At 36.5% G+C, this 144,179-nt stretch overlaps 1 pseudogene; it reads right to left on the reverse strand.

Annotated features, from left to right (window-relative positions):
* Positions 1 to 45,513: 45,513 nt before the first annotated feature.
* LOC149250386 (putative E3 ubiquitin ligase SUD1) lies at positions 45,514 to 94,160 on the reverse strand (annotated as a pseudogene).
* Between the last annotated feature and the right edge of the window lie 50,019 nt (positions 94,161 to 144,179).

Below are 144,179 nucleotides of genomic sequence, written 5' to 3' on the forward strand. Positions count from 1 at the left end.
CAGAGGTAAGAAGTTTTCTGGGAGTACCCCAATATTGGAGGAAATTCATTGCTAATTTCTCTCTTATAGCAGCTCCTTTGTATGCATTGACCAGCGTGAAAAATATTTTTGAGTGGGGAGGCAAACAACAAAATAACTTCGATGCGTTGAAGGAAAAGATAAGTAGAACTCCCGTACTCGCACTTCCAGACTTGAGATAGTCATTTGAGATTCAAACATATGCCAGTGACTACACTGTGGGTGCAGTCCTCATGTAACATAGTAAGCCTATCTGTTTTCATTCAGAAACTTTAAATGGTGCATAAATTAACCATATGTTGATGGTGCTAGACCCACCAACATGTAAGGGGATCTCTCTGGTAAGAAGTCCCAATTAGACCTCAGACTGTTTGGTGTAGGAGTCCTAGCAGTGGGTCATATGGTAATGCCATGACCGCAATTCCGCATAGAGCCAAGTAAGATGTCTTTGTTGGTAGCAAGGGTGTGACAACTGCAGCAAGCCAAGGAAGGTGCATGAGAGGTTCAAACACACGTAGGTTGAGATGAGTGTGCCCTTTCAAAACCTATGATAACATGGAGTTAAGAAGGGAACACATGAGCAAAGATGCATCACAACATCGAGGGCAAGTTAGCTAGCAATCCAAAGTGATGGTTAAACCAATAACACATTTCAGAAAGATTCATACATACATACACAGATAGTTATATATGCATGTGTAAGTAAACATATACATATATCATTTCGATTAAACCAGATAACATAGAATACAAGATAACATATGCATGAAATGTGCAGGCTCTTGTTATATTAAGAAGTGTAAGTTCCAGTCGTACAATACATGCATGTCCAACCACTAGTTCTGATAGCAGAATGTTATAGCCACAACCACCTGTTCCTCCAAAGAGATGTACTAGCTATGCGTAGTAGAGAAGCCAAAGCTCATTACAATATTGTCGAAGCTCTCTCCAAGACAGTCTTATGGGAAGCTTCGTTGACGAAAATCCTTTACAATGAGTTATGAGGTTCTATTTATAGCAAAGGGTGGGGTGACCCTTGACATTCCCCTTTGTGAAAGTTCATCTACCCTCAGGAATATTCATCTACTCTATGGCTGTTACATCCAAATATTGACGCTTGAACTTCCACTTGACAAGACGTTACATTACAATACGCATGTGCTCATGTGAGATAAAATGTCTTGAGCAAAGCATGCAAGATATCACTGACACTCGGTCCGTTATGGTGAGACCAACTCTTTGACATGCTTGTGATGGCAAAGGTGGTGAGCTAATGCAAATCTTGGTCATCCGTGATGGTTTGCATGCACTCCATGATGAAATCCTGCTAAAGAGAAAAATTGCCTGTGTTGCATCTAGGTGCATTGGTATGACTTCGCCATCCAACTCATCTGCTAGCATGCACATGGCCTTCTTGGGTGTTGAAAAACGGGAAACACAATAATGCATAATGTCTATGTTGATCTTCCAGTGCGTGCTAGTGGTCATGCGCATCAACTCTCAACTACATGTTCAGCTCCAGTTTGACTTGCTTCTTGTATTTACCTCTGCGAGTGTGCCAAATGGGTTATATCGTATGCATGTGCACAATGACATGCATGCTGCTGAATTCCCTTTCATGCAATCAACAACACCACTCACCATGTCTGCTCCGTGCCATCTGTTGGGATGAATCTATAACTTGTACGAGCATAGTTTCATCCTTCTATGCATGTTGCGCCCCCTGCTATACCTATCCTTATTGCAACTCATTCTCTCATTTATGCAACTCCTGTCCTTCCTTAAGTTGCTGCTTCAACACATACAACTCCTTCTCTATTCCATTCTCTCACTTCGCACGATATTCATGTCGTGTCATCACATCATAGCCCCAATCTCCAAAGTTTCTTTCATCACAAGTGAATCTGCTCAAGCTTGAAACTTTGTTTGGCCTCTGTGTTGTCTACAACCTTCCTCTTGTATTCATCGAATGGGGGTGTGCTGCCTACTGCTACTACTGATGGTGCTACTCGCTGTGATTTTGATCATTGTGATGCGACTACCATCTTATCTTGATGTCCTTTGTCTATGAACAACTTGATGTCTTCATAGGCAGGCAAGCTCATAGACACTTTCTTGGCTGCAACCCATGTTGTGCTCTCAATGGTGTCCTTTGACTTTGCTCTCCTGAAGGCCATTGTACTTGTGCTGTTGAGGGGCAGATGAACACCTGTGATACCTGTTGACATGGCAGCACTCATGGGAAGCAATCCATCTATCGAAAACAAAAATGAACCTGAGAACTGACATGGAACATACCTATCTAACTGACCATGAAGGTTGCACAATTTCCACTAGGATGTCAGGAAACTGACTGCCGAATCATGCAAGGAATAGTTTGGGTTGTTAGGAGGCTAACTGACTGCTAGAACTACACAATGTACAGTCCAACCTGGCTGTTGACTGGTATAATTCTGCAATGCACAATCTTGGTTGGGAATGGTTGCGGTCTCAGCAATTGCTTTGCGTAATTTTCAGGGCCAATAGTCACTATCCATCAGAATTGCGCAATGCAAGATTGGAGGATAGTCACTGGGTAGAAATGAAAATTTCCTAAGTGGAAGACAGGGCCTTCCCTCTTAGGATTACACAATGTTTTCTTGGTGAGGCAGAGTTTGGGCCAAGGCTGCCTAGACCTGCTGATGGGCGACTAAAAGCAAATGTTAATGTGAATGCATGGCGATACTAAGTCTAAACATAAGTGAATGATCATGCATGCAAATAATGGATGAACGATTCAGAAAATAGAACAACATGCATGTGGGTGAGGCGAGTCACCTAATCGATGACCATTCGTGAAAATTAGTTTCATGCATGCAAAAGCAATGAGATGTTAACGAAAAATGAAACGATGCTAGTACAAGCTAGTATGTATCAAAACGACAGCAAATGCTCACTGAAATCAAGTAGACAACATTCATATGAAGTGAAACACAAAATGTGCCAAAAATGAAACACAAGACATGAAAAGTGGGATTACCCCAAAACAACTGACCTTAATGTGCCAAGAACTCCTAGATGCAACGTGGGATGTCAAAGCTACAAGGTCAATGTGAGGAATGAGCTCTGCAGCATCCGACTGATGAGTTTTGATAAAATAGAAGATGTGATGCGCATGCCATAAATCTAGGAAGAGCGACACTTGGTGGGAGGTTTCTGACATGATCCTTGCATGCAACCTCCAACTGCAAGAAGTAGATCCCTGAATCAAGGGATGCCTTTGCACGCTGCCTTGGGAGAAGGAGCCCATGCATGAAAATTGGTTTTGATCGGTCTCGGAGGGAACCAGGCAGCTCAACTACACATGCAAGAGGTTGCTCAACTGCTGGGAGAAAATGCGTTGACTGCCCAAGAGATTTATGCAATTTATGGGTAGAGCAACTAATTAATGCCTATGATTTCCCAATTCCTGGGCAGAGCAACCCTACTGGGAAGAATTGTGCAATTTTTTGGATGAAGCCTGACTGGTAGAATTGTGTAATTCTAGAGCCCATTAAGCTGTCAAACTGAATTGCACAATTTCTAGAGGAAAGGTTGGTTTCCTTCTAGAATTGCATAATTTCTTGAAGGAGCTGCTCAACCTGCAGCTGGACCAAGTCAAGAGAAACAACTTGTGAGGGGAATGCATCAAGCTCTGGTAGACAGACTACCTTTCTGCAAGAAAACCATTGAAGCTTGTGTACTTGACGAAGCAAGACATGCTGTTATGAAATGTTGGTAGGGAGGCTCCAAAACGAAGCTAAGGAAAATTTTTGGAGGGTGATTGTAGCCATTACAACACTTGGCGACACACCGGTAGAACTACAGCTCTCTAACTAGACCTTGTTTGTGAAAATCAAGTCTATCACCTCTGGAAGTATTGTTCAGTTCTCAGTTCGTCTTGGTTTCCACACTTTTTTCATTGTAAGATGTAGCATATGCCAAGCTCTTGGTCGATTGACACACATTCCAAGCCAATTCAATACAATTGTTTCGATTGGGGTTGAGGGGTATATTGGTGCACAAGCAATGTAGTCTCCAGAGTCTTAGTTTCATCTCTAGTGTTGCTTCACTGCCAGTAGGCCTCGGCAGTACCTTGACTGAGTCACATAGGAACACAATCATGGCTCCGTTGCTAGCGAGCCTGGTCAGTACCGTGAAGTAGTTACTTGCATCACCTATTTGCACGGGAAGCCTTTCTATTCTTTCATCGCGGAAGAGGGATCCCAAATTATTGAGAGAAGAACAGGTTATTCTTGCAAAGAAGTAGTTTATTATAGCTCTGACATGTCTATTAAGGTTTTCCTCCTCACCTTACTCTACTTGACTGAGACAACAGGGATTAATCCAAAAACAACCGACCAGAGTAGGTGATACTAGTTAGCATGCAAGCGTTGTATTTTCACCAAGGTTCACTTCGAACAATATGTATTTTACGTTGATGTATCATGGAATGAAGACAACAAGTTTTTACATAAGAGAGTGAACAACATATAACCAAATGTTGATATTTGTACAAGTCCTCTTATACTTTACCCAGCCTCTTTCAAGAGTCACTCACTGTCCATGCGAAACTAACCTATGGAAAAAAACAAGTAAATAAACCAAAAAGAAAAGCAAAAAGAAGAAAAAAATGTGGAAGCAAAGAGAGTAAGCAAACAAACAAGCAAGAAAACAAACACACAAAGAAATAAGAAAGCATGCATGCAAGAAAACAACATAAAATCAAACACTACTGCTACTCCTAAGCTAACAGTGCATGGGCATGACCACGTGAAGTGATACTGCCAATGCAACCACCAATGCATTGGTTGACCCATGTTGGTGAAGGCATGGTTCACAAGAAACACGGTTGTGTGGACCAGTAGCTGTGAAAGATACAACAATGAAGGCAAACACACTCTGAACTTACAAGCGTCCACAGAATAAAAATGAGTGAAAGTGCATGACATGTAGTATGTGCGCATACCTTGATGTTGTGTGAAACTATGTGGAGATGTTAAGCATATGCACACTCTTGACTGTGATATGAAAGCATACATGAGGAAGGTAGACCAGCTACGTTGCGCAAGTGTGCTTGCTGAGTAAGATTCCTCCAATGCATGAGCAATGGGATCATGTAGTTCGAGTGGAGGAAGTGAAATCTGAGTGCTAGATTGATCTTCAATGCATACAGATGAGTGATGAGGAGCATTTCATGTTTGAACAATTTCCTGATAAGAAGTGAAACCAACCTCACGACAGCGAGGGCCTAACATAAGCATCAGTGCAGGCTGAAGTGCCTTGACAATCTAGGTGGTTTCGTCTTTGTTGACAAATGGATCATCATAGACCAGTATCTTAGATGGAGGAACAAAGAGTTAATCAACATCATGATTGGATGATGGGGTGAAGAGATCAAGACAACTAATATTAGAAAATGAAGGATGTTGGTCAACATCCTCATGATTTGATGAATCGTACAGAGGGGTAGATGAGAAGCAAGAATGTTCATCCTCTGGGTTTCTGGAAAAGATAGATGAAAAATCAAGTGAATGGTCAAAGAATGATCGGTCCTCTCTATTGTCAGATGATGGACTGACATTTGGTGTGTCTAGCGAATGATCAACAATGAGTGCTTCTGTGGACGGAGATACACATGAAAAATCAGGGATGGCAGGTACACCAAAGAGGTCAGGAAAAAGTGGAGGAGGTACAGACAGACAAGGATGGTCCTCTGCTACCGGTGGATGTTCAAGCTCCTAGTCATGCTCTTCATGAATCTCAGTGCATGTTTGTTGTGCAACACCAACTCCTTCGATAGATCGATCCTTATTCAAAATAGGTGTAGAGTTCAGAATGAAAGAACACAAGACAGTGACATTTGTAGGATTATCCCAGTTCGAAGACGGAGGTTGAGGTACAAAATACATGTGATGAGGTATGGGACTCACAACCAAGTCTACACAAAAAATTGAAGGAGCGATGTTGGGAGGATGTGATGGTTGAAAAAATGTGTGTGCATGCTCTCCCACATCACTCTATGATGGAGGAGTTGTTTGGTGAGGGGATGACATACCATCACTTTTGGCAGCTACCACCTCTGTTTGTGATTGCATAGCTCCAACACGGAAGTATGCTGAGTGGGATTTAATCTTGAACTTCATCTTGGGATTGACAGATTGGACAAGGTACTATTTGAATTTGTCCACGAGATACTGAAATTTCATATAACTTTTCGGGGCTTCAAACATGAATAGATGGAAGCACTCTAAAAACTCCATAGGTGATTCATGCGGGGCCTTCCTTTGTTTTAGCAACTTTTTATCAAACACTTCAAGATCAAAATGGTGGAAAACAGATTCAACTAGATCACTGAACTGCTTGAATGAGTGCATGGAGTTATGAGGTAGTGTACCACACCATTGTGATGGGTGGTTGTGAAGTGTGTGTGCGAGCATAAAATAGACCTATGTTTCATTAAAATTTTCCATGCCTTGCATGAGCGCATGGATGTCATCTAAGTGCTCAGGCTAGGCCACTTCGACTTCACCATCATATGCGACTTGTGAAAAGTAATCCCAAAACTCCCTCTTGACATGAAAGATATGTCCATTGGACAAACATTTTAGAGGGCGAACTATAAAAACTCCATGATAAATGTGTGAAGATTCAAAATAGATGATGAGGGCTCAGCTTGTAATCTAGCCCTCCTTCTAGCACCAAAAATGTTGATGGTGTTGGACCCACCAACATGTAAGGGAATCTCCTCGGTAAGAAGTCCCAATTAGACCTCATACCATTTCGTGTAGGAGTCCCAGCAGTGGGTTGTATGGTAATGCATTGAACGCAATTTTGCATAGAGGCGAGTAAGATGTATCCATTGATAGCAAGGGTGTGACAGCTGCAGCAAGCCAAGGAAGGTGCATGAGAGGTTCAAACACACAGGGGTTGATATGAGTGTGCCCCTTGGAAACCTGTGATAGCAAAGAGTTAAGAAGGGAACACATGAGCAAAGATGCATCACAAAATGGAACGTAAGTTAGCTAGCAATCCAAAGTGATGGTAAACCCAACAACAAATTTCAGAAAGATTCATATATACATACACATATAGCTATAAATGCATGCATAAGTAAACAGATACATATATCAATTAGAGTAAACCAGATAGGATAGAATACAATACAACATATGCATGAAACATGTTGGCTCTTGTTATATTAAGAAGAGTAAGTTCCAGTCATACAATACATCCATGTCCAACCACTGGTTCCGACAGTGGAACGTTACAGCCACAACTACGTACTCCTCCAAAGAGATGTATTAGCTCTGCGCAGTGGAGAAGCCAAGGCTCATTACAACACTGTCCAAGCTCTCTCCAAGATAGTCTTATTAGAAGCTTGGCTGACCAAAAGCCTTTACAAGGAGTTATGAGGTTTTATTTATAGAAAAGGGTGGGGTGACCTTTGACATTCGCCTTTGTGGTATTTCATTTACCCTCATGAATCTTCATCTACTCTATGACTATTACGTCCAACAATTGACACTTGAACTTCCACTTGACAAGACGTTAAATTACAAGGCACATGGGTTCATGTGAGACAAAATGGCTTGAGAAATCCATGGAAGACATCACTCACACTCGATTCGTTGTGGTGGGACCAACACTTTGACACGCTTGTGAATGGTGAAGGTGGTGATTTGATGCTAAGCTTGGTCATCCATGATGGTGTGCATGCACTCCATGGTGACATCTTTCTGAAGAAAACACTTGCCTCCATTGCATCTGGGTGCATTGGTATGACTGCTCCATCCAGCTCGTCTACTACCATGCGCATGGTCTTCTTGGGTACGGACGAACCGAAATCAAACTGATGCATAGTGTCTGTGCTAATCTTCCAATATGTTCTGGTGGTCATGTGCATCAACTATCAACTACATGTTTAGCTCCAGATGGACTTGGTTCTTGTCTTTGCCTTGGCAAGTGTACCAAATGGGTTAGATCTCATACGTGCACATAATGACATCCATGATGCTGAACTCCCTTGCATGCGATCAACAAAACCACTCACCATGTCTGCTCCGTGCCATTTGTTGGGATGAAACTACAACTTGTACAGGCATAGTTTCATGTGTCTATGCATGTTGCACCCCTGCTATACCTATCCCTATTGCAACTCATTCTCTCGTCTATGAAGCTCCTGTCCTTCCTTGAGTTGCTGCTTCAACACTTGCAACTCCTTCTCTATTCCATTATCTGTCTTCGCGTGATATTCATGTCATGCCATCAGCTCATAGTCTCAATCTCCAAAGTTGCTTTCATCACAAGTGAATCTGCTCAATCTAGCAACTTTGTTCCACCTCTGTGTTATCTACAACCTTCCTCTTGTATTCACTGAATGCGGGTGTGCTGCCTATTGCTACTGTTGATGGTGCTGCTCGCTGTGATGCTGATTGTTGTGATGCTACTACAATCTTATCTTGATGTCCTTGTCTATGAATAGCTTGATGTCTTGATAGGTAGGCAAGCTCATAGACACTTGCTTGGCTACAACCCACGTTGTGCTCTCAATGGTGGCCTTTGACTCTGCTCTCTTGAAGGCCATTGTACTTGTGCTTTTGACAAGCAGAAAAACACCTATGATACCTTTGGACATGGTAGCACTCATGGGAAGCAATGAACATATGTGTGTAACTGATCATGAAGGTTGCTCAATTTCCATCGGGAGATCGGGAACTGGCTGCCAAAACCGTGCAAGGTAGAGTTTAGGCTATCAGGAGGCTAACTGACTACTAGAACTACATAATGCACAGTCCAACCTGGTTGTTGACTGTTGGAATTCCGCAGTGCGCAATCTCAGTTGGCAATGGTTGTGGGCTCAATGACTTCTTTGTGTAATTTTCTGGGCTAGCAGTCACTATCCCTCAAAATTGCGCAATGCAAGACTCCAGGACAGTCACTAGGTAGATATGTGAATTTCCTGAGTGGAAGATAGAGCCTTCCCTCTTAGGATTGCACAATGCTCTCTTGGTGAGGCAGAGCTCGGGCCAAGGTTGCCTAGACCCACCGACGGGTGACTGAATGTGAATGTGAATATGAATGCATGGCGATACTGAGTGTAAGGAGAAATGAATGATCATGCATGCAAACTGTGGATGAAAGATTTAGAAAATAGAACAAAATGCATGTGGGTGAGGCGAGTCGCTCAATTGATGACCATTTGTGAAAATCAATTTCATGCATGCAACAGCGGTGAGATGTTAATGAAAACTGAAATGGTGCTAGCACAAGCTAGTATGTATCAAAACAACAACAAGCACTCACTAAAATCAAGCAGACAACATTCATACAAAGAAAAACACAAAACATGCCAAAAATAAAACACAAGACATGAAAAGTGGGATTACTCCAAAACAGTTGAGCTGAATGTGTCGTCAACTCTTACATGCAACGTGGGATGTCAAAGCTGCAAGGTTGATGTGAGGAATGAGCTCTGCAACATTTGAATCATGAGTTTTGATAAAATCAAAGATGTGATGTGCATGCCATAAATATTGGAAGAGCGACACTTGGTGGGAGGTTTTTGACAAGATCCTTGCATGCAACCTCCAACTGCTAGAAGTAGATCCCTGAATCAAGGGATGCCTTGGGATAAGCAGCCCATGCATGCAAATCTATTTTTCTCGGTCTCGGAGGGAACTGGGCAACTTAACTGCACATGCAAGAGGCTGCTCAACTGCTGGGAGAAAATGTGCATTTTTGGATGGGAGCTGGACTTACTTCCTAGGAGATTTATGTAATTTCTAGGCAGAGCAGCTAACTGTTGCCTAAGATTGCGCAATTCTTTGGCTGAGCAACCCTGTTGGGAGGAATTGTGCAATTTTTTGGATGAAGCTTGACTAGCAGAATTGCGCAATTCTAGAGCCCAGCAATATGTCAGACTAAATTGCACAATTTTTGGAGGGAAGGTTGCTTTCCTTCCAGAATTGTGTAATTTCTTGAAGGAGCTACTCAACCTGTAGCTGGACCAAGTCTAGAGAAACAACCTGTAAGAGGAATGGATTAAGATCTGGTAGACAGGCTACCTTTCTGCAAGAAACTCACTGAAGCTTGTGTACTTGATGAAGCAAGATATGCTGCTGTGAAAGGTTGGTAGGGAGGATCCAAAATGAAGCTAACGAAAAAAATTTGAGGGTGGTTGTAGCCGCGACAACACTTGGCGACACATTGGTAGAACTCTAGCTCTCTAAATGGACCGTTTTTGTGAAAAGCAAGTCTAACAACTCCAGAAGTATTATTTAGTTCTCAGTTCATCTTGGTTTCCACACTTTCTTCATTGTAAGATGTAGCACATGCCATGCTCTTGGTCGATTGACACACATTCCAAGCCAATTGAAAATAGTTGTTTTGATTGGGGTTGAGGGGTATATTGGTGCACAAACAATGTAGTTGCCAGAGTCTTAGTTTCATCTCTAGTGGTTCTCTGCTGCCAGCAAGCCTGGACAGTAACTCGATGGAGTCACGTAGGAACACAAGCATGGATCCAATACCAGTGAGCTTGGTTAGTACCCCAAAGGAGTTACTTGCGTCACCTCTCTTCACAGGAAGTCTTTCTCTTCTTTCATCGCGGAAGAGGGATCTCGACTTATGAGAGCAGAAGAGGTTATTCCTATAGAGAAGTAGTTTATTATACCTCTAACATGTCTATGAAGGTTTTCCCCCTCACCTTAGTCTACTTGACTGAGCTGACAAGGATTAACCCAAAAACAACTGACTAGAGTAGGTGATACTAGTTAATGTGGGCTTGTGTTATATGCTTTCCATGACTAACCTACGTAGTGAACCAAGGGGTTAGAGGGGGGTGGGTAGCCCCCCTCTATGGGGTTCGACGCAACGCCCTGTGAAATTTTTTTTTGGACCCTATATTAGGTTGGGTAGACATACCTATGGTTTTTGGTCCATGGTTTTGGACGCGATGGTTTTCAGTCCATGGTTTTGGACGTGATGGTTTTCGGTCCATGGTATTGGATGCTTCGGCATGTATAAATATGTATTGTAACATTGAAAGGGATATAATGAAAAATCAAGCTGGTAGTCTCGGTTTTGGGATCCAAGGGAAAATCTCTATGTATATGTGTTTTATGTGTTATGCTCTCACATTGTTTATTTTCTATGTTTTAGAATTCATATGCAGGTAATTTATGTACGGGGCTAAAACCTACATTTGATATCAGATCTATTGTGGCTTCAAGGGGATGCCTTTGTTGCTGAGGAGTTTCACTTGGGCCTATGGTAGACCTTTTTCAGTGGGAGATCTATGGGATCGATTCTGGTGGTGAAAGAAGATGGCGAGCGGTGGAAAGATAAAGATCGAGAAATTTAATGGTCAGAGTTTTGAGTTGTGGAAACTCAAGATGGAGGATCTGTTGGTGGATAAAGGTCAGTGGATTGTGGTAGATCCAAGTACTAAACCAACGGGAGTGTCCGATGAAGAATGGAAGAAGTTGACTCGGAAGGCTAAGAGCACAATAGGATTGTGTGTCTCAGATTCAGTATTGCTGAATTTATTAGGGGAAGCTATGGCGAAGGCTTTGTGATACAAGTTAGGGACTTTGTACCAATCTAAGTCTCTAGTGAATAAACTTTTCCTACGAAAAAAGTTGTATAACCTGAGGATGAAAGATGGATACTCGGTGATAGAGCATCTGAATGCATTTAATACAGTTGTAAGTCAGTTATTATATGTTGATATTAAAATTTCAGATGAAGATAAGTGCATCAGTTTGTTGTGTTCTCTACCAAATTCATGGGATAGTCTGGTTATTGCAATAGGTAGAAATGCAATTGCCTTGCAGTTTTATGAAATAGTCTCATACTTGCTAACGGAGGAGATGCGACGGAAAAATATGGAGATCCATAATGGTGATGCCTTGTCCCTACGAGGATGGTCCCAGAACATAAACAAAAACAAGTCATCGAGTGGGAGATCTAAATCTAGAGGAAGATCTAAATATCCAGGAAAATCTGTAAAGGTGGTGTGCTGGAAATTTGGAAATGAAGGGCACTACAAAAGGGACTGTAAATCTAAAGCTTCTGATAAGGAAATGGATCTGATGATGCTTCTTCTGTAGAGGCAAAAACCACCTTGGATGAAGGTGGAGATGTGTACTTGGCTTCTTCAAGTACACATGTAGATCATGAGGCATGGTTGATTGACTCAAGTGCATCCTTTCATTTCACTCCCCATAGAGTGTGGTTCTGCAAGTATGATAAATATGATGGTGGTGATGTATTCTTAGGGGATGATAGGAAGGCTAGAATCAATGGTCGCGGAAAAGTAAAGTTGAAGTTGCAAGGTGGAAGGGTTAGAACATTTCCAGGTGTTCTGCATATTCCTGCATTAGCTAGAAAACTGATTTTTGTAAGTAAGTTGGATGATGCAGGTGTAAAAACAGTGTTCGAGAAGGATACCTACAAGATGGTTCAAGGAGAATTGGTATTGATGTGGGGAGTTTGGATTGGAACTCTGTAAAAGCTGCAAGGTAGCACTGTTGTTGATGGGTGCAACAGTTTTGTGGTTCCTGAAAGTGGAGAAGAAAATCTAGTAGTCTCTAGAGAGAAGACCATGTTTTGGCATCAAAGGCTTGGACATATTAGAGAGAAGGGCCTTCGAATACTTCAATGTAAAGGTATGGTAGAAGGTGTGAGTAATATCTCTCTGGATTTTGATTTCTGTGAAAATTTTGTATATGGGAAGCAAATCAGGTGAGTTTCCCCTCTGGCGGTAAGAGGGTGAAAAAGATATTAGAGCTTGTGCACAGTGATGTGTTTGGACCTATGAAGGTTCCATCATTGGGTAAGTCCGTGTACTATGTATCATTTATAGATGACTTCTCAAGGAATACATGGATATATTTCCTTAAGAAGAAATCTGAAGTCTTTGACAAGTTTAAAGAATTTAAGGCTCTGGTGGAAAACCACACAGAGAAGAAGATAAAGGCGTTGAGGACAGATAACGGTGGAGAGTTTTGTAGTAAGGAATTTGAAGAATTCTATAAGAAGTGTGGTATAGCATGGCAGAAGACTACTCCATATACACCTCAGGAAAATGGAGTTGTAGAAAGAATGAACAAGAAGTTGATGGAAAGGGCAAGAAGCATGCTCAGTGGTGCCAGGTTAGGATAAGAATTCTGGGCAGAGGTGGTGGAGATAGCATGTTACCTGGTCAACGGATCACCTTCATTAAAATTGGAGGATAAGACTCCACAAGAGGTATGTACTGCTAAGAAACCCTCTCTTTCACATCTCAGCATATTTAGATGTGATGCATATGTACATGTTCCAAAGGAGAAATGAACCAATTTGGATAGAAAATTTGAAAAGTGCATCTTTATTGGGTATAAGGATGGTTTAAAGGGTTATAAACTATGGAACCCAACAACAAGAATGGTTGTGTATAGCTGAGATGTGGTGTTCAGAGAGGTGAAAGATGTTATTAAACATGAAGTCCAACCAAAGGAACCTGAGAAGATAGAGTTTGAAGTAAAGTAGGAAGAATCATACTCTACAGCAGAGGAGGAATTAGAAGATGAAGAGCCACAAACTCCGGGTGTAAGAAGATCAGTTCAAGAAAGAAGGAAGCCAGAAAGGTATAGTCCATCTGCTTTTTATTCAAATTTTTCTTTATCTATTACTGATGATGATCCTAGAACTATGAAGGAAGCAGTAGATTCAGAGGATGGAAAATTCTGGAACGAGGCAATGGTTGATGAAATCGCATCTTTGCACAAAAATGAGGCTTGGGATGTGGTGGAGTTGTCGGTTGGAAGGAAACCCATTGGCAGCGAATGGGTGTTCAAGAAGAAGGAAAATGCAGAAGGAAAGGTGGAGAAATACAAAGATCGGTAGGTAGAAAAAGGTTATTCCCAGGTGTCGAGAATTGATTTTGGTGATATTTTTTCTCCTGTTTCCAAGGTAACTTCTATTAGATTACTTTTATCTGTTGCTACCGGTTTTGGTTTTGAGGTATAAAAGATGGATGTTAGGAAAAAAATTCTTCATGGGGATCTGGAAGAGGAGATCTACATGAAGCAACCTGAAGTCTTTGTGGTGAAGGGTAAGAAAGAACTAGTATGCAAGTTAAAGAAGTCTCTATATGGGTTAAAACAATCACCAAGGATGTGGTATCAGAAATTTGATACATTTATACAGGGACTTGGCTTCAGCAGAAGTAAAGCAGATCACTATGTGTATTTTAAATTAATTGGTGACTGTGTTACTTATCTGGTCTTGTATGTGGATGATATGTTGCTAGTTGGAAATGAAAAAGAAATTATCCAGGATTTGAAGACCCATTTGTCCTCAAAATTCGACATGAAAGATCTTGATGCTATCAACTATATTTTGGGCATGAAAATTAAAAGAGATCAGACAAAGAGGAAGCTCTGGTTAAACCAGAGGAAGTATGTCGAGACAATACTGTAGAGGTTTAATATGCATGATAGTAAACCGGTGAAGGTTCCTATTCCTGTAGGTGTAAATTTATCTGCTGAACAGTGTCCCAAGACATAAGAAGAGAAAGAGGATGTGTCCCGTGTTCCATATGCAAGTGCAGTTAGTAGCATGATCTATGCAATGGTCTATACTAGACCAGACATTGCACATGCAGTGGCAGTATTGAGCAGGTTTATGTCAAAACCAGGGAAATAGCATTGGACAGCAGTGAAGCGGGTTTTCATGTATTTGCGTGGCACTAGTGATTATTGTTTGTGCTACCAAGGAAGACCAGGATTGGACAGAGTTTTGGATATCCATGGCTTTGTTGATGTAGACTGGGCTGGAGATTTGGATTAGAGAAGATCTAAAAGTGGGTATGTTTAACCTATTTGGAGGTGTAGTCAGTTGGATGAGTAAGAAACAATCTGTAGTGGCACTATCAACTACAGAGGCAGAATACATAGCAGCCACTCATGCAGGGAAGGAAGCAATTTGGTTACAGAGATTGTGTTCAAGTATGGCATTAGTACAGGGAGCTATAAGGATAGTCTGTAACAGCCAAAGTGCAATTTTCTTGGCAAAGAACTCTCCTTATCATTCAAAGACAAAGCACATTGATGTTAAGTATCACTTTGTGAGGGATTTGATAGAATACAAAAAGGTGTTGCTAGTAAAGGTGGACACTTTGAAGAATATTGCAGATGCATTGACAAAATCTGTGAGCTCTAAGAAGGTCTCCTAGTGTAGAGAAACAATGGGCATTTCAGGGCTGGAAAAAATGACTAAGCTCTCTTGTGGCCCCCTGTCGAAAGAAAACAACAAGTGGGAGAATGTTGGGTTGTGTTGTATTCTTTCCAAGACTAACCTACATAGTGTTATATACATATTTGGGCACATCAACCACAAACTTATATGTCGATAAAATAGGGCTCATCAACCCCTAACAGAGTTTTTTCATACCCTAAAAGTATATAGTCATCTGATTACATCATTCCCAAAAAGTTCCATTTGAGAAACCATCTAGAAATTGCCTAAATTAAACCATACTGACTGCTCCACTGGCAAAGTGCGATGCATACTGAGTGGTACACTACCAGGGTGTGATGCATATTGATTAGGCCTTCTATAGGGTGCGATGGGCGAGGATGGATAAATGTCTGAGACAGTTTGCTAGGTGGTTGCTCATGGAATCTTCTAGAAACTTCTCCTATGCCACTTGCCTCTCTGAATTCGCCCAAGGATGAGTAAGAGATCTAAGAAATCTCTGAATGGAACCAATTGTAACAAGTGGAATGACACTAATCAAACCCCATGGATGACTCACACCGTTGCACACATCTATAAATGGATCCCTCGTCTAAGAGATCATCTGGAGGCTGGAATATTGTGAATTGCAAGGAAGTGCTGATAGTTTGTAATTGAGGAAAGAGTGTTGTATTGTTGGTGTGATCTTGTTATTTCAAGAGGTGAAGAGGGATTGAAGCTGGGAGGATGATGCTGGATCAGAGAACTGGGTTGTAATTCTCCCTTCTATTAATAAAGTTCTTCAAGTTTTCTTCCATATGATTGTGCAATTGTGAATGTTATCATTTGTGAATGCTATAATTTGTTCATTATATATCTGATTCTATAATGTTTATGTTGTAATAGATCACGATGCTTTGATGGTTCTTTGTTGCTGTACTTGTGCAAGTACTCTCCAAGCGTGTTAAGTACAGGGAGGAGTTGCAAGCTCTGTCAAAGGGGAGAGCGATCAAGCAAGGTATTAAACGGAAGTTCCTGGTTGTTTCCATTATCTTTAGCTTATCTGTTACACATAGAAGAAATTGTTGAATAGCTTTGAACTGTTGCTTCTAGGGTAGTTGCCAAACCTAGAGGGCTAGTCATTCAACAAGACACTAGTTTTCCTAGAAACAAATTGGCGACTCCGCTGGGGAATGAACAAATGTTTGTTTTTTGTGATTTTTTGTTTTATAAACTATAGGCAGAGCCTGAAGTCAACCAGGTATCCTTCGAACTGCTCTTTCTCTGCAATTGCATAGTAGATGAATGTTGCCTCAGTTAATGTCTGGTTTAGTTTATGAATTAAACATTTGACTTACAATCACATTTATATGCCATTTTTGTAGCTCAGTAACCTCTCAAGACATTCCTTCATACTTTGCTATTTACTATTTATCAAAGCTCAGCTTAACTCATTGAAAACAACTACACATCTGAGCCAAAACCCATTTTAGTTGCGCTCCCTGGACCATCGCACTATCTTCCACTATAACCCAGTATGCATCACACCTCCCAAGTGTAGTAAGTGCGATGCATCTCTATTTCTATGAAGCCCAGGTGCGATTATCGACTGAACTCTTTTTCCATTCTAGAAATTGAGGGTTTTTGACCTTGTTTTCAGTTTTGTTTAGTTGTTTTGCTGCAAATGAACAGTGCCTCTTTATTGAAACTTACTTGCATCACATAGATCAGCCTCCATTAGATTAGGATTAGTGAGTGTTTTTGTGTATTTGTTCATCATTTACAATCTTTTGTCGAAAATTTGTTTAAATCAATTTGTCGCTTTGGTACAAAAAGCGTCGTAATTGTTGTTTTGTGTTGAAAAGAGAAGTGTCATGAATTCTTCCTTCCCTTGATAGTCGATTGAACTTTGCTTCATGTATTTGGTTTGATTTGTTTATATTTGAAGTGTCGAAAGAAATTTTTATTCAAAATTGAAAAGTGTCGTTGAGTCTTCCTTTCTATTTTGAAGAAGAAATCGTTGAAAATGTCGCTTTGAGTGAAATATTTCAGACTTTGCTGCATTTAGTTTTCCTTTTTGGCATTTTTCACATTAATGGGAACAAAAACAAATACTTCAATGTATAGGTAGGGAAATACACTAGTGTGTGCTCTTTGCTCTTTACTCTTTGCACTGTAATTTTCTTTCCCTAGTAGCTAGGATTTTCATTGCTCAAAATAAACAAAGATTGTTTATCATTGTAGATTGCATATTAGGAATTTCATATCATCATCACGCGGTGAACCATTGGAAGGCAAACTCTAAACAAGATCAGCTTTAAAATAAATTTCAAAGAATGTAACAACACTTTGGAACTTAACGCAACATATCTAGAGGTCTAGGCTAGAGACGTGTTCCACCATCATTAAAACTAGTGGCTATCGTTTTCATTGAAGGTTGGGCGATTCCTCCTCCTTGATATGACAAGTGCAAGCACAAACTTGTTCTCCCTATATTGTCGTGTATATATTGGGAGACCACAATATGCTTAAATCCTTTATCCATAGGAAGCCGAGTCTGCCGCCTTATTGATCGCAATGCACTGAACACAACATTCGAGAATATTGACTGTTGTACATAAGTCCTTGGTAATTTCTCTTTAATTTATTACCAAGGTGTATATTGCAGTTTTGTGTTTGGTTTGGTAATCCTTCTGTCTAGATTTTCTAGAGTAGTCACTTTCGTTCCTGTTTTACTCTTTAGAAGAAAAGGTCCATCTGAGCACTTGTCCTTTCAGGCTCATTAAAAATCGAAGGAGACTATAGTCATCTTTAGCTTTTTCTCAACTCTTAAAAATTAAAAAAGCAAAGTTGTGTCCAAGCGTTATTAAAATTAATTGAATTCATAATAAGACCCTTGTTCCTTAGTTGATCTTAGGTTGAGATATATGGAGACAAATCCAGAGTCCACCAATCAAGGAATCCCTTTTGAATGGAATCCTAGTCCTTTTCCTTCTTTTGGAAATATTGGTGCTCCTTATATGGCTACATTATCCCTTCCGGGACTTACCATTGGCCTGCCAGTATGGCTGTTTTCAACTTCTTTTGTTCAAAATGGGAGTACACCTTCAACTGAACAAAATCAACCTCCAGTTCATCCTGAAGTTGACCCTTCGCTTTCTTTCTTGCTAGTTTCTCCCTCCCCTTCTTCCTCTTCGCTTGGTGAAAGTAGTGATACTAGTAACCAGGTGGTTGAGAAGAAGAAGAAAGGGAAGGAGAAGAAGAAGAAGATAATTTAGCAAGGGGACAACCAAGAAACCATTGCTCTGAATGCAACATCTGATGAAAATCCACCCATTAAACTTCCCAAACCCAAATTTCCATGCATAATTTGTGCGGGAGACCATTTTCATCAATATTATCCTTGCTTTCCTCAGATCTTGAAAGAATGGTCTTCCCATTCACACCATAACGTGTCATCAACCTCTAGAGATCATATTGGTAACACACCATCAACTAGTGATAGTAAAGTTCATGGACGAAAGGGAAAGGTCAGGATTCCATGTAGGTTATGTGAAGGTAATACTTCCCTTCACCTTTTTCCTTTTTTGGATGAAGCCAAAAGAGTGTTGGATAACCGTCCTGCTTCACCACAACAACTTCCATCTGGTTATAGGAAACTCTCCCTATGTCCTTCACTAGTTGAAAAACTGGCTGAATTGAATCAACCATCAGTCGAAACCACTTTCTCTGAAAGTGAATATTATGAGTCTATACCTGACCAAAATCAAGAGGTCAAGGTAACAATTGACCCAATTTCACCTTCAGCTAATCATACCTTTCCTGAAGAGAGTGAAAATGATATCATTCAAGTTCTTTTTTTTACTTCCGATTCTAACAAACTTGGGGGAAATCCGCCTGTTCCATCTAGACAGGAGGAAAACCCTCCAGTTCTCGTAACTCAAGGGGTTAATTCTCCCATTTCTTCGGCACCCCCTCCAGGTAGTCTAGTCACTTCCTTTGATTAGAATCGACTAGCAAGATCTTGCCTTCCTTCTTATGTACCTTTCTAGATCATAGTACAAGTTTGTAAAATGATCATGTCTGGCACTATTATAGATGAAGGTGAAATAATGAGTATCCTTTTCTCAACTGCTTGGAAAGTGCTTGGTTCACCACCGCTTATACATGTTACATAGAATCTGTTAGGCTTTAACAAAGGAACTAGTCAACCATTAGGGATCCTTCCTAAGTTACCTATTACCTTTGGAGGAAAAATCATTCATCTGGACATGATGATATTCCCAGGACCGTTAGATTACAATTTACTTCTTGGGCATGACTATGTTTATAACATGGAAGCTATTGTTTCAACACTCTTTTGAGTGATGCATTTCCCGCATGAAGGCAAGATTGTCACCGTTGATCATCTTTCATTTCCTGGTCCAAGCATAGCTCCAAGTCAATCATCATCCCTAAATGGTCCATTTGCATTGATGGTATCACTTGAAACTTCATTCCATCCACTTGATAACCATGAGTAGTCTGGTGAATGTAATGAAGCTTGGGGACATGCACATAGTTGTAAAGATAAGTTTCCTTGCAGGTTATGTCATTGGTCTGACACACCATTCACCTTTGTCTATTCTGGATGAAGCCAAAGAGGTGTTTTGTCTATTCTGGACAAAGCCAAAGAGGTGTTTTGTCTATTCTGGATGAAGCTGTCCTACCTTGCCACAGTGACTTCCATCTGGTTACAAGAGACTCTCTTTTTCATCATGTTGGGGGCATGCAAACAATTTTTCAAGCATAATTTTGTCGTTTTGAGCTTGTGTAAAAATGAAATTGACTCCAAGCATAGTTTTTTCATTTTAAGCTTGTGTAAACATGAAACTGAATCCAAGCATAGTTCCCCATGGTTCAAGCTTGTTTAAAAATGAACCCATTTACAACTAATTAACCTTTGTGATTTCCATGCTATCAACTTTTCAGACCTTGGTTGTGTACATCCCATCACCACCATCCTTTTGGCTGATCATATGCTCTCACTTGGTTGTGATTGCCATTCTATCAGCCTTTCAAACCTTGGTTGTATACATCCCATCACCACCATCCCTTTGGTCGATCATACGCTCTCACTTAGTTGTTTTACCCCTTCTGAGGAACAGTTGCGATGAGTGGTCTTATTATTCAGCCTCTTCAAAGAAATCAACATGTTTTGAGAAGTTCCAAAATCACTAGAACTAGTTGCTACCCTAGACACCACTCATTCCTCAAAATCGAGTCCTCTTTAAACCCTTTCAGACTCATTAAATATGAAAATATTGTCGAGCGCTTGTCTTTTTCAGCTCATTAAAGTGATTGGAAAGGTCATCCCTCCTATATTATTTTATCCTTTTTTGGACCTGAGAGATTATTTTACGAAAAATAACTTATGGAGTTTTCTTTTCGTCCCTTTTCAAACTCTCTAAAAATAAAAAGGACCGACTTATCCTTGTCGTTAAACTCGTTAAAACAATAGTGACAAACTTGTCCATCTAGACGAGACCAAATTTCACTGTCGCTAGACTCGTTAAAACATAGCAATAGGTTTGCCCGCAGGGCAAATTATAGAACAAGCATATGTTATCCTCCTCAAGCTTGACAAAAATAAAGAGGTATTGGTCAGCAATGACTAGGGAAAAGGGAAAAAACTTGTATAATTTATGGTAGCAAGTCGCTCTTAAACATGACACTTTCACTTCATCACCATTATTGAGTTGGGTTGGGTTATTCTGTTCACTGGTCATCTCACCATTGGTCTTTCATACCATCCATATTTTGGGGTTAACACTACCAATTCATCTCAGTGTCACCGACATGTTCAAGAGAAGTCATTCAGTTGAGAAATCACCATCCAGTTAATGTCTCATCCACTACAATACCTCCAATCTTCATTTTCCATGACCGCCATTCCAGATCCTTGTGTCGTCAGTCTGTTTTCACCTCCAAAAATCATTTGCTTCGTTTCGTGTCATAGATGTGGGATACATCAAGGCCCTCCTACGACGAGTTGCTTCTTGTCGACATCAGCTCATTACCCAAAAAGTTGACTTAGAAACAACCCTTTTAGTTCTTTGAAGCTTACATACATTAATGGCAAGTTTCTCACTTCCAGCAACAGGTTGACATCAATGGCCTTTGACCGAAATATTTTTCATGGTGTTCGACATCGGATCATATATTCACACCATGTGAATTGTACTGTAGTACCTTGAGGGTCATTATCATTATCAGTGATTCCTCTAGCATCTATTAATAGCTCACATCATTGGCTAGTAATCAAACGATGTCTTTCCATGTTTGACTTCAGAACATCTCTTCACATGGATTGACTTGTACATCGAGTGAAGATTGAACAAGTTTGAAGACCCCAGATCTAGTTTCATCCATTTGGGCTGTGATATATTCAGGGATATAAAAACATCAAATGTACAAAGGCTCTATAGAGATGGTCATCCTAACCATGGATGATGACTCTATATTTGAAGATTCACCAGTCTGTATCTATAGACGACTATCTGATCTATGTACGTGAAATGAATTTATAAAGCTGAGCATGGGAATGTCTCCCTCAGCTAGATCATGAAAATTATATTATGATGATGTATAGTATTGTAACTTATGCAGGTCACCTTCCAGTTCGAAACTTCGGATCCTCATGATAAAGAATTTCACCCGACATCAATATTTACGACTTCATGCTTTAGGGGACAATTGTTATAGAAATATTTGGGCACATCAACCCCAAAATTATATTTCGATAAACTAGGGCTCATCAACCCCTAAAAGAGTTGTTTCATACCCTAAAAGACCATATTCATCTGATTACATCATTCCCCAAAAGTTCCATCTGCGAAACCATCCAGAAATTGCCTAAATTAAACCATACTGACTACTCCACTGGCAAAGTGCGATGCATACTAAGTGGTACACTGCTAGGGTGCAATGCATACTGATTAGGCCTTCTATAGGGTGCGATGGGCTAGGATGGACAAATGTCTAAGACAGTTTGCTAGGTGGTTGCTCATGGAATCTTCTAGAAACTTCTCCTGTGCCACTTACCTCTCTGAATTCGCCCAAGGATGAGTAAGAGATCTAAGAAATATCCAAATGGAACCAATTGTAACAAGTGGAATGACACTAATAAAACCCCATGAATGACTCATACCCTTGCACATATCTATAAATGGATCCCTCATCTAAGAGATCTGGAGGCTGGAATATTGTGAATTGCAAGGAAGTGCTAATAGTTTGTAATTGAGGAAAGAGCATTGTATTGTTGGTGTGATATTTCTATTTCATGAGGTGAAGAGGGATTGAAGCTAGGAGGATGATGCTGGATCAGAGAACTGGGTTGTAATTCTCCCTTCTATTAATAAAGTTCTTCAAGTTTTCTTCCATATGATTGTGCAATTGTGAATGTTATCATTTGTGAATGCTATCATTTGTTCATTATATATCTGATTATGTAATGTTTATGTTGTAATAGATCACGATGCTTTGACGGTTCTTTGTTGCTGTACTTGTGCAGGTACACTCCAAGCGTGTTAAGTACAGGGAGGAGTTGCAAGCTCTGTCAAAGGGGAGAGAGATCGAGCAAGGGATTAAGTGGAAGTTCCAGGTTGTTTCCATTATCTTTCTCTTATCTGTTACACATAGAAGAAATCATTGAATAACTTTAAACTGTTGTTTCTAGGGTAGCTGCCAAACCAAGAGGGCTAGTCGTTCGACAAGACACTAGTTTTCCCAGAAACATGTAGTGAATCGGGGGGTTAGAGGGGGGCGGGGCCCCCCCTTTGTTGCACAGATTGCACAACAGGGGGGTCACAGGGAGGGTGTGAGGGGGGTAGGTAGCCCCCCTGTACAGGGTTCAGGGAAGCACCCCGGGAAAAAAAAAAAATTGGACCCTATATTAGGTTGGTTGGACATACCTATGGTTTTCGGTCCATGGTAATGGATGCTTCGGCATCTATAAATATGTATTCTAACATTGAAAGGAATATAATGAAAAATCAAGCTGGTAGTCCCGGTTTTGGGATCCAGGGGAAAATTTTTGTGTATATGTGTTTTATGTGTTATGCTCTCACATTTTTTATTTTCTATTTTTTAGAATTCGTATGCAGGTAATTTCTGTATAGGGTTAAAACCTACATTTAGCACGCAAGCATTGTGTTTTCACCAAGGTTCACTTCGAATAGTATGTATTTTCCATTGATGTATCATGGACTGAAGACAACAAGTTCTTACATAAGAGAGCGAACAACATATGACCAAATGTTGATAGCTGTACAAGTCCTCTTGTACTTTACCCAACTTGTTTCAAGAGTCACTCATGGTCCATGCAAAACTAACCTACGAACAAAAACAAGGAAACAAACCAAAAAGAAAAGCAAGAAGCAGAAGCAAAGCGAGTAAGAAAAAAAACAAGAAAGCCAACAAACACACAAAGAAAGAAGCAATGATGCATGCAGACAAACAACTTAAAAGAAAACACTACTCCTACTCCTAAGCTAACAGTGCATGGGTAGGATAATGTGAAGTGATACTTCCAATGTAGCCACCAACACATCGGTTGACCCATGTTGGTGAAGGCATGGTCTGCAAGAAACATGGTTGTGTGGACCAGTAGCTGTGAAAGATACAACAATGAAGACAGGCACACTCCAAGCTTACAAGAATCCACGAAACAAAAACAAGTGAAAGTGCATGACATGCAGCCTATGCACATACCGTGATGTTGTGTGAAACCACGTGGAGATGTTAAGCATATCCACACTCTTGACTGTGATATGCAAGCATAAATGAGGAAAGTAGACCACCTACATTGCACAAGTGTGCCTGCTGAGTAAGATTCCTCCAATGCATGAGCAATGGGATCATGTAGTTCGAGTGGAGGAAGTCAAATATGAGTGTTAGATTGATCTTTAATGCATGCAAATGAGTGATGAGGAGCGTTGCATGTTTGAACAATTTCTTGATCAGAAGTGAAACCATCCTTAACAAAGAGAGGGCCTAACATAACCATAAGCTCAGGCTGAAGTGCCTCGACAATATGGGGGTTTTCATCTTCGTTGACAGATGGATCATCCTAGACTGGTGTCTTAGACAGATTAACAAATTATGAATCAACATCGTGATTGGATGATGGGGTTAAGAGATCATGACAACTAAGATTAGAAAATGAAGGATGTTGTTCAGCTTCCTCACTATTCGATGAATCGCATAGAGGGGTAGATGAGAAGCAAGAATGTTCACCCTCTGTGTTTCTGGAAAAGATAGATGAAAAATCAAGTGAATGGTCAAAGAATGATCGATCCTATCCATTGTCAGATGATGGACTGACATCTGGTGTGTCCAGCGAATGATCAACAATGGGTGCTTCAGTGGACGAAGATACACATGAAAAATCAGGGATGGCAGGATCACCAAGGAGGTCAGGAAAAAATGGAGGAGGTACAGACAAACAGGGATGATCCTTTGCCACCGGTGGATGTTCAAGCTCCCAGTCATTCTCTTCATGAATCTCAATGCATGTTGGTTGTGAAAAACCAACTCCTTTGATAGATTGATCCTTGTTCAAAACAGGTTTAGAGTCCAGAATGGAAGAACACAAGGCAGTGCCATTTGTAGGATTATCACAATTCGAAGACAGAGGTTGAGGTACAAAATACATGTGACGAGGTATGGGACTCACAACCAAGTCTACACAAAAATCAGAAGGAGCGATGTTAGGAGGATGTGATGGTTGAACGGATGTGTGCATGCTCTCCCACATCACTCTATGATGGTGGAGTTGTTTGATGAGGAGACAATGTACCGTCACTTATGATAGTGACCACCTCCGTCTATGATTGCGCAGCTCCAACATGGAAGTATGCTGAGCGGGGTTTAAGATTGAACTTCATCTTGGGATTGACAGATTGGACAAGGAAGTATTTGAATCTGTCCATGAGATACTGAAATTTCATTTGACTTTTCGGGGCTTCAAACATGAATAGATGGAAGCACTCTGAAAACTCCATAGATGATTCGTGCGGGGCCTTCCATTCTTTTAACAACTTTTTATCAAACACTTCAGGATCAAAATGGTGGAAAACAGATTTGATTAGATCATTGAACTGGTTGAATGAGTGCATAGAGTTATGAGGTAGTGTGCCACACCATTGTGATGGGTGGTCGTGAAGTGTGTTTGCGAGTAGCGAATAGACCTCTGCTTCATTAAAATCTTCCATGCCCTGCATGAGCACATGGATGTCATCTAAGTGCTCAGGCCAAGCCACTTCGTCTTCATGTTGTTGGGAAAAGTATCCAATACGGAATGACCCTATCCCACTCTAAGGGTGATAGTACCTCAGCAACAATCGAAGCAAAGCTATCTAAGATTTCTTCCTTATGAAAGTAAAATAAGGGAGAAAGAGATCCACTAACCGATGTCTTTCGCTAATGGTTGATCCAATCTTCTCTCCTTGCTGCTTGCTCCCAGCTCCTTGCTCTTTCACTGGCCCAGCTACACCAAGATCCTGCAAAATGGCAAGAGAGGGAAACTACAAGAAGCATACATTCATAATTGATTCAAGTATTAGAATAAATCAAATACACAAGTATGACAATACATCATTGAGACACATGCATATAGAAGAACCTCAAATGCTTTATTAATGGAAGAAGTAAAGTTCAGGAAGTGATACAACCATAAGAGGCCCAATCTAGCATCACCTTCCCAGCAGAAAGAAATCTCCTCTTCACCTCCTTCAAAGCAAATCACCCAATAGTTCTAAACTCAAACCAACAGCACTTCCTTACATTCACAAGATTCCAGCCTCCCTAGATCTCATGAGAGAGATCTATATATAGGAGTTTTGGAGAAAGGATGAGTCAGCTTGAGAGCTGACTAGTGTCCTCTCTCACTTCAGTTATTCTTCAGTTCTTGAGTCCACTTGGAGGTTCTTGCTTCCACTTGGAGATCTAGACCCTCTTACTCATCACCAGTCGAATTCCCTGATCCAAGTGTCATTTTGGAAGCTTCCTGGGCATTGACACCTTGAGGAATGACTGTGCCACATGTCCAAACTCGCCCAGCGCAGGTAGCCTTCTTTGCAGTTGACATTCAACGAAGGTAGACAGTGGAGCAGTTGACATTCAGCGCAGATGCTCAGTGGAGCAATTGACATGATCCAGAATTGCCTTGTTTTTGAGTGTTTTCAGGTGGAGAACTGTTATTCAGTGCTGTGGTTTGCTGACCTTGTTCCTCTAGGGGTAGGAACAACATGTTTAGGGACTTTGGATCCCTTAGATTATGGACATTTCATGCTTCATGCTGTAAGGCACAAAAATGTCTATAACAGTTGCCCCCTAAAGTATGAGGTCGTTTATCGGGTGAAATGATTTATCAGGAGGATCCGAAGTTCATTCAATCGCTGAGAGGTGACCTGTAATAAAATACAATACAGTACATTATTTTTCATTCTGCTTTCATGATCTAGCTGAGGCGAGCATTCCCATGCTCAGCTTTATAAATTCATTTTGGTACATAGAACAGACGATCGTCTGATGGTAGACTGATAATTTTGGTGAAAATTATCATCCTTTGAGTAGGATGATCATCTGCTGCAATGATGTACATGTCAAATGTCTTTATATTTCCTGAATATATATCGCAGCCCGGATGGATGAAACTAGATCCGGGGTCTTCAAACTCGTTCGATCTTCACTCTAAGTACAAGTCGATCCATGTGAGAATTGCGCTGAAGTCGAACATGGAAGGACATCGCTTGATTACCGGTCAATGATGTAAACCGTTAACAAGCGCGAGAGGAATCACCGATAATGATAATGACCCTCAAGGTACTACAGTACAATTCACATGGTGTGAATAAAGGACTTGGCGTCAAACACCACGCAAAATCTTTCGGTCGAAGGTCATTGATGTATACCTGTCGCCGGAAGTGAGAAACTTGCCATTGAGGCATGCAAGCTTCAAAGTACTGAGGGGGTTGTTCCTAGATCAACTTCTTGGATAATGAGCTGAAGTCGACAAGAAGCGTTCCGTCAAAGGAGGGCCTTAATGAATCCCACATCAGTGACATGGAACGGAGCTAATGATTTTAGTGGAGGTGAAAACAATCTGTGACATATGATTTAGGGTGGCGGTCATGAAAGGATGAAAGATGATGTATGGTAGTGGATGGGACACGGTTGACTCTTTCTGAACGACATCTCTTGAACATATAACGACACTGATGCGATGGATCGGTAGCATTACCCCAAATGTGGATGGTTTGGCGAGACCATGGTGATGAGACCGGTGAATGAAACAACCCAACCCGATGTGGTACGGAGGAAAAGTGTCATGTTCAAGAGCGACTTGCTACCATTAAAGCTTTGAGGTTCTCCCAATTTTTCCCCAGTCATTTCTGACCAGTACCTCTTTATTTTTGTCAAGCTTGAGGAGGATAACATATGCTTGTTCTATAACCTGCCCTTCGGGCAAGCCCATCGCTATGTTTTAACAAGCCTAGCGATAGGGAAACTCGTTCTCGTCTAAAGACAAGTTTGTCGCTATTTAATCATTTTAACGAGTCTAACGACAAGGAAAACTCGGTCCTTTTCATTTTTAGAGAGTCTGAAAAGGTACGGAAAGTTAACTCCAAAATTCCTTTTTCGTCATCTAATCCCTTAAGTCCGAAAAAGTATAAAACAATACAGAAGGGATGAGTTTTCGATAACTTTAACGAGCTGAATAAAACAAGCGCTCGACCTTTTTGTGCAATAATCCCTCAGGTCCAAAAAGATTAAAATCTAGAGGAGGGATAGCTCTTCCGGTCACTTTAACGAGCTGGAAGGCCAAAACTCGGCAAACTTTTCATATTTTACGAGTCAGATGAAAAGAGCTTAAAGAAGACTCGTCTTTTGAGGAACGAGTGATAAACAGGGATAGCAACTGATTATAGGTACAGGTTGGAATTTTCCAATCACGGCAGTGTCACAAGGATGGCTAGGTGAAATCACTCTTCGCAGTTGTTCCTCAAAATGGGTAAACAATCATATGGAGGTGAACGATCAGCCAAATGAAAGTGGAGGTGGCAGGTGCAAACACGACCAAGGCTTTTATGGCTGATAAATTTACGATCACAGTGGTTATTTACCGGGATGGGTTCATTTTTTATTTAAAAATGAGCTTAAACTCTGGAGGAAACATTGCTCACTGCTTATATTTAATTTTTAACGAGCATGAAGACCGCGTTAAAACTGCTCGGATCTTGCGTTTATTTTTTAACGAGCATGAACTTTATGCTAAAACTGCTCGATATACCAGTCATAAGATAAGAAATGTCCCCTGTGAGATCTCTATTTTTTATGGAGCTTCATCTCACTAAGCTTTGCTCCGCTCCTTTCTTTATGCAAGTTTGGAAACGGCTAATCCTACGAGTTTAAAGGGTTAGACCTACAGGTTTAAAGGGAGGACCTAAAAATTTAAAAAATAAATAGTCGCCCCTTGCTTGCACTCCAAAAGGTTGCATGCCCCCAGGTATAAAGCAGAGTTTCAAGGTTACCTCTACTTCTCTTCTGCCGAAACATTTGTTTTAACGAGAGAGGCTTACCTCTTTCAGGTTACCCAAAGATGGTCTTGTTAGTAGTTTAAACAAAACACTTCCTTGGCAATGTCTACCGGAATAGACAAAGGTGGGTGAAAAATAGTTTATTTCACTCACATAACTTTGACAAAAGAATCTTATTCCAGAACAACCCCTCTTCCATCCACGGATGGGGTACGGACTAGTCATATTCTCTCGCAGAAATTCTACCTTATACCCAAGGTTTTCTCTGCCCGAAGCAGACCAGGATGCATGCCCCCTGGGTTCCAGTCCCATCTTTCCGAATCACTCGCACTCATCGGGAAGAAGGACTAGGGGTGGAGACATTTCTTGATTGAATAGACCATTCAGGGTTGGTATGTGACTATTTGCGATGCGTGATCCCGGAAATGAAAGTTGGTCTACGAGCTTGACCATTCTTCCTTCGTGTGGAAAACACATTACTCTAAAGAGTGAGGAGACTATTGCTCCCATGCAATATATATAGTCTCGTCCAAGGAGTAGGTTATAATCCAAGGGTCCTTGAACGACCATCATGTTCATTTGAACGGCCTTCCCTTTCAATGTAATAGGCACATTGGGGAGGATCCCTAATGGTCGACTGGTTCCTTTATTGAAACCCGAGAGATTTCTTATCTCAGGCAAAAGCGTCGGGGAACCCAGTGCTTTCCAAGCAACAGAGGAAAGGATACTCACAGATGCCCCTTCATCAATGATAGTTCCAGCCATTACCATTCTGTATATTTGAACTATAATTCTGAATGGTATACTGGCTGGTAACCGGGGTTTGCCTAGTTGGTTCCAATCAAAGGACACAACTAGGTTGCTTGGTGGTGGGACCGAATACACGGCCGGATATGACCTTGACAATGTTCCTTCCTGCGATAAAGGAATGGGCACATTGCCCTGATGCTCATCAGAGTCTGTGTTGATGAAAAGAATCTGGATGGTGTCATCCTTATTCTCTTCGGTGAGGGTGTCATTTGAAGATGAATCTTCAGTGACGGTGTCATTTGACGATGAAACTTCTGAAGGAAGAACCGGGTCAACTGCCATTTCGACCTTTGGAATTTCGTCCGGTCTGGATTCAGTAGGTTCATTTTCAATGACTGACGCTTCAGCTAACCACTTGAGCGGGCCAGCTGTATTCTCAACCAACGAAGGACTTGGCACGAGTTTTTTGTATCCAGGAGGAAGTCTCAACGGTGAAACCGGACGATCTTCCAAAACTCTCTTCGCTTCGTCTAAGAAGGGACAATGGTGGATGGCGTGATCGCCTTCACACAGTCTGCAGGGGGATCTTGCTCCCCCTCTTTGTCTTGAACCTTCACTTTCGCTGGTTGATGGTAAGCATTCAACATGGCTATCAGAGGTTGATGCTCCCGAATTGTGCAAACGAGGGGACCAGTCCCTTAGTATCCGGGGAATACAGGGACAATCTCTATGGAAGTGGTCTCCTCTACATATGACACAGGGCGATTTAGGCCCGGTCTGTGCTGTGTGTGGATTTTTGTCAGATGTCTTTTGCTTGCCCCCAGTCACCTTAGGCTCCTTCTTCTTCTTCTCTCTCTTCTTCTTCTCCTTCTTCTCCATGGGAGCTTGGATTTTGCCAGCTCTACCTTGCGAAGATGAAGGATTGGAAGAAGAGTTATAGGAAGTAGAAGGCTGGTGGGCAGCTCTAGACTGATCTAACTGTTGACTCGACTCTTCAGGAACCATGTTGTTCTGAACTACATTGGTTGAGAATAGCCAAATTGGCAGGCCAATTGTTAGTCCTGGAAGCGACAATGTGGCCATGTGGGGCGCACCGACTTCTCCCCAAGAGGAGAAAGGACTAGGATTTCCATGATGGGGAATTCCTTGGTTGGGGCGTTCCATGTTCTCAACCTACAGATCAACGCAGGAATAGGAGGTGATTATGTTCCGTTTAAAATAAATTTTATAACGACGCTTTAGACACAACTTGCTTTTTCATTTTTTAAGAGTCGAGAAAAAGCTAAAGATGACTCTAGTCTCCTTCGATGTTTTAACGAGCCCGAAGTGACAAATGCTCGGATGGACTTTTTCAGTTATAGAGTTTTAAAAAGGCCAAAAGAAACTGCTCTCGAGTTCTAGGCAGAGGGTGTGCCAAACCTTTCGCAAAACCACAGAATACGTTTTACGGTACGGGTGGTCGATCTTCGTGAATGCTGTGTTCACTGCATTGCGATCAGTAGGGCGGTCGACACGGCTTCCTATGGATAAAGGCTTTGTTCCTATAGGGGTCTCCCAATATATACGCGACGGTACGTGGGAGCACAAGTCCATATTAGTGCCACCGACTCTCAGGAGGAATCACCCACCTTCTTCGAGATCGACAGTCACTATGTTTAACGACGCCGGAACACGTCTCTACCTTAGACCTCTATGTGTTTGTGTTATGTTTCAATGCGTTGTTATGTAAATTCAATTTATTTTAAGTTGATCTTATTTAGCAGTTTGCCTTTATGGATCACCACGAGATGTATGGTATAACTCCTAAATGCAGTCTAAGATGATAAGCAAGCTTTTCAACCTTTCAACTTTGAAAATCTTAACTACTGAGGGAAAGGAAAGACATCATCTTTTCACACAGATCATAGAGCACACACTAATGCACTTTTCCCTAAATCAACATACAAGATGTCAAAATGCACATGCACAATGCAGGTATTTCTTTTCTCTTTCTTAATGTTGATGTACTACAAAAAGAAAGCTGTTGTATAACTTTGAATTCAATTTCAAGTGAAAGCAAACAAGCTTTTGTCCAAAACGAAAAGACACCTTAAGATTTACTTGTTTCAATACTAGAAATACATAAATTCAAACCATATGACGAAAGTAAAAGCTCAATCAGCTATGAACAGCAAACAAACTAACTCTTAAGATCAATACGACACTTATCACAGGTCTAGATCTAAGAGGCCACAGCAAGACTAGTTCACTTTCGTTATGGGAAACTGCAAATGATGTAAGAAATACACAAAGAAAAAATACAGTTTCTTTATACAACTGAGGCGGAATAGTGGCAAGGAAAGGTGGTTTCAGATAGGTACATTGACTGATAACAGGCTGCAAAAACAAGGATGAAAACAGGGCAATAGAAAGCAGAGAACCCCAGTTGCACAAGGCAAAACTGGTTCAACGCAGGTAGAACACTGTCAGTTTGACATTCAGCACAGGTAGCCCCTTCGGTACCTACGATGAAATGCAGACTGTCTTCACAGTGCCTGCAATGAAGAGAGAAACTCTCGTTTCTCTTGGTTTCCGGGTTACAGATTGCTCAAAAATCAACAGTTTTTGGCCAAATCAAAGCTATCAATCAAGTACACACTAAAGGATGATTAGGAGGATGAAAAGCTATCACTAAGAGCTGTTCAGAGTCCTTGTGGATCAGCTCTTCAAATCATAAACATGCCCAGAAACTGAGCTAGAGTAGCTGCCCTCTACTTTGCATTTGAAAGATCCAAATGCAGTTCTATTCGGTACTCCCTGTGTTTAGGAAATGAATAGCAAAAACACAAACAACCAACAAGATACGATCCCCAGCGGAGTCGCCAATTTGTTGTTGGGAAAAGTATCCAATACGGAATGACCCTATCCCACTCTAAGGGTGATAGTACCTCAACAACAATCGAAGCAAAGCTATCTAAGATTTCTTCCTTATGAAAGTAAAATAGGGGAGAAAGAGATCCACTAACCGATGTCTTTCGCTAATGGTTGATCCAATCTTCTCTCCTTGCTGCTTGCTCCCATCTCCTTGCTCTTTCACTGGCCCAGCTACACCAAGATCCTGCAAAATGGCAAGAGAGGGAAACTACAAGAAGCATACATTCATAATTGATTCAAGGATTAGAATAAATCAAATACACAAGTATGACAATACATCATTGAGACACATGCATATAGAAGAACCTCAAATGCTTTATTAATGGAAGAAGTAAAGTTCAGGAAGTGATACAACCATAAGAGGCCCAATCCAGCATCACCTTCCCAGCAGAAAGAAATCTCCTCTTCACCTCCTTCAAAGCAAATCACCCAATAGTTCTAAACTCAAACCAACAGCACTTCCTTACATTCACAAGATTCCAGCCTCCCTAGACCTCATCAGAGAGATCTATATATAGGAGTTTTGGAGAAAGGATGATTCAGCTTGAGAGCTGACTAGTGTCCTCTCTCACTTCAGTTATTCTTCAGTTCTTGAGTCCACTTGGAGGTTCTTGCTTCCACTTGGAGATCTAGACCCTCTTACTCATCACCAGTCGAATTCCCTGATCCAAGTGTCATTTTGGAAGCTTCCTGGGCATTGACACCTTGAGGAATGACTGTGCCACATGTCCAAACTTGCCCAGCACAGGTAGCCTTCTTTGAAGTTGACATTCAACGTAGGTAGACAGTGGAGCAGTTGACATTCAACGCAAATGCTCAGTGGAGCAGTTGACATGATCCAGAATTGCCTTGTTTTTGAGTGTTTTCAGATGGAGAACTATTATTCAGTGTTGTGGTTTGCTGACCTTGTTCCTCTAGGGGTAGGAACAACATGTTTAGGGACTTTGGATCCCTTAGATTATGGACATTTCATGCTTCATGCTGTAAGGCACAAAAATGTCTATAACACTTCACCATCATACACGACTTGTGAAAAGTCATCCCAAAACAACCTCTTGACGTGAAAGATATGTCCATTGGACAAACATTTCGGATGGCGAACTATAACAAACTCCATGATAGATGTGTGAAGATTCAAAATAGATGATGAGGGATCAGCTTGTCATATGTCCCTCCTTCTAGCACAAAAAATGTTGACGATGCTAGACCCGCCAACATGTAAGGGGATCTCCCTGGTAAGAAGTCCCAATTAGACCTCAAACCATTTCGTGTAGGACTCCCAGTGGTGGGTCGTACGATAATGTGTTGATCTTGATTTCTCACAGAGGCAAGTAAGATGTCTCTATTGGTATCAAGGGTGTGACAACTGCAGTAAGCCAAGGAAGGTGCATGAGAGGTTCAAACACATAGGGGTTGAGATGAGTGCACCCCTTGGAAACCTGTGATAGCACGGAGTTAAGAAGGGAACACATGAGCAAAGATACATCACAAAATGGAAGGCAAGTTAGCTAGCAACCCCAAAGTGATGGTTAACCCAACAACAAATTTCAGAAAGATTCATACACATATAGCTATACATGCATTCATAAGTAAATAGATACATATATCGTTTAGAGTAAACCAGATAGGATAGAATACAATACAACATATGCATGAAATGTGTCTGCTCTTGTTATATTAAGAAGTGTAAGTTCCAGTCATACAATACATCCATGTCCAACCACTAGTTTCGACAGTGGAATGTTGCAGCCACAACTGCCTGCTCCTCCAAAGAGATGTACTAGCTCTGCGCAGTCGAGAAGCCAAGGCTCGTTACAACACTATCCAAGCTCTCTCCAAGATAGTCTTATCGGAATCTTGGCTGACCAAAAGCCTTTACAATGAGTTATGAGCTTCTATTTATAGAAAAGGGTGGGGTGACCCTTGACATTCCCCTTTGTGGCAGTTCATCTACCCCCATGAATCTTCATCTACTCTAGAAATTTTACGTCCAACTATCGACACTTGAACTTCCACTTGATAAGACGTTACATTACAATGCACATGGGTTCATGTGAGACAAAATGGCTTGAGCAAGCCAGGGAGGACATCACTGGCACTCGGTCCATTGTGGTGAGATCAAGATTTTGACATGCTTGTGATGGTGAAAGTGGTGAGTTGATGCCAAGGTTGGTCATCCATGATGGTGTGTATGCACTCCATGGTGACATCTTGCTAAAGCGAACTCTTGCCTCCGTTGCATCCGGGTGCATTGGTATGACTCCTCCATCCAACTCGTCTACTAGCATGCGCATGGTCTTCCTCGGTGTGGATGAACCGGAATTACACTGATGCATAGTGTCTATGCTAATCTTCTAGTGTGTGCTGGTTATCATCTGCATCAACTATCAACTACATGTTCAGCTCCAAAAGGACTTGGTTCTTGTCTTTGCCTTGGTGAGTGTGCAAAATGGGTTAGATCACATGGGTGCACATAATGACATGCATGACACTGAATTCCCTTGCATGCGATCAACAAAACCACTCACCATGTCTGCTTTGTCCTATCTATTGGGATGAATCTATAATTTGTACAGGCATAGTTTCATCTATCTATGCATGTTGCACCCCCTACTATCCCTATCCCTTCTGTAACTCATTATCTCATCTATGCAGCTCCTGTCCTTCCTTGAGTTTCTTCTTCAACACATGCAACTCCTTCTCTATTCCATTCTCTGTCTTTGTGCGATCTTCATGTCGCACCATCACCTCATAGCCTCAATATCTGAAGTTGTTTTCATCACAAGTGAATCTGCTAGATCTTGCAACTTTGTTTTGCGTATGTGTTGTCTGCAACCTTCCTCTTGTATTTGCCACATGCGAGTGTGCTGCCTACTGCTACTGCTAATGGTGCTGCTCGCTATGATGTTGATCTCTCTAATGTTGCTGCCATCTTATCTTGATGTCCTTGTCTATGAACAAATTGATGTCTTCATAAGAACGCAAGCTCATAGACACTTGCTTGGCTGCAGCCAACATTGTGCTCTCAATGGGGTCCTTTGACTCTGCTCTCCTGAAGGGCATTGTACTTCTATTGATGAGAGGCAGACGAAGACCTGAGATACATGTGTACATGGCAACACTCATGGCAAGAAATCTGTCAGTTGCAAACCAAAACGAACTTGAGAACTGACTTGCAATGTACCTACATAACAGATCATGAAGGTTGCACAATTTCTGTAAGGAGGTCAGGACACTGGCTACCAAAATTGCGCAAGGCACAATCTGGGCTATCAGGAGCCTAAATGACTGGTGGAACTTCCCAATGAGCAGTCCAGCCTGGCGGCTAACTGTTGGAATTGCACAATGCGCAATCTTAGCTAGATATGGTTGCAGGCTTAGTGACTGCATTGTGCAATTTTCTGGGCTAGCAGTCACTATCCCTCAGAATTGCACAATGCAATACTGGAGGATAATCACTGAGCAAAAATGGGCATTTCTTGTGAGGAAGACAGAGCCTTCCCTCTCAGGATTGCGCAATGCTGTCTTGGAGAGGCAGAGTTCGGGCCAAAGCTACCTAGACCCGTCGATGGGAGACTGAAAGCGAATGTGAATGTGAATGCATGGCGATACATAGTGTAAACATAAGTGAATGATCATGCATGCAAACAATGGGTGAAAGATTCAGAAAATGGAACAACATGCATGTGGGTGAGGAAAGCCACCGAATCGATGACTGTTCGTGAAAAACAGTTTCATGCATGTGACAACAGTGAGATGTTAATGAAAATTTAAATGGTGCTAGTACAAGCTAGTATGTATCAAAATGATAGCAAGCGCTAACTGAAATCAAGAAGACAACATTCATATGAAGTGAAACACAAAAATCACCAGAAATGCAACACAAGACACGAAAAGAGGGCTTACCCCAAAACAGCTAAGCTGAATGTACTGATGAATCCTAGATGCAATGTGGGATGTCAGAACTGCAAGGTCAATGTGAGGAATGATCTCTGCAGTGTCCAATTCATGAGTTTTGATAAAATAAAAGATGTGATGCACATGCCATAAATCTAGGAAGAGCGACACTTGGTGGAAGGTTTCCAAAATTATCCTTGCATTCAACCTCCAATTGCTAGAAGTAGATCCCTGAATCAAGGGATGCCTCTGCATGTTGCCTTGGGAGAAGAAGCCCATGCATGCAAATCAGTTTTTCTCGGTCCTTGAGGGAACTGGTCAACTCAACTGCCCATGCAAGAGGCTGCTCAAGTGTTAGGAGAAAATGTGCATTTGTGGATGGTATTCGAGTTGACTGCCCAAGAGATTTGCGCAATTTCTAGGTATAGTAGCTGACTACTGCCTAGGATTGTGCAATTGCTAGGATGATCAACCCTTTTTGGAAGAGTTGCATAATTTTTTGGATGAAGCCTGACTGGTAGAATTGTGCAATTCTGGAGCCCAACAAGCTGCCAAACTCAGTTGCTTAATTTCTAGAGGGAAGGTTGGTTGCCTTCTAGAATTGCACAATTTCTTGAAGGAGATTCTTAGCCTACAACTAGACCAAGTCTAGAGAAACAACATGTGAGGGTAATGCATCAAGCTCTAATAGACAAGCTGCCTTTCTGCAAGAAAATCACTGAACCTTCTATACTTGACGAAGCGAGACATGCTGTTGTGAAAGGTTGGGAGGGAGGCTCCAAAACGAAGCTAACGAAAAATTTTGGAGGGTGGTTGTAGCCGCTATGACACTATCCTACATTTGACAAGGAATTGTATGAATTGGTGCAAAGTGTGAAAAAATGGAAACACTACCTTATGGGTAAGGAAATAGTCATTCGCACTGATCATCAACCATTGCAATACTTGCAATCTCAATCATAGTTGTAGCAATCAAGGCACTTCCAATGGATGGGTTTCCTTCAACAATTCCACTTAGTAATTAGATATAAGAAAGGTATCTACAATAAAGTTTCTAATATGATTTCTAGGCTGATTGTTAGTGCGTCTAATTTACTCAAGAATAATTTTATTTTACATGAAAGTTATATTGAGCAATATGCATTAGGTAATGACTTTCAAGATGTTTATGGAACGTTGAGTCAAGGTAACCAAGTAGAGGAATTGGATTATCATTTGCATGACAACTTGTTGTACCACCTTGGCAAGCTTTGTATTCTACAGGGAGAAAGAGTTAACATCATAAGAGAGGTGCATACTTCTCTTATTGCTGGTCATTTTGGTGTAAGTAAGATGGTGGCACATCTATAGAGGTATTTTGATTGGCTTCGTATGCTTGAAAGCGTGTCTCATTTTATTAAAGGATGTTCATTATGTGCAATCAGTAAGCCTAGCAATAGGAAGTTAGGATTGTACACACCACTTTCAGTTCCTTCTCGACCATGGGAGAGTCTTTCTATGGATTTTGTAGGAGGTCTTCCATTGTCAAAAGGAGGTCATGATTATTTTTATGTAGTTGTGGATAGGCTCAAAAAAATGTGTATGTTGATGCCATGTAAAAAGCAAGTTACATTTGAACAAATTGCTCAGTTATTCTTTCAAAATGTTTGGCTACATTTTGGATTTCCCATATCCATTGTTAGTAATTGAGATTCTTGCTTTGTGGAAAATTTTTGGTCAAACTTGTGGGGATTCATGGACACCAAATTGAAAAAGAGTACAACCTTTCATCCATAAATAGATGGTCAAACATAGGTAGTGAATAGAACAATGATGCATTCTGTGTGGGTATTGCACTATATTCAACATGCTTACAACCGAGCTAAGCACTCTTTCACTCAAACTTCACCATTCGAGGCATGCATGGGATACTTGCCTAAATCTCCTTTGGATTTTATTTTTGGAAAATATTTTTCTATTGAAGGCCATAGTGACATAGACAAAGCAAGAAAGTTCATTAAACAAATACAATTAGTACACCAAAAGGTTCAAGAACAGCTTGAGAAAAGCCAAGCAAAGTACAAAGCAAGGCACAACAAGCATCGTCAAGATCACAAGTTCCAAGTTGGTGATGAAGTTTTGATTCACATTAACAAATAGAGGCTCCAAGGAGAAGGTAAAAATCTCAAACAAACTAGATATGGTCCATTTAGAATTTTGGAAAAGATTGGTAACAATGCCTTCAGGTTGGATTTGCCTTCATATATGAAAATTTATGTTGTTGTTAATGTTGCTAATTTAAGGTTTTATGAGACTCCTTTAATTGAAGATCAAGAAGAGAATATTAAAATTCCATCTATTGAAGGCTTTTCTCCAGAATTCCTTGATGTGCTTTAGCAAGACACTATACTTGACAGAAGAACAAGGACATAAAAAAGGGGAAGTATTGATTATCTTTATGTGGGGCTCAAGGGTACAATTCCTTCAAAATCCAAATGGATAGAGGTTGGAAAGGTGAGGGAGATGTACCCTCACCTGTTGAACAATTAAAAGTGATCCTTTTGGGGTCCAAAAGCCTTCCAATGGGGAGGAGTGATCAGGTGCTAAAATTAGGCTAAAAAATTGAAGTGTAATAATTTTGCTAAACATGGATTCAGATAGAAGATCTCATCAATCTAATTCCAACTATGCAAATGACACTCAAATCCGAGCTTGTATCCAGAAGTTAGAGTAAGTCAAAGTTCAAGTTTGACTTGGTCACATGGGAGGATTGGATGATGTGGCAAGTTCCTTCAACGAATGAGGAGGTGCCAAGTGGCAAGCCATCCTTGGCCCCTACATGTCGTAAATTGCAATCAAAGATAAGTCAGCATTAAAAATCGGCCCCCGAGCAAGGAAGGGTGCGATGCGATAAGGCAACCGGGAAGGTTTTCATGAATTAGCTGAAGGCGCGATGGGATGGGTAACAATCGCAGATCGACGAAGGGTCGACATTACAGAATCGGCCCCCAATAGGTACCGGGTTGTGATGTGATCTCGCAATTGCAAATTGCAGCATGTTGTAAAGTCCCGCATATCCAAGACCTAGGTTTTCCGTTGATTGCAATATCCTGAATGCGATAAGGTTATAGGTTGTAGTTAATGTTCCTTCAAGTTTGTCGTATCACAATCGCTCATCACTCGTCACGTTCACAAACCATCAGACCTGCTAGACTTTGCCGATTGTGATTTATGATGGACAGTTCATGCTGATGGCTTGCGGCTCGCCGCACGACAAAATTCTTGCTCGATTAGCAGATTTTTGGAGCGAAATTGTGTGGTCCCTGTCAGATGTGGAGAAATTTGTGGAACGAATAGTGGGAGAACTAGGAGAACTCATAGCTTCTTCAATTTTCAACCAAATTGGATGCAAAAGGAGGCTAGACGGCCATTTTTGAGTATGTTGGACTAATTGGGGCAGGTTTCAGAAGCATTTGAGCATTGTAAAGATAGCTTTTTACACTATTGAGCATAATAGAGAGGACCAAGCCATTGGAAGCTGGACTAAGGAGACGTAGCCCAAGAGGGGTGAACTCCTTTATCATGTTCTTGTTGTAATCTATTTTTGATGATGTTTTGTACATGTTTATGTTGTTGTTAACTTTTCGGTTTATGTTAAATTCTTCATAAAATTAACATAAAAACTCTTCATTTTACTTGCAAAAATTCATGAATCCTTAAGCACAATGAAACAATTTTTTTTTATAATATGAGGAAGATCTTAACACTAAAAATTAATATTCTAAATCAGATCAATAAAATAGGGATTCATCATTAGTTTCCTAAAGGTCGCACAATCACTATTTTTAGACATTATTTTAGGCATGCACGTCATAAAACCTAATCCACCCAAATATATTTAATCGAAGCCTCTAGAGATTATTTGTACATTTTATCTTGGATCTCTAGAATTCCCAAGGAGATCAAGGAGCCTTCGGTGGAATTTATGTCACAATTCTGGGTGAGTTTTTCTTTTCTCATCTTTTGATACTTTTTTGTCACTTTTTTCCCTTTCACTTGTTTGTATTCATTTTGGCTCTAATATTTTTAAATTATATTAGCTTTTAGAAGTGTTTATTTACTTTTTCGTTCGCCTTTCATAAGTGTTGCATCAGGTTCCTTGTTTTTGCACACCGATGATCACCGTTTCGACGACTCTCCTTGTGCATTTGTTTTTCCTTCTATTTTTTTATTTTTTGCACTTGATTCACATTGATCTATCCATAATTAGTCATATCTTCACTTTCAATTGCATTACCACTTAGATATTCTTATTTCCTACACCCTCACCGGCCATATCTGCACTTCACCTGGTCATCCACTGCCTTGCCCAACTAGGCATTAAGCAAGTCCAAGGCTCAAGCTGAGAGCTTGGCCTCTGAGACTGTGCAATGTCCAATATAGGTTGGCCCAATTGTGCATTGTGCAGTCCCAGAGCTTATTCCTTCCACCTTGTCCACTGAGAATTCACATGCACAATCTCTCCCTCTCACTTCCTAGGATGAATTGTGCATTGCGCAATCTCAAGCCTCATACTTCATCACTGGTTGTTCAGACTGCGTAATGCGTAGTTCCCTCATCCAGTCTCCCTCCATTTCTCATGATAATTGTGTAATCTCTATCATCAGTCTGTGTGTTTGCTGCCTGATCTTGCTTTTAAAGTTGATTTGCAAAAGCTAATTTAATCATGCAATGAGTGCCCTTTCCTTCTACAAGTATCACAATTTTTGAGCACTTCTCTATAGTAGTCATTGTTATCATGGCACCCAAGAGAGTTGACTCAAAAGATACCACAAAAAGAAATATTGGGGAAGCAGTGGAGAGCATGCAAGTAAAATTTCTATTATGTTCACACACTCAAATGTTTGTGGAAAAGGAATCAAATCCTACATGGTAGAAAGTGAATGAAGCTTTTCTAGAAAAGAGCTCCAAGAAGATCTAGAGGATTGGCAAGTATACATTAATGTCCAGAAATTAGGTCTACATGGGGTTTCATGCATATATCCAACCTTCCCATGTGAATATGCTATCAGCTAAATTGTTTCACATATGAATGTGAAAAATATGACTTTGAACAATGCCAATGGACAAAATCTTGATACCTTTTTGGTTCCAAATTACCATCCTATGTACCATTTGCCCCAGCCAGAAACACTCATGGATTCATAATTCTATGCCACCGGAAACTATTTGGGCATGAAAGACATTATTGAAGGTTGGGTTAAAGAGCCATGAAATTTTTGACAAACACCCACCAACAAATACAAAACAAAATCTCCCGAGAGGACCTATCAATTGTTTATCATCGTAGCTTATAGAATCCGCGGTCAATGGAGTATGGAGACCTTTCCTGAAGGGTGGGAAATATTATTGAACCAGGTTGTGAACAAGGGGAAGCTATTCAACTGGTCAGACTTATTGTCTCGATAGTTAAGTATTGATGTAGAAAACACCCTAAATCCTCCCAAGGGCGGGAAAGAGATATTTTACATGTTTTCATATTTATTGGATGAAATTTGTGCACATAATGCATTCCATGGCATGAACTGGACTTCGACACCTCGATACCCTGCCATGCACATTCAATTCAAATGACTCTCAGATTGTAGCCACAAAGGAAGTATGTAGAAGCAAACTGACCACTTCCTCATTCCTCTATACAAGAAGATCTTTGAGGAAGAACCACCTTACATGTCACGTGGGGAAATGGAAGGAGTATCAAAGATCACAGATTAGTTTTCCTCACTTGATGGCACATTCCTTAGAGTATTCAACGTTCATAATTTACTACAATTTTGTACAATTTGTCCAAAGGGTCGTCAACAACTTTACACAAGAAGAAGGAAGCACCTTGGCCAACTCTTCCTATGAAAGTTGGATTGCATGAGATCAAGAACTTGAAAGTCACAGATACCAAAGGAAAGGAAATAGAGAAGTTTTCATTCGGCACTCTGGACTTTAATCTGTACGATCCCTGTGGTATTTTCAGAGACCATTGTGTGAGAAGTCACTTCTAGTGGAATAGTAGGACATTTCACAGGCCGAAGGAGGATATATGGAATAATTTTTATAATGCCTCCAATTCCCATGAGGCAGTCATTTTTGCAAGAAATTCACAGGTGACTCTAGAGAAAAAAGCTACTCCAGAAGCAGTGCCAGCAGAAGAGAGAAACGCCCCGTAGGATAAGGGAAAGAGAAAGGTTTCTTATATTTCAGGTGGAGAACGAAGCCAAAAGATGAAAGCAGATCCAACTATTATGAAAGTAACTTTAACAACAGAGGCAAAGAGGAAACATAGGATGCAGATAGAAGAACGAAGGAAGAGGGAAGAACAGAGGAGATTGGAGGAAGAAAAGTAGAAGCAAGAATAAGAAGAAAAGTAGAAGAAGGAAGAATAAGAAAGCTGAGGAGAAATAGTAGAAGAAACAACATAGAAACAAGTTGAAGAGCAAGAACAGAACCAACAAATAGCAAAGGAGGAGAGTGGAATAACGAAAGACATAAAGTTTTCTCAGCAGGTTGAAGAGTGGATAGAGATCATAGACATGGAGGAGGAACCAAAGCCGCATAATCAAGATGTTACCTAATGCTAAGAACACAATAGGTCACTGTTCAATCTCCACCACCACCAACAACATATCAGCTCCAGGCAAGAAAGGGGAAGTTGTTCCTCTTAATGATGATCCAATTATAGACACGTATAATCTGTCGTACTATGAACTCCAAAAGAATATTGTACAAGCGCATAAGAAGAATTTTCTGTCTAACCTCACATCTCCTGCATTCATTAGAGAAAGGGTGATTGTGGCAGACACCGGGAAGAATCCCAATGCCATTTTCGCAACCAATTTGGCCTTCACAAGTGTAGAAACGTTGAACAATAAGTATTTCGTGGGCAAGAACAAGAAATTGGAAAAGAAATTGTAGGGTGCCAGACAAGAGGCTGAACAACTCTGCCCAACAGCTCATAATGAAACTTCCACTGAGGTCCATCTGGAGGAAATGAAGGTAGCGATGCCTTGGTGAAGTATCAACACATGAAGAGACCATGCAAAATCTTTATGAGGAAATTGTTACCGCACATAAGGAAATTTTTCACTTGCATGGCTTGTAGGAACAATGTAAATATTTTGTCAAAAATCTTAGGAATGTGCAAGATACAATCGCTATCATGCATGAATGGTTAATGCGATACAAAAGGGAACCGCTTGACTTGGGAAAGAAAATGAAGCAAGAGGTATAGTTGCAAAAAGAAAGAGTTCAGATGATGATCTAGAAAAATAAACAAGTCACCTCATTCATTGGTAACATTCATTCCTCATATGCACGGTTATAAATCGGTTTGGATTTCTTGGTGAAGTCCCATAGGATCCCATCAATTGGCTTACTCACTGAAGCCAAACCCAGGAATCAGGTCAGGAAGGAGATAGAAGAATACTTGGAGTATCTTAGACAGATCACCACTAAGTAATATTTGGATGTGAATAGACAAAATATCCATAACTACATTAGTGTCCATATCCGAGTGAGAATGATGTTGCTCATGTTCCAGAAGGAAGTTCAAACTGGTTCCAAATCATTGTACCTAGATGCCAAGCTAGACACCATCAGATTGTTTGGGGATGTCATCACATAGTACCAAGCTTGGAACCGATAGTGTCTTTTCTTATTCGGTTATCTAGTTGAATCTACCGAATTTTGTCTTCTATGGGTATGAATGTAAATTGTAATATTCTTTTGTAAATAATTTGTAAGTGGAATTCCAAGTTTCAATATTGGAATGTGAAGAGTCATGATGTAATGTAATGAGTCATTTTGTAAATAACTTGAAGAGTCATGAGGGCAGTGCATTATAAATATAACCTCATAACTCATGTAAAGAGATTTTGGGAGCCAAGATATTGGCTAGGATTAGGCTTAAAATCAAGAGCTTGGGAGTTTGTGAGAGCTTTGGATTATCCGTAGCATAGAGGAAGTATATTTATTTGGAGGAGAAAGTGATGTTGACTTCATGTTCCACTATTGGAGCTAGTGGTATGTCAATGGTATATGTATGATTGGAACTTTCACTTAATAAAAAGCTCAGAGCTGACATGTTTTCATGCATATGTTGTAAATATAGTAGGACTATTCTTCTTATGTTTAAAATGTATGTTATTTAACTAATGCATATGGTTATGTACTATTTCATTTGCATTGGTACAAATCTTGTTGAATGTGTGTCGTAGTTTTAATTCATCACTATTAACTTGTGAATTATTTCTCATGTTATATTTTGACATCATTTACGCTCATGTGTTCCTTTCAAGATGCATACTATTAGATGATTTTAAGATGCTCACTTATTTTTCCTTCTATGTGGTAGAACCTTCATGCATCGCACTTGAATCTGTGTCGGGTTACACACTTGTTCTCACCAAAGTCTTCATACATCACTCTATGCGTTATTCTATCCAAATCACATCATTAAAACCCACTCCATCGACAACCAGGATGTATTTCAAATGGGACTCCTACACCAGATGGTCTGAGGTCTAATTGGGACTTCATATCCGGGAGATCCCCTAAATGTTGGTGGGTCTAGCACTGTCAACACTTGTAAATCAAAATTATTTTAGTAAAACATCACATGAAATTTTTTGAGTCTACGTGTTTAGAACAATCCAATGTGGTTTGTCATCAGGACAAATATGATCAACCACATTGGATGGTTCGAAACATGTAGAATAAAAAAATTTCATGTGATTTTTTACTGAAAGAATTTAAATTTACAAATACATTATTGTCAACAAATAATTCCTACATATTCAGTTTCTTAAAAAAATTAGCTTTAGTTAAGGATGCCCATTGCTGCAAAAGAGGATCCTCATAATATTTTAGACAACAAATAAATGAACTAATTTTTAAAAGGATGTTCAAAGGGAAAAAACCTACTCTTTTGAATCATCTTGTTCATCTCCATCATTCTCTTCAAACGTTGCACCCTCATTTTCATGTACCATCCTCCCAACATTCCTAACAATAGGAAGTCTAATCTATGGTGATTCTATTCTTGGAAACCATGACGATTAACATCTTGTAACCTTACCCATATTATTTATTTACCATTCAAACCATCTTGACCATTCTCTTCCTCGGGGTTTGGCAAGAGGAAGTCAGACAATCCAAGCATCAAACCAATAACAAAAACTAGTGGAAAAGAATAGTCTTGAAAGTTGCTCATGCCCTAAAGTTATCAATGGAAAATGGAATATAGATATGAAAAAAAAATATGTCTATTGGGATATCTGTAAATGGATCTAACATCATATAACAAATTCAAAGTTAACTGGTCAAAGCTATTTGATGAAATAAACTCACATTAACTAGCAACCAATAATACTAACTGACAAAACATATTTTAAATTTACTTATCAACATACGATGTATCCAAATGGTATAGGGAAGGTGAAAACAATATTGCAAGTTTGATTGGTAGGAATATCAACAAGACAATCAAGTTTCCATAAACAACAATAGACAACAAGATCCTTCGTGCATGTTTATGTATTAGATCATTAATGAGATCTTGGAATGGATTATAATTTGGATCAGTAGGATTTATGAGAAAGTATAGGACACTAGGACGAAGTACTTGTTGATTAAGAATTCACACAAGCATGTTATTTGATACTTGAATTATGTAATATAGTATTAATCACAATGCATCAGTCTTTTCGTAGGATGCAAAGGCATCTACATAAAAATTAAAAGTAAATAAATTTAACTTTGTAAAACCTCTCAAAGAAGGTTGACAAAGATGTTTATTTGTAACATATACACAATCCAAACAAGCCAGTGAAGGAATGAACTTGTTAAAGGTGACCCCCAGGAAAAGTCCACCTGATGAGACAATGTTGTTCTAGGCATGCTAATGGTGGACACATCCAACCACCAACCACAAAATAAAGGGAAAAATCCAATCTCCATTAATGAAATAAAAGCAACCTTCACCATGGTGAAAAAGTATTTTCCTCTAGATAACAACAACCTTGCAAGAGGAGGAGTAACCTCTACCACCGAAGCTATACCATAGATCCTACTCACTATCAAAGGCCCGCCTCTATTGTAGCATATCAAAGTTACTAAGCCAAGATAACATAAAACAAAAATCAAAATAACCATGTAACTGATTGAAGGAGTTGGAGATAAGAAACTCATAAAGAAGCAAGAAATACTTTTGTCAATACTTCCATCGATCTCCCAGTTTTAGTAAAATTTGAACCATTTTCAGAGTGAAGCACACCAGTGCTCATATTCCCTTGAAGAAACTCCTTGGTCAGGCACTTGTTGACATATTTTCAACTGAATGGAGACTATTCTTTAAAGTGATGTCGAAGAGATCCAAATATGACCCTGAAGCACTAGACGTTCCTGCTGTAAGTAATGCACTATATGTAGTGATGCCAAGTTGAGATGTAAAGTAAATAACTTTTCATCCTAGTTGAAAAGGTACAAATATTACAACACCAAGAAATATCATGTTACTAGCCAACACTTGCAAGGTAAACATCTCAACAAAATTATTTAACCAAAAATGCTAAGCAAACAAAATTGTCATTTAAAAAAGATCTAAACCATATAGGGGAATTATATGAAATTTAATGGGACATGTAAACTTTCCCAAAAGTATTAAATTTAACAACCTTCTCATAAGGGAAATGGAATCATTGTTATTTAATTTTCAAGCAAATAAAACATGGTACCTTGCATCCCCACAACTTCAACAAATGGCACATCCTCAATACCATATGAATTGTCTCCACCATTAAACATTTTCTCAACATGTTCCTCAAGCCATGCAAATTGCATTTCCACACGAGCCACTACATTTTGTGCATTTATCCTGAACAATTTCCCAACACCAATGTTTTCCTAGCCAGCTCCACCACCCTCACCATTGCCTCCAAGAAGATGAGCTCCATCTGGTACAGGTAGATGCCTTCCTCCTTTTTCCCCATTTTTCTTGTTGATGCCATCATCTTCCTGCTCCAGATTTTTCCTCTAAATTTCATGAAGATTTCTAAAGAAATCACATAGAGAGGTTGCACACGAAAATATAAAAACAATTAAATCTAACATAAGGAATCCATGCAAACAATCTATAAACAAAAGTGCTGGAGAAATATATGTCGTGGAGATACAAGTCAGAAACAGTTTCTGATCCTCCCCAAGGCTCCTCATAAATGAAAATTTCTAGATATAGAAAGTTATGAGTGGTATATAGATGATTAAAATAGAAAGTACAAAGCAAAGCCACAAAATGAAGTGCAAGTCGTGTCATGCTTTTGATTTTGTACCAAGTAAAACCTCTCTTAAAGATAATCTTGTTGGAACATTTTCAACATAAATAGGAGAAAACAAGGAAGGGATGGTTGAAGACCTGCACATAAATATCCAACAAAATAGACTAGAAGAAAATAACACATTAATGATACAAGAATACAACATAAAAGTATTACACCCAACCAAACATTTATGCCAATACCCAACAACAAAAAGTGGTTCAATTCTGCATTAAAATATAGTTGCAATCTTAAAGGAGAATATAAAACCTATTTCACTATTGAACTATATTCCAAAAGGGACTACACAAATAAGACTTTCAACTTTGCTAAAAAATAAAAGAATAAATATGCCAGTTATCAAGGATGAACTCATGATAATGTCAAAAGGTTGGTAACAACACCGTAAGAGAAGCTAGAGACCACTAGTACTCAAACGAATAATTTTCCTCATCAAATGAAAAGAAACTCGACAAACTACTTCAACCTTGACTATAAACTACCCTCGCAAAATATAAAAAATAAAAAATAAATTCTTAGGCCTCAACTTTATTGAGAAAATTCTAATTCATAACTTTGCAGGAATATTGTTCCAAGGTTCAACAGATGTGGTATAATGTTTTTTTTTTTTACTCTCAATATTATCTAATTAAATTACAAATTCCTAGCAAAAGAACATGTTGTGCATCCAACATCAAGATCACTTTGAACACTTTAAAAACTTTTAAAACCTGAATACACTCCAAATTATCTCCTACCATAAGTTTGGTCTCTCAAGGCGAGAGATGATAGAGTTGTTAATTATTAGCCTGTTACTACTAACTCACTGAGCTAATATATTTGTAATGAGCCAAAATTAAAAAATATAGAAACTCGAATTTCCATTTCATATATTTTTTAATTATACCTTGCTTCCCCCCACTCTATCACATGGTCATGGTGTATTTTCTGCACACTTTTTCTGTACATCCTTTTTTTAAAATTTTATGGGGCCTCATCATATTATGTTTCTTGTTTTAAAATAATCATAGACAATTTACAAATATTTATGATTTTTTATATGTACTAGAGCTAAATTTTGTTAAAAAGTAAGATTACGAATTCAACTAAGTACCTACCCAAAGCCAACGAGCTTCTCTACCACTGAGCTACATACCCCTTTCATGAAGGGCACCTTTAATGGTTTGATGTAGATATTTTTGACATGCCACATCAAGCACTCCTCAAGGCATATAGATGAGGCTTCCTAGCCACCTCAATCTAATACTAAGTTAAAAATTGGAAAATAGAGGCATCGGACTCAGAGCTATGCCCTATTAGAGGGTTTCTCCACCACTAAGCTCCATTCCCCTTTCATGTTAAGAACCCTTACTGATTTTATCTATAAGTGCGGTTTTCCAAATCCAACACTACGCCTCAAGAAAAACATCAACCAAGGATCCCTAACCACCAAGCTCCCATGCCATGTTGAAAACTAGGCAAACTAGGATTCAAACTTAAGGTAGTTGCACATTTCCAACTAATGAGATGCTCTACCATTGAGATACAAGTCACCAGCCAGTAGGGTACTCTACCACTAAACTACATGTCCATTTTATAGTGGGCGCAATTAACAATTCATCATCGAAGTGTGAATTTCCATATCCAAAACTCCTCTTAAGCCACTCTATAGCTAATGCTTCTAATCCACTTAGCTCTGATGTGATGCTGAAAACTAGGCCATCTAGGAATCAAACCGTTGACCTACCCCTTACTAGTTGGATTCTCTACCCCTTTCATTGTAGACACACTTAGCATTTCATTATATAAGTGCAAATTGACACATCCTACACTCTCCCCCAACCCACACAATTCCTCTAATACAATGTTGAAAACTAGACAAGTTGGGATTTGAACCAAGGACCTGCCCCTCGACATTAGAATTCTCTACCACTAAGACACACATAGGACTTACCCCCCACTAGAAATTCATTATACCACTAAGAGTCACCCTCAACCCACACTTTGGGTTAGGACTCTCTTAGCCACATATCTTTGATACTTGAAAGGTTGGGGATTGAACCTAGGGCCTACCCCTAGCCGGTATGCTCATCTTCCACTGAGATACACATAACCCCAATGTAGAAAATTATTTTACCACGAAGCCACATACACACTTCATAAAAAGAAATAATTTTTTGTACAAGTGTGGATTGCCACATCCAACACTCCATGTCAAGGTAATACCTCCTAGTCATCTAGCTCTAATACCATATTGAAACTAGAAAGGCTATGAATCAAAATATGGATCTGCCTTAAGCTTACAATATTTTCTACCACTAAGCTACGTATGTCATTCTTCCAGCTAGTGGACAAATCTACAATTGAGGTAAATTCCCATTTCATGATAAATGGCCTTACAACTTCACCACAAAAGTATATATGATCATATTCACTGAAATTTCACAAATATATTAAAGTAGAACATAAACCTTAATTTTATTGTTGTTCTAGTTCATAAGGTAAGCCAACCCTTCTGAGAAACTATCAGATGCAACCGGTAGATTATGTTTTCTCCGAGATATGTTAGAGAAGTACATGCCATCTCCATGTTGGTCTTTAAAGTTCCATAAGTTTTCCTGAACTTCTATGCCATATTCCTTATGATTATTTTCCCTGCAAGTATATTGATACCTTTTTATATTTCAATATTTCTTGGGCATGATCTAGGAGCAACTTAGATCCATCTTATCTCTAGAAATACTAAGCACTCAGAAGGATCAAATCTCTCATGATGCAAACCTCTTTTTGAGTGAAATAATATTTGATCCCTCTCGGTGCTTAGTAGATCTGAATATAAGATGGATCTAGGTTGGTTATTATACCAATAATAATATATAATGAATAAACTAATAAAAAAAACAATAGTATATTAACTAATTTCTTCTAATCAAATTGGTAACTTTTACATTACATAGGATTAAAAATGAACCTATAAAAATGATGAGAAATTATAATGAAAAATGAAATGCTAAAGTACATAATTAATTTTAAATGTAAATTATTTATTTTGTATCAAATGTCACGAAAAAAATGTTAAAGTTGAGAAAAACCTTCACACAATCCATGAAAAATAAATATATAAATAAGAAAACATTGTAATATTACTATAAAAGAAGAAGTGAAAATGTTTTAATATCACTATAATTTTTTATCAAATTTGTATAAATAAATTCCATGGGGTAGAAAATTTCTAAATGCACTAAGTGGTAGCAAATTTAGCATAAAAAACATATTTTACTGTAACTGTCTAGTAGAGTAGTTTAAATACAAAATTTGCAAGGGAGGCATTCCCTTCCAAGTCCTACATTGAGATCCTGGCAACACCATCATATTTTGATCAACCACTGACCCCATTGGGTTATGGGAAACTTGGGGGTGAGAGTCAATACGCACAAAAGTTAAACATCAACGAATATGGTCTACTATCCATAAATATAATATCTTTCGTTGATGTTAGACATACTAATATGATTTAATTGATTCCTACTAAGAGCTACTTTCAGGCCCCTAGTGTGTATTGCTATTGTTGTGCCTAGTAGTTCCATGTTTGGCCTATTCATGGTTACTAATTGGTTTGAAATTCCTAAAAATAATTTTATACTATCGTATCTTAAGTTAATATGGTGATTTCACCCAAAGGCGCTATGCAACCCAATATGGTAGGAGCCCATGTAAACATTGATGACCATAAATGTCAATGTTTACTAGGATATGGAGAGGTTTGCATTGAATTTTTAGGTAATAAAATAGTTAAGATAAGTTTGAGGCAATCATTTGATGGGTTTATCGATGGCAGTTTACAAGTCCATGGTATTCCATAGCCCATGATATTTTCTAGTGGTGTTCATTATGATAAATCCTATTTAAAGGATTGATATTATAGAATGCAAGAGTACCAATTTAGATACATCTTAACTATGGACTTTATCATTCTTGGCACTTGGTATATTTGGATTTAAGATGGATCTAGGTTGGTTTACAAAATAATTAATGTTTATCAAGTCCTTGTAATATAATTTTTCCAAATTGAATGTTTCTATAATTTCTATCTTATAGTTGGTTTTCATTGTTAATAGAAAAAATGTTAAACATAATATGAGTCTATATAATATTTTCTCTTGTCAATTATAAAATGTTATCCACCTCCTAATATAATAAGATATGAAACTCAATGAAAATAAAATTTTCAATAGTACCTAGAATTAAAGTTGTTATGGTAATAAATATATTTGTATAATTATACTATTAAATAAATTTTATTGACACTTGAAATTTGTGCCAACCTTATACTAGAGTATTAAATCAACAAAGATAGTATGGTATTTTCTATATCAAATTATCACCAAACTGGTTCATAATACTAATATAGATAATATCATTTCCATAAAAAAAGATTAACCAAATTTTTAATAGGAAGCGTAAATAATATTAGAAGAAATAATGTAAGGAGTCCTAGATTAGGATGTCAAAGATTTGTTTGTGCAAGTTTATATAAATTTGTTTTATATACTTTATGATGAATATATATATTCAAAGTAGTGAACTAACCAATTTTCAAACTTGGTCTAGTTAATGTTCTAAATTCTAGATCCACTATATCATTCCAAATTTAATGAAATATGCTTATTGTTGAAGTCCTTGTAATATATTTTTACCAATTTTAATGAAACATATGTTATAGGATAAAATAGGAGAGTTTCTATAATTGCCAAGAAATTGAAAAACTTTGATTTTTCTTCCTCGAACAATGACAGTGAATCAAACACAATGAACTAGATGGAATCTATAATAGAGTAATGACCAAGTGAGCGTGATGTTTCAAGACAAGTTTCTTTTATGGCACTTCCATCATCATGTCTATTATCTTGTGTTTTTTATTTGGTACTTTTTATAGTCTAAAAGACAATCTAGTAGCCTATGAGATATGAAAGTATAAAATTTTGAGCTTATGCCACTGGTATGGTATCCCAAGTGGTATAATAGTAGCTTGCACTACTTTTGTCTATAATTTTTTTATAGTAATATAAAAGGCCTAATAGTAAAAAAAACACAAACAAATTTAAAACAAAAAAAAAAAAAAAAAAAATTAAAATCTTGATAAGTTATCATTGAAGTAGGAACACATAAATTCATTTAAATAATTGTGCAGGAGGTGCCACAATGTCAAATATTGCATCCATAGCGACATCAAGTTTAAAGGAACTGACATCTTCTCACCTTGGTCATAGTGTATTCTCTCATAACATCTGTATATGCTAAAACAATAATAGTGAAAAGGAGTATTTTAAGGTTACATTTATTGAATCTTTGTCAATTCTACAATTAAATATATAACCAATGATTTAACATCAAATAAAAACTTTACGAAGATGATCCATAAGACTTCGATGGACATGATCCTCCATCAAGCCATTCCAAGTATGCCTACAATGAGAGCATAGATATAGTGTTACTCAACTTAAATAGAATCATTAGCCTACCAATGTGGGGTTGATGCTCTATAATCGATGTGTCCTAAAGAGACGAAACCTACAAATTTAATTTGATCCTTTGATGTATGTCATTTGGAGGCTACGCAAGTGAACTATATTGCACTATACTACATGTGAGACATGTTATCATAGTGCTTGTGTCGTCAAAAAAATTCAAATGCTTAAGTGCCTATGAGGGGTTGGGCATACACCTAGGAGTAGGTGTCCCTATGAATGGATAATGCCTAACATTTGGTTGATTCTAAGGGGAGCCAAGACAAACCCAATGGAAATCATTAATGTTAAAATATTTCATGTTAGGGCCTAAATCTACCTCAGGCTGAAGGAAGGCAGGTCTAGGGTAACATCAAACCACGCTTAACCTGGTAGCTAGCCCTACCTAGTTGGGAGAGGGCTCTCTCCTTGTCAATCTCAAGAAAATATAGCGAATGAGGCTTGAGATGACTGATGTAAAGACTAATTTTAGGCTAGGTATATGCTCAGAGGAGTTTGATTGAATTTTATGTTGGTTTGTTGGATCAAATGTGAAAGGCAGTTTTGGGTCCGGGGAATGAACTCAGTCTTGCAGAACTTTCTGTGGGGCAAGGTAGGCAAATGCTTTAGTACTTTGAATTAAGCGAAATGGATAGTCTTAAGACTGGTGAGGAGTTGGAGAGGGCATGAAAGTGTCATGAGTCCTCTTCAAATAGTTGAAAACATGTAAAGTTAAACAAACCCTAAGGTAGAGCATTTCAACATCAATGATTTCCACCTTTATACTTGATTCATTTAGTTAAGCTGAAAAAGGGAGAGATAATGGCACACATAAACACATGATAACTTGAATAACAGAAGGAAAAGCAATACTAAATCACCTTGCCACAAGAATCCCACAAAATGCTGCAAACCTTGGTCTATTTCCTTGCCAAACTGCGAAATGAATGTACAATAATGCTCAAAGCATTCACAAGAGTCCAACCTTGACAAATGACTGAAAAAGTACTAGATATAGGCAACAAACAACTCATGCTAGGATTTAGGGGTCGAATTCATGAGTTTAGGAGTTGTTCCAACAAGATATAGACTAAGAACTGAAAAGTAGGTAGTGGAACAACGTGCCTTTAAAAACTAGGAAACTGATTCATTCAGTTTCAAAACTACCTTTTCATGATGTATCTACTTCTATGAGTGAATTTTCAACATTTTTACATCAAAGTCCATCAAGTTACATCAAATTACATCATGAGTTTGACTATGAGAGAGAGAAAAGTCAAACTGAGAAAAAACTAGGCAAAAAAACAGAGTTTTTTGGCAAAAAAATTCAATTTTCCATCCTGTGCGTCACGCCATTGTCCATGTGTGTCGCACCTTTTTGCCGCTGATTTTGGAGGCCTTCCTGTGCACCAAATTTGCTCCATGTGGGCTTGTTGGAAATTTATGTCTGTCTACTTTCCAGAAAAGGTAGAATTTCTAAATTTGGTGTCCATTTTTCCCTCCAAAAGTGAGTTCTCCCAACACTGCTTCCTGTGTGGCCAAAAAGGGGTAGAAAGGGCATTTTTGAGGTGTTTTTGACCCTTTTGGAAGCTCAAAACTTGACAAAATTTCTAGTTCATTTGTGGGAATTCATATTTTTGCATGAGGAATCCAAAAATGTTGAGTTTTCCTCCAAAGGAGGTCCCTAGAAAAAGCGCCCACCAGGTGGCGCGGCACACCACGCAGAAAAACCTGTTTTTTGCTTCAAAATTTCAAAATTGACAAAAAGTGTGCCAAATTTCATGAAATTTGGGCTGAGTGACCTGCATCAAGTACTATGTTGGGCTAAGGAAGCCTTAACCAAAATTTTGAGTCTATCTTGGTCTTTCTTCATCCTCAAAGTTTTCCTCAATTTGGCCTTCAAGGTCCTTATTCTCGCTTTGCAAATCTTGTTTCTCACCAAATAGTGATAGGCCATGTGCCTCAACATCTTTTTCTCTTTGTTGGCCTTCTCCAGTAGCTTCTCTAAGTTCATATTTGTCCTTTCAAGCCAAGATTCACAATCAACTTCAATTTCTTGCTCAAGTGGTGTCAACTTGATTTTCTTCCTCTTGGCAGCTTGCCGGTTTTCTCTTATGTTTTGGAGCTCCCTGATAGTTTGCTGATCTTCCAACTGATTATTCCTTTGCTTAAGATAATTAACTATCCACTTGGCTCTTTCTAGGTTGAGAGACAAGTCATGAATGTCATCTTGTTGTTCCTAGATGATCTCCTTGAGCTTTGATCTTTGAGAACCCAAATCAGTGTCATCATCCTGAATGAGAATGAAATCTCTCTCTTGACCTTCTGAAGGCCCCTCATCATGCAATGGTTGCTTAGCTTTGTCCTGTACCTACTTTATTGTTGAAGGGAATGCGACCCCTTCCACGCCGGGTGGAGATAGTACTCATTTTTTTGCTGCAAACAATCTTCTTGTCCCCTTTTGGTAAGTGACAAACACTGGCACACTAGTGGTTTGGGTCTCATGCACTTCTTGCTGATGTGAAGGCCATCCTTCCTCCTGAGGCACTGATGAAAATATCTAATTCCAAAATTTCTCTTAGTATTACCTGCGGTCCCTCACCTAATTTATCCAGCGCACCTAACCGCACTATCTTTGTGTTAAATGTGCGGACCACTCATGAAAAGTTGCGTCGTGCCACTACCTAGGTGCACTGTGCTTTTTTGCAGACCAATTTTGGAGGCCTTTCCGGTATCCAAATTGGGCGTGGGATAGCTCGTTGGAACGCTTATTGAATCTAATTTACAACACAACTTGAATACTTCAATTTGAATTTCATTGACCTATCAAAAGTGAAATCTCCCTATACTGGTCAAAATGTGCAAAATGAGGCTGCCTAAAGGCAGAGTGCTGTTGCAGTCAACTTTTGAAGCTCTTCTTCAACTCCAAATTGAGCTCATGATAGCTCATTCGAAATATATTTGTGTCTAGTTATCATTTGACTCATCAAGCAAGTCATTTGGCAAACCAAGCTAGGAGAAATCTTGATTTTCCCAAGGTCACTTCAGAGGTGCATCAATTCTCCTAAGGCAACTGTATTTTTGACATTTCTATAAAACCATGACACCTGTGTAATAAGTGAAGGAGGTTTTTCTTCCTTGGACTATTGTGGACAAAAAAATCTCTCAGTTTTTCCAAATTCATGTTTTCTTGCTCAGAAACATCATTTGAGTAAAACCTACCCCGATGTGTGGAACATGGGATTTGTCGAAATGAAGTGAAATGAAAGGGATAAGGGGCTTCTAAATTCTTGAGAAAATTTTGGGAAGTAGGGAGGGATGTTTGGAACTAGGAGAAAGTGGAATTTGAAATATTGAGTGATGGGAAGGGGTCCAGAAGGGAAAAACACAAGCCTAGCCTAGAAAATTGTCAAATTGTAGCAAGAAAATAGGGTTTGTGAGAAAATGAGGAATTTGAGGGATATCAGTGATGGGAAGTGTTTAATAAGGTACATTAAGGATAGGGGAAGGTGTATTAACATTAGGATACAAGTTTTGCTGATGATTTGACCATCCAAGAGAAATTACCTTCAAAACCCTAGGAGAGGGAAATGAACCTTACCTAAGCACAACTGAAGCATGAACAAGGTGTAAAATGACCCGTTGTAACCTGACATGATGATGAAAACCCTCTGAATGATGGTACACTCAGCTGAATGGTGACATGGACTGACCTTTGGACAATTTCGAAAGGAGTGCAAACAAACCCTAGACCTAATACCTAGTGACCAAATTTTACTTGAAAACTCACTAAAATGACAAAATTTGACTTTGACACTCTAAGACCACTTTGTAAGAGCACATTTGATCACTGGAGCAAGGCTGCAAAGACTGACACTAACAGTTCACATGGAGGTTAATTGTAAACATGGCCTATTATTTTCTAAGAGAATACAATGGTACCTTTGTATTATCACAAATTGGTTTATCAAAAACCATAAACAATTGACTCATCTAGTTCTCTTTCCATGTATGAAATGTGCACCAATCATTGCAAATACATCTCTTCCTAGGATCATAGGGTTGGTTGAATCTTGGTTCAATAAATAACCCCATGATTTTTTGTTTGGTGATTCAAATCTTTAACTTATTGTTTAGTGATACCAGTAAGTATAATTCTCTCATCTTACACCTATATTCAATCATAATTTTCAATTGATGATGGGCATGGTCAATAGAGGTAATAATGATGTTAAGGGATGTAGCTAATAAAACTAGTTATGGTTCCCTTTTGTTATAAAACTCTTCAATCAATAGTTTTAATTCATTTAAATCTTCTATAGTTTGTGTTTGTTGTTTGGTTATTTTCTCCAAGTTAATGTTTTCTTGTGACTCTATTATTGGGTTGGTTTTTTTATTTGTCTTTATGTTTTCAACTATTACAAAGATATAAAATAGATTTGCAATTAAAAAAAAAACCTTTATAATTTTGATTTTTTTAATACAATAAAAAAAAATGACTTACCTCTAAAGCTAAATAGCCATAGAATATTTGAAACCTTTAGAGTTGGAAACCTTTACCAGATGAGTTGATAACCTTTACGGAGGACATGCTTGCATTACATCTATATGGGAAACTGGTTTTCCAATGGAAATCATGTTCCATGAAATAATGAGACCTTATATATCTTTTTTTATGCATAGAAAAGTGCGTACATGTTATTTTTGGAACCAAGTGTGTATTAGTTTAAAATAAGTGTGCTAATTTTTAAGCCACTTCAGACCATGCATCCTCATAAATACTCTAGTGGCATAGTAATATTGTTAGATGATGGGAAACCCTTGTAGAGGTCACTACAAGACTACTTAAGAAATTGTGCCAAGAATACATGGTTGAACCAAAATCTCAAAACTGCCATGTTCCTATAATGCCACCACTCACTCTAGGTTATCCATCACAAGGTTTCTTCAATGGTGAAGCTCAAGGGAATCCTCTCATGTGTCTAGCAGGAATGGTACTATTTATGATACAATCCTCTCGTGTACATTTAAATATGCTCGTTCAATTTTTTTTTTCAATTCTTGCAACATAAGTAGCACTCTACACGATATAAAGGAAATTTACCAGCAACAAAAAAAATCCACCTTTTAGCTGACCATTACAATTCACATAAAAATAGAGCCAATAAACAATGCATTTTGAATATATAAGACATAAAAAAAAGGTTTTTGGAAGGGTTTTTATTTATTTATTAAAAAACAAGAGATCTAAAATATGTATATTCACTTTCACAATATAAAAGGTTTTAATCCCATGGTATAAAAAAAGTCCCTGTGTTTTTTCTTATTGTATGAGAATAAATATACTCTATAACTTTGTTTTAACTTCATCAAGTTATCTTCATAATTTTATTTTCTATTTCTTTAATATCTTTTGCTTGGTATTACAGTGAACCTTGTATGAAGTATTTCTACATAATTTCTTCTAAGGAAGGTAACAAATGTAAAGTTTTATTTGTGGATTTTGTACTTTGTAGTAGCGGTGATCAAAATGGAGACCATGTTGATGTCTTATGATTTTTTTTATCTGCAAAGTGTTATAGATATTCCATTCATTAGAAAAAATTTAATGCAATATTTTGAAATATTTTATTTTTGAATCTATTTCATTATATCTCAAATCTATTATTACTGAACTTAGTGCCCAAATTTATGAAAATGATTGGAATATAAAAACAAAAGAAAAAAATGAAACACATAATTCACAGAAAAAGCAGAAAAACCTAGCTAAAAGATCAGGCATATGTTTTCTTTTTGGTTATGAAAATGAAAATACAAAGAAAAAGCACTCACCATGTGAATTTGACAAAGAAAAAGAGGTTGGTATATGGGAAAAATATTCTTGTTATAAATACCAATTAGGAATAAAAAATCATACATTCAATTTGTACTAGATGTATTAAAATTGCAACACATTCCTTTAAGTGTGGGGCAATTTATTGATGAAAATTAGGAAGTTGCATTTGTAAATATCAAATATACTCAAAAATTCAAATAATAGTTGAAAAGTAAAATGGTTACCATCTCAATGTATTTGATATTCCCACTTAGCAACATTGCTAAGGGAAATATCAATTTTTGGCCATTTTTGAATTAGTTCACATTAACACTTAGGAAGTGTGGGTTTAGAGGCCCCACATGGATTTTTGATCAAATGTGAGGCCAAAAATTAGAGGATGGAGGAGAAAAACGAGCCACTAGTGGTACGTGGGGGCCACTCATAGAAAATTGTGGTCCACATGGGAAACACACTCTCATTGGAGTGAAGTTGGTGGGGGAAAGTCGAGCTGGGCCCACATGGCCATCTTGAAGGCTCCTTGATAAATAGAGAAAGAGGCACTCATTTTGGTCATCGATTCATCTATTCAGAAATTGCGTCTTTGACATAGCACACTTTAGCTGAAGCCAAGTCTGCAGTGTTGTTTAGCACACAAGTGTCTCCGAGTGGAGATCTCAACCCTTGCTTCGGTGGACTTCAAATGCCAGCCCAAGGAGGGAGTTCTACTTCGTCATCAATTTCAAGAGTATAGAGAGAAATTATAGACAAAAGGGACATTCTACATGCAACTCTCATTTCATCACGCGGAGGACTGCATCATCTCCTCCATGACTACATAGTCTTTGGAATGAGACTCTTTGGGACAACACTATCAGGGGAAGTTTGGAACTGGGGTGCTGGGAGATCATTTAGGGGGCCATTTGAGGAGGATTGCTAGAGTTGGGAGAGTAGAGATTGATAGGGTTAGTGACAACAAAAAAATTCGAAAATGGAAGAGGGCCAAGATATGAAGGGTAAATTTTTGAAAGTTGGAACCAAGGGAAACCCTTTTTGGGTTTTTCTGAGTTCTGGGCAAGGATCACAATCCCAAATTCCTAGAATTTTCTAAGCATATTTGAGGGGTAAAACAAGGATCCCAATTTAGCCAATAGTTAGAGTTAGGGGAAATAGGGCCAAATTTCTGAAGTCAAACATTGGAAAATTCCTCCATGGGTTTTTGTGGGCTATTGGTGGAGAGCCCGGGGTTAATTTCCCGGAATTATCTGAGCAACTGAGGAGGCCCAAAGAGCAGTTCCATTAAGCCAGGAGCATATTTCTAGGTATCTACAACACAATACTTGAGCAGCACAGCAGCAGATTGGAGGAGGGTGCCTTACTTGTCATTTTGGGCTTTGCTAGCTTGCCTTGAGCAGACACAAGTACACTCATTCTAGCACCTCATTATACACCCATTTTCATTAATAAAAAGAGTACAATAGCTGAGTTTTGGTATCAAATTATGATCTAGTTGTTTGTTACTGTTTTATAATGTTTTGTCTATATTTGCTTTGCATATTTACTATTAATTTTGCTTCAAGATATTACAATGTACTAATTTCTTTATTTATAAAAAATGAAATTATAATATCTAGAAATATCTACTTAAGCAAAACATTTTATTATCCCTTTAAAATAATTAATAAATAATTTATTGTTTCTTATAAATTTGAACCAAACATCTACTTAAATATTCTAAACGCCTATTTTAAAAAATCTCACAAATATAAAACCATCTAAAAAATTCTTTACATTTAAAAAAATATATATACTAACTAAATTAAAATGAAAAATACACAGCTATATTTTTGAAATATTATATATATAAAATTATTTTAAAAATCACAAACAACTAAACTGAATTCATATCTCTCTACACTCTCGTGGAAGTCATTGATTTTATGGATGGTGTCGAACATGATCAAATGGGCATCCACAAATGGGAAGCCATTTTATCTGCAACTAACATGATAGTTTTTCTATACAAATGCCCTCTCTAATAAATAATTGTTATTTTTTTTCAAATGTATTCATTTTCATTTTTAGTGGCTTTTTGCAACACTCTACAAACATATTCATCAATATACCATCTTCTAGACCATCACTAATTTTGAATGTACAATTTCCTTTTTTAAGGTTTTGTTGGTTGAAAGAAGTGAGTGGCATAGAAAAAACTAAAGAGCCTCTCAGGTATAATATACGTATACTCACTTTCACGAAAACAAAAGTTCTTTTATCTCGTGGTAAAAGAAAGTCTCAAATCTGATATACACGGATACTCACTTTCACGAACATAAATGTTTTGTTTTTCCTGGTTTAATTTTCAATGTGTAACATAATAGTTTTTGTCTCCATTTATTTTGCACCTTTCACGATTATAAATGTCTTTTTTACCTCAGGTAAAAAAAAACTAGCTTTGTTTAATTTTCAATGCGTAATATAATGGTTTTTGTTTCCATTTATTTTGCACGGTATATATATATATATATTCCCTCATTGAGAATAAAAATATTCCTTTTTTTAAATTTGTTCAAATTATGATGTTATCTTTATCATAGGGTTTTGATTTCTTTAATATCATTTATTATGAGAGTGGAACTTGTAACAATTATTTATTATTTCTAAATAATATTTTTGAAAAAAAAGTAATGAATGTTAAATTTTCATTGTTCATTTTAATATGATAGTATTTTTGAAAGAAAGTAATGAATGTCAAATTTTCATTGTTCATTTTGATATGAGAGTGGAATTGGTAAGAACTGTTTTTACATAATATTTTTGAAAGAAAGTAATGGATGTAAGTTTTCATTGTTCATTTTACAAACAATAAAATTAAGACCATTTTGACATTTTAGGATTTTCTTTTTATCTATAAGTACCATAAATATTGAAGAAATTTTACAATATTTTGAAATATTTTATTTTGAATTTATTTCTTTATATCTTAAATATATTATTGCTAACCTTGATGCCCAAACTTATGAAAATAAGAGAAATGTGAAAATGAAAGAAAAAGAGAACAAACACATCATCATGTCTATGTTTTGTTTAGTTATGAAAATGCCAATACAAAGAATGAGGCACCCAAAATGCAATTTTTGACAAGGAAAAAGAGGTTGGCATAAGGGAGAAAAAAATTATTGTTATAAATACCAAATTGGGATAAAAAAATCATGCATTCAAGTTTTAATAAATGTACTGAAATTGCAACACCATCTTTTAAGTGTGAGGTAATTCATTGATGAAAATTACAAGGTTGCATTTGTAAATAACTATATAGCTGTTGATAAATTAGATAATGCAATCTTCTGAAAAAAAATCAATAATAAGAAACAAGATGCTTCCTCTAAAGCTTGTACCTAACCATATACATGTCCCCAATGAATCTAGACATGAGTCATAGTTATGACACATGCACTATGAACATTTGAATTTTCAATGATTTATATTACTTTGGAAGAACTAAATGGTGATGGACCTTGCCATATTTCAATGAAGAGAAGAAATTTGCTCAATATATGCATTTGGAATGTGAAGTTAACATAGTTTTCCAACCAATGTGTTATGCAAGGTAAAAATTTATCTTCAACTTGTGCATGTTGGCATTTGTGGTTCTAAGTAGACTCTATATTTGGGTGAGAATACATACTTTTTTAATTTTTCCTTAGGATTTAACATACCACACATGGATTTATTTTTTGTAACTGGAAAACGAAAGCCTTCAAATGTCTTCAAAATTTCAAATTAATGACTAAAAAGTAAATATGCATTTTCTCAAGGTACTAATCATAAATACAAGGGGCAAACTCACTTAAACAAGGTTCTTTGTACTCAACAAAAAGTATGTCACGAATAGAAAGTTGACTACTATTTACACTCCTTAGCAAAATGGTGCATTAGACATGAGGGCTTCGCTGAAGTGATAGCTGAAAATTGCATGAAGTGATATTTGAAATTGTAATGTAAATGTATGATTTAGGCTTTGATCCACTAAAATATGGTTGGACATAAGTTTAGAAACCTAATTCATTCATGTGAGAAATAAGTATTGGCCACCATCTAAAAAGAATAGAGGCACATATGTGCTAACCACTTTTGGAATCAATAATGAGCATTGTAACTATTAACAAATTTTTTGTTTAGAAGCTCATAAAGTAGAATGAGGTGGTAGGTCAAAATTTATAAAATATATGGTGACACTAAGTATATATTATTGGGCCGAGAGTGTTTTATAGCCTACAAGAAAAGATATGTGTATAATGTAGTTAAGTAATGTAAAGTGAGTAAGTTTATCAACATTTATGAATAATATATATAAGAAAAAAATGAGTACCTTCATATTGAAATTGACACATTTAAATATAAAACACATAAAATTTAATAATCACAACAAATTTATAATATAGCTAACCAGATTGTTAACCATGTTCGTCTTTTCCCTCCAGAAGAACATATCCAAGTCCAAGTCAACTATAGAGCGTGATTGAAGGAACCTATGCAATTGCTCCCTCAAGAGAAGAGAAGCATATCCAAATCAACTGTAGCTACCTAATTATATTGATGTGCAGAGTGAAAAACGGGGCATGGATGATTGGGAGCGTATGGGAGGGGAAAGCGAAATGCAATCACCGAAATTAATGAGCACATGGGAGGGGGACTGCGGGATGTGTTAATGACTTTGGAGCTCAGTTGCCAACCATCATGGAACATTGGTTGAGAAGCCACCATTCCTCATGTGTGTGTGTGTGTGTGTGTGTGTCTGTATATATATATATATATATATATATATATATATATATATATATATATATATATATATATATATATATATATATATATATATATATATATATGTCTATCTATATATATGTCTGTGTGTCTGTACAGCCTAACCACAGATAAATCGACAATTGTGAGAATATAAATAGGAGATATTATTTGTACTATCAGAATGAGAATGGAGACAATGAGGCAGCAGATTGAAAACAAAATTCCAAATAGCAGCCCCTTCAGTTTGAAAAACCATGAATGCTACAACATGAAGGGTTTTTTGACGTCTCGCCAAGAAAATAAGCAGTGCTCGTCCATAAATATTCATAGAATCAATGCCCCCATGATCACAGTGGGGGTCAGTTGTTCGAAGGTTTGATAAACCTGAAACGTACAAGCCCTTCGTCAGTAGCTGATCCATCAAGGGAGAGGTCAAGGTGGGATGTGTGAGGGAAGTCAAAGTCGTATCGGGGCTTCCAGTGAAGACCAACATTAAGCGCCTCGAGATTCTGGATGAGGAGAAGAGCATTTTTGAGTTTCGGGGTGTTGGGAGGAGAGCACCACCTTCGTAATTATCAATCCGTGATGACATTGAATGAGTTCATGGAGGAGGGAAGTGTTTGGGAACAATATTTTTCCCAAGGAAAGAAATCTCAAAAAATCCTAATGTTTGCTTGCATTAATATGATAAATAGAGATGTATTACAATTGCTTTTCTCAATTGAATACACCTTGCAAGTGAATAACCTATCTCTCTAGTCAATGAGAAGCTCTAACCAAGACTTGGTCAATTTATGTCTCTTCTTGAACCCTTATTTTCTTGCAAAATTCCTCAAGAATTAGGCCCCTATTAATTAGGAATTTCCTCCAATTGACTGTGCAATTCCTAGGGTCAATCATATGGTTGCATGCAACACATGTACACTCCAAAATAGTCTACAATTGATGTTACACGACCTTAGAATCTCCACCTCAAATTGTTAACTCAAATTGTCTGCATGCATTAGCCATTTTGGGTTGACTGATCAGTTAACTAGATGATCATTGAGTTAGGCTGAAGTCACACTACAAAAATAACCTTCCAATAGTTCCTCAAACAATTGGAACTAGTTTAACTGAACACAACTTAATATGACTGAGTTAGATTGCTACAAATTAGCAATCACTCATACTTAAATGAAATCAATCCCTCCAACTCAAATTAACTTAGTTAGCAGAGCGAAAAGTGCCATGTCACCTCAGTTAAATACCTTCAAGATTTCTGTTGATGTGGAAATTCAAAATTTCTCTAGTTTGACCAAGGCAAAGTCAAACTGAGATTTTCTTGCTGCATTTTCAACATTTCAGCACTTAGTCTGGTGCTATAGCACATCAACAAGAATTAGTTTGGTTTTACAACATCTTTCATGAGCTCGAAGACAAATTCAATGTGATTTCCTTAGGTTTTCCTTATCACCCAAGATGTCTTTTCCTAGGCCTTCCTCATGGAAAAATGGTTGAAATGAAGGTAAAATTCAAGTCAAAGAGGGTAATTTAATTTCAAATAACTAAATATTATGAATATCATTTTATAATGGCCTATTATCTGCAAGTTTATGTTCCCCTTTGGCTGCCCAGGGTTTCCCTTTCCAAAACACCTAAAGTTTAATGCTTCGAGATCATGTTAGGATTAAACTTAGTTTTTGGGATTAAATATTGCCCAACAATCTATCTTCTAGACAAAGTGCATAAAATATTGTTCTCCTTCCATGAAACCCAATTTTTCTTCTAGTAGCACTACCTAGTTAGAATCTAGATGGGTCTCTTATCCCAAATGATGTGAGGTCTAATTAGGACATCATGCGATAGAGAAGCCCTTGACTATTGTAGGGACATTTTCCTTGATCAAAATTAAATTTGGAACTAGAAGGAGGGCCCAAATTATATGGCTATTGGGATCCATTAGTGGTATCATTCAAATATTTGTAGAGATGTAGTTATTTCCCAATAGCCTCATACCCCTCTAACATTTCTAGACCATACTATAGGGTAAACAATTTATGAAGATGCTCCCTATGAAATAAAAAACTCAGGTTTTCCCCTTTGAATAACAATTTTATTATGTGTCATGGTTTGAATTAATTACATTTAGATGCATCACCTATGCTTACGATAAGAAGATTGGATATTTACATGTATATCATCTCCTCCCAAGGCACAAATCCACTAGAAGACCTCTCACAAGAGAAGTTGTTTTAGCTTAATCTATTAAATGCCTTTTTAATTTATCATTTATTAATATCTCTAAACCTTCTGAATTAGTTTCCCCTCATTAAATCTATTTCTCCTCCTCACACTGCTCAGAATTATCATTCTAATATTTATTTTGATTCTGACGAAGAAGAAGATCATGCTGACAATATGGAATGTCAACATCCACCTAGATGGTTATCAAAAGGGACACTTAATATGTAGCCCCTATTCCATCCTCCTACTAGGCACCTTGAAGATATCCTCCCAAACTTTTGATCGAGATAAAGGTGTTACTCCTAGAGATCATGTATGTAATTTCTATTTGGATTTTAGCTCAATGGAGGTGGATCATGACGATGTAGTTTTCAATTTATTTCTACATACATATGATAATAAAGAGAGTGCATGGCACTATAATCTTCCAGCCACCTCAATAATAGGTTGGGATTCTTTTGAAAGAGCCTTCTTGAGCAAAATTGGAGAATTAAAATCCTCAAACACTCTCTTTAAAGAGATGATTGCAACCAGAATGGAGAGGCAGGAGAAGGTCAAATATTTCAACCAAATTTTAACTATCATGTTGAATAATATTCCAATTGATTCTCAACATTTTAACACTATGGATATTGAATATTATGTTCAGTGCTTAATTCTTCCATAAACATGTTTTTTAAGATAATAGGATATAACATGCTAGCTAACAACTTCAATGGAGCCTTGACAGTGGAAAATGAAATTCTATCCTTTGCTAGAAACTCATGCAAGGAGGAAACAAACGCTAATGGGAATAATCCTTTACTGTTATTGAAACCAACAAAGAAAGAGGACACATATTTGGATGGTGTGGTTAAACCTATTAATAAATTTTGAAATGAAATGGTGGATCTAAAGAAGAGTTATGTGGAAATATTGTTAGGATACATGTAGGGATTTTAGACCTTTTCAAAGAAGATAAAAATCTAATAAAATCCCATTGAAGGATCTTCTCACAATGAACCTTATATTAATGATAGCCGATCCAGATAAATAATTCGTGGTGTGTAAAGATGCTTGCTTGGAAGGCCTTGTAGGATTCCTTATGCTGGAAGGACACGTTATAGGCTACAAGTCTCAGTAGTTGAAAGCGCTCGAAAGAATGCGAGACCACATAAGTTTCAAATACTTATTCATCCGACTAGAAATGAATGTGAAACAAGCTTGATGGATGGTGATTTTAAGTGAATATGAGTTTGAGATTAGGCATGTAAAGGGAAAAGAGAATAAGGAAGCAAATGCATTAAGCCACAACCTCAAACACTTATGTTCAATATCAATAAGCAAAAGTGACACAAATTTTGTGGAAAAGATAAAAATGGAAGCTTCAAGGGATCCGTTGGCATTATGATGCATGTGTTGTACTTGATGGCAACCCACTTGTAGTAGAACAACTCACTTGTATATGGTAACTAGATGAATCGACAGAGAGATATCAGATGTTACAGAATGTATGACAGTTGTGTTTATAGATGTAATGAAATGCAAGGCAGTTTCAAGGAATCAGTTTAGAAGGCAACTCTCTTAGATGAAAGATCATAGTATAGCATGACAACAACAAATAATTGCAACTCAGACTTCAAAGAATGAAGAAATAGAGGTATACGCAGGTTCACCTTGACCAAGTAGCCTATATACGTAGGTTAACAGAATAAAAGGAGCGTATAATGTACACACGCACGTTCATAGAAGTAAAAGCGTGTATACCTTGCAAAACTAAGATTTTGATCCATGGTATTTGGTCCATGGTATTTTGATCCATGGTATTGGTGCAAAGTATCTGGTCCGAGGTATTGAACCTAGGTATTTGGTCCAAGGTATTGGTCCCAAGTGGTTTTGGTCCATGGTATTGAGAAAGGCCTAAAACTATAAAAGGAGGAGAAGATCATTAGGCCAAGGTGTGCAAGTATTGAATATCTAATGAAGTGTGAGATCTAGTATGCAGGTTATTGGCTTATGGTGTTGTGCTTGATCTGAACCAGGGATGAACCTTTGTGGTTGATGGAGGATAAGATCTAATGATGGATCAAGATCTTAAGGCTTGAATTGAACTATCTTTATATGGTTTGATCATGTTTATTCTAGATCTGTATACTGATGCATGTATTGTTCTATAAATATTATGATCTGGGTATAACTAAAGTCTAGAATAGCTACACAATTATAAATTAATATTTGCAGAAGTACATGCTGGTTGGTTTTGAGAAAAGCGCATATACACACAGGTTTGACACATGGAAGTAGTGTATACCTTATAAAATATGTTTCAATTTTTCTTTTTTTAATGTTGTAGAATTCTGGGTTATGGTTTAGGTTTTGGTTACTACATTCTGGTGACAGTATTATGAATGATCAGATTGATGGGTTGTCAAAGTGATTGACTGATTCGGTTATGGTTGGTTAAGAAAGTGATTGGTTGATGCATATGTATTTGATGATTGAATTACAGTTATGATGTTGTTGATGGATCCAGTCTGAAAATTTATGAAACATGGTCCTTGGTTGAAGAAAGATGGTCGTAGCCTTCTGTAGGTCACAGCCTATGTACTCGTAAACATATCAGCTAGTACAAAAGTTATGGGTTTGTAGCTCCCTTCCAGGAGAAGCTAGAGAACGAGAGAAGGTTGTAACCTTCTACAGGTAGAAGCCTGTGTACTGGTATAAGTTTGCACTAGTACGAAATTGTAAACATATTCTCTTATTATTAAAAGAAGACAGAGACGAAAACAGTAGGTGGTTTTCACCCACCTTGGGTTTACACCTTATATCTTGGTGTTCATGTGTGTTGCTTATGTGTGATGATTTATTCTTCTTTTACTGCACTATCTAATAAATTTCTGATATACTGGTTAAAGTTCAATGCATGATAAATTGGGTAAATCAAAATTTCTCTGCATATATGCTGGTTGCCTTAAGTATAGTCACATATACGTGATAGTTCACTTAGCTGAAGTAGCGTATACAAATCTGTTTGGAAAATTCAATTATTGATCTGCTAATACTTATTCACCCCCCTCTCAGTATTATTTCCAACAATTGGTATCAGAGCAGGTGCTTCAGAAGAAGCTTAATCACTTGAAGGGAGATCCACCATCATGAGTAATTAAGAAAGCATGGGATCCATCAAACTGCCAATCTTTGATGGGAGAAACTTTGTTTATTGGAAGATAAGAACCACAACCTATCTTCAATCACTTGGAATAGATGTCTGGGAAATCGTGGAAGGAGGATATACGTTTCCATCAACAATTCCTACAGATATGGTAGGTAAAAAGCAATATGAAACCAATTCCAGGGCTGTCAATACATTATTGGGAAGTCTGTCACGATCAGAGTTTTTCAAATTTATGCAGCTTAAATCAACTAAAGAAATGTGGGACAAAATCATTCTAAGCTACGAAGGAGACTCTCAGGTAAAACGCGCTAAACTGCAAACTCTTAGAATTCAATATGAAACTCTTAAGATGCACAATGATGAAAGTATAGCTAGTTACTTCTTATGTATAGATGAGGTTGTTAATTGCATGAAAAATCTGGGTGAAGAGATAAAGGAAGTTACCTTAGTTGAGAAAGTTTTAAGATCCTTGTTTGCTAAATTTGAAACAAAAGTATCTGGCATAGAAGAAAAATAGGATCTACAGACTATCACTATGAAACAGCTTCACGGACTGCCTTTGAGATAAGAAACAGAGGCCCATCAGATATGAGAGAAACCGCATTTAAAGCTTCAGCAAAAGGAAAGGAAGAAATCAATGAATGAGGACATATTTCAGAAGAAGAAGATGAAGTAAACTTTGTCAAGAAGCTTCAATAGGGTTCTGGAAGGTTTAGAGGTAAACTACCTTTCAAATGTTTTGCCTGTGGCAGAGTCCATCATTATGCTACCAAATGTCCTCATAAAGATAAATATGATAAAGGAAAGGAATCTGCAAAATGGAATAGAAAACAAAGTGTAAGTGAAAAGAGCTACTATACTCATGAAGATAGCAATGGTTTATCAAATAGTGATGAAGATGAAAATAGTAATGACTATAGACTTCTAATGGCTTATGTAGATGATAAATTTTGGGATGCGTTAGAAGAAGATGACCTTCATGAAGAAATCTCTAAACTCAAAATCTATTTAGATGAAAAGAATATGATTATAGATACCTTGACATACCAAGTTGCTGAAAGAGAAAAACACAATGAAAAACTAGAATGTGAAATTGTGGGTCTAAGAAAGGATCTTGAGAAAAAAATATCTCTCAATATTAGATTTTCCAAAGGATTAGAAACCTTAAATGAAATTATCAAAGTGCAGTGTTCTCCTCTAATAAATACAGGTCTTGGATATATTAAAGAAGCATCTCAATGACAGAAGTCGTCAACCTCCACTAAAATCTATCTTGATGCAGCAAAGAACAGTGAACAGTATGAAAATCGTCAACAAAGGCCTAAAGTAGATCACCAGGTAAATCAGGCTCAATTTACTTCAATGATGAATAGAAGCCACAACCAACATCAGGTAAATCATACTCAATTTGCTTCAAAGATGAATACCAATAGAAACTACAATCACCAGGTCAATAGATTCAATAATCGCAGGAACTTATTTAATGGCCAATGTTTCTCATGTCATAATTTTGGACACAAAGCTACTCAATGTGTTGCTTACAAGACCATCATGACTAGAGAAGCATGAAATCAAAGGAATGTGACATGGATCAAGAAAAGTTCCTATAATAAATTTTCTCTTATTGAAAATGAAATACAATGCTCAATCTGTAACAACTTTGGCCATGAAGAATCTGAATCCAGGAGTAAATTTCAGAAAATATCTCAAAAGGAGAAAAATCCATTAAATCCCAAAATATGGAGAAAGAAAGAACCACAAAGAGAAAGATGTGGTATAGCCTTGTATGCAGAAGGACAAGAAAATCAGTGCTACATCGACAGTGGATGCTCAAAACGCATGACTGGTGACAAAGAAAAAATTCACTCATATAATGCCTTAGAAAAGGAAAAGAATGTCTCATCTGGAAACAACACTCCTGTAGTCATAAAAGGTAAAGGCTCTGTTTTCTTGAAAGAAAAGGTTAAAGCTGGGAATGTTATGTATGTTGATGGTCTAAAGCATAACCTGTTGAGTGTTAGTCAAATGTGTGATCAATGGAATGAAGTGGTGTTTCGATCAAACGGATGTGTTGTTTGTGAGCTTGATATAGGAGAAATTGTGATCAAAGGTACAATAACTCCAAACAACTTATACATTATCAAGGGAGGACAACAACAGTGCTATCTAAGCAAAAATGATGAAAACTAACTATGGCACAAAAGATTGGGACATCTAAGCTTTTCTTAAATAAGAAAAGCATGCAGATTTCAGGATGTTCGTGATCTTACAGATATCAACATTCCTGAAAATACAATATGCAAACCATGTCAATTCGGTAAGAAAACCAGATCTCGCTTCATTGAAAAAGAAGGGTCAGCTAGTAAGCCTCTTGAACTTGTTCATACTAATTTATGTGGACCATCAAGGAAAAAGTCACCTCATGGAGAAGAATACTTTATATTGTTCATTGATGATTTTTCTAGAATGTGTTGGATAGGTCTTCTAAAGCATAAAGATGAAGCATTTGAAAAGTTCAAAGCCTTCAAAGCTTTGGTTGAAAATGAATCAGATCGCAAAATCAAATGCCTCAGATCTGATCGAGGAGGGGAATTTACCTCGAATGAATTCTTTGACTTTTTTAAACAACATGGAATAAAAAGGCAATTCTCCACTGCAACGACTCCTCAGCAAAATGGAGTGGTAAAAAGAATGAACATAATTGTTCAACAAATGGCTCGATCTATGCTAGATGAATCTGAAACTCTTGCAACCTTCTAGTGTGAAGTTGTGTTCGTCACAGTCACTATTCTCAACCAAGCAAATGTTTGGGTAAACAACACTCAAACTCCACATGAACTTTGGTATGGTAAGACTCCTACTGTAAAATACTTTAAGGTTTTTGGAAGCAAATGTTACATCAAAAGGATTGATGAAAAACTTGGTAAGTTTGAACTGAGAGAAAATGAAAGTATTCTTCTTAGTTACTCTTCCTAAAGTAAAGGATATAAATGTTATAATAAAAGACTTCTGAAAATTATTGAAAGTATTGATGTTGCGGTTGATGAAGCATGCAAAAATCCAAAACAGATAAAAACTGAAGATTATGACAATGAAGAAGATGGGGATTATTTTCCCACATCAAATCACACTAATTCTGAAGAAGAAATCAATGAGGCACCAGAAGAAGAGATAACGATAGAAGAAAAGACTCCATCCCGGTATGTTCGGAAAAATCATCCAGAAACTCAAATTTTAGGGGAAAAAGAGGTAGGTGTACAAACAAGAAGAACTATTACAGAAACCTCAAGCTATCTAGCATTACTATCTTCCATCGAACCTCAAAATGTAAGTGAAGCATGCAAAGATGAATGTTGGGTCAAGGCCATGAATGAAGAACTTGAGCAAATTGAAAAGAATAATTCTTGGGAATTAGTTCCTAGACCTCATGATAAGAATATCATAGGAACTAAATGGATATTCAAAAACAAGCTGAACGAAAATGGAGAAGTTATTAGAAACAAGGCTAGACTTGTTTTTAAAGGGTATGCTCAACAAGAAGGTATAGATTTTGAAGAAACTTTTGCACTTGTTGCTAGACTTGAAGCTGTAAGGATGTTTTTTGCTCTTTCTAGTTTTCAGAAATTCAAAGTATACCAAATGGATGTAAAATCTACCTTCCTTAATGGAGATTTAGAAGAAGAAGTCTATATTGAACAACCATAAGGATTCATTCTTGGAAATGATGCAAAACTTGTATGCAGACTCAGAAAGGCTCTCTATGGTCTAAAACATGCTCCAAGGGCCTGGTATTACCATCTTGACAAATATCTCTACCAACAGGGTTTTTTAAAGGGGTCAGCAGATAACAATCTATATACAAATATTGACACTAATAAATTGCTAATAATTGTTTTTTATGTTAATGATATCATTTTTGGTAGCAATGAAGAATCCATGATTCAGAATTTTGCTTCAGTAATGCAGCAAGAATTTGAAATGTCCTTGCTTTGTGAGCTTACTTATTTTCTTGGTCTACAAGTTCAACAAAATAAAGATGGTATTTTTCTTTCACAAACCAAATACCTCAAACAGATCTTGAAAAAGTACGACATGGAAGATTCTAAACCAGTATCTACCCCAATGGTAACAAGATGCAGTCTCAGCTCAAATGATGAATCAACAACAATACATCAACCAATTTACAGATCCACGATTGGCAGTCTACTTTATCTAACATGTACTCGACCTGACATCATGCTTGTAGTAGGAATCGTTTGAAGATTCCAAGCAAATCCAAAGGAATCACACCTTCAGGGAGTCAAAAGGATTTTCAAATATCTTCAAGGAACACAGAACTTTGGTTTATGGTATCCTAGAGATACAAATCTTACTCTTCATGCATATACAGATGCAGATTGGGCAGGAAGTGTTGATGACAGAAAAAGCACTAGTGGTGGTGCATTCTATATGGGTTCCAGGTTAGCGTCTTGGTTCAGCAAGAAACAAAGTTCAATTGCATTATCTATAGCTGAAACAAAATATGTGGTTGCTTCATCTTGTTGCACATAACTACTTTGGATGATGCAAACCTTGTAAGACATTCAGATCACATGTACTCCACCCATCTCCATTCTATGTGATAATACAAGTGCGATCGGTATTTCAAAGAACCCAGTCATGCACTCCAAGACCAAGCACATACCCATCAAATATCATTTTCTACGTGAAAAAGTGCTTGAACAAAATGTCAAATTGGAATATGTTCCCTCCAAAGAACGGGTTGCTGATATATTCGCTAAACCATTGCCCAGAGAGACATTTGAATATCTCAGACAAAAGTTGGGAGTAGTTGCTGCATCATCCTGCTGTTAAATCTTATTTTTCAGAGAAAGGTTGTTATACGTGAGTTTCATAAAGCGTAGTCGCGTACATACGTGGGTTTCTGTGGGCACAATCATGTATATGTTGGTTTGAAGAAAAGCAGGGGGCCAGACTTAGGAAAAAGGGGTCTCATATAGTTCTATCAAGTATCTGCTCTGTTTGATGATGGTTACAATCTGCTGATAACATGTGGAAATATATTGGTCTTCATAAAGTTGTTGATAACTTGATGCATATCTAATTGATGATGATGCTTTGATATCTCTTACTGATATATGCAATAATAAGATCTAATAGTGAACATCTGGCACAGGTTTAGGGGGAGCATATGCTTCTAATAATGCATTGTTGGCATTATCTTAGAAGATCTTGGTACAAATCTACATAATTGTTTTGATTCATGTGACTCATTTGATGAAGGCTGTTGATCTTGATGTTGCCGATGGTGTAGATCATATATGGTGTATGATAGTTGCTGATGACTATCATGGTCTTGTTGATGTCCTTATTATAAATGTCATGCATATCAATTAATGTAAAGGTCATGAAAAGACCTAATTTGTAACCCCACTATGTGTGGGATGGATGATGTAATATTTCTTGTTTTTGTCATGTATAAACAATTGGTATATCCCCACAAGGTTGGATGGATGAGTCAAATTTGGTATATCCCCACTTGGTTGGGAGATGGATGTATGTATGAGTCATTGGTGATACGAAGGTCATTAGTGATGTATGTATAGAGTCATGTTATTCTTTTAAGAAATTTTTTTTGCAAACTTTGCTTGTGTTCAGGGGGATCATGGACTCAATCATGGGAGCTCAATCAGTACACTTCAGCATATCAGAGAATTCTGCATGTACTCAAGGGGAGCATGACCCTTTTCCCTTGATGTCAAAGGGGGAGAGTGACTTGGTGTTGTTGTTGCCATCAAGTCCAAAGGGGGAGATTGTTGGAATTATGATGCATGTGTTGTACGTCATGGCAACCCACTTGTAGCAGAACAACTGACTTGTATATGGTAACTAGATGAATCGATAGAGAGATATCAGATGTGATAGAAAGCATGACAGTTGTGTTTACAGATGTAATGAAATGCAGGGTAGTTTCAAGGAATCAGTTCAGAAGGAAACTCTCTCAGATGAAAGATCACAGTACAACATGACAACAACAAAGAATTGCATCTCAGACTTCAAAGAATGAAGAAAGAGAGGTATACGTAGGTTCACCTTGACCAAGCAGCGTATAAATGTAGGTTAATGGAACAAAAGGAGCATATAACATACACACGCACTTTCACAGAAGTAAAAAAGCATATACCTTGGAAAACTAAGCTTTTGGTCCATGGTATTTTGATCCATGGTATTGGTCCAAAGTATCTAGTCCGAGGTATTTACCCTAGGTATTTGGTCCAAGGTATTGGTCCCAAGTGGTTTTGGTCCATGGTATTGAGAAAGGCCTAAAACTATAAAAGGAGGAGAAGGTCATTAGGCCAAGGTGGGCAAGTATTGAATATCTGATGAACTTTGAGTTCTAGTATGCATGTTATTGGCTTATGGTGTTATGCTTGATCTAAACCAGGGATGAACCTTTGCGGTTGATGGAGGATAAGATCTAATGATGGATCAAGATCTTAAGGCTTGAATTGAACTATCTTTATATGGTTTTATCGTGTTTATTCTAGATTTGTATGCTGATGCATGTATTGTTCTGTAAATATTATGATCTTGGTATAACTGAAGTCTATAATAGCTGCAAAATTATAAATTAATATTTTTAGATGTATATGCTGGTTGGTTTTAAGAAAAGTGTGTATACACATAGGTTAGACACATGGAAGTAGTGTATACCTTATAAAATATGTTTCAGTTGTTTATGTTTACTACTGCAGAATTCTGGGTTCTAGTTTGGGTTATGGTTACTACATTCTGGTGATAGTATTCTGAATGATCAGATTGAAGGGTTGTCAAAGTGATTGATTGATTCGGTTGTGGTTGGTTCAGAAATTGATTGGTTGATGAAGATGTATTTGATGATTGAATTATAGTTATGATGTTGTTGATGGATCCAGTCTAAAAATTTATGAAATATGGTCGTTGGTTGAAAAGGGAAGGTCGTAGCCTTCTGTAGGTCACAACCTACGTACTAGTAAACATATCAGCTAGTACAAAAGTTAGGGGGTTCTAACTCCCTTCCAGGAGAAGCTGGAGAACGAGAGAAGGTTGTAACCTTTTGCAGGTAGAAGCCTGCGTGCTGGTACAAGTCTGCACCAGTACAAAATTGTAAACAGATTTTCTTATTATTAAAAGAAGACAAAGATGAAAACAGCAGGTGGTTTTCACCCACATTGGGTTCCACCTTATATCTTGGTCTTCATGTGTGTTGCTTATGTGTGATGCTTTATTCTGCTTTTACTGCACTGTCTAATAAATTTCTAATATACTAGTTAAAGTTCAATGCATGATAAATTGGGTAAATCAAAAGTTCTCTGAATATATCCTTGTTGCCTTAAGTAGAGTCGTGTATACACAGTAGTTCACTTAGCTAATGTAGCGTATACAAATCTGTTTGGAAAATTAAATTATTGATCTGATAATACTGATTCACCCCCCCTCCCCTATCAGTATTATTTCCAACAGGATCATGATTATAATCTAATATGAAAAAATTAAAGTGGGGAAAAAGTGTAAAAGAACAGTCAAAATTTGAAATAAGCCAATGAGGATTGTTGATATACAAGAATAGATTTTACATTCCAAATGACGAAGAAATTAAAGGATTAATTTTAGTTGAAAGTCATAAAAGACCATATGAATCTCATCCTTGATATAAGAAGATGATCTATGCATTGAAGAAAAAATTCTTCTGGCCTGGAATGAAAAGGGATATAACATAATACTTGGCTATATGTCAAGAGTTCCATCTAGTGAATGTAGAACATCAACACCCAACAGGATTGTTGAATCCCCTACCCATACTTGAATAGAAGTGGGAAGTGATAACACTAGATTTCATTACCATATTGCCTAGGACCCACAAAAAGTGTGATGCAATCATGGTATTGGTGGATAAATTTACAATATCTGCTCATTTTATTCCAGTGTAGTCCACTTACAAGGCTGCCAAAGTGGCATAAGTTTTTATGAAAGATATTTTCCATCTCCATGGCATACCTAAAGTAATTATATCACATAGGGATCCAAAGTTTAATTCCAACATTTGGAATGCCTTGTTTGCGGGGATGGGTACTCAACTACGTTTTAATACCTCCTATCACCCTCAAACAAACAAGAAAACAGAAAGAGTCAATCAAATGTTCGAAGATATGTTAAGAAGGTATTTCATGCAACACCCATACATATGGGAGGATTATTTACACTTAGTGGAATTTACCTATGATAATGGGTATGAATCATCTTTGAAGATGCGCCCTTTTGAAGCATTATGTGGGAGAAGGTGTCATATTCCTATAAACTAGTGTCGATTAGAGGACAAGCTCATGTTATGATTGGATGAACTAAAGGAAATGGAAGAGATGGTTATAAAAATCAGATAAATTTACTTTAAAGATTCCTAAGACTGACAAAAAATCTACACATATTTAAATAAAATAGATAAAGAGTTTCAGGTTAGAGAACATGTTTATGTTAAAGTGAGACCAAAAAAGAGTTACATAAACTTTGGAAACTACTCTAAATTTGCCTCTCGATTCTGCAGGTCCTTTGAAAAATTGGCTAGAGTAGGGCCAATGGCTTACCAACTAGCATTGCCAGCTCATATTAAAACTCATAATTTATTTATGTATCTGTTTCAAAAAACTATGTACACCATCCAACTCATCTAATTGATTGGAATGAACAGGTCGAACCAGATGGAGAATTCCTTGTCGAACCATTGTGAGTTATGGATCAGAGGGAGATTATACTCTAGAATCAAGCCATTACTGAGGTTAATGTGCAATGGGATCACTTTGGACAGGAAGAGGCCACCAGGGAGATGGAGGATGAGATGAAGAGGGCTTATCCTATGTTGTTTACTTGATTGTTAATTTTGGATAAACACGGAGGAGGGTGTCCCATTTTTAGGGGAGGGTAATACGTCAAAAAGAATTACTTTATGAATTACATGTGTTATGATTTTTATTTATTTTGAAAATTGAAAAAGGACATGTGTTGGATACTTTTTTATTTCCTAGCATAAGAAAATAATTGATAGAATTAATTAAATTCTCTTATAATTATGTCAGAGGCTAACATGAGACATTAAACTCTAACTCTTAGGGTAAATAATTAAAAAAATATGTAATGCCAAAGAAGGAAAGGAGGAAAAAGAACTCTCTTTTATCTAAATTTTTTCTATGCAAGTGTCGGTTTGGGGAATGGTAGGTATCTATTGGTTTTTCCCATTGGAAAAGAGGAACCCGGAATATTTACAGAGAGAAAAGAGAGAAGACAAACAACCTGAATAGAGACAAGGTGGGAAAGAAATTACCTATGGTGGATTATAGAATAGATATTGTGAGAGAAAGACAATATCTATTTTACCCTTACTAGTGGGAGAAAAATATTGGTAAACCCAATAAAGGGTTTGTAGGATGCTGCATAGGGAAAAGAGGAAACCCCTCCAAATTCCTTCTCATTTACCTGATAGTTAGAGGAAGAGCTTGAGGGGAACTCCAACAAAGAGTAGTTCAAGGTTGGAAGGAATGTGGAGACCTATGACATAATTTAGAAAGAAATATTAAATAAGTATTACTTCCTAGAGGTAAGAGATGTCCTATGATACATTGGTGTTAAGATAGTTAAATTGGAATGACTATTATGATACATGTATTACTTGAAGTTTAGCGGGAGACAGGTACATGTAAGAAATAACTGTATTGTATTCACATATTAGGCAGACACAGATGTTGGTTTGAAATAAAATAAAAGAAAGGAAATGTTACTATTAAGATCGGAAATTAGTTGTCAAGAATTGAATCTTAGGAATCTATGTCAACAATTAGAATGTCTTGAATGTAAAAGTTGGATTTTGGATTAATTGTTAAAACTATTTCTAGAAAAGAAATGCAACCCAAAATATAATTACTTTGTAGTAGATATAATAAATTAAATAAAGAATCACAAAATGAGTTTCTGAGTTGAACCTAGGTTAAACCCTTGGAAATCCCCTAAGAAATAGTTCATGAGGGTTTCCCTTCAAGGTTAGTACTAATTTGTGTATATTAGGACACATGAACTATAAAATATTCTCGGTTACATGTATCCTTGATGTCCTAGAATAGATAAACAAGGAAATGCATAGATGTATCTATATGTCCTAAATAAATAAAACATAAAAATACTATAGATGTTTATACTATGCATTGTGATGCGTTATATTGTTGACAAATGGTAACAAGAAATTCCAGTTTAATTTGTATTTGAATTAAAATTGAATCCCATTCTCATAGAAACTTGTAATAGTTAATTAAGTTCAATTAACTTAGGAATTTCGAGTTGGAAGTATTTCTATAGTCATGTATATGTGATCCCTAGCTTTTAGGGGTCTAGATTGAGTTCATTAGAGTTGTAATTAGATAACTCAATCTAACTGAGTAAGCTAGTTCTAACTGTTGGAGGAACTAGTAGAGGTCTAGTAGTGAGTTGGTGCAATAGTGCATATTCAGTGCCACACCATATAACTAAAGATTCACTCATAAATAACTCATGAATGTCAGTTTAGAGGAAGATCTAGTTGAGACTAGAGTGCAGGGACAATGTACTATTTGTGTATAATTTTCTCAATTATACATATGGTGCATGCAATCAGTTGAGGACCTAAGTTTGGATTGTAAAGTTATGGAAGAAGGATTTCCTCATTAAATAAAGGCTAATTACTCTAGTAATTGAACAAGGAAATAGGGAAACAATAGGCATTAGAAATTGGCTAAGTGTTGGTCAGTGCAGGCTTGTGAGGCAGAGTGTTGATCATACTTGTGCAGAATTTTTCTTGTGAGAAAAAGCTTTGTATTCTCACTTAGATTTCTAATTAATGCAATAGATAGTAGGGGTTTTGAGAAGTGGCTTTCCCTAGAGAAACAATTGTGTTATGTGCCTTTGATTATCTTCCTCTTGTCCATTATTGTTTTCATCGATCTATTGGTTTCCACTGTTTAAAGAGTAGAGTAAATTATGTCTTGTGTTCTAGTACATTACATGAGTTGTGTAAATACAAGAAAATTTACATGTTATCAAAGCTGAAGACTGTATACTAAATGAGATTGTGAAATTTTGAGTTTTGGGTTACAGGTGAAATTTGAATTTGTAATACATACTTTAGGATCGACAGATGGCATTCTATGATTTGTGGCACGAGTATTCCTTGGAAGGAAGCTCGAATTATATATCTTGGAAGGACATAATGGAGGCTATGATGGAGGATAATGGCTTGAAATAATTTTTTGATCAAGACATTCCTAAGCCAACAACATTGGATTCACAAAATCTGGTCGAATGGAAGAAGTGTGTGGCGAAGGCAAGGTGGATAATCCTTGAGGGAGTTCGAGACCACAATGTCTCGAGAATCCATGGGAAGGAAACTTCGTATGCTATGTGGAAAGCATTGATGGACCTATTTGAGAACAACAGTGAGCATAAAATGTTGGCACTGAAAGACAAACTTTGAAAAATCAAGATGGAGAAAGGCGAGAACATTCCAAAATACTTGACCAAGTTCAATCATTGTCATGATGAGCTTGGAAGTGTTGGAATAACCATTTACGAGGATAAGATGGTGAGTCTATCTCTCCTAGGCCTTCCAAAGAGTTGGAATAGCTATCAGGACTTTGTCAATGGGAGGGAGAAGCTACCAGATTGGGAACAACTGTGGTCGGATTTAATGAAGGAGGAGATTAGAAGGAACACCAAAGATGGTTCCTCATCAAAGACTTATGATGAGGAAAATTGTGCCTTGGCGAGTAAGGCAAGGAAAGGGAAAGGGAAGGCATCCCATTCCAAATCAGAATCTTTCCATGGAGGTAACAATAAAGACATTACAAAATTTAAGTACTTTCATTGTCACAAGTTGGACCATTTTTCTACAAATTGTCCGCTGAAGAAGTCCAAGAAGAATTCCTCAGGAGTAGTGATAAGTGAGGCTTTTGCCTCTTAATTTGAATGGACTTTAATGTCATTTCATGCATGGTTTTATCAATGATGGGTAATGTATGGTACCTTGATAGTGGAGCTTCATTCCATATGACTAGTGACAAAGAGTTGTTCAGTGACCTCGAGGAGAAGGATCTCTAGATGCATATCGAGATGGGTGACGATGGGAAGTATAACACTACTAGATTAGCCACAGTTACTTTTTAGAAGGAGCAGGGTGCTCCTCTCAGCTTGAGGGATGTTATGTATGTGCTTGGGTTGAAGAAGAACTTATTATCAGTCACCATGTTTGAGGATAGAGGCTATCATGTGATTTTCTCAAAAGGAAAGATGTTCCTTTGACACATAGCCATGGGTCAAGTAAAGAAGATAGGGATTCGAGATAAGAATATCTATAAGCTTGAGGTAGAGGATTGGGCTTCCTTGAGCACGAAAGAATAGAAGGTGCAAAGCCAAGACATTGGTGAGTTGTGGCTTAGGTGATTAGGTCAGTTGCATCATGGGGCTTTGAAAATCATGCAACAGATCTCTACTGGTCTTCCCAAAGGTACGCTAATGAATGTTCATACATGGAAGGGGTGTACTTTGCGAAAATACACCAAGTCTTCCTTTCATGACAGATAGAGTTGAGAAGAAGAGATTCTAGATCGAGTCCATTCATATGTGTGTGCACGATTATCGACAACATCCACGACCAAACACAACTAATATGTTATATTTGTTGACGAATTTTCTCGTAATCGCTAGATATTTTCCATGGAGAAGAGGGATCAAAATTTCACAATTTTTTGTGAATTTAAAGCATTTGTTGAGAAATATTTTGGTCAGAAGAAGGGATTAAATGGGAGTTGACAGCATCCCATAACCCACAAGAGAATGAGGTGTCTAAGAGGAAGAACAAAAGAATTGTAGGGGCAACACGGGCGATTTGCATAATCAGGACCTACCACTACACTTGTGGGTTGAGGCATGCAACACAACGATTTATTTGTAGAACCATAGCCCGCATCAGATTCTTGGGATGAAGACACCAGAGGAGGCTTATTCTGGTAAGAGACTAGATGTTGGTCACTTTAGAATTTTTGTGTCATTGGTATATTTCCATGTGACCAAAGATGCACAGAAGAAGCTTGAGTTGACAACAAATTTTGGAATATTTGTGGGGTACACTGATACACCTCACAACTATCGGGTGTACTTGCTGACCAACAGGATGATAGTGGTTTGCAGGGATGTTAGATTTGATCAGGATAATACCATGAAAGTTTCCCTTGAGAGAGAGCTTGAGCTACATGTTGTTGGGGAGATTTTAGCTCCTAAGGTTGAGGAGCCTGAGATTGATATGTAGCAACCACATGTAGATGATCCTGGAGTGGAGACATCCACTAAGGTAGAGTCTTCCAGAGATGGGAGAAAGTGAACTAGAGAAGCTGACACATTATTGCATGATGAACAGGAGAATCTAGAATTACCCACATCTCAGTGTAGGCAGAAGAGGTCACCTGAGAGGTACACTGGATAGGTGGCTCTTATGAGCAGATGTGTTGAGAAAGAGCCATCTTCCTTTGAGGAGGCAGTGTAGCAACCTATTTGGGTTGATGCCATGGTGGAAGAGTATGACTCCATAGTTCATAACAATGTTTGGGATGTGGTGAGCTTCTGATGGCTTTACAAGGTAAAGCAAGTTGCATATGGTAGTGTGAAGAAGCATAAGGCCAAGTTTATGGCCCGTGGCTTTTCACAGGTAGAGGGGATTGACTATGATGAGACCTTTTCTCATGTTGCAAGGTACTCATTGATCAAATCTATATTGGCACTATCAACGCAAGTGGGTTGGAAGATATATCAAATGGATGTAAACAAAACCTTCCTTAATGACACAATTGAGGAAGAGGTGTACATCAAGTAGCCTGAAGGTTTTGAGACCTTAAACTGTGAGCCACATGTGTGCCAATTTGACACCACCTAAGCTGACTTTACCCGCAATTTCCATATAAAATGCATAATCTATTATGTCCCAGGAATTTTAATTTCCCTGCCTAGTCAAACCTTCACAAATTAAGGATTTTGGCTTCTTAATTAAACTTCATGCGGAAACATTTCATGTGATTAACCCAAAGTCTAAACTTTAATTAACCCTTTAATCGGAACATTATACAACCTTCCTAAACTTTTCTTAATCCTTAATCCCGTGCGTATTAACCATACCCTCTTAACCTTGGTCTCGACTTAACCCAACATTAACCACACCATGGCCTCAGACTTTGTTTAAACTTCACCTAACATTTTAATTCATTAATCCCGCTTTATTTCTATTATTTCTCGTATAATAGAAATACTCCACAAAACACATGTAAGCCTTACCTTTTACACCAATCTAATACCTTGGCACATTTATTGATGCTCAACTTATCGTGTTCAATCTCCATTGCTGATTTCACTCCACCAGATCAACGACTATTGCGTCGTATCACAACATTAACCCATTCATCCACCGGAACTCAAATAAACTTAACCCTAGTCCATAACCATACTGGTTCCACTCAACGTATTAACCTGTGCACACATTCTCCATGTGATATCCATCTAGTCATTCCACCAACAAATGGTCCTCATCACCGAATCTCAACAAGATTTAACCCCCTGTATAAACTCTCATCGGGTTCGTTTTTCAAATATTCCTCTGTGCTTTCATAGCACGAGATATCCATCCTATCCTAGATTCAATGGACGGTCTGGTCACCTCCGGACTTCAACTGAATTAAGATATGGTTCATAAACCTCATCAAGTCTGTTTTCTGGAAACCACTTACAGTTTTGAGGCCATGCGAAAACCACGTCTGCTTACAAAAACCGCTTTGTCCTTCTGCCAACACATGGCTTCATCTCCGCTACTCATCTTCTTGACTCCATTCTACACAAATTAATCTTGTTCGCCCATCACCTTCAACCTCGTTCGTTGATCTCATAGATCTAGTGACTCATGTGCAGCGTCACTTCATTTCTTTTTCCTTCTATTCACTCCGTTTTTTTCGTGGTTTCAGTTTACTTCAAGGTTTCGGTATTTGATTGTTTTGCAACACAAATCCCTCTTGGACTTACTCCATGTGCTCAAATAATTGTCGCTCCTGAACTTCACATTGATCCTTCAACTAGATTCAATGATCAAACCATGATCCTTCATCCTCCTTCTTCTCTATGTTCTGTTCGAACTCCACCTGGATACATATACTATGTAGAATTACACTAATTCATACAATTCATAACTCCATTAATCAATACACACAACACAATTCAAGAATTGAATTTGCTGTATTGATAAATAAATATTTACGTAAGAGTCTCTCTCTCTATGGCTTGCTTTTCTAATTAGTGGCCTCTGTTTTCCTACCTGCACGTAGGCTTACAATAAAACCTATCTAACTCTCGAACTAATTCCTAGTTACCTGACCCCTAACTATCTAACCTCTTTCTAGATAAGACCTTTCTATGCCTTTTAGGCTTACATTTATACCAAAGGATTCTATAACCAATTCCTAGTTTAGATCCATAACTTTCTCAACAAAAACCTAAAATATCTTCTTAATCTCTAAGGGTCCTCTCTAGCTCCTCAAATCATGAAACCAATTCCTAATCTAAGATTTACAATTGATTCCCAAATCTTTCAACTATCCTAAATCTCTCATGTTCTCCAACATTCAAGAACATTTACAATTATGCCTCACAATACTTAATTAATTCTTATTCTCATTAAAATCACTCAAAAGCCTAAATAATTACATTAATTTAACACTTAGGAAACCAACTTCCTTAAAACACAAGAACCCCTATGTCTACTAAAGTACAATGATAATTCTGAGCCAATGATCCTGCATCACAACTCAACAGGTCATTGTATGGGTTAAAGCAAGAACCCCATGCTTGGTACACCAGGATCGGTAGCTACTTCACGAGGTTGGGATTCACCAAGAGTGAAGTGAATGCGGATCTGTACCATATAGGGGTTGAAGGTAAATTGTTGATCATAGTTTTGTATGTTGACGATTTGATTCTGACAAGTGAAGACCAATTGATCAAGTGTTGAAAGGACAACCTTGTAAGGGAGTTTGAGATAAAGGACATGGGGATCATGCATTAATTTCTAGGCATGGAAGTATGGCAGGGCGATGGGGGATTGTTTGTGTCTTAGGGAAAGTATGCCAACGAGATACTTAGGGGGTTATGCATGGAGAGAAACAAACCCATGGAGACTCCTCTAGAAGGTAACTGCAGGAAGGAGGATACTACTTCAGGGGAAGTAGTGGAAGCTACTTTTTACATGAATCTTGTAGGTTCACTCATGTATTTGGTGAACACATGACCAGATATGTGCTATGCAGTTAACCAACTTAGTCAAGCGATGGTGATGCCTACCAAGTTGTATTGGAAGGTGACAAAGCATGTGTTGAGATACCTCAAAGGCACTACTCAGTATGGATTATGGTACAAAGAGATAGAGGGAGTGAAGCTTCAAGGCTTCACCGATGCAGATTGGGTAGGGAGTCCATCTGACAGGAAGAGCACATCAGGAGGGATCTTTAGTATTGGGTTAGCGGTAGTTTCTTGGTACAATATGAAATAGAGATTGGTTGCACTTAGTTCGTCATAGGTAGAGTACATGGCTGCAATTCAAACAACATTTTAGGCCATTTGGATGAGGAAGATCCTAGTTGGTTTGTTTGGTAAGTAGATGGATCCAACTGTGATTTACTACGATAACCAGAGTTGTATCAAACTCTCTGAAAATCCAGTTTTTCATTATTGGTCCAAGAATATTGATATTTGATATCATCATCTTCGAGATTGTGTATTAACCGGATTATGTTGTTGGAGTACATTCCCACAAAGGAGTAAGATGTTGACATTTTGACAAATTAATTGTCAAGAAGTAAATTCGAGTTTCACAGAGATAGGATTGGGGTTGCTGATAATCCGTTTCTTGTTGAGAGGGAGTGTTGAGAAATGGCAACAAGAAATTCGATTAATTTTTCCTTGAACTAAGTTGTGAATTAAAATTGAATTCTATTCTCATAGCAACTTGTAAATAGTTAATTAAGCTTAATTAGCTTAGGAATTTCAAGTTGAAAGTCTTTGTGTAGTCATGTATATTTAATACCTAATTTTTAGGTGTCCACATTGAGTTCATTGGAGTTGTAATTAGATAACTCAGTCTAACTCAGTTATAGTCAGTTAAACTAGTTCTTACTATTGAAGGAACTAGTAGAGGTCTGGTAGTGAGTTGTTGCACCAGTGCATCCTTTGTGCCACACCAACTAACTGAATATTCACTCATAAATAACTCATGCATGTTAGTTCAGATGAAGACCCAGTTGAGAGTAGAGTGCAGGGACAATCTACTATCGGTTGTATAATTTTTCGAGTTGTGTAGATGGTGCATGCAATCAGTTGAGGACCTAAGTTTAGATTGCACAATTATGGAAGAAGGATTTCCTCATTAAATAGAGGCTAATTCCTCTAGGAATTTCACAAGGAAATAGGGGCTCAACAGGTAATAAAAATTGGCTAAGTGTTGGTTAGTGTGGGCTTGTGAGGCAGAGAGTTGATCATACTTGTGCGGAATTGTTCTTGTGAGAACAAGCTTTGTATTATCACTCATATTTATGATTAATGCAATAGATAGTTAGGGTTTTGAGTAGTGGCTTTCCCTAGAGAAACAATTGTATTATGTGTCTTCGATTATCTTCCTCTTGTCGATTATTGTTTTCATTGATCTATTGGTTTCTACTATTTAAAGAGTAGAGTAGATTCTTGTCTTGTGTTTTAATACATTACATGAGCTGCGAATCTACAGGAAAATCTACATATATTTCATAATAGGTGAAGATAATTATATAGTGGCTACATTATGGAGAATCTACTAGTATAAAGAAACATTCAATTTATTCCTATGACGAGGAATTTGTATATGTTGCAAGAAGAAATTTTGAACACAAATATACAAATATTTTATAGGAAGAAACCCATGTAATGCCACAGACTATACATATCAAATAGTGTAGTGTATAAAGAACAATATTGACAGTTACAACCTTTTTTATGAGAAATAGACACTACATAAACGAATATAGTATAAACCCTTCCAACTTACAATTTTGAAGGAGTAGTAGGAAAAATAAACAATTTTTTTGTAATGAACTAAATTCATGAGAAATAAAAAAGGAGGAAGGTCACTTCAAATATATCTTTACATGAAATACTAACCCCATAGGGTCATAGTCCATCCAAATAATATACAAGTCAAAATAAATATGTTTTCTTCAGATAGAAAATTGTTTATGTGACCATGGAAGGCTAAAAATATTTTCTAACTCCACTCCTAAAAAATTATAAACCAAATACTTTACATCAAACAAATATCAATATTATGGTATGGTGACCTGTGAATAATTCCACGAGCATTGAATGGGATTTCTCAGCTTGGTAGTCACATGATGTAACACCCTCCTCCCACACCTACCCAAGCAACCATCCAGTTGGGGTAAACATGCGACGAGAGGCTACTATGATATGATTTGACGTCATAAGTTATAGTAGGGAAGTGGAACCAATTAAAACACACCATAAAAACATTCAACATCAGCATTAGGACCCCCAGGAACTAATCCAACCTTGCTACCAACCAGCCCCTGGGTCCCACTGAGATTTTGGACCACTTGACCTTTCTACGCTCTCATGCTATGGGCATGCTAGTGTCCAGGGATCTCTAGAAACTCTCACAAGCCTACGAGATAGCGTCCAAGGACTATTTTGCACAGCTTTGTGCCAACGTTCCCATGATTTGAGCCACGTTTTTAGGCCCAAAACCCAGGTCACTGCCCAAAATTGAATGACATATTCATAACAATAAAATAACAAGGAAATGATAGTACAAATGTAATTACTTGAGTAAGACTTTGACTGGACCCCTACTAGCCGTGATAGGCATTTTTCAAACATATCACGAATACGTAATCTACATGTGTAAATAACATATCTGAGCATAGGGGTCTCATTGACCCAAAATGGACCTAGAATAGACTTCTAAGTCTAAAAATGTTCCTCACAGAGGAAAATGAAAGTCAAGGGCTGCTCCTAGAAATAGTCGCATTGCATAGATATTTTCATTCTGAATCTGATGCAATTTAAATGGGCTAAAATGGACTTCGGATGATGAAGTTATCACAGAAAGAAGGTTGCCTTTGTCCTTTGAAAAGGAGGCATTTCTTCTAAAAATGGCATAAAAATCTCCTTAAGGAAATCACATCGCAAATGTGCAATGGGGTGGACTTAAGGCAAGGGCGGAAGGAACCCCGATTGCGACTTTTGACTTATCACATCGGAGGTAGGCCTTCACCCGATATTGTACCCCAGACTTGGCGATTGTGATTATGTGACATTGTGATGGCCAATGATCAGATCAGTGGATCGGGTCGGCATAGTCCATAGTCAATGAAAAGAACTCCCGGGCCATTCCAAATGCGATATGTGATAGTGATACGCGACGTGCAATGTTAGCCATCGGATCGAGGAGTCAGATCAATGGTCAAGATCTAATCGGGGTGATTGGCGATCGATGATCGGTGATCCCCAATACAAAGGGCCAATGCAATAGCCATATCTGACATGTGATATCAGCCGTCGGATCGGGAAAGGAATGGACGGTCTAGATTTAATCGGTGATCTGCGATCGGTAGATCCCCGATCCAAAGGGGCGATACATGCACCATGCGATTTGCGATAGCAATATGCTGATAAGGGTCAGACCCGATGGGTTTATAGACCTAATTCCATAATATTTGAAATCTGGGAATTTAGGATTTCTCTGTATTTCCCGTGTATTGGTTTTTTTGGCCAATATGCCATGCGATTGTGATTTGCGATGGGATGGTGGACCCGATAGGATTTCAAGCGTGATTCTATAATATTTGAAGTTCGGGAAAATGCTCAATCATGTGTTTTTGTCAGTTTTTCCTGTGTATTGCATTTTTTGCTATTTCCGTAGGAGGAAGGCCGGACGGTTGGGTTTTCCTATGCCAGCTGATTCATGGCAATGAGAAATTGATTCTTTTGGGGAAACACATGGTTTTCCATGATGGAGTAATGTAACCGATGCGTTACAAAAACACAGAGAGCATGATTGACCAGGGGTCGGAGAGAGATTGCTGAAGGTTGCTGGAAGGTTGCTAAGGGGCTCTTGGAGGTCGAGCGGACCATTGATGCACGTAGAGGCCTAGAGAAGATCATGAGAGCCAAAGCAAGAGCCAAGAGCCAGAGCTAGAACTGAGAGCAAGAGCACCAGAGCCACAGAGCCAGAGTGCTTAACAGAGGTATAGCCACCAGAGGTTGGAGGTAGAGCCTCAGAGCCACATAGCTCAAAATAGACTTCCAAGAGCCATGATGCCATAGTGAAGCTGTAGAATAGCAAAGAGATCGAAATGGTCAAGTTGTTGTTGGTGTCTAGAGTGTGCTGAAGGTAGAAGAAAGAATTCCAGAGACAGTGAGAGAATTCTAAGGGAGTTGGTGAAAGCTAGAGCAATATCGCTCAAAGTGCTGATTGAAGGAGTCAAGTCTAGAGAAGCCTAGATCTATCTGCAGAGTGATGACAGCCAACGGAGTAATATGGCATTCTAAACCCATGGTTTCTATGTAATACAATGGAGTTGACCGTGGAGCTTGTAAAAGAACCTATGCCATAATCCCATAGAGCCTAGTTGAGTTGACTAGAGCTCAAGGAGACGTAGCCCAAGATATCAGGGTGAACTCCATATTATATTGTTGTTATGTGTTTCTTATTTGCTGCATTGCATTTATTGTTGGGTGTGTTTAAATATCAGCAAAGAAAATAAACATAAAGCACTTAAGCAGTTATGGACAAACACAAGAATACACCTATTTCAAGCACTTTTTAATTCCACAATTGGTTAATCATAGGGTCTTGGAAATATTTAAACTTTGGAAATGGGAGAGGTTCTTTTGAGCTGACAAGAAGCCTTTAGTACCCCATTTTTAGATCAGGTGGTATCGAAGCTTATGTTTGATTAACTCCACCTTCAAAGAACGTGATACCAAAGCTGGTTATACCAGAGCAAGTGGTATCAAATCAGAATGCTTGATTGACAGAGAAAATATTGCTTGTCTGAAAGGTGTTTAAACAGTCAGAGGTTGATTGTATGTTTGTTTGCAGAGATTAAGGGAAAGCTATTTATAGCTAAGTCCAGGAGAGGACAAAAAGGAAGAAGGGTTGAAGGAATTCTTCTTATCCCAAAGGACCTCAAAGCAATCCTTGAAGCACAGGAGGTTTGTTGCAAAAGGTTGCCGAATAAGCTCTTTATTAATCTTGTTTGAAGTTCTTTTGTTCATTGGCATAATGACAACTTCTACAAGCGAATCGTCAAATTCTTCTTTCTTCACAAGAGTCTTTGATGAAGACATGAAGCAAGACTTGTCCACCATGATGGATATGGTGAGAGAAATGTATGAGGATGGAAGGAAGAGCAGCATACTTAGAGAGTAGTTGAATTCCATGGAGGAAGAGAAGCAGTCGCTTTCTGACAAATTCTAGGAAATGGAGAGGCAACTTCATATTGAAAATATGAACCTGAAAAGGATGCATGAGTTGGAGACACAACTCTTTGTTTCCAAAGATGCCTAAGTCAAGTATCAACTTGAAGAAGAGGTAAACAATTCCTATTTGTCTTCAAATTCCTCTAAGAATGTTTATATTGGTTCTTTTGAAAAACATACCAGAGGCGTAGGTTCCAAGCTAATGTCCAAGATGGGCTATGAAGGAAAAGGCTTGGGCAAACATGTACAGGGTATTTTTGAGACAGTAATAGCTGAGGGAAGGCCTAAGTATTTGGGTCTTGGCTATGGACAGTCTTATGGAGAAAGTTCCAAAGATGCCATGAAGGCCATTGAAACAGTTCCAAGAAGGAGTTTCATTACAAGTCTTCTACCTCAAGAGTGTAAAGATTGTATTAATGGAGAATTTGATAGCTTGAAACGTCATTTGTAGGATGTAGGTGTTTATAAGAATGCACTTGAGCCAGAGAGTTATGGAAGCTCTAACAATCTTGAAGAGATTGATGGTGTTCCCAAGGGAGCCACTTCTTCATTTGATTCACCTCCTCATGAATGCAATAAAGGTGAAAGAGAAAGGTATAAATCTGGTTCTAACCACATTCCTTTTGATTATGATAAGCATGATAAATTTCCATGTAAGCATTGAAAAAGAGTTGCATGTTCCTTTTATGGTCTAGATAACCATAATGTTTCTAGATGTTGGAAGAGAATGGCCACATACAGGAAACTTTTGAAGGAAAGGAAACAAGAAGCCAAAGGTCCATTGGACAAGGCAAATCATGTTTTCAAGAGGATGCACATGTGTTGCACTTACTGCCATAAGCAAGGACACATTGCTGCAAAATGTTGGACTTTGGATCCAACAATGCTTCCATGAAACTTGAAGAAGGTGGAAAGAGAAAATGGTAGAAATGGAAAGGAAGATTCCATGAATGATGTGTTTCAGGATGATTCACACGTTGATGTTGATGTGCAGACAAAGGTAGCACCTTTGAAATGGATTGGTAAGAAATGGTTAGAGTTGTTATCCGATTAAGATTGCATGTCTTTTTGCATCTATTTGCATTTCTTTGTTAATGGAATGCAAGTTGCAAGATTTTACCAAGAAGGTGAATGGAAAAGTTGAGTAGGAGACTCACTTTATTGTTGTAACATTATATTTCATCTCATCTTTGAAAGTACAGTGTACTTAAGCAAAAGTTGAAAGATGAAATTCATGCATAAGCTTAATGTGCATGAACACATGGATGTTGATAATTTCCTTGTATTTGAACATGTATGTGTAATTAACTTGAAGGGTTGATTGCTTTGTTTTAAACATGCATGCAATATTGAATTGGAAAAAGTTGATTTGGTCTCCAAGATGGAGATGATGATGAAGTGTTTCATCTTTTGAAAAGAATCCTTGAGATCTTTTCTACATGCTTGACTTGAAGGGTCATTTGTTTTAAAGGCATGTTTTGTGGGCTTGTTATCTATTCCATCATTTGTATGTAGATGTAAGACATGGAGGTATTCACAAGATGTGAAAATCTATTTCTTTTGTTGAAGCAGGAGTTTTAGGCCATCCAATTGTTGTCTGTATTGCTGTTGTTGTTAACAGTTGTTGTTGGCAGCTTGTCAAACAGATACAAATGAAAATTTTGTGAAGCAGATGTAACTTCACATTTGTTTGAGCCACCTTGGATCAATGATCAAGGAACAAAAGTTCAAACTACCTTCTGTGCCCTTTTCAACAGGAGTTCTGCAGGAAGTCAAGGAGGAAAATAGTTCTTCCTAAGAGGACCAACACATCCAGGAAGGAAAGTGGTCAAAGGCTTTGCTTTAGGGGCACTATGCAAGGCAAGTGTATGGAGGTTGAAAGAAGAGGGTGTTGTTACTCTCATTTACTGTTCATATCAGTATGTCAGTCTTTTGGAGACCAAAAGTTCTTTTAGTGGGAAGGTGTGATCCAAAATGGATCTAGAATAGACTTCAAAGTCTAAAAATGTTCCTCACAGAGGAAAATGAAAGTCAAGGGCTGCTCCTGGAAATTGTCCCATTGCATAAATCTTTTCATTCTGAATCTGATGCAATTTGAATGGGCTAAAATGGACTTCGGATGATGATGTTATCACAGAAAGAAGGTTTCCTTTGTCCTTTGAAAAGCAGGCATTTCTTCTAAAAATGGCATAAAATGATCCTTAAGGAAATCGCATCGCAAATGTGAAAAGGGATGGACTTAAGGCAAGGGCAGAAGGAACCCCGATCGCGATTTCCGACTTATCGCATCAGAGGTAGGCCTTCACCCGATATCGAACCCCAGACTTGGAAATTGCAATTATGCGACATTGTGATGGTTGATGATCGGATCAGCGGATCAAGTTGGCACAATCCATAGTCAATTGAAAGAACCCCCGGGCTGTTCCAAATGCGATATGTGATAGCGATACGTGATGTGCAATGTCAGCCATTGGTTCGAGGAGTTAGATCAACGGTCAAGATCTAATCAGGGTCATCGGCAATCGACGATTGGTGATTCCCGATACAAAGGGGTAATGTGATAGCAATATGCGATGTGTGATATCAGCCATCGGACCGAGAAAGGAATGGATGGTCCAGATTTAATCGGTGATCAGCAGATCCCCAATCCAAAGGGGAGATACATGCACCATGTGATTTGCAATAGTGATATGCCTATAAGGGTCAGACCCGATGGGTTTATAGACCCGATTCCATAATATTTGAAATCTGGGAACTCATGATTTCTATGTATTTCCCATGTATTGGTTTTTTTGGACAATACGCAATGCGATCAAAATTTGCGATGGGATGGCAGACCCAATACAATTTTAAGCGCAATCCTATAATATTTGAAGTCTGGGAAAACACTCAAACATTTGTTTTTGTCAGTTTTCCCTGTGTATTTCATTTTTGGCTGTTTTCGCAGGAGGAAGGCCGAATGGTGCGGTTTTCCTATGCCTGCTGATTCATGTTAATGAGAAAGTGATTCTTTTGGGGAAACACATGGTTTTCCATGATGGAGGACTGTAACCAATGCGTTACAAAAGCACAGAGAGAATGATTGACCAGGGGTTGGGGAGATATTGTTGAAGGTCGCTCGAAGGTTGCTAAGGGGCGCTTAGAGGTCGAGTGAACCATTGATGCACACAGAGGCCGAGAGAGGCTCGTGAGAACCAGAGCTAGAGCCAAGAGCAAGAGCACCAAAGCTGCAGAGCTAGAGTTCTTGACAGAGGCATAGCCACCAGAGGTTGGAGGCAGACTTCCAAGATCCATGATATCGTAGTGAAGTTGTAGAACAGCAAAAAGATCGAAATGGTGAAGCTGTTGCTAGTGTCCAGAGTTTGTTGAAGATAGAAGAAGGCATTCCAGAGACAGTGAGAGAATTCTAAGAGAGTTGGTGCAAGTTAGAGAAAGATTGCTCAGAGTGGTGATTGAAGGAGTCAAGTCGAGAGAAGCCTAGATCTGTCTGTAGAGTGAGGACAGCCAGCGGGGTAAGATGGCATTCTAAACCCATTGTTTCTGTGTAATCCAATGGAGTTGAGCATGGTGCTTGTAAAAGAACTTATGCCATAATCCCAGAGAGCCTAGTTGAGTTGACTATAGCTCAAGGAGACGTAACCCAAGATATCAGGGTGAACTCCATATTATATCGTTGTTATGTGTTGCTTATTTTTTGCATTTCATTTATTGTTGTGTGCTTAAATATCAACAAAGCAAATAAACGTAAATCACTTAAGCAATTAAGGACAAGCGCAAGCTTACACCTTTTCCAAGCACTTTTTAATTCCTAAATTGGTTTACCTTGAGGTCTTGGAAATATTTAAGCTTTGGAAGTGGGAGAGGTTCTTGTGAGCTGATAAGAAGCCTTTAGTGCCCCATTTTTAGATCACTCATACTTAGCTGAGAAGAACTAAGAAGCATTGGTTCCTCAACACATCAACTGCCATTTGATCCATTAGGTCATAGATACTTTGTTCATTCATTAACAACTAAAAACATGATGAGAGCCATACATAGCTACTGTCATAAGACATGCATATATATATCCATCATAATAGCAACTGAAATACCAATGAAATCACAACCATATGATCTAGTGACATATAAACTAATATAATTCTCATGAAAATAAAAGGAGAAATAACCTCATATTGATGATTCCAAATCCAAACCTTAGATGGTACTTCCATGTTCCACCAAACCGTAGAATGGCTGAGTCAAATCTCCCTTCATCCATTCATCCTCGTGCCATATTCCAACCATGAATGTGGGATCTCATAGAAAACATCAATCCAAAACCATTCAAGGCTTGCAGAGGTCATCCACCTCATCCCACCAAACAATTATTCCACGTCATGGTCAAAGATCAAAAATCCATCATCATTTTGGTCTCTATTGAAGCCTTCTAGTGCTCTAACTTATTTGTTCCAACCAAGATTTCCATGACTAGTAACTCAACCCACAACTGCCATTGGGCTTCCAAAGTGTTTGTACAACTAAGGCTTCCAGGACTAGTAACTCAACCCACCAACTTCCAGAGCGTTTGTCCAACCAAGCCTTCCAGGATTAGTAACTCAACCCAAGATTTTATAGGGCTTCGAGATTTTTTGTCCAACTAGGGATTCCAATAACTAATAAATTAACCCAAGCTAAGGAAAAATGAGAACCAACCAAAATAAAAACAAGGACATAAACCCACAATCTCCATGGCTATCCAAGAAATGGAAAGGGTATGAAATCCACTGCCAATCTAGGCAATCCTCCATGTCAGTGACAGATCATGAGAAAAAATCCACATGCATATTCCCTGCATGCCAAAACTAGTGAGAAAAACATACATGCAACTCGATACTTGCAAGCCAAATCCACTGTAGCTACTGATCCTGATGTCCTCTTGTGCTTTCATGCTCTTCCTTTATCTTCTCTCTCCAAAAATCAAAGTATGCCACACTCTCCAAGAGTGCTCTAAGAAAACTCTGAGTATCTAAGAGTGAGAGAGAGAGAGAGAGAGAGAGAATAATGAGAGAGCTCGAATGATAAATTGAAAAAATGTTACCAACTGATACTCAAAAGTTTTTTTATGAATCAGGCCTCTATTTTCTTTGTTTTCCATTATTCTCCTTCATTTTCCTCCTCACAAGCAACATGTGACCTCCCACCTTCCTTTTCTCCTAATTTCCATTATTTTCATAAATAAATGTGCTGAAAATGCCATTTTTTCTTTCCAAAGCCTTAGTCATTGCCTTTGCCAATTTCCTTTGCCATTAATCAATCATAATTGATCCCCATCACTAGGATTTTTCCAAACATTCAACTTGGAATAAGTGTCCCATCAACCGTGGTTATTATTTTTCCTTTATTAACTTTTATTACATGGAATTTTCACCAGGGTTGTCACACGACTTGGCCATAATAGGAAAAGGTAAAAGAAAAAAATTATTATATCCTAGAAAATTGTTTAGCTAGAGAATAAATAGTATAAGCCCCAATAACCATCATGCTTGTGAGTTAATGTTTTCTCTCAAGTTTACCTGAGTTAGAGTTACATAAGGGTAGTTATAAAATACACTTATAAATTGAGTTGTACATGAATTAAATAAATACTGATAAAATTGGGATTTCTTACCTGAATTAGTTGATAAACTAAAGTGTCTGCATGGCTATTCCTAGATAGGAGTGATAAGGGTTAATAAGGGATTCTGAAGTTAAAACCAAAAATTCGATAACAATTTAGAGAGGAAGGAATGTGCACTTGAATTTTGACTTAGAAAGGACCTTCAAGATAGTCACCAAAGAGCACTAAGAGTTCCCTTTGAATTCTAGTTGTGAATTTCGAAGAATGGAAATAAATATATAAAATAGTTATAATACAGCAATGAAAATATAAGAAAGGGAAACCCCTATGCACAATACTTAATCAAGCCTAGAAACACCAAATATTAGATCTTACCTATGAAAGATCATGGAAAATGGAAGGTCATTCCTTGGTGGTGAAGTAAATTAAGGTCACGAGTGAAAAGGAAGAAACAATTACCATTAAAAACCTTGAAAACATTATAGTAGGGTTTCAGTTAGTGAGAGATTTTCTCGTCCTTTTCCGCAATGAAAATGGGAATGTAATGGTGGGGTTTGGGTAGGGTATCTACCATAACTCCCTACCTAACAATCTCCACCATCCAACCAAAAAGAGATCAATAGTGATAAGAGCGCCAATGGAATAGATCGTTAATGCCACTTCATTGTCGATAGCTTAATCATAGGATCCAGATATGAAGGGGTCAATAATGTGTATCAACTTAGGATTAAAAATTAGATACAATGTTGGTGTAATGCTACTCATAATATATATATATATATATATATATGTGTGTGTGTGTGTGTGTGTGTGTGTGTGTGTGTGTGTGTGTGTGTGTGTGTGTGTGTGTGTGTGTGTGTGTGTGTGAGAGAGAGAGAGAGAGAGAGAGAGAGAGAGAGAGAGAGAGAGAGAGAGATACCACATGAAAGACACTAACAACACATTTGTAACACGTGTGTGCTGAAAATTATTCCAATGTCAAGTTATAGGAAACCAAGTATACAACAATTATAATATGAATCAATGTGTTATATAATGAGCATATGTGATGTGAATAAGTTAAAAGTATGATTATATAAGTGACTTTGGATGGCCACAATACCCAACATTTTAAACAAAATGGGAGTAAATATGGTGACATATGATAGTGACCAAGTTAGATGGTGAAAGTTTACATATTCTAAAATAGAAGGAAATGTATTAGAGAAAAGTGGGAATTGATATATGGATAGAAACTATTCGTAAATAATTTTTAATAGTGGAATTAGCTAGAAAAATAGAAATCTAGTGAGCTAGAAAAAAATATTGAAAGGTGGAAATAGTAGCATGGGGATTGAGACCATTAAAGTAGAAATAGATACAATCCTTCGTCAAAGAAAATAAAAATTAAGGATATTTACCTTATATTTAGATCATTTTCTTGTGATTAATTAGACATGTGATAGTACAAGTCAAGGGGTGGGTCACATGGTGCATGTGACTTGGGATGGAGTGCTTTGGAGCATGCATATATGTATGATGGGGATTCACTGGCGAGCGGATGTTGGGGATCCAAAAGCAGACCCCCCTCCTTCTCCATACCAAATGAGCTCAAACCCCTGCATACTGTTGAATGGGCAGAAATGAGACAAGACCATTAGATTTAAGTGACAAAAATGGTAACAAAATGATCAACCCAGACCCACCTAATGATGTTACAAGGAGAAGGTGGGGTGGTCTGCTATCAAATGAAAACCGTAGATTGTGTGACTTCCTTCCACCATTGGATAAATATGTTGAGGATCAATGATGTCACCCTAGATCACGTTCCCTAGATATTTTGGATGGATTACCTTGTATGGCAATTGCGGTTAAGGTCTTGAGATGACATGGAACATGGCCCCCTTCGATGGGATCAACTTTGAGTCAAAAAAATGTTACAGGAGAGATAGATGATGGGACCATCCATGTAATCTCATCACTTTTGTTTCGAGAAAATAATTAAAACCTCTAGGATTAAACTCCTAGGTGATGTGGCATCAGAGGTGGAGGGTCCATGCCACACCATGAAAATATGATAGGAGGGAGAAGGAAGAGGCCAATCCATGTAACCCCAGTGACGTCAGAGTAGGGTACACATGCCCTTTTTGGATGAGCACAAGTGAAAACCTCCGAGATTAAACTCTCCTGGTGATGGGGAATTATAGGAGGGACCCACACCATGTAAGTATATTAAGCGGAGGGGGAGGATGGTGGATCCTTGACATAATCTCGTAGGATTCTTCCCTAGTGAATTCAAAGAGAGACACCTAAGAAAAACCCCCAGTTTTTTAGTTTTATTTTACACTAGGGTGAGGTGGAAGCATAGGGCATGCTATCTATATATATATATATATATATATATATATATATATATATATATATATATATATATATATATATATATATATATATGTGCGCACATAGCCATTACCTTGGGGGACCATCCATATTATATTATCACCATCAATGAGTCGACAGCTAACGTGTGAACTATGATTTGGATTTCCACGTGGGTACCATGTGGATGCCACGTAGGTGCCACATGGCAGGCCAAGATGACTTGACAGAGGTTAATAGGCCAAATATTTGAAAGCTCATATATTTTGATATGGACATTAGATCGAGATAAAATTTGTGTCGTTGGAAAAGTATCAATGACACGAACGCAATGGGATTGCCCATTTTAAGTTTTGAAGAGTTCAAAAAAGGTCAAAAGTTTTTTACATCATCTCCATAATTGGGATCTTAGGTATCAAGTCAATATAGTATCTCCCCTCTTTCTTACTTAGTAAGGGCTAGGATTATAGAGTGTGCATTATATTTGTCCTTAATGAAACCAAACATGATTCAATGGTTATGGAACATGCACTATGAAAATTTGAGTTTTCAATGATTTGGATCACTTCACAAGAAGTAAGCGACTAAGTATCTTATTATAGTTCAATCCAGAGAAAAAATTTGTTGAATATATGCATATGGAAAGTAACATTAAGATAGATTTTTAGCTAATAAGTTATACAAAGTAAAAGAAAATCTCAAGCTTCTACATGTTGACATTTGCCCTTCTATGTAGACTACATCTTTGAGTAAGAATACATAGTTTTTTCTCCTTTCACACTATGTGGGATGATGTTGTAAGCCAAATTTATAGGATATACCATAACACTATGTATATATTATATAAGGTTGTAGATAGTAAACAAATGATTTAGTATCACATAAACTTTATATATATATATATATATATATATATATGTGCACTTGTGGTGTGAGAAAATTTACAAAGATTTAATACATGATTAGTAGAAAAAATTTACAAATTAGAACATAATTTAAGTTGTAAAAATATTCAATTATATGTTATCTTAATTTTAATTTTAATTTTGTTTTCTTTGAAAATAAAATATTGGTATTATAAATTTATAATTGCACCCATAGGCACTCTACAACCCAGGATAGTGATAGATGTGTAGACCTAAATGTTTAACATTTAACATAAACATTTAAATCTTGGTTCAATTAATAATAAAAAGTTAAAAGTAATACAAATAATTAAATTAAGTTTTTTATATTGTAATTTTGTTTTTCAAGGAAGCATAGCCCCTCCAACTCAAGTCATAAATTATGCTTTGAGAAAAATTGCATAAATAAGTATAAGTTACATTGGTTATTGCTAAATTAATAATAATTGATAGATAAATCATCCTATTGTCTTGCTTTGACAATAAGTAATAAACTGGGATGTGAAGTGGATAAGTAAATTGCTTGCTCAGGGAGAAGGAATTGCATTAATTTTGATGTGCAGTAACCACTAGTAACTCTATACATTTACAATTTTACTCCTATATTAGTGTTAAATAAAACATAAATAAAGGTGGGGAGTAACTCCTCAAAGTATATTTTTTACATATTATTCTTATCCATTTTTTATGCAAAGCTTAAATTATGGTGCAAGTAATTGATGGTAGATATGTTATTTACTTGAGTATAATTTATTTACAAGTATTTTATTTTTGGATAGTTTTCTTGCAAAGCTTAAGAATAAAAAATCATTACACAAATATCTAAAAATCATTACCCAATTAGAGATGGCACCACATTATTCCTGGATGTGTCTCTACAGGAAATGTGTGTTTGTGTCTGTAGATATATGTTTGTGTCTCTATAACTTTTAAAATCTTTCCCCATAGAAGTGTCCGTAAATTTCAATATAATATATATATATATATATATATATATATATATATATATATATATATATATATATATATATATATATATATATACTTTTCTTACTTTTCCTCGCAAGATGTTTGTTCCTCTCTTTATGATATATCAATGCTTGTTATCTCTTCGTCTTGCAAAATTTATTTTCTTTCTCTAAGAAAGAAGTTCCTCTTTATAATATATTAGATTTTTTTGGTTCTCTCATTATTTTTTTCTTTACTAGATTTTTTTGGTATTAGACTAATATAAAATAACTTAATATAAGAAAGATATGAATGTCAAAGTTTTTTCTTATGGATTTTACATTTTATAAAGGAAAACGGAGATCATGTTAACATTTTAGAATCTTTAGAAAGGAATCATTGAATTTTTAGAAGGAAGAGAAAAAAAATTATTGACTCTTCAAAATATTAGAGAAACCATACTTGCAGCCCGTTGGTCTAGCAATTATTGGAAGGTTGAAGGTGTAGAGATTGACATGATGAAGAATTTGAACTTGAATCCACAAATGGTTACTCCTAGAGAAAAATTGATATTATATCCAACTATCTCCTCGAAATTTTCTTTCGATCCTACTCCAAATGGTTTTATCAATTTAAACTTCGATGGTGGATCTAAAGGGAATCCTGGAATAGTTAGTTGTGGAGGGATATTTCATAATAGTAACTCATCTACACTAAGAGTATTTACTCAGAAAGAAATGTATTGAGATAGCAACTAGATAAGGGTTTTGATTGCTACAGATAGATGGAGATTCAAAGATGGTAATATAGAGGGTGTGAAAATGCTTGAATGCACAACCTACAAGGAAGATAGTGAAGAGTTGCAGTTTGCAGTGCATAGTGGAAAGCATTAATGTTCTTCTTAGTTACCCTGGAATATGTAATCATCTAGCACATGAGGAGAGACATAATAAAGTAACAAATTTTCTGGTGAATATCGATTATAGGTCTAGAGATATGGATTTGGATGAGGTGTGTCTGCTTACTGGTTTGGAGGCAGAATTTGAATCAATTCAGAGTTTATTAGAAGTATATCATTTGAACCCCAATGGGGGTGTTTCTTCCATTGATAGGATGGTTTTGAGCATAGTGCTAGAGGTATAGTTTGTGTTTTCTCAGATGAGTGTGGCATGAGGTAGTTAATATCTTTGTGTTAGTCAGTGTGTCGCATTGAAGGATTTAGAGAAGTCGTTGATGGTGAGGAGGTACGAGAAATTTTTGTGAGGATGAGAGGAAAATACCTCCTCCTTCTCTATTGGTTTCTCTCTGTTGTATTTTTTCTATAGGAGGTGTCATTGCTGGCTAACACCCCTTCTTGTTTTCATAGAGATTATCTAGAAAAGCGCCATCTTGTGTCCTATGAGATTATTAAGTTATTTGTTGGTTTCACTTGCTCTGCATATCTTGGTGTTTTGACCTTGGGCAATGGATTGTAGTGCTTTCTGGGATTTCTAGTGTTTTGTTACTTTTATGGTATGTAAAAAGTTGCACTTTCAATTGGTAAGTCTTAATTTCCTATTCTTCAATTTATTCCTTAATCTATTTCCTTTAGGGCATAAATTGGGTTTGTCACTTCAATTTAGCTTTGTGCCAGGGCTTTTGGGGAAAAATCAATTTATTTCTTTCATAGTGTAATTGGGGATAAATTCTCAATTGTTAGGGGTTATTGACATGACTTGGGTTAGGCACTACAGGTCTCTAGATTTGGTTGTTTTGGTGTGCTATTTATCTAATTTCATTTCTCTCGTCAAATTGTAATTTGTTTGGTGTGCACAAAATTCCTTGAGTTTTTCTTTGCGGGTTGAGTCTTGTCATATCTCTGTTATCTCTAGTTGGTGTTGTATTAAACCTTTAGTGCTTTCTCCTTGTTGGTTAATGAATTTATGATGTGTCGAATTGGATAATATTATGAGTTATGGTCCATTGGAGTGGCCTTTCGGTGATGATTTGATCATTTTCTGGTCAGGTCCTGAAGGCCTTCTATATCATTCCTCATCTTTATTTGTTGGTAGAAGTCTCCTCAATCATTTTACTCAATGTTTATTTGCAACAACTATCATGCCTCCAAGGCAACGCATGACTAGTCGGAGAGGTGCTAGTGGAAATATTGGGTTTAAAATGGCTCACCTTTTTTCCTATGACTCAGTGACCACTACGTTTGACGCAATTCCTTTGGAGGCCTAGAAGGAGATTTTGGTGCTAGAGAGTAAGGAGGAGGGGGATCGTCTGTACTACTCTGACTAAGAATTGGTGGGGGATGATGTGAAATGGCTTTCTTCTCTTAGTAGGTTCAGGAAGAGGAGACTTCATTTCATGAGTTCTTTGGATTTACATCAACAATTATCGACTTTGTTGCATCTCATATTCAAGGATAAACATGTGGAAAACTATAATGTTTTCTCCTCGTTAGAGGACATCAAACATATGTTGTGAAGTCAAAGGTATTGTCTAGATAATGTTGATTCTTGTTTGTCTAAGGTGGAAATATTTTTGGTGAGTGATTTAGCTTCTGCAAATCTTATTGACCCTGCACGTAATAATTTTTAGACCTTGACACTGATTTCTTTAGATAATGGCTAGTTGGTTCCTTTCAGGCTCAATGGGTTCTTCTAGGAATGTATGGTTGCATTATTCCTAACCATGTTTCATGGGTTGTGTAGATGCAATATTTTTGTTTTTTATTATGTGGGTCATGGGGATAAAAAGGTTTTGTTTTTGGTATAATGTTGGCCGTAATGTCTTTGTTACCTTTGAAATGCTAGTGGAGGCATCTTTTGGTACGTTATTGCACAACATTTCGATACAAATGGTTGGTTTTCGGCTTAATTATGGCTTACATATGGTCTTCTCTATTGTTGGGGGTATTACTTGTTGTAAAATCTGATTTCTCACAAGTTTTCTACCTGAATTATATATGGCGACTTATTTTCTATGGTGTATGTCGGAACTGGTTTCAGGAGCCTAGGTGTTTGGTGTCTCTGGTCTAGTCCTTATTTGTAAGGTGTGTCTGTTATGGTTTTAGTCTTGTCTGTGTAGTTCAATTTAAGTTGCAGTTTGTTGATTTTCAGTTCAGTGTTTGATGTAATTTTCCTTAACAGTGTAGTCAAGAGAATTATGAAGAACAACATGTACACACAAAAATAAAGATCTTAGAATTTTGGGGTAATATATAAAGTTTTATATACATATTTCATTCCGTAAATTAGCTTTAGAAATATTCTCAAATATTTTATTATTCAATTTATTCACTTATATTCCAAATTTATTATTAGTAACCTCAATCCTCCCTAAAAATAAAAGTACAAACAAAAAAACGTGTAATCTTAGGAGAAAAACCAACGAGAAAATGAGATCTTATTAAAACACAAGTAAAGAGTCACTCACTAACGTCTTTAGAATTTCAGAGGGCAATTCTAGAGAAGATACTTGCACCTTCATCGATAGCATCATCAACTGTAACTTGTAGTCCTTGTCAACGTTATTTCCATGACCCACGTCTCAAGAAAAGATTATTAAACTTCCTCTTCATGGGGCTATGTGTTGATCCACTATTAGTAGTTAGAATCTCTGCAATTAGCGGTTTGGAGCCCCAGATTTTTTGTGATCCCAGTGAAGACGCTAAATAGCATGGAAAATTTGACGACGATAAAGTATTAGAGAAAATAAGAGGGCTATTAGAAAATGGTTATTTTATTTTATATTATGGTTGTAAAGAACAAACTACATTAATTTTCACGACAAATCTGCACTCTCTGAGATATAATTGCGGTTGCGGAAACCATGTGATCATTCCTAAAGTTGCAGAGATTAGTTAAGTGAGGATATTATTATATTGACAAATGTAAAATTGAACAATTTTGTTTTGTAAAAGTTATTGCTTCCAGGAAGGGTATAATAATAAAAAAATTTGGCAACAGTGCAAAGTAGATGTCTCCATCAGGCCTTCAAAATCATTCGTATTTATGCTACATTCATTTTCAATAAATATAGGGATGCTCCAATGTGTCTACAAAATCCTTTGTATTTATGCCATTGTGCTTTACAACCCTGATTATACTGAGCAACCCATCAACACAAACAATAGGTTAAATTCTGGAATTGGATGCTCAGACACCGATTACAATCCTCCATGTTACTGTATTCTAGCCTGTTTCGAGAGCATTTTTAGTGCAGGAATTCAAGGGAAGTTTGGAGCTCTTGATTCTAGCAATCAACGTAATATGAGCAGGAGTAGGTCTGAAAATAGATTTTAATAGAGCTATATGTGGATAAGTTGTAGTATTTTTTTGGGAAACATTTGTGACACAATTAGAATGGCTGATAATAGAATTATTTGTGCATGAGTTGTAGTATTTTTATTGGGAAATGTTTGTGACATAATTAGAATAGATGAAAACATATGTATATGAAACTACTTTCAACATATGTATATGAAACTACTTTTATAATGAAAGTAAATTGCTTTTTCCTTCCGAAAAAAAATCTTAGCGCTCTAGACCATTACGTTAGACAGAAGTTACACCTATGTTTAGCTATTTTTTTTTTGCAAGTAATTAGTTGTTTTCCATCTTCCTCTCCAGAATGTATTATAAGAAAATATGTTAGCATATGTACAACAACCCTTTTCTTTCTATCAAAGCCTGCTGGATCACTATGTTTCAATTATATAACTTTTAAATATCTTTCTCTAAATTTTCAATTTATAATATATTAGATTTTTCTCTTTGGCAAGGATTTATAGTATATTACTTTTTCTCTCCTTTCCTTGCAAGATGTTCGTTCCTCGGTTTAATTTTTAGTTTATAATATATCAGTTTCCATCTCTCTTTGCCTTGTCTGACAAAGTTCCTCTTTTGGTATATCAATTTTTTTGGCTCTCTTGTTATCTATTCCTTTATTATTTTTTGGGTTTTTTAATATTTTTCATTTTAGTATTAAAGTAAGGCTTACAAAAAAATTCAGAAGATAACTTAATAATAATAAAAAATCTCTATTTGCTATAAAATCTATGTTGGACATGTTAGTCTTTGCGAATATTTCTAGTGCCACCAAAAAAATGGAAGCTTGGGACGCTTTGCAAGTTATCTACCACGTATTAGACAATCTCAAATAGTTAATATTTTTTATAGCTCCAACCATAACCTTCAATTCCTCTCAATGTGTTAGGTCTTGAGGGAATTGAGGGGCCCACCTTTTCAAATAAGTTTAGAGGTCACCTCGAAAAACCTACTCAACATTTGTGTGGTATGATCATCCCTGCAATGAATTACGATAATGGAGTAAATATTATGAGTTTGACAGAGGCATTTTGAACTATCTAGTAGCACAAAGACACCCTCCAACTCCTAACATACTAAGGTAATCTTTAGGGAAAATATTGATTTGATTTTTCTTGCAAGATTTTAGTGCTTTGAGACTTTGTGTAATGCAACATTGAGCCTCTTGCTACTGATATAACACATCAATAACCAATAGTGTAGCGTTACATCTCCAAACCTAGTGAAATTTTGATGTTTTCCCTCAAATTTTACCCCTTCAAGCCTATATAATACTATATCGACCCTCTATGCAGTGTTATAGAATATAATTGAACCTCAAGGATGTTATATAAAACTTCTTTTATCTCTTAGCTAGCTTCACATCACTATAATTTCCTTCTTCATAGGACTACAAGTTCAAAATTGCACTTAAGACTAAATGTTTAGCCTCTTCAAACCTATTAGTGCAATTTTAGCCCTTAGTCTAGTGCTATATCACATCAATAAGCATTAGTGTGGTGCCACAACATCTTCCATGAGCTCCAATATTGACTTAAAGAGGTTTCCTCAGGGTTTTCTCTCATCCAAGGTGCCTTTCCTAGTCAATCCTCATGGAAAAATGATTAACAATGTTAAGGGTCGACAACCTTCCTCTATGATTTGGTAGTGGATATAGATAAGTGGATGATCAAGGAAGTTTTAGAAGGATAATAATAGATCAATTTGACAACACCAAAGGATTATAATATTTGTAGTAAGGGTCTAGCACCTAATAATATACCGCCTTCCAAAGGTGAACCCTAGCTTAGATAGGTGTTTCCCCTTCAAACTACTTTTAAGATTATTAAGTCTGCTAACAAAAAATATCCTAGTTCCCCACATAACACTAAGCATCCCACAAATTTTACACATAACACAAGGGAATTCACCTCATGACACAAAAATCATCTCCCAACTTCTACCAATGTAAACTCTTTGGAATACAATGTGATTGAGGACATGAAGAAGACTAGAGATGAGGTATCTCTCTATAATATTTGCAATCTACCACAACAAAGATAAATTATTATGAAAATTTTACATCCTCTTCTATTTATTAAAAGCCAACATCAAGTTCTGAAAATTTAAGGAAAACCAGTACTTCAACTCAAAGTAGTACTAATTATATCAAAGTTATTGTGAGTTTTGTTAGTATTGGACTTATTCAAAGTCATATATTCCAAATTTTGTTTCAACGTTTGAAAGTTTTAATCATAATTTTGTAAAAATCTTAGTGGATCATGCAACATCATCTAGTGTTATACCATACTCTATTTATATGAAGATTAGTATTGTCCTGGAAAAAACAAATATCAATATCATTTAAATCAACAAGACTAACGTTAAAGTCATTGGTGAGTTAAAGGATATATTGATTAGGTTATCTTCGAACCATAGGGTACACCAAGTAATTGACATCATAATGGTTTATGTGCCTGAAGCATATGTCGTATTATTGAGTAGAAACTAGTCATAGAAGATGAATAGATATTTCACTATAGATTGGCGACACCTCTTGCTACCTTATAAATGAAATAGAAACCAAATTAAATTTGAAAGAGGACCACACATGAAATACAAGATGTCTAATCTAGAGGTGCCAACAATGCTAATTAACTTTGTGCGCTCCAATTTTGGAAATAATTTATTGGAAACTAACATTAGTTGTTATAAATCCCAACCATCTCCACTTTGGTCAAAAACCTACTCTCATATCCTTTAGCGTTCTGAGAACGGTTATAATGAGTATTGCACATTAGATGTAAATAGTGATAATTTTACAAATTCAAATGTAGATAATAAATTTTCAAGTTAAATAGGATTAAATACTAACATTTGGACATTCTATTTTGATAAAAACATGATGGATATAGTGAAAGGTGTTTTAATTAATCAACACAAGAATAATACCATGATATCCTACTAACTAGAACTCGAGTCCATAACTAACCTAATAGAATATGAACCATTCATATTCAGGACAAAAAAGGCCAAAGACATGAAGGAAAAGTGCTTGAAAGCTATAGTGATTTGAAGAAAATTGTAGACTAGGGATGAAATTTCATTCATTGTTTGTCTCAACATTTAAAAGCCTACTAGCAAGAGGTATGGAAATTTATTTCATCATTTAAATATTCTAACGTTGTATACACTACTCAATCAATGAATTTTGTCATTGACATTGTGGACAATATATCTACTGGATTTACACCATTGTGTCACAATTGTTCAGGTAAGTTAGTTTTTAAACCCATTTTCCCTAAAAATATAACTAACTGGTGGGATTTTAATAATGATGAATGGGTGATACAATTTCTTATGAATGAATATGTGTTTAAGGATACAATTATTGATGAAGATAAACATGAGAAGTAATCCCAGGAAGAATGGGGTAATCCCATCCCCGAAAGGGTGGATTTATGCGAAAATTATTTCTACATGCAGCAAGGATTTCAAGTGCCAACAAATCCTAATATTCATACTACCACTCTAAGGTAAGAACTAGTAAACTTAGGAGCTAAAAAGGATGACATGTTTGTAAACATAGGTACTTCTTGCTGACCAACAGGAAAATATACATATATCTAGCTATTCACAAGGTATTAATATATTTTCTTTTATATTTTTGAATATCACAAGACATATAACACCCATATAATCTAAAATGTTATTCAAATCAAAGAGGGTGTTAATACATTTCATCAAAAGAAATTCAAAGTTCATCCCACATTGGAACCCTTCATACAAAAGGAGCTATGTAAGCCAATGAATGTTAGAATTATCTGAAAAGCCACACATTCAACTCAGGTCTCCCATCTAGTACAAGATATAAAAAAATATGGAGAAATAAGACATTGTGTAGCCTTCTGAAACCTTAATTGAGCATAAAAAAGATAAACTACCAAATACATTCCATGGAGAAGATCTTCCTTGTACAATATATTCATTGTAAAAGGAGCTTTATCCCTCAAAGAGGACCATAATTATTGGATTCTTATTATTTTTATGGTGAAATGTTCATAAAATTTGGTATGAAAGATCACGATCCTAGGGCTTTTCTACTTCAAATAGGTCGTCATGGATTTTCACTATAATTTGTTTTCTTGGAGGTTTTAAATGGTGAAACTTGGAAAATATTAAGGTTAAATATAAAGTAATATTTGGTTCAAATTTCAGATCTTGGTTCTCTCCATTTTCATAGATATACTCCAAGGAAATCAAGGTTACTCAATCCTCATGAAATGAGTCTCAAAACGTTCAGTTTAGAATATACACTATAACAATTTTTTATGGGATGTCTTAGACCATAAAATGTGGATTGCAGTGAAGAAAAATATCAATGAAAACCTAGTTCAAATTTTGAGACTTTGGTTCTCTATAATTTCAGACATTTGTTGTGAGGAATTCCACATTCACGAATGCTCTTGAAATTAGTTTCAAATAGGTTAGTTTGGAATTTTCACAAAAAAATATTTCTAAGAGGTTTGAGATAGTGAAAGTTGGATCATATAATTGATAAATCTTAGAGAACATTTTAGATTGTGAAATATTCAATAAGTTTTGGAAACATATATAAGTACATTATGTATAAATTTCACAATTATATTTGAATAATTAGATATGTGTCATGCTATAAGAAGAGCTTCGGCGTAAATCACATATAGAAAGACCTTTGTCGACGCGTGTCATGCTATAAAAAACATTGTAGGAAGAGGCCAAAAATCAACAAGTATTGGGAAATATACCATAGATTTCACTTAGAAAATAAAATTTTCTTCATGCTTGTGGGATTGCATAAAAGACATATCATATTATTACAGACCAAAGATTCATATCCAAAAGGACTCAAATATCAAAGATATATCAATAAAAACTTCAACAATTTAGATATTCTCCAAATTAAGGTACATAAATTACAAGTGACTTGATTGTTGATTAAAAGATATCATTATTTTTCGTGACTAATTTTTTTATAAATAGGAGTACTATTATTATTTTCCAACATGCCTCCAAAGAAAGCTACTACACCAATGGAATCTATTTAATGTTCATCCTTTACTCATGAAGGAAGTGAAGACTCATAATTTAGGTTATGTCAATTATAGAAGAATGTTAATGAAATGGATAGTAGTACTCTGAGAAAGGTGGATTTCTCAAGTTCTCAAGAGAAAATTAAAAAATAAATGGAAAATAAGATTAATGAAAATAAGGAAGGAGTAGAAAATAAGATAAATGGAAATAAAAAAGAAATAGAAAATAAGATGAATAAAAAAAGGAAGAAGAAAAAAAAGATGAATGAAAATAAGGAAGAAATGCAAAAATCCATAAGGGAAGAAAGAAAATAATTACAAAATGTTCTATTAAAACATCTCCCTAAAATTGCTTGGAGATACTAGGAAATCATGAACAAAATGAGAATCATGGTGTTCAGAATCAATCTCATATAGGGAGTTTTCTATCACAATTTGGATAGTACAAATAGTGAATCACAACCATAAACAATAATTTTCAATACATGATCCACATCAACAAGGATTCAAGTCAGCACTAAGTAACTACTATATTACAAATATCAATATGAGAAAGTTTGATGGTAATGATATTTTAACATGGATATTTTAGATGGAGGAATACTTTGATCTAAACCAAGTGGAATCCTTTCAAATGGTAAATATTCGATCAACTTTTTTATAAAAAAATGAACATGTATCATACTAATGCCTTTGTGAAAGGAAAAAGTGATTCGGTTATATCTTACTCCATTTTTATAGAGGATTTGATAGAAAATTATGGGCATATTAAGAGAAAGACATTCTTTAAGTCAATTGGTAAATAATTGACAGAAACGTCTAGTTATGGAGAACATTAAAAAATTAAAAAATTTGAGTTCGATAGTAAATATTTCAAAGGATAATCTATTATACCTATTTATGGGAACTATAAAGGAAAGCATTTAACATGAGGTGCATCTATTTGAATGTAAATATCTAGAGGATGATTTTAATTTTGCAAGGGATGTTGAAAATAAAAAATACATCCACTAGAAAAAAGGTCACTAATAACTATAAACAAAATCATGCTCCCTCTCTTGAATGGATAAGGTTTCCTCCTTAGTAAATGTATAAGGGAACATCAAAGGGATTATGTTTCAATTGAAATAACAAGTAGAGTAAGGGGCATAAATGCAGTGACAAGAAATTATTCTACATAGGCTATGAAGAGGAATAAGATAAAGAAGTAGAAACTTCACAAGATTTATAGCTAGAAAAGAGTAATCTGAAAATATCTTGTCATGCATTCACTCACATTAGTACTCCATAAAACCTCGAGATAGAGGCATATATATAAATGAAAAAGCTAATAGTAGTGATTGATTTAGCCAATACCCATAACTTATTAATTGTTTTGTATATCCCACAAAAAAATTTCAAGTAATGATTACATTAGATGGAGGTACCATAAATTATATAGGGAAGTTCCATAATATTAAGTTGAATATGGGGGAGTATTTTTTTATTAGTTCCATGATTGCAATCCAAATGGGTGGTGTTGATGTTGTATTAGAGGTCTAGTGGTTAAAATCATTGGGAATAATGGCTCTTAATTTTCAACAATGTTCCTGTATGATTACAAATACATGGATGATTGGGGAAGTTTTAGAAAGAAAATAACATGTCACATAGAAAACCCCAAAGGATTAAAATATTTATACCAAGGGTATAATACCCTATTTTATATTTCCTTCCAAAGGAAAACCTTTTCTTGAATAGGTTTTTCTCCCTTATACTAGTTTTAGGATTGCTAATTCTATTACCAGAATAGATCCCAGTTCCCCACAAAATACTAAGAATCCCACAACTCATGCACATAAATTGAGTTTAAGGTCAATACTAAGTGTAATCGTAAAGAAAGTGCAACCAACATATCATCATATCACTATACATATGTTTGCCAATATGATTACTCATGAAACAAAACCCAAGCTGAATACGGACATAATCACATGGAGGGGGAAGTGGGTGGGAGGTGGGAAAACATGATGTCCATTCGATGTAAAAGGAAGCCCTACAAGAAGGCGGATGGGTCAATATAGAAGTGTGGGGCTTTCTCTCTAAGTACACAATGATGGAATGAAAGATCACTCTCAAGAACTGCCAACAATCATCTTCCAACTTCTACCAATGGAGAATCTTTGGAATACAATGCAATTGAGGACATAAAGAAGACTAGATCTAAGGTATATTTCTAAAATATTTGAAATATACCACAATAGAAAGGAATTATTATAATTTTTTTTCAATCTTATTCAATTTAGTAAAATCCAATGTCAAGTTCCAAAAATTCAAGGAAAACCAATACTTCAACTCAAATTAGTACAAATGCCATTAAAGCTATCATAATTGTTGTTACTATTGGACTCATTCAAAGTCCTATACTCCACATTTTATTTTAACATTTGAAATTCTTAATCATAATGTTCAAGTTTTTGTAGTGGATTGCGGAGCATAATCTATTGTCAATCCATTCTCTATTTGTAGGAAGACTAGTGTTGTGCTAGAAAAAAAAAATCAAGATAATTCAATTGGATAGGACTAAAGTTAAAATCGTCAGTGAGACAAAGGATGTATTGATTGGGTTACATTTTGGCCCTAGGGTATGAAAATTAATTGACATCATAGTGGTTTATATACCTGAAGCATATATCTTGTTGTCGAATAGAGATTGGTCATCAAATTTGAACTAATATTTCACTATATATTGGTGCCGCCACCTGCTACCTTATAAAGGAAAGAGGAAACAAATTAATATTGAAAGAGAAATGCACATGAAATAAATAATGTTTGAGCTAGTGGGGCCAAATAGACTAATTAACTTTGTTCAATCCTCTTTAGGAAATATTTTGCTGGAAACTAGCATTAGTCATTATCAATCCTAGTTATCTCCACATTCATCAAAAGCCTAGTCTGATATCCTTCAATGTTGGTAGAATGGTGATCATTATTCTTGTAAATTAGTTGTAAATAATGATAGTTGTGACAATTCAAATGTAAATAATAAATGGATACATAAAATTATGGTTAAGTACTAAAATTTTGAATTTATATTTTGAAAGGCATAGGATGGAGATGATACAGGGTGTATTTTAATTGATCAACACGAGAAAAAGACCATATCATCCTACTGAGTAGAATTCAAATCTATAAATAACATTACATAATATGAAGCACTCATATTTAGTGATCCAAAAATGGATTCTGGATAAACCTCTAAGTCTAATAGACTTCATATAAGAGGTGAAAGGTGTCAAATGGCACACATCCTTTGTAAATCAAAGGAAAATTAAAGTCACAAGATGTTCTCAGAAATAGTCTCATTACAGAAACCCCTTCATTCTGAATCCAACACAAATTGAATGGGCAAAAACGGACTTCAGAGGAAGAAGTTATCACAAGAAGAAGTTTCCCTTTATCCTTTGAAAAAAGGGGCAAAATCCATTAAAAATGGCCCAAAAGGCTATTTGATGAAATCACATCGCATAGGGAAAAGGTGGAAGATCATCGAGATAAACGCTTTTACAAGCAAATGTTAATAAGGCAGCGGACCAATCAACGGTGTGGAAGAGGGATATATATATATATATATATATATATATATATATATATATATATATATATATATATATATATATATATATATATATATATATATATATATATCACATCGCAATAATATAAAGGTTAAACGACAAGCCTGAAGCACAAGCGACATGCAATTGTGATCTCCGCTTTATCGCATCATAGAAAAGCTAGTGAAGTGGACTGGACCTTTAGGCCTCAAGCGATTGAGATATGCGATCGTCGCAATATCACATCACAACGTTCCATTGAATGTTGAATGGACCTCGGGCTTGTACGATCTACGATTGCAACTTGTTGCATCGCAGTATCGCGTCGGCACATAACAATGGGGCGTGGCCGATATCTCATAAAATTTGAGATTCGTCAAACGACCATTTTATATATATTTTTCATATTTCGTTTAGTAAACGAAATATGAAGGGAAGTGCCCGATGTGATATTGCGGACCCGAAAGGGCTTATTAATGCGTTACATATGATCTCAAGTCTGGTAAACGGGACTTTCAACGTTTTTATGTATTTTAAATACAAAAGGAAATCGCGATATAAGCGGGACTTGCAACGTTTTAATGCAATTCTAAAAATACAAAGGGGCAGGCCCTTGCGACATGCGATGGCGACTCACAGGTGGACCCGATAATGATATAAAGCGCAGTTATGAAAATTCGAAGTCTGGAACAGTGTTTTTGCGGATTTTTCCGTGTTTTTACAGTGTTCTCTATGTAAACAGTGAATGACTGTTTCTAAGGATTTCAGGTGCTGATATTTCCCTTCCGTTTTGGAATAGGTGGCATTCATCCCCGAGGGAATTTAGCAATGATTGCAAACGCTCAGAGAAGGGATTCAAGTGGACCAAAACACGAAGACGAAGAGCCCGAGATGGAAATGAATCGACAGTGCCATTTTGGCTTAAAAGTAATGGATGTCAAAGACAGAAGGGTTGGCTGAGTTGTTACTGAGTAGTTGTTGATTGTTGTTGGGTTTTTTTGGGTTTTTTTGCTAACAGGAAGCCAAGTGAAAAGCCAAGAGGGGAAGCTAGAGCTGAAGAGCTAAAGAGCCAGAATCAGAGCCAAGATTCAGAACCAAGAGCCAAAGAGCTAGAGTGAGAGCCAAGAGCCAGAACCAAGAGTCAAGAGCTAGAGCCAAGAGCCAGGGGATTAAAAGGTGTCTTAACCCACTGTTTTTATGTAAAACAGCAGGAGTTGGGCCAAGAGCTTGTAAAAATGACTAAGACCATAATCCTAGAGAGCCTAGTTAAATTGACTAGATCTCACAAAGACGTAGCCCAAGAGTTGTGGGTCAACTCCAAATTAATATTGTTGTTCATGTGTCTTCTTTTTTGTTGCATTGTCTCTTTTGCTTATTGTTGTTATGTATACTTGTATATCAATTTGAGCATGTTAGATTATGGCACAACAACAGAATTTAAGGCATAATCAGTTAAAAACAAATATCAGCATACACAGCAGAATTTAAAGCACATAAATAGCCAACAATAAATAGAAGCATATACCTATATTTTCAAGCATTTCTCAATTCCGAATTGGTTAATCAATAAGACTTGAAAATATTCAACCTTTGGAAGTGGGAGAGGTTCTTGTAGCTTAAGAGCCCCATTTTCAGATTAGGTGGTATCAGAGCTTAAGATTGATTAACCACACCTTTAAGAAAGTTATATCAGAATTCTTGATTGACAGAGTAGAGATTGCTTGTCTTAAAGGTGTTTGGGCAGTCAAGGATTGGTTTTTTGATTGATTATATGCTTGTTTGCAGATTGACTATTTGCTGAGTTTGCAGAGGTTAAGGGAAAGATATTGATAGCTCAGTCTAGAAAGGACAAATAGGAAGAAGGGCTAAAGGCATTCTTCTATCCCAAAAGACCTCAAGGAAATCCAAAGAATAAGAGGTTTGTTGCAAGAGGTTGCTTAAATAAGATATTTATTTATCTTGTTGAAGTTTTTTTGTTCATTGGCATAATGAAAACTTATACAAGTGGGTCCTCAAATTATGCATTCTTCACAAGATCCTTTGATGAAGACATGAAGCAATAATTTTCAACCATGATGGATATGTGAGAGAAATGTATGAGGATGGAAGGAAGAGTAGCATGCTTAGAAAGCAGTTGAATTCCATGAAGGAAGACAACCAGTTTCTTTCTGACAAATTGCAGGAAATGGAGAGGCAACTTCGTAATGCACATATGGACCTCAAAAGGATGCATGAGTTGGAAACACAACTCTTTTTTGCCCAAGAAGCCTTAGTCAATTATTAGGTTGAAGAAGAGGTAAACCATTCCAGTTTGTCTTCAAATTCTTCTGAGAATGTTTATATTGGTTGTTTTGAAAAATGTACTAAAGGCATAGGTTCCAAGCTAATGTCCAAGATGGGATATGAAGGAAAGGGCTTGGGAAACCATGCCTAAGGTATTGTTGAACCAATAATGGTTGAGGAAAGGCCTAAGTATTTGTGTCTTAGCTATGGAAAGTCTTGTGGAGAGAATTCCAAAGTTGCCATGAATGCCATTGAAACAACCCCAAGGAGTTTCATTTCATGTCCTCTACCTCAGAAGTGTGAAGGTTGTATTCAAGAGGAATGTAATGGCTTGAAACATCATTTGCAGGATGCAGGTTTTCAGAAGCACACACTTGAACCAAAGAGTTAGGGAGACTCTGATAGCCTTGAAGAGATTTATGGTGTTCCAAAGGCAGCTACTTCTTTGCTGAAATTACCTCCTCATGAAGGCAAAAAAGGTGAAAGAGAAAGGTATAAATCTGGTACTAAACATTTTCTTTTTGATTGTGCAAAGCATGATAAATTTCCACATATGTATGGGAAAAGAATTGCATGTTCCTTTTGTGGTTTGGATAACCATGATGTTTTTAGATGTTGGAATAGAATGGCCACATACAGGAAAATTTTGAAGGAAAAGAAGCAAGCAACCAAAGGTCCATTGGATAAGGCAAATCATGCTATCAAGAGGATGCATATGCAGTGCACTTACTGCCATAAGCAAGGACATCTTGCTGCAAAATGTTGGACACTGAACCCAACAATGCTTCCACCAAAGCTGAAGAAAGTGGAAAGAGAAGATGGCAGAAAGGGAAGTGAAGATCCCATGAATGATGTGTCTCAGAATGATTCACATGATGTAGATGTGCAGACGAAGGTAGTACCTTTAAAATGGATTGGTAAGGAATATTTAGTGTTCTTACCCGATTGAGATTGCATGTCTATTGATGCATCTACATTATATTTCATTTCATCTTCGAAGGTACAGTGTGCTTAAGTGAAAGTTGAAGGATGAAATGCATGCATGAGCATGAGATGCATGAACATAAGGATGTTGATGATTTCCTTGTTTTTGAACATGTATGTGTAATTAACCTGCAGGGTTGATTTCTTTGACATGAATGTAATGCCATGTTGACTTGGTAGAAGTTAACCTGGTCTCCAAATGGAGATAATGATGAAGAGTTTCATCTTTTGAAAAAGAGTCCAAATGGTGTTTTCGACATGCTTGACTTGAAGGGTCATTTATTTTAAAGGCATGTTCAGTGGGCTTGTTGTCTAGTCCATCATTTGTATGTAGACGTAAGACATGGATGTGCTCACAAGATGTGAAATCTGTTTCTTTTGTTGAAGCAGGGGTTTTTTCCATCCAAGTTGTTGTTTGTATGCTTGTTGTTGTTAACAATTGTTGTTGGCAGCTTGTCAAACTGGTACAAATAAAATTTTTGTGAAGCAGGTGTAATTCAAATTTGTTTGAGCCACCTTGGATCAATGATCAAGGCAAAGAAGTTAAAACTAACTTGTATTACCATTTCAGTAGAAGTTCTACAGGGAGGAAAGGAGGAAGACAATTCTTCCCAGGAAGACCAACCCATCCAAGAAGGGAAGTGGTTAGAAACTATTGGTTCAGAGGCACTATGTAAAGGCAAGTGTAGGGAGGTTGAAAGAAGAGGGTGAGTCACTCTCATTTACTATTCAGATCAGTATATCAGTCTTTTGGAGACCAAAATTTCTCTTAGTGGGAAGGCGTGATCCAGAAATGGATCCTGGATAAACCTCTAAGTCTAATAGACTTCATATAAGAGATTAAAGGTGCCAAATGGCACACATCGTTTGTAAATCAGACGAAAGTGAAAGTCATAGGCTACTCTCAGAAATAGTCACATTGCAGAGACCCCTTCATTCTGAATCCAACGTAATTTGAATGGGCGAAAATGGACTTCAGACGTAGAAGATTTCGCAGGAAGAAGTTTCCCTTTATCTTTTGAAAAAAGGGGCAAATTCCATTAAAAATGGCCCAAAAGGCTATCTGAGGAAATCGCATTGCATAGGGAAAAGGTGGAGGATCATAGAGATAAATTCTTTTACAAGCAAACCTTAATAAGGCAGCACACTGCCCACGGGGCTTTGGATTGACGGTGAATGGGTGTATTGTTAAGGCACTCCTTGCGATAGGTCACCAGTTCAAATCCGCCGTGGGTCCTTAGGTAGTATTATATAAAAAAATAAGGCAACGGACCAATGGACGGTGCGGAACAGGGGCTTATATATATATATATATATATATATATATATATATATATATATATATATATATATATATATATATATATAGATATATATATATATATATATATATATATACACATATATATATATAGATATATATCGCATCGCAATAATATAAAGGGTGGACAACAAACCTAAAGCGTAAGCGACATGTGACTGTGATCTCCGCTTTATCGCATAAGAGAAAAGCCAGTGGAGTGGACTAGACCTTTATGCCTCAAGCGATTGCGATATGCAATCGCCACGATATCGCATCGCAACATTCCATTGAACATTGAATGGACCTTGGGCTTATGCCATCTGCGCTTGGGACTTGTCGCATCGCAGTATTGCGTCAGCACATAACAATGGGGCAGGGCCGATATATATATATATATATATATATATATATATATATATATATATATATATATATATGCGTGATGCGATAGTGGGACCCGATGGAGATATGGGCGATATCTCATAAAAGTTGAGATTCATCAAACGACCATTTTATATATATTTTGCATATTTCGTTTAGTAAACAAAATATGTAGTGAAGCGCCTGATGTGATATTGCAGACCCGAAAGGGCTTATTAATGTGTTACATATGATCTCAAGTCCAGTAAGCGGGATTTTCAACTTTTTATGTATTTTCAATACAAAGGGAAATTGCGATATAAGCGGGACTCACAACGTTTTAATGCAATTCTAAAAATACAAAGGGACGGGCCCTTGCGACATGTGATGGTGACTCACAGGCGGACCCGATGATGATATAAAGTGCAGTTATGGAAATTTGAATTTCGGAACAGTGTTTCTGCGGATTTTTCTGTGTTTTTACAGTGTTATCTGTGTAAATAGAGAACGATTGTTTCTAAGGATTTCAAGCACCAATATTTTCCTTCCACTGTGGAATGGGTGGCATTCATCCCCGAGGGCATTTAGCAATGATTGTTAATTCCAAAAGAAGGGATTCAAGCGGACCAAAATAGGAAGATGAAGAGCCCGAGAGGGAAATGAATCAACAACGTCATTTTGGCTTAAAAGCCATGGATGTCAAAGACAGAAGCGCTGGATGAGTTTCTGTTGAGTATTTGTCGATTGTTGTTGGGTTTTGTTGCTAACAGGAAGCCAAAGCATGAAGCTAAGGCGAAGGAGGCAGCACAAAAGCAAAAGAGCATCCTACAAGGTCACTTGGAAGCTAAGTGAAAATCCAACAGGGTTGTGAACTGATAGAGGGCCAAAGAAGCCAGAGCTGAAGAGCCAGAGAGCCAAAGAGAAAAAGTCAGAGCCAAGAGTCAGAACCAAGAGCCAAAGAGCCAGTTTCAGAGCCAAGAGCCAGAACCAAGAGCAAAGAGCCAGATCCAAGAGCCAGGGGATTAAAAGGTGTCTGAACCCACTATTTTTGTGGAAAATAGCAGCAGTTGGGACAAGAGCTCGTAAAAATGACTAAGACCATAATCCCAGAGAGCCTAGTTGAATTGACTAGAGCTCACGAAGACATAGCCCAAGAGTTGTGGGTCAAATCCAAATTAATATTGTTGTTCATGTGTTTGCTTTCTTGTTGCATTGTCTCTGTTGCTTTATTTACTATTATGTATACTTGTATATCAGTTTGAGCGTGTCAGATTACAACACAACAGAATTTAAGGCATAATCAGTTAAAAACAAATATCAGCATACACAACAGAACTTAAACCAAATAAACAACCAACAATAAATAGAAGCATATACCTATATTTTCAAGCATTTCTCAATTCCGCATTGGTTAATCAATAAGACTTGCGAATATTCAAGCTTTGGGAGTGGGAGAGGTTCTTGTAAGTTGGACAAGAAGCCTAAGCGTCCCATTTTCAGATCATTCAGGATAAAAATGGCCAATAACATGTAGGTATAGTTTTTGAAAGTTCTAATGATTTGGAGATAATTGTATGTTAGGTATGAAATGACATTGATTGTTTGTCTCCACATTTAAAATTATACCAACAAGAGGTATGGAAATTGATTTCAAATTTTAAATATTTTAACATTGTATCCATTATTGAATAAATGAATGTTGTCATTAACATTATAGAAAATGTGGCTACTAGATTACATCATTATGTCACAATTTTCAGTTAAGTTAGCTTTTAAACACATTGTACCTTAAAATATAGCTAACTGGTTAGTGTTTAATGATGGTGAATAGGTGATATGATTCCTCATGAACGAAGATATGTTTAAGGATACAATCATTGATGAATATCAACATGATGATTAATGGTAGCAAATGAGACATGAATATTGGGGAAATCCCATGCCCAAAGGCAATGTTTTACATGAAAATGATTACAACCTACCATATGGATTTAATGTACCAACCAATCTTGCTAGTCATATCCCCAATTTGAGGCATGAACAAGTTAACTTAGGAACTAAAAAGGATCTTGTTTTTGTAAACATGGGTGCTAGTTATCCACCATGTTATTGCAATCAAAGAGTGTGTTAATTCCTTTCAACCTAAAATTTTCAAAGTTCATTTCACACTCAACCTCTCATACAAAAGGATCTAAATAAGCCAATGGATTCTAGGATGATCTTAAAATAAATAGATTGACCTCAGTTCTCCAATCTAATACCAATCAAGAAAAAATATTGAGAAATAAGGCTTTGTGTAGACTTTCAAAACCTTAATTGACAATCAGACAAGGACAACTACCTAGTACATTTCATGGAGAATATCATCCATCAAGTGCCAATATAATAGATTTTTTCATTGTCGAATGGATTTTTAGGCTATAATCAAGTCTTTGTCACTCAATAAGATACTCTTAAGACTACATTTTGTACAAAATGGTGTTCTATCAGATACAAGAAGATTCCTTTTGGTTTAATTAATGTTGTTGTCTTTAAGCCTTATATAAGCCCCAAGCTAACCCTAAAATACTTATTAAGTCCTAGATATAGAGTGATTACATTTCTAATGTTATATTTTTAGGTAGATAAGAACCTCTCATGGTCCCATTTTATTATAATTGTATACTTTTTTACCTATATATATACTAAGGAGACCTAGTCACATAATCATGAAATATTGTCTTGTTCATTGTATTCATTATAAAAGGATGTTTCTCCTTCTAAGAGGACTACAACTAGAAAGTACATCGAGAGTTGCAAAGGAACGATGATAGGAGGAGTGGGAGGAATGTGGAAGTAAATTCTCACCTTGCAGGACATGTCAGGATGCAACATCATTATCACCTTATGGGGCATGCAATTCCATGCTGAAGGGAATGAACTTTTTGACCTTCGCACCTTAGAATCCACTCTATTCATTGCAATCAAATGGGCTCATGTTGTTGAGTTCAATGGAAGGATTATTGGAACTATCCCCACCACTTATCTTCTTATAAACCCATATATTGGTGGAATAACCGATTCCCATAATGGTTTCAGGAAATAGTTTCTAATGTAGCCTCACCTTCACTAAGTCAAAAATACATAGGTGTCTCTAGAAGGCCCCTAAAAACAAAAAAATATCTAAACTTGTTGCAATGTCCTAGTCTGATAAATCTCTATGGATTTTCATCTGTGTTACTGCTACAACAATTAACATGGGATTTTTTTGCTTCCTTTCATGCCTATTCAATAAGTAAAGAGATATGTAAGGCCCTAGGAATACAGAAGTCCATGCTTATTCAAAGCAGAAAGAGGCAACCTCAAAATCATAATGCAAGACGTGAGTTCAATATTGAATGCGAGGTGTGCAGGATTTGGATGGAGACACAGATGAGGATGGGAGGAGATTATGAGGGATTTGGAATTGATGCATTTCTATTAATGATGATCCATGGCAGAGATGAAATAATAGAGAAAAAATACATTTCTTTTTATTGCCATAACTGTGAAAATGGAGAACATCAATGATAAAAAGTCACAGTACATGACCATTGCCTCAATAAAAGGACCAAGGCTCACAAATAAGAAAAATTACAATGATCATGATTTGAAATTTTGATGCAATATTACTACATACTTTAGCTTAAGTTCTAACATTCACTTTATGAGCTTGTCGAGTGATGGATTTTATATAGGGCATATTAAAAATATTGACCTTTATTACATGGTATAAAACTAAATCAAATTTATCCATTTAGGTTTGTTTGATCAAATTAGGGTTTACAAAAATGTATGACTAAATAGTAAGGAAAGTTTCATAGAAAATTCTACATTTTCTTTTAAGGAAAATAATGCCCATTTGAAGCACATTTTGTATTCTAATAATATTGAACATTGTGTGAAATTTTATTACCAATTTTTTTACTCTTTTAAAGATTCATCTTTGACACTAAGAGTCAAAGGATCATTATGGTCAATTCCCAAAATAATGCATTCTATCATCCTCAGGAAGTAAGAAGAAGGCTTGTGCAACTCCTTAATTGGAAAAAGAATCAAGCATAAGAGCAGGTACATTTTAGAGAGAATCTCTACAAAACCATGTTGGCCTTCCTTAAAAGTATACATAGGTTAAAAGGGTAGCTAGATCCAACTTCATAGAAACCATTTATATGAAAATTGGAAACAAATCTAACATAAAATTATGCTAACTAATTAACTATGGGTGATATCTAAGAGCAAGTTACTATTTTTTTCCAATGGAGGTCTCTACAAGGATTTTTTGAGCATTCCAATCAGCGTATAGTATGGATACATTGATGGATTATACTACCATTATCTTAATAGTCTACAATACAACCTTAAGAGGCAAAACCAATGATCCAATAAAGAAACACAACTATACCTTGTCAACAGTTAAAAATCAAACCAAAGGTGAGAGATAAGTGACCATTTCCATCAAGTTTTTGTAATGACAATATTATCTCATGTGAAACAATTGAATGTCATTGTCAATGGTTCAATTTGTTTACTAATTAAATATTATGGGAATAATGTTCATGCAGGCCTTTTAGCTATGGGTTTGTAAAATTAAGAGAGAAATATGCCTCAATTTTTGCTAATAGGGGCTTGAAGGCCTCGTTTTTTAGAAATTCAAAACCCAAAAGTGCTCATAAATTGAAATATTATTCATCTTATGGAGTTCCAGAACATATGGGTATATCCATGGTCCTTCAAATTTTGTTGTAATATTAATTATAAAATCTGTGTTCTTGTAAAAAAATTATTCACATAGATTTTACTTCATTTAAGCAAAGTAAACATATATTTTTCATAATTTTGTAGCAATAAAAAGCAATATTTTACAAATATCTCATCGTGCATACAATTGAATACATAACTTATCCATTAGGATATAAAACTAAATGCTACTTTTTTTATCATGGTTTTCATTCATTTTTGGTAGCCCCACTTTGATGGAAGGCACCTCTCTCAAGGGACATCGAGATGATAAGGAATGGTTGTAAATTGCTTGGGAATCTAGCTCATTAGGTGGAATCTAGGTTTTTATGGACACATCATTTAAAGTCACATTCAATGAAGATCCTCGTGCATGACCTTAGGAGACTTGAGAAGAATTAGGTAAGAGTTGGATTCAATGTTGATATTTCAACTCAGTGTATTTTTTCATGATGGTGAGTCCATGTGTGAACTCAGGCTCATATGCTAGACTTTCTAGTTTTTGTAGGTTTGGAATTTCCTTATAATCATGTTGTCCACATGCTATAAATTCCTTGAATCCTAATGTAATTATTTGTCCTCTTAAGTAATATATGAATCATTTTTTATTTAAGGAAAACTAGAAGGCAATGTGAAAGGAATCTAAACTCATCAAATATTGATTAAGGTCTATGGTACTATACCATAATCAAAGTATACAATGAAAAAATACAATTTTGAGAGGCCATAAAGACTCAATCCATTCATGATACATGAATTTCTAGATGCATTGGTGACAATATTTTTTATTTTTAGGATGCCATGAATATTTTTCTTAGTTTACAATGAAAAAGAATTTGCCTCATGGTGATTCTTAGTCCAAGGCCCATGTAGTCAATTCAGGAGCCTTTGAAACTCCACATTTCAACAGAACACCATAGATGCTTAGAGAACCATTATTCATATTTTTTTTGGATTATTCCTGCTAGAACAAACATCTATTGCACTACAATATAATCTCAATTATAGTGCAATATCTTTGGTGACACTGCATTAGGATTTGTGTTATCATCATATGTATTTTAATTTTAGTTGATTTTATTAATTAGGAAAAAATTTTGAGTACTCAATTATTTTGCAGATCATATTCGACTCCAATACTTCCACTATTGAGCTCAACATTCAAGATGACGATTTTTTTTTTTTTTTATGTTGGTTTTAGATGATCTATACATGAATGAAATAGGTTTGGTCAAAAGTGTACAACATATATACATTTGATGAGTGTTATTCTCTTGGAAAAAATGTTTTTTTTGTTCAATATCTTGTAAAGTAAGTGTACTCACTATTTCCTAATAATCAATTTAATTTGAGATCTGTCAAAGGCTAAGTATAAGGAATGGCCCCATCCTTACTAAAAAATTATTCCCATGAAATTTTGGTAGTTATAAATAGATTTTCTCTTCTTCTTTTTTCATATATGTAATAATAAAATTATGAATTAAATGGAAGCATATGAACAATCACAAGAGAGATTGGGTCGCGATGATGCAAAAGAGTGGATTTGACAACAATCATAATTTACCTGGCACCATAAGAGCCTGAATATTGTGCATACTAACAAGAAAAAATGGATAAATAGGGAAGATAACTACATTTGGGTTCTGAGGGAATACATAAATCAGAATAGGAAGTAGTTTTCTTATACTGATAGGGGAATAGAATGCATTTTTCTATCCTTGAACCATGATTCACATGTGCATATGGACTTAGGAAGAGAAATTCAACACAAATTTTGACCATGTTGAGATGATAATGAGACATTCAAAGATAATATGTATTTTTTCCTACAAAGCTCCTTTTAGAAGAAGACGAACAATAGAAAAAGAGATCATGTGGTGAGGGAGCAAAGGATTATCTCTGATACCACTCATGTTATACCTAGCACCAAAACCACCTAAAATTTTTGCATACTAACAAGATAAGGGGGGATAAATCTAAAAAGTAATTACATTTTCATACTGAAGGAGTACATAAATCAGATTAGATAACACTGTGCTTAATCTGAGAGGATAATATAATGCATTCTACTACACCTAGACCATGGTTCACTGGTTCAGTTGATTCGAGGAAGAGAAAATTAATATATTTTTTATCATGATGAGATGATAATGAGATATTGGAAAAAAAAAAAAAAATTCTTCCTACAAAGCTCCTTTCATAAAGGTACATAGCCATAATTTTTAATTAACCTTTGGCCAATATTTAATTAAACTGATTAATAGAAATTATATTGGTTAGATGAGATATTTAACCAAAGTAAATGGTGAATGTTATGGCTAGGTATGTAATAGAAAAATCACAATAGAATGAAGTACATTAAGAAGCACCAAACTCTTCATCAAGTTGGAAGAGCAGTGGTAGTAGAGAACAATGACACAACTAGCCCACGAAACTTGTTGTGCCAAAACAACAGTTTCCTTCACTCTCACTTGCCATTTATAAGGGAAATATTCCATGTTAAACTCGCACTGATGGTCGAGAACCTATCATCACAAACGTGGGAAATTGATGTTAGTGGTAGGGGGCTAACCCCCAAAGAACACGATGTTATATCATCTACTGTTGGGCCTCTCCTTATCGCTACCTAATGTTCTAGGACTATGTTTGTGCCTATGCCTCAAGCCATTTGACTATTCTATATGTGACCATGGGTTTAGGGTTAGGTTAATGGGTGTTTTTTGTGTGACAAACCTAATATATTAGCTTACATATTATAGTAGCCACATTTGCAACCAACAATTTTTTCTGTATAAAATGCCATGTACATGTCTCGTTCATATATAAAAAATATGGTGGGTGGGTGGATGAAATAACATGATTGAAAATTGTAATTAGTTAGTATTAAACTTCCAAGCCATGCATAAAAAAAGATGGATAACAACTACACAATTAAGTTAGAGGCATGAGCATTGTTAGCTCAAAATCAAAATCATATGTCTGGTAGAGTGACAACCATATCCTCAATTCCCGTGAATTCACAGTTACTGTGAAACTCAAATGAATAGCCTTTTTGGTCCAAACATGATCAACATATTTTAATTTTCCATTACATAACTATCCTAGAATTAAGGCTAATGACTAAAACCCACATACATTTTCTTGCACGAAAATTCATATATATCAATTGAGATGTAGTGAAACAATAGTGTAGATGAAGTAAATATGTTTTCAATCTCTCAATAACTACATAGTCACACTTCATCAATTCACAACTATGAATTGAAACGAAGGTTGGGTCCTCTTATGAACATAATATTTATTATTCATCACATATGATTGATTATTTATTATGGAGAGAACTTATAATTATAGAAATTCAAAATGGAAAAGTTGAGGAAAAAAACAAAACCTCTTGACAACAATTAGAGGTATGTCAACATCCTTGTGACTCTGCAAAAGAAACAGGTGATTGAATTGACTAAGAATTACAGGGTTTGGTGAAGGTGGGATTTATAGTGGTATAAACAATTAACTACCCAGTGGTTGAGGTCCATGTTGAATTCATAGTGAGTGATGTGGCCGATAGTGGAGATAATTTCTTTCACATGGTAGTTGATTTCTTGGAGAACTATGAGGATGGAGTCATTGGTGACCTATTGGCTCAACTAAGGGATTATTTTACCATTATGAGAAATTTTGCCTACTTCCTATGCTAAATATTTGGTTCCTCCAAGGAATTATGCTTATTTTACTTGTCATCAATTCACTAATCATCTAAGAATTTGTATATTCTCATAATGGCAACCTAGCTTTCTAGATAGGGGAGAAAATACCATTATTAATGATTTACTCAGTAAGGAATGTTATGGCATGAATTTCCATGCAATTATCTTTTCACAAGCCACAGGTTTTGCAACATCACCTATTGTGCAATTTGTTGGAGGTTAGTAGAACCTTAGTTCCCGTGACATAGTTGGAAAATGATGATAGAGCCTTGACACGTCATATTTTGGTTGCAATGAGGAATAAAAAAATGAAGTCCTACCATTGGTTGAGGTGAACAATACCTGCCCACACCAACCCCATAAAGAAACACCTAGTGGAATAATTATTTTTTTATTATCATTTTTATGGTGCATGGTTCATAAAAATTGGTACGAGAGATCATGATCCTAGGGTTTATTCCTTCAAATAGGTCATCGTGGATTTCTCGCTATAATAATTTTTTTCCGAGGAGGTTTGAGATGGTTAAAGTTGGACAAAATTGAGAGGAATATAAAGTAATATCGGTTTCAAATTTTAGATTTTGGATTTCTATATTTTAATAGATATGCTCCAAGGAAATTAGGTTTTCCTAAATGCTCAAGGAATTAGTCTCAACTAGGTCAGTTCAAAATTTTTGCTATAACTTTTTTCTAGAAGGTATTAGACCAAAAAAGGTGGATTACATTGAGAGAAAATCTCAGTGAATATCTAGTTCAAATTTTGATATCTTGATTTGTTGTAACATCATATATATGCTCTAAGGAAGTCCAAATTCCTAAATGCTCTTGAAATCAATTTCAAATAGGCCAGTTTGGAATTTTTGCAATAAATTTTTTCTAGGAGGTTTCAGATAGTAGAAATAGGATCATATTAAGGATAAATATATGGGAACAATTAGTTAACATTTTAATATTTGGTTCGCTATATTTTGGAGTTATACCCTTTGGAATTTATGGTTTTTGAAGAATCCTAAAATAAATTTATTTTAAAACAAATCATCTTGGTAGTTTTTCTATATCCTTTTTCATATGACCATTTACACTCTATAATACTTAATTATTTTAGGAAACATATAGAAGCTCCTCATGTACAAATTTCATATTTTTATTCGAAGAATCATACATGTGTCTTGCTATAATTTTTTTCTCATGGGAAAAGGCCCAAAATCAACAAGTTTTCAAAAAGCTACTATAGCTTTCACTTGGAAAATCAAATTTTGTTCATGTCAATCAAATTGTTGAAAACACATACCATAGTATTATAAACCAAATTTTCAGAATCAGAAGGACTCAAATCTCAAAGATATACCGAGAAATTTTCAACCATTCAAATATTCTCAAAATTAAGGTACATCAAATACAAGTGACCTAACTGTTCATTAAAAAGTCCAAAGTTTTTTCATGATTAAAAGTTGTTATAAAGAAAAGTTCTATTATTATTTTCCAACATGCCTTCAAATAAAGCCACAACACCAATTGAATCTATCGAAGGCTTATCCATGATTTAAGAAGAAAGTGAAAACTTATAATTTTGGCTATCTTAGTTAGGGAAGAAAGTTGAAACACAAAAACCATAATTGTGAATTTGCAATCACTTGTACAAAATGGCTAATTAATTACTAAAAAAATGACTAACTTTTTCATATAAATAACCAATTTTCAGTCGGTGACCAATAGTGACTAATTTACATTATCTAATAATGTGACCAAATTTTAGTTGTATTTAGCTTAATCATTAATTGGTTGTCTCAATTTTGTCGTCTAGTAGTATATTTAGTCATAAATTTAGTCATTAAGTTAGTCATTAATTACCACAGTTAATGACCAAATACACAACAAAATAAACTACTATATGATCACCCAAGAAAACCAATTAATGACCAAATAAATATGACCAAAATGTTGGTCGCATTATAGGATACAATAAATTAACTACTAATAGTCATATATATGCAAATTTTAGTCATCGTTTCAAACCAACTAATGACTAAAGAAATATGACTAAATTATGGTCGTGCTATAAGATACTGTAAATTAGATACTAATAGTCGTATATCTACAAAATTTAGTCATAAACTATAATCATAAATTCATGATTTACAATAGTCATTTAATTTTTTTGTAGTTTCATATTCATTATATAAACGATGAATTTAGCAGTTTATATTCATTTCATTTACTTTCATTAATAATCATTATAAATGACTGATTTAGTCATTGTATATTCATTTTATTTGTGTTCATCGTCAATCAATATAAACTACTAACTTTATAGTTTTAATTTGATTTTGTATGTCCATTATTAATCAACATAAATGAATTAGTATGATTTTGTGACTAAAATAAAAAATGTCATACAATGTGCATGTTCATCTAATATAAAAATACAAAGTTACATATTTTAATTACAATACTAAATAATATCAAGTACAATTATAAATAATTTCAATCACATTAATTATATTATATAAAATGTCAAGTATTACAATATTCAGTTTCTAACTAGTTAATATTGGTTGGACTAAAATTTACACATGAAATATTATTTCATCACTTCAAAACATTATTATTGTGTTGCCAAGCAATTACACATGAGTTCACTAACTCTAAAGACTTGACCATCAGTTTGTATGTGTCTGTCTCATGTGGGATATTGGATTTAAGGGTATCACTAGACCGCTTATCTTCTCTCTCTCTATTTTTGTATGTTGCTCCAATGTTATTGTTTTCCTAGGGAATACTATATGAAAATATGAAAGCTTTGCATTTTCATATTAGAAAATATATGTTTTTATTGGCATTAGATTACTCGCTCAAAATTTTATTTTCCATCTATCAATTGTAAGGGTGCCATTTGAACCAACAATACCTGCACATACAACATAACTATTTGCATAAATACAATGCCTCACAAATAACAACAATATCGACACAATACAAACTCTCAAGTTCTCATTGTTGTCCCTTAATTAAGAAAAATGAAAATTAAGGGAGGTGTACCAATTCCATCCATATCTTCAGAAATATAAGCCCAAAATACCAACCTTGATAGAGAAGAAGCACAACATTTTCATCCATAGGAACTCGCAAAGGGACTACCACCAAGATATCGAAAAAAGTTCGATTAAAATAGGTATCACTGTGATCTGAAATCAAATATCAAGATCCATATATTTAGAGATAAGAAACTTAAAAAAAATACATTCCATACAAAATATCTAAAAACACTCACCCATAATGATAGAAGAATACAACTTTTCAAAACTATTATAAACCATTTTATGAATTGTGTGTAAAGAACTCTAAAGTTATCAACTCTCAAATATTCTACTAAACATCCAAATCCATCTATCGCAACCTAGATGACATAACATCTCATATTGAAGGCATAAAGATTTGAAATTACATAAAGCAAGGAGAAAGAGCCAATTCATAAATCAAAAGGAAAAACACATTAATTCAAGATAAAAATTAGGAAAACTCCATCGAATCTTTACAAAATTTTAAAATGTAACTTACCATTGTAATTAATGCCATGGAATTGAAGCAAGAATTTCCCACCCTAGTGAAATAGGTATCACAAGCATTGCTTTGTTGAAGCAAAGGATGGTTAACCATGCCCCAAATAGCGATAATACAATGCAAATAAAAAATTTATATCTATTGTAATGAATGAATATTGAAAAATAAACAAATCATTTTCTTCCCCAACAACTCAAACAAATGAAATAGGAAGAATCTTCAGGTTAATTTTAAAGATCTAGAGATCCATCTTATATTCGGATCTATTAAGCCCCAAGAGTGGTCAAATCTCTCAAGATGAAAACCCCTTTTTGAGTGAAAATAAATTTGATCTATCTCGGTGCTTAGTAGAACTGAATATAAGATGGATTTAGGCTATTTATTATACCAATAATAATATATAATGAATAAAGTGATAAAAAACAATAATATATTTACTCATTTCTTCTAATCAAATTGGTAACTTTTGCATTGCAGATGATTAAAAATCAAGTTCAGAAATTATAATGACATAAATGAAATAATAATGTATATAATTAATTTTAAATATAAATTATTTGTTTGGTATAAAATGTCATGAAAAAAATGTTTAAGTTGAGAAAAACCATCACACAATCAATGAAAAATAAGTATATAAATCAAGAAAACATTTTAATATCACTGTAACGAAAACAATGAAAACATTTTAATATCACTATAAATGTTTATTAAATTTGTCTATTTTAATATCACTATAAATGTTTATTAAATTTGTATAAATAAAGACAAATATACACATGAGCTACTTATTATGATATATTGGCAATACTAGAATGCTAAGTTGTAAGTATTACGGGAGAGAAACTCATAATACCTCCTTGAATCCATGCTTGAAGAAAAGTTGACGTTGATTGGATTTTATTCATAGTGAAGTTGATCTGGTGCAAATAAACTCAATTTCAAAATTGAAAGTATTACAAAAAGTATTTGCTCGATATAAAATGCAATAATGTACGTACAAGAAGTTAATTAATTTGAAAGGCGTGAAGATGGAGTATGATGTATAAAAATTATGAGAGTTTTGTATAAAGTTAAGTATGGTTAAATGCTGAAAATATATATCGAATTACTTTTTACAATATCATTTTATTCTTCAAGATTCTGAGATGACCCATCATCATTTCTGAATAATCTTTTAATCCTAGGTCATCTCGAAATTTTGGATCATTCTGTTATAGTGACATTAAAATATTTTCTGATTTTTAAAACATTTTAATACGTTTTAATATTACTAATCTTAATCTCTTATTAATAAGTAGTTGTGTATATTGTCTTTATTTATACAAAATTAACAACATTTATAAGTAGTTGTGTATATTGTCTTTATCTATACAAATTTAACAACATTTATAGTGATATTAAAATGTTTTTTGATTACTAAGTGTTATGTCGTCATTTGTATGTTCCACAAATATATTCAAAATTTTGATCATTTATAGATTTTCTAGTTCAATGTGTGTACCGTACTATGAGTTAAGTGGCAATAAATTAATAAACTTTGGTGTTATATCATTATAAGCATTAAGCATACAATAAAAATCATAACAAATATCCAATGGTTGTTTTAGAAATTAAGATGATGTAGAGAAACTTTATCTCATCCCATTTCTCTCTGAAATGACCTTATTCAATTCCCTTCCACCATTTTCATGGAATCCTTATAAACTCTTGATCATTGAGATATTATTCTAGTAATAGCCTTTGATAATGAAAACTTCACGCTTTCTCTCCCTTTGATAATGAAAACTTCACGCTTTCTCTCGCGCGAACTATCACTCGGAATAAGGATGGAATCTACTATAAGGAACTTATTTATGCAGATTAAGAATACAATGACTTTTATGTTCGATTCAATTGGAAACAATTGGAAATTTTATTTTATGTGTACATAAAATAATATTTGGAAAAAATCATTTTGTTATTCCCACCATTCTACTATAAGAAACTTATTTATGTGGATTCATAATGCAATGATTTTTATGTTTGATTAAATTGGAAATTGATTTACAGAAAGAAAAAAAAGAAACAAATTGCAAAATATCATATTGTTCTTGCCACCATTCTTGCATAGAGGGAAACAAAAAAATAAAATTGTGTTCATTTAAATGCAATAGTGATAGCATCTACGATATCAATTATACTATTAGAATCGAAGTTGATTGTATAGTATTGAAAAAAACAACTTGGCCTTTGTATCTTATAGTTCTAATACAAAACACTGATCTCAAAAGACTTGGAAAATGTAGATTATAGTATGAGCCTATGGTCTATTATGTGTAAATATTATTCTATGTCTAATTCAAAATAAAATTATATAGTTTAAACATATACTATAGTTTATTGATAGTACACGTATATGGTTTTCTGATTTATACGAAAGAAAACTATATCATATCTAAACCTAAAATGAAGGAGACTGAGTAACACAAATCAATGCTTAGAGGTAGATTGGGTTGCTACCAGTGCAAGACGCGACAAGTAGGAGGGAAACGATAGGATTCCAGCAATATCTTCATGCAATGTTGGTGTTCTATCTTCTAAACATTAATATGTTGAATCAATAATAACATGCTTTAAGTTTTATAAATTCAACATATTGAACCGACATTTAAAAATGCTAACAATTTCTTATATTACACCTACACATCTCCCCTATACTGGGTTGTAGATTTGACAAATGATTAAATGTAGCATGCATCTCTTTAGTTCCCTTAACCTTAAGAAGAAAGAACTGTAAATTCTTTAAGTAAACAAAGAAGATGATTAGTTATCTCGGGTTGAAACTGCATGATGCTTTAAATATCCACAATTACTACATAGAGATATGCCATCATGACCCATTTAAACTTCAGAATAAGGCACAAAAGATTAGAATTGAAAACAAAAAGGATTGGACTATAAATAAGATAAAAACATTACAATAAATCCTCGGGAATTCTGCAAGTACATTTTTTTTTGAATTCAATCTTCTCTAATCCATATCTTGTTGTTGTAGTTGCTACAACCACCCTCAAAATATTTTTCCTATGCTTTGATTTTGGAGCCTTCCCTACTATTCACAGGAGCTTCTCCTTTATCGTCGTCAAGTATTCATGATTTAATCAAGACTTATTCTTTTCATATGTGCTTGTGTTTGCCTATTTTCATACTTATCTGATCTTTTTAAGTCACAAGCTAAGTTGACTAACCTTCTGACATGACCTTGTAGCAATCCTAGGCTTGCCTCCACAAACTGTGCAATCTTGGAAGGCAAGCCAAAATTGATGATGGAAAATGCACAATCCAAAATGGAAGCTCGACCTTGAGCTAAATAATTTCACAGTCATGGATGGCAGCCTAGCACTAAGCTCAAAAATTATGCAATCCATCCCCTGTGCTCATAAACTAAGTAATGCACTCAATGGAGAAGTTGCCCAATTCCCTAGAATTGTGCAATCTTCCTTGCTAGTGTGCATGACAAGCTTCCCAAAAAAATAAAAAGTAAAAAATAAAAAATCGAAAAACGAATTCCAAAAAAATAGGGATTGATAATTAGTTTCCTGGAGGTGGCACAATCCTTATTTTTAGAATTTTTCGCCAAGCATCACTTTTTCTTGATTTTAGGGATGCGTGTCATAAACCCCAATCCACCCAAATCTATTTAAATGAATCCTCTAGATATAATTTTTACATTTGATCTTGGAGCTCTCGCATTCCCAAGGAGATCAATGAGCCTTTGGTGGAGTTTACGCTGCTTTTTTGGGTGAGTTTTTCTTTTTTCGTCTTTTGCTGTTTTTTATCACTTTTTGTCTTTTTGCTTATGTGAGTGTTGTTTTCCTTCTTTATCTTCATGGTTGTTGGAATTTTAATTTATATTAGCTTATAGAAGTGTTGATTCAGATTTTTGTTTGCCTTTCATAAGTGTCATATCAATTTTCTTGTTTTTTTCACACCGGTGATTATCGTTTTGATGAATCTCCTTCCATTTTGTTTTTCCTTCTATTTTTTGAGCTTTTTCACTTCATTCGCATTGATCTATCCATACTTATTCATATATTCACTTCAACTTGGATTTTCACTTACATTTACTTATTTCCTACACCCTCACTGGGAAGATATGCACTTCACTTGGCCATGCACTGCCTTGCCTAGCTAGGAATTGAGCAAGTCCAAGGCTCAAGATGAGAGCATGGCCTCTGAGACTGTGAAATGCACAGTGAAGGCTGGACCAACTAAGCATTACATAATACAAGGGCTCAGTCCTGCCACCTTAGCCACTGATACTACACAATGTGTAATCTCTCTGTGTCATTGCGTAGGTTTAATTGCACATTGCGTAGTCTTAAGTCTCAGGCTACATCAATGACTACTGAGACTGCGCAATGTGTAGTTCCTTCAGCAAGTCTCCCTCCTATTATAGGTCTATTTGGGCACACCACTCTCAACAATCAGATCAGTGTAAACTGGGTCTATCAAACACTAATTCAGTTGCTACATGCCCTAGACATGCCACCTCATTGAGTGATTTCATCCATGATATTTTGCTGACTTCAAACCCTACTGAAGTGCTTCCTTGGGTCACCAACGCACCCCTAGTCAGGGGTAAGTGCTCTGTAGAGCAGGTAGCCCCATCCAAGTCTGTGTTGAAGAGAACCTAATCCCACTCAAGCCTGTGCTGGGTGAGAATCCTCTAAACGTTCATTGGATCCTGAGTATATTCCTCCTTTCTAGAGCCTTCTAGAAGCAACCCAACTCCCATCCTATCAAGATGAGCTCGACTTAGGATAACCTTGGATCATCTAATTGTTTATCCTCTCATCCCTTCGAACATGGAAACTAATCATCCAATTATGAAAAACCATTCAATGCCATATTAATGACAAAACCACTTGCATTCATCTATAAATTGGCCTCCCATCATAGAACCAAGGAGCTTGGAGATTATAGAGAAATAATGTTGGTTTAGAGACTTGAAATAAATGTCAAAGTAATGTTATCATGCTAGATTGATGTTGTTATTAGTGTAATGAGGGCTTCGACTAAGCTGGATGAGTGACACGATATCGAACCACATTGAGTGTAACTTTTCCTTCTCTCAAGAAATAAAGTTGTTTGTTCCTTTTCCAATACTTTTGTCTATATCTATGATGAATGTATGTTCAAATGTTGTAGATTCCATTTGTTTACAATAAATAGATCATATGCTTTGATTGTTGTCGTCTTTTGTTTAGGTTGGCAGGTACCAATTGAGGGAATTCAGTTTGAGAGGGAGCGGCGGGAGAAACTTAAGGGATATCAAAGGAAGCGAAGGATCACAAGTAGGTTCTTTTATCTTATCTGTTTATTGTAGGAAAAGGTTAAACATCTTTACTTCAGTTGTTCTAAGTGTAACTACCCACTTAGGGAAGATATACTTATCTGTTGGTGTAAATTTTGTATTACAAATTGCCAACCATATAGGGGAACCACCATCATTCCTGGTAGTTATCCCTTGTATTAACAACACCAGTAGACTTTCCTTGAGTTCATTTACCTATATTCAATCATTTTGAGGCTTATTTGGTCAAAATGTGTGCTTATTTGTGTGCTAATAGTGCTCTCTGGCATCAATGCATTGTTGTTCTTGACACAGTGCGCTACAGAGCAGCCTTAGCCTAGAGATAGTCCTTTGCAATGCACTATCTCCCACTCAAGGCTGCGTTGGTCCCTGTCAAGCTAAAAACCCATCTTTTTTCTTAATTTTTTCCAAACTATTTCACATCTTGTTTGCTAAATGGTCAATGTTTCTATGTCCCTGATGTCCAAAATAACATTTATTTTCCATGCCCACTTTGGCTTTGTTTGTTCAATGTTTCTTTATGTTTTCTTTATCATTGTCAAATCAATCCCAAAATTAGATTACATTGATTAGTATTTACTTTTCTGAAAAAGAAACTGTCATAAAGTCTTCATTTATTATGAAAAGCATTGATTGATCGTTTGTGCATTTAGTTTATTTATGTTCATCTAAACATTAAAGGAATGAAACGGAAAACATGCATAATGCATTTAGAAGTTTGTATGTGCTTGTAGGAATGGTATAGGGAAAGTTGCATTAGATGTGCTCTATGCTCTTTTTTTAAAGATTTTGATTTCTCTATCCCTTTTAGTTACGGTTTTCATTGTTTAAATCAAATGAAAAGAATGTTTCCCATCTTAGTTGCATTCTAGGAGTTTCAGAAACATCACATGGTGAACCTGAAAGGCAAACTTTTAAACAAGATCAACTAAAATTTATATCAATTAACCTAATGGAGCATTTAACTTAATGCATAACACTTAGAGGTCTAGGCTAGCGACATGTTCCAACATCGTTAAACATAGAAGTTGTCACTAACAGTCTACGATACATTCCGAGTGTGATACCTCATTCCATGTACGTAAGTGTATCGTAGCTCATCCACGTACTTTCGGGTATATCGAGCAGTGTTATAGTACAAAAAGTATAAGGGAATGCTCTCACTGTGCGGTTTCACATTAGACATCACTAACACAGATTGGGCCTCCACGTACTTTCAAGTATATTTGGGAGGACTACATTAGGTTTCTATCCATCCATAGGTATCTGAGTCAGTCGCCTTGTATATTGTGATACACCGAAAACATCATTCAGGGAGATTACCTGCATGTATGTTAAGTCATTGGCTCCTCCGAGGTAGTATATTGTAGTTCACAGTTCCTTGGTAATTATTTTGCCTAGATTACCCTCTTTTTGCTTATTTCTTTTTATAATAAAATTAATCAGCAATCGTGGAAGAAAATCAACCTTTACCCCATTGTTCGCGTAGGACAGTGAGTAAACCGCCTTTACCGCCTGAAGCTACACCTATTTGGTGAAAGTAATATCGTTTATCTAAGTCTAGTACATCACAAACTTCTAGTTCTTCATCTAATTTACCAGAGTCACCTATACAGGTACATACTGCAATTCTAGATACTCCCACTATTACTGGTATATCTACTACTGAAGTGGAACCTTCACAATTACCTGAGGACACTGAAAGTGAACTTAGTGAAACAGTAACTAAAGTTGTCCAACAAGAAGTTGATCCTCAACCAGAAGTTGTTCAAGAAATTCATCCTAAACCCGTTGTTCTTTTACGAGAACACTTGGATCTCGAAGTTGAACAACCAAAAGTTGTTCCTGTATGAGAATATGATTGAATATTTACCCTCATACATCTGTAAATGTTGAGACTTCTCCTTTACCACAAAACCAAACACCAGAAATTTATTACGACCCTAAAGGTGAAATCCTTCCACCCGATTTGATTGTTATTGAAGAGGAATTTGAAGAAGAAACTTCACCTAGAACTCCAACTCATTTTGGACCAGGGCCTTACCTTTATCCTTCTTTTCCTCAGTTAACTTATACTACTCCTCTTGATCCTATTTACTTTCAAACTCTCGTAGATTCATTAGGACATTTATTGGGTCATTTGACTATTGCTGAAACAACATCCCAGTCTGTATCTTCTGTTACAACTGCAACATCTACTATCGCTACTTCTTCGATCTTTACCACAACACCTGAGTCACATCTGTATGGTGGTCTGTTCGTCCCACTGGGTTACCAATCATTATCTTCAGCTCAATCCGGTGTTTCTTCTAGTCCATGGTCTTCACCCATGTTGTCCACAAGAATTTTACCTGGTTCTTCACTTATGGATATTGAATAGTTTGATCCATCAAGTCAATATCAAGCTGGCCCATCTGGTTACTATCCAATGTATCCACTTAACATTGGATTACCTCCATATGGAGAACAATATGCCCAATCTGGTTATTCACCATAATCTGGGGGGCCACCATATGGCAGTATACCATCATATTTAGGTCCAACTTATTCTGGAATAATTGTTTGTCAATGGAAACCTACATTGCCTGTTCAACCAAGGCTTGTGCATGCATCACAACCAATACAACCTGTTTCATCCATACCTACTATGCATGTCGTTATGACTTTACCACAGTCACAACCTCAGTTGATTGTATCTCAACCTTTGCAAGCTGGTCCTTCAACCTCTTAACCTCAAGTTTTATATCTACATACTTAGTCTTCTCAAGCCATTTTACAACAACTGTTTGTGTCTGAAATCCAAGAACCTCAGGCAAGTTTACCATTAACTGGGTTGGCTTAGACTTATATTGGTCCAATTTATCCACAACCTGATCAAACTTATACTGGTGGGCAACAATCGTTGTATGAACAACCATGGCAGCCACAATACTAACAACAACAATTCAAACAATACCAAACTTATCCTGGACTTGGTCAACAAGCCTATGTTGGGTTTGTTCAACAACAAGCCTATGCTAGTTTTGGTTAACAACAAATTTATCTTGGTTCCCAACAACAACCTTATGTTGGATATGCTCAACAAACCTACCCCTATCAAGGTTACCAGAAGTAGATTCCTTATGCTAGTATGCAAAGGCCTATTTCCCAGGCAATTCCATCTTACCCTCGTTATGCTCAACCTGACCTAAGCCGACAGTTGCCTTTTGTCGCAACACTTGAATTACTAGATTTAAATCAGATTACCAATGATCCCATTCTTTATTCAGCTTGGTGACTGGTGATTCTACACAGATTTCCTTTTGATATTCATAACTTCAATGGAAACCCTGGAGAAGATCCATCCAATCACGTTATGAATTTTCATTTATGGTGTTCATCCAACTCCCTAAATGATGATTCAATAAGATTATGCCTTTTCGAGCGAGCGCTCATTGGTCCAGCTACAAAGTGGTATATTGAATTACCACGAGCTTCATTTGACAACTTCACAGCATTAGCCACTACATTTTTAACCCATTTCCAGTTACCCATCAGATATGAAATTCGAACGGAATTGTTGACCAACTTTAAACAGACCACTGCTACTCACATTTCTGATCATATTCATGAGTGGCATCGTCGTCGTTGAATGGTCAAAACTTTTGTCCCTGGTCATATTTTAGCTCAGTGGTTTATTAAATCCTTGTTTCCATCTATCACCAAGGATGTGGCTAAAGGGGGAGTTGTTACTGTAGAGCAAGTAATTTCTCGTGCCCAACACTCATACTTGATTTACAGCTAGTCTAGCACACTCTATGAAAAGATTCCAAATGCACCTAGACCAGCTTTTACTGTTCCACCACCTCCATCCAGTAAGGACTCTCATGCCAGTGATGGTGTGATAGGTTCTTAAAGCACTCAAACAGAAAGTAGACCATCTATTCAAACACTTGCTATTTCAAATCAAACCTCTAATACACCTGATAATACACTTGATTCCGAAATAAATTTCATGGCATCTGACAAAGGTAAAAATGAAAAGCAACCTGGAAGCAAGAAAAAGGGGAAAACAAAAAAGAAACAAAATTCTCCCCCTCAAGAGAAATCATTTGATTCCTCTTCTCTGGCTAGGAAACCTTTTTACCCATGTGTAATTTGTAATGAGGAGCACTTTACACGATACTATCCTAACCGATTTGAAGTCTCAAAACTTCTTAAGAATTCTAGTACATCCGATGTGTTGAAAAATCCTTTTCCAAACCCAGAGACTCATTTGGTTGTTACATATCATGCTTTCACTTCACAAGTGCTTATGCTATCTACAACTAAGCCTAAGACTGATGTTTTGGTGACTACCGAAGTAAAGATTATGGTAATCCACCTTCTTTGTCGAATAACTAGGCTATAGATCAACCCAATACTATGACTTCAACTTCGTCTAATTCCATTCCACCACCCATTGCACCAGAGTTAACAATAAAACCACCTAAGGGAGTTGTTCATAAATCTACATTCAAGCCTCGAGCTTGAGCAGCGCAAAATTATAGCATATTAGAAGATTTGGCTCAATCACCTTCTGCTATGTCGACACTTGAGGTGATTGAAAATTGTCCCTCCCAAAAGCATGCTTTATTGTCAGCAATTGATGGAATTGATCCAATGGATTCAAATCTTGTAGTTTTAAACCATGCGAGTTATACGCCACAATTACTAGCATATTTAACATTCTTGATCCAAGTAAATGTTTTAAATCACCTCATTCGCCGAACCATTGTTGACGAAGGTGCATCTACCTGTATCATGTCAATGAATTGCTAGAAAACACTTGGCTCACCACCTTTTTCAGGATCACCTACAATCTTAAAAGCTTTTGACAGTCGCACTTATAGACCTTGTGTATTTTTAAGTAACTTGCAGATAGAACTAGGGGGGAAAACTATAACTGTTGCATTTGAGGTCATTGACGGACCCCTTGACTACAATATTCTAATAGGAATGCCATGGGTTTATGCTATGGATTTTGTGGTTTCGACATACTTTTGTATGATCGCTTTCCCTCATAAAGGCAAAATCAAAGTAATTGATCAACTCGCCTTCTTCGCCTCTAGTTCGCAGGCAATTGGAAGCATTCTGTTAGTTCACGGACCTACGCTATCTCTTTAGAACATTGGAGTAGGTATCTTCAAAGATTCTTCCCTAATGGGCACCTTTTCACTACCGTCACCATCACAAATAGTGAAAGTTGCAAAAGTTGAGACCTATAACACGATATCTTCCACTTCATCTGACTCATGGAAGATTTCGAGTAATTCTGAAGTTGATATGTGTAATGAAACCATGCCGCTAAGCCTAATTGAGATCGCATAGCAATCAATCTTTTTGGCTTGTAGAGCAAATCCAAACACATCATCACTGACTGTATGGGTTGATCGTTCATTAGAATATGGTACTTTCTCTGATCCTTTTTCATGTATATTTTCTTTTGATGAAGGAATCATCCATCCATGATGACAGAAGAAGAACCATGGAAAGATTATCATCATCGATCCCATCTTCCATATCACATAGAAGATATTACAAATTAACTAAATCACCCTGCAATCGTTGATTTCCTTTCAAATTATGTATTTATAAACACAGTCGATTCTAAATGAAACTTATCGAATATCAAAGAAACCATTTCTATCAACACTTAGACCAAACTAGGAATTGTAGAAAACATCCACGTTGGAAAATCTTGTTCTCCATTGGAACTTGAAACTTACCATGCTCTTTTTCATGAATTACACGATATATTTGCTTGCTCATATGAGGAAATGTCATGTATTAATTCTAGTATAGTTGAACATGAGATTAAAATGTATCTTTATGTCAAGGCATTATGACAATTCCTCCATCCTATTCATCCGACGAAGGGTGCTGCCATAAAAGCAGAAGTTGAAAAAATTTTGCATGTTGGTTTCATATACCCCCTTCCTCTTACCAATTGGGTTTCCAATATTTTTCTTGTCATGAAGAAACAAGGAACAATACGAGTGTGTGTTGACTATAGGGATGTTAATCATGCTTGTCCAAAAGATAACTATCCCACCCCTTTTATCAACTAGATAATTGATGAATGTGCCGTATGTGAAATATTTTCATTTATGGATGGCTTTTCTGACTATAATCAGATCAATATCCACCCAGAAGACCAATCTAAAACTGCCTTTATTTTTCCTTGGGGCACATTCGCATATAGGAAACTCCCTCTTGGTTTGAAGAATGCTAGGGAAACTTTTCAAAGGGAAATGAATTATGCCTTCCATGATATAAACACATCGTTTAACCCTATCTAGATGAATTACCTACTCATCCACAAAAACGGGTTGATCACCCGCAACATTTGAGAGGCATATTTTTACGGTGCCGACACTACAAAATTCGACTCAATCCACATAAATGTGTGTTTTGTGTTGGTTCTGGTCGTTTTCTTGGTTTCCTAGTGTCCCAAGAAGGAATTCGACTTGACCCCTTGAAGGTTAAGGCAATTCTTGATTTGCCTCCACATTCCAATTTACTTCAGTTACAGATACTCCAAGGGAAGGCTAACTTTCCAAGGAGATTCATTCCCAACTATGTCAAAATGGCTAAAGTATTCACTCATCTTTTGAAAAAGGGAATTCCCTTCCATTGGGACAAGGTCGCGCAAGCTTCCTTTGATGCTCTCAAAGATACCCTGGTTTGAACGTTATTAATGTATTCCCCTAATTATCAAAATGACTATTTCCTGTATCTCGTCACTGCAGATACAACCATGGCTATGGTTTTAGTCCAAGAAGAAGATGGGATTGAACATCTGATCTATTATTTGAGTCTTAATCTCAATGATATGGAAGTTAAGTATGCTTACATTGAGAAGCTAGTTTTGGCTTCCATTCAAGTTGTACAGATATTTTGCCATTATATCCTTCTCTGAAAGACCACTGTCATTTCAAATTGCAACCCTATGACATACATATTGTCACGTCAATTCCTAGGGGAAAATATTCAAAATGGATCATTATTTTGCAAGAATTTGATTTGGAATTCACCAAATCCAAGTAAAAGAAATGTCTAGTTTTGGCCAAGCTTCTTTGCGACCTTCCCTCTGCCGCCATCGACTCAACAATAGAACCATCAATTCCGGAGGAGTCTCTCTTTCTGATCTTGTCATCTGGCCCTTGGTATGGAGATATACTAATCTATCTCCAAACCTAAACTCTCCAGTTTGATGCCTCTCGCTTGCAACAACGATGTATTCGATATCAAGCCAAAGATTATCTGATCACTGGAGACACCCTTTACCATCATGGTATCGATACGATTTTTCATAGGTGCCTCACACATGAGGAAGCTAAGAAAGTTCTAAATGATTTCCATTCTAGTGCTTATGGTGGAAATTTATTTGGTTATGCTACCGCACAGAAAATTCTCTATGCTGGTTACTTTTGGCCTACCATATTTAATGATTGCATTACTACTATCTGAATTTGTCATGCATGCCAAATTTTTTACCGTAAAACTCGATTACCACCTACACCACTGCATCTTGTCGTCGTTAATGCACCATTTGCAAAATGGGACATTGATTTCACGGCATGTAATGCTTACTTCGTCAGGCAACATGGGTATATATTTTCGCCCTAGACTATTTTACAAAATGGGCCGAGGTGATGCATACATTAAACAATAGTGGTGAGATAGCTGCACTTTTTTTCTTCAACCATGTGGTTGCATGATTTTGTGTACCACAAGCTAAAGTTATAGATCATTGTTCGCATTTTCGCAATCACATGATGACTGAATTAATTGCCAAGTTAGGACTCCCACATGATAGTTCTACTCCTTATTATCCACAAGATAATGGATAAGTTGAAACCATCAAAAACATCCTTAAGAGAATGCTTCAATGAATGATAGGAGTTCACAAATGAAACTGGCATTTGATCCTGTACTCAGCTTTGTGGGCTTACCGAACCTTGGTAAGAAACGCAACTGGATTCACATCTTTCCAATTGGTGTATGGTCTTGAGGCAATCTTTCCAATACAATGTGAGATTTCATCACTAAAACTCGCAATTGACTTGTTATCTGACACTTTTTATGAGGAATAATGTTTCTTAGAACTCATCCTTCTAGATGAAACACATCATGAAGCCACATTGGCCAACGAAGCACATAAGAAATGAATTAAGGTGCAATATGACAGTAATGTCAAGCCTTGCATA

This window comes from Pinus tabuliformis, chromosome 7, assembly GCF_031772625.1.
Source record: "Pinus tabuliformis cultivar Carrire ecotype Pingquan chromosome 7, CPIR1, whole genome shotgun sequence".
Lineage (NCBI taxonomy): Eukaryota > Viridiplantae > Streptophyta > Pinopsida > Pinales > Pinaceae > Pinus > Pinus tabuliformis.